General features: G+C 53.6%; 9 protein-coding genes and 3 non-coding genes across 28 annotated transcripts; 5 read left to right on the forward strand and 7 right to left on the reverse strand.

The window, feature by feature from the left end:
- The first annotated feature begins 4,371 nt into the window (after positions 1-4,371).
- Positions 4,372-8,215, forward strand: MLST8 (MTOR associated protein, LST8 homolog). Of its 2 annotated transcripts, none has more exons than XM_005224528.4 (9): positions 4,372-4,408; positions 4,939-5,141; positions 5,273-5,321; positions 5,401-5,563; positions 5,989-6,064; positions 6,150-6,302; positions 7,105-7,229; positions 7,372-7,535; positions 7,625-8,215. In XM_005224528.4, the coding sequence occupies exons 2-9, from the start codon at positions 5,013-5,015 to the stop codon at positions 7,741-7,743; spliced, it is 978 nt and encodes a 325-aa protein (XP_005224585.1). In that variant the 5' UTR covers positions 4,372-4,408; positions 4,939-5,012; the 3' UTR covers positions 7,744-8,215. The 2 variants fall into 2 exon arrangements, with proteins under 2 accessions (XP_005224585.1, NP_001030488.2); NM_001035411.2 differs by having other exon boundaries at positions 4,387-4,408; positions 5,270-5,321; positions 7,625-8,214.
- On the reverse strand, positions 8,088-10,524 carry BRICD5 (BRICHOS domain containing 5). 3 transcript variants are annotated; one of them, XM_002697861.7, is made up of 5 exons: positions 9,278-10,524; positions 8,920-9,075; positions 8,743-8,844; positions 8,377-8,530; positions 8,088-8,274 (listed from the first exon to the last, which is right to left on the reverse strand). In XM_002697861.7, the coding sequence occupies exons 1-5, from the start codon at positions 9,608-9,610 to the stop codon at positions 8,180-8,182; spliced, it is 840 nt and encodes a 279-aa protein (XP_002697907.3). In that variant the 5' UTR covers positions 9,611-10,524; the 3' UTR covers positions 8,088-8,179. The 3 variants fall into 3 exon arrangements, with proteins under 3 accessions (XP_002697907.3, XP_024840874.1, XP_005224677.1); XM_024985106.2 differs by having other exon boundaries at positions 8,088-8,530; positions 8,920-9,063; XM_005224620.5 differs by having other exon boundaries at positions 8,088-8,530.
- Positions 10,525-10,617: 93 nt separating this feature from the next.
- On the reverse strand, positions 10,618-13,473 carry PGP (phosphoglycolate phosphatase). Its single transcript, NM_001038172.2, is given in 2 exon segments — positions 10,618-12,654; positions 12,754-13,473. Coding segments are annotated over 2 exon segments (966 nt in total). The 5' UTR covers positions 13,394-13,473; the 3' UTR covers positions 10,618-12,328.
- On the reverse strand, positions 10,768-10,827 carry MIR1842 (microRNA mir-1842). The gene has a single exon (NR_129529.1). It is a non-coding gene; the product is annotated as a microRNA mir-1842 (primary transcript).
- Positions 11,015-11,091, reverse strand: MIR2382 (microRNA mir-2382). Its single transcript, NR_030807.1, has one exon. It is a non-coding gene; the product is annotated as a microRNA mir-2382 (primary transcript).
- Positions 13,474-19,426: 5,953 nt separating the features above from the next.
- Positions 19,427-29,099, forward strand: E4F1 (E4F transcription factor 1). Of its 6 annotated transcripts, none has more exons than XM_005224451.5 (15): positions 19,719-19,898; positions 22,162-22,310; positions 23,270-23,378; positions 25,473-25,544; positions 25,669-25,862; positions 25,958-26,078; positions 26,189-26,341; positions 26,432-26,598; positions 26,916-27,125; positions 27,368-27,476; positions 27,593-27,810; positions 27,940-28,138; positions 28,211-28,353; positions 28,423-28,485; positions 28,563-29,099. In XM_005224451.5, exons 1-15 carry the CDS (start codon positions 19,742-19,744, stop codon positions 28,917-28,919), a joined length of 2,421 nt encoding a protein of 806 aa, XP_005224508.1. In that variant the 5' UTR covers positions 19,719-19,741; the 3' UTR covers positions 28,920-29,099. The 6 variants fall into 6 exon arrangements, with proteins under 6 accessions (NP_001192754.1, XP_005224508.1, XP_005224509.1 ...); XM_005224452.5 differs by having other exon boundaries at positions 27,371-27,476; XM_010819096.4 differs by having other exon boundaries at positions 23,273-23,378.
- Positions 29,100-29,197: 98 nt separating this feature from the next.
- DNASE1L2 (deoxyribonuclease 1 like 2) lies at positions 29,198-32,938 on the forward strand. 2 transcript variants are annotated; one of them, NM_001105019.1, is made up of 8 exons: positions 29,881-29,978; positions 30,239-30,389; positions 30,482-30,570; positions 30,665-30,748; positions 30,828-30,928; positions 31,001-31,113; positions 31,226-31,477; positions 31,816-32,938. In NM_001105019.1, exons 2-8 carry the CDS (start codon positions 30,246-30,248, stop codon positions 31,867-31,869), a joined length of 837 nt encoding a protein of 278 aa, NP_001098489.1. In that variant the 5' UTR covers positions 29,881-29,978; positions 30,239-30,245; the 3' UTR covers positions 31,870-32,938. The 2 variants fall into 2 exon arrangements, with proteins under 2 accessions (XP_059737438.1, NP_001098489.1); XM_059881455.1 differs by having other exon boundaries at positions 29,198-30,389.
- Positions 32,939-33,173: 235 nt separating this feature from the next.
- Positions 33,174-45,827, reverse strand: ECI1 (enoyl-CoA delta isomerase 1). 2 transcript variants are annotated; one of them, NM_001046396.2, is given in 7 exon segments: positions 33,174-33,683; positions 35,140-35,318; positions 35,402-35,523; positions 36,168-36,314; positions 43,239-43,366; positions 45,560-45,676; positions 45,763-45,827. In NM_001046396.2, coding segments are annotated over 7 exon segments (912 nt in total). In that variant the 5' UTR covers positions 45,815-45,827; the 3' UTR covers positions 33,174-33,516.
- Positions 45,828-46,637: 810 nt separating this feature from the next.
- On the reverse strand, positions 46,638-55,656 carry RNPS1 (RNA binding protein with serine rich domain 1). 4 transcript variants are annotated; one of them, XM_005224388.5, is made up of 9 exons: positions 55,204-55,656; positions 53,596-53,703; positions 52,561-52,748; positions 52,164-52,319; positions 51,374-51,565; positions 51,084-51,186; positions 50,647-50,800; positions 48,036-48,177; positions 46,638-47,514 (listed from the first exon to the last, which is right to left on the reverse strand). In XM_005224388.5, exons 3-9 carry the CDS (start codon positions 52,629-52,631, stop codon positions 47,415-47,417), a joined length of 918 nt encoding a protein of 305 aa, XP_005224445.1. In that variant the 5' UTR covers positions 52,632-52,748; positions 53,596-53,703; positions 55,204-55,656; the 3' UTR covers positions 46,638-47,414. The 4 variants fall into 4 exon arrangements, with proteins under 4 accessions (XP_005224445.1, XP_005224447.1, XP_005224448.1 ...); XM_005224390.5 differs by lacking the exon at positions 53,596-53,703; NM_001101841.1 differs by lacking the exon at positions 53,596-53,703 and having other exon boundaries at positions 46,642-47,514; positions 55,597-55,642.
- Positions 55,657-58,967: 3,311 nt separating this feature from the next.
- Positions 58,968-59,060, forward strand: MIR940 (microRNA mir-940). The gene has a single exon (NR_031219.1). It is a non-coding gene; the product is annotated as a microRNA mir-940 (primary transcript).
- Positions 59,061-62,708: 3,648 nt separating this feature from the next.
- On the reverse strand, positions 62,709-104,137 carry ABCA3 (ATP binding cassette subfamily A member 3). Of its 4 annotated transcripts, none has more exons than XM_010819069.4 (34): positions 103,946-104,137; positions 96,470-96,675; positions 96,126-96,339; positions 95,296-95,512; positions 94,127-94,197; positions 93,688-93,952; positions 92,624-92,793; positions 91,802-91,967; positions 88,462-88,721; positions 86,319-86,435; positions 85,956-86,076; positions 84,124-84,297; positions 81,924-82,105; positions 79,913-80,056; positions 79,303-79,432; positions 78,523-78,677; positions 78,139-78,294; positions 77,845-78,055; positions 76,709-76,859; positions 74,322-74,420; positions 72,822-73,008; positions 71,794-72,097; positions 71,195-71,468; positions 69,417-69,621; positions 68,767-68,986; positions 68,329-68,487; positions 67,884-68,056; positions 67,241-67,369; positions 66,925-67,119; positions 65,024-65,211; positions 64,422-64,592; positions 64,001-64,191; positions 63,794-63,867; positions 62,709-63,444 (listed from the first exon to the last, which is right to left on the reverse strand). In XM_010819069.4, exons 5-34 carry the CDS (start codon positions 94,178-94,180, stop codon positions 63,313-63,315), a joined length of 5,157 nt encoding a protein of 1,718 aa, XP_010817371.1. In that variant the 5' UTR covers positions 94,181-94,197; positions 95,296-95,512; positions 96,126-96,339; positions 96,470-96,675; positions 103,946-104,137; the 3' UTR covers positions 62,709-63,312. The 4 variants fall into 4 exon arrangements, with proteins under 4 accessions (XP_010817371.1, XP_005224454.1, XP_010817370.1 ...); XM_005224397.5 differs by having other exon boundaries at positions 92,624-92,751; positions 96,122-96,339; XM_010819068.4 differs by having other exon boundaries at positions 96,122-96,339.
- A 691-nt stretch (positions 104,138-104,828) lies between these two features.
- Positions 104,829-121,564, forward strand: LOC777692 (uncharacterized). The gene is made up of 3 exons (NM_001078152.2): positions 104,829-105,076; positions 120,418-120,503; positions 121,082-121,564. The coding sequence occupies exons 2-3, from the start codon at positions 120,450-120,452 to the stop codon at positions 121,346-121,348; spliced, it is 321 nt and encodes a 106-aa protein (NP_001071620.1). The 5' UTR covers positions 104,829-105,076; positions 120,418-120,449; the 3' UTR covers positions 121,349-121,564.
- Positions 121,565-136,021: the final 14,457 nt, after the last annotated feature.

Genomic DNA, 136,021 nt, shown 5'->3' on the forward strand with positions numbered 1-136,021 from the left:
TTATGTAAAAAATGGTGATGATGAACGTCCCCTCCCGGTGGACTGCTGGGAGCATGAAGTCTGAGAGCTGCCACGGTTTCTATCATTCTCAAAGATGCCGCCTCTGTACAGTGGTCAGCTGATGCTTAGTATATGGAAGGGATCCGCAACCATGGGTCGAGTCTCCCTTTTCTGCCCAGCAGGGATGCTGGAGCTATTCAGGCTGGACAGGGAGCCTGGCCTGGTCTCTCAGTTACCCCCTAGGCATGGGACATATGCAGCCCTCCCCCCAGTGCCAAGTCACTTCAGTCGTGTCCAGCTCTGTGCGACCCCGTGGACTGCAGCCTGCCAGGCTCCTCTGCCCATGGGATTCTCCAGGCAAGAAGACTGGAGTGGGTTGCCATGTCCTCCTCCAGGGGATCTTCCTGACCCAGGGATTGAATCCGAGTCTGTTATGTCTCCTGCATTGGCAAGGGGCTTCTTTACCCCTAGAGTCACCCACCGAGAAGCCCCCCACCGAGTCCTCACAAAAATTCAGACTGCTCAGGCCCACGCCCCAGCCACAGGCCCACAGACACCTGGCTGTGTCCCCGAGCCCTCTCCTGGCCCCGTCTCTCTCCCACACTCAGGCTCTCAGGCTTTATGCTGCTCTGGACATTCTTCAGGTATTCTCAAGCCCGCATATCCATCTGCCACTCCCCGGAGCTGCCCTGGGGAGCACCTGTACTTCAAGAGGAAGATGAGCATGTTTGTGGGGCGGGGGTGCCCGCATGCAATCGCCCAGCCAGAAGGGACAAGGTCAGGGCGTAGCTGAGCCCAATTGGGTGGGTTCTGCCGCGTTCTAACCACGTGCCCTGGGGTGTGTGACTCTACATCTCTGAGCCTCGGGGGGTTCTTAATTTAATTTTATTTATTTTTGGGTGTGTTGGGTCTTCATCACTGTGCAGGCTTTCTCTAGTTGCAGCAAGTGGGGGCTACTCTCTAGTTACAGTGCCGGGCTTCTCATTGCGGTGGCTTCTTTTGTTGAAGAGCATGGGCTCTAGGGTATGTGGGCTCAGTAGTTTTGTTGCTCCGTGGCATGTAGGATTGGGATTGAACTCATGTCTCCTGCGTTGGCAGGCAGATTACCACTGAGCTACCAGGGAAGCCCCAAGCCTCAGTTTTCTCACCTACAAAATGGGGGTGGTTCCTCCGTGGCAGGGTTATTGTGAAGACCCAACGCAGAATGTGGGTAAAAGGCTCAGCACAGTTTGGCAGTTCCTCAAAAACTGAAACGTGGAATTACAAGATGCAGCAGCCCCACTGCTACTATATACTCAAGAAAAATCAAAATGGGTACTCAGAAGTACTTGTACAGAAAAGTTCATTGCAAGCATTATTTGTACTAGCTAAAACGTGGAAACCATCTCATCAAGTGTCCATCAATGAATGGGAAAACGGATAAATGAAATATGGTCCATCCATACAATGAAATGTTGTTCAGCCATAAAAAGGAATGAAGTACTAATACAGGCTTCCCTTGTGACTCAGCTGGTAAAGAACCACCTACAATGCAAGAGATGTGGGTTCGATCCCTGGGTTGGGAAGATCCCCTGGAGAAGGGAAAGGCTACCCATTCCAGTATTCTGGCCTGGAGAATGCCATGGACTGTGTAGTCCATGGGGTTGCAAAGAGTCGGTCACAACTGAGTGATTTTCACTTTTATTGACACAGGATACAACCTGGATGAACGTAGAAAATGTTATGCCCAGTGAAAGAAACCAAACACAAAAAGCCACATATCGTATGACTTCATTTCTATGAACTGTCCAGAAGAGGTAAATCCATGGAGTCAGGAATCAGATCACTGGCTGCTAGGGGCTAGGGGGAGGTGGGGTGGGGGATGGGGAGTGAGTGCCTAACGGGTGGTGGGGGAGGTGGGGTTCTTTTAGAATGATGGGAATGTTCTGGAACTAGACAGAAGTGGTGGTTGCACAACATTAAGTGCCACTGAATTGTTCACTTAAAAATGGCAACGTTCATGTAATGTGAATTTCACCTCAATTCAAACAAAACATTCGGTATAGGCCCTTCATACAGAATAAGCTCTCAAAGCTATGAAAGGTGCTAAAAAAATCAGAGTTCAGCAGGTAAAGAGGCAGAGATGACACATTCTAGGTGTGGGCAAGGGTTCAAAGAGAGGGTGCCGTGAATTCTGAGACTGCCGTTCACTCGTGGCTTGTGTAGTGGAGAGGAGAAAGCTGCAGGGATGGCAGGGGCTGGCCCCAGGAGTCTGAAGGGTGATGGGTGACACTTGCAGGATTCTTACAAGGTTCAGGCTTAGGACTTTTTTTTAATTAAAAAATATTTATTTATGTTTGGTTGCATCAGGCCTTAGTTGTGGCATGTAAGCTCACCAGCTGTAAGCTTAGTACCTGCAATGCGTGGGCTTAGTTGCCCTGCGGCATGTGGGATCTTGGCTCCCCGACCAGGGATTGAACCCACATCCCCTGCATTAGGGAGAAGGCAATGGCAACCCACTCCAGTACTCTTGCCTGGAAAATCCCATGGATGGAGGAGCCTGGTAGGCTGCAGTCCATGGGGTCGCTAGAGTCGGACACAACTGAGTGACTTCATTTTCACTTTTTGCTTTCATGCATTGGAGAAGGAAATGGCAACCCACTCCAGTGTTCTTGCCTGGAGAATCCCAGGGACAGTGGAGCCTGGTGGGCTGCCATCTATGGGGTCGCACAGAGTTGTACACGACTGAAGCGACTTAGCAGCAGCAGCAGCCCCTGCATTAGATGATAGATTCTTGACCATTGGATCACCAGGGAAGTTCTCAGGCTTAGGTATTCAGAAGACCACTCTGTAATGTGAAGGAGAGCCTGGACGGGGCAGGAGAAGAGTGATGGGGAGGCTGCTCCTGAGAGGGGGTGGTGGTCCACGGGATCCCGTCTGGCTGTCACATATGGGTGGGCACCACCCACAGAAGAGAAAGCCTTTGGGGGCAGGTCCATCATGAACTGTCTTGGCTGTGGGAAGCGGAGGGGTCTGTGCAGCCTTTGATGGACAATGTCAAACAGGGAGCTGGCTATGAGCTGGAGACAGGGAAGGAAGGACCCGGAGCAAGGAAGGTACTGAAAGCCCTGGAGAGTAGGCAGGAGCCCTAGGGACACAGGATCTCTGGAGGCTGCCAGCCTTGAGGGGAAGGCAGAGAAAGAGACTGAAAGTGGGGGGCAAGAAGCTAGCAACAGTCACAGGAGCTTTCTAGCAGTGCTGTCAGCCACTGTGTAGACAGACGTGGCAAGATGCATGAGAAAAGTATGCACTGCGTTTGGCAGTGTGAGATGGCCAGTGACCTTGTGAAACTCTCACTGGAGAGCTGGGAGTAAAACATGACAGCTGACAGCGAGTCAAGCTGCTAGTTGAGAAGTGAGGCTGGATTTCTGAAAGGGTGCCGTCTGGAAGGATGGTGTGGAAACGCTGAGGGAGGGACTTCCCTGGCAGTCCAGGGGTTCAGGCTTGTGGTTCCACTGCAGGGGACACAGGTTCAATCCCTGGTCGGGGAACTAAGATTCCGCATTACACATGGTGCGCAGACAAAAAATTAAACAAAGGAAGAAAAGAAAAAGAAATGCTGACAGGAAGGAAAGAGGGAAGATTCAGGGAGGAAGGGTGCCAGGACCAGAGCCTGGGATAGGCAGGGGACATGGCCTTGGTCAAGGGGCCAAAGGAAGGAAAAGGGGTGCAGCTGCAATTTGGAAGCCTGGTGGGAAGATGCCCTGGGAGAGGCTGTCTCAAGATCCTTTTTTTTTCCCTCTGAGGCCACGTGTGTAGAATGTGGGAAGGCTGGATGGAAGAGGAGGCACAAGGGACCCCAGTAATGGAGGGGTCACTAGGATTAGTGAAGCGACCTGAGGGTCCGAGGGGTCTGCACAGGCCTGACAGGGCCCAGACTAGGGGTTGCCTGATGTAGCAAAGAAAACTACAGGACACCTAACCACACTTGAATTTCACGCAAGCAACGTAGAACTTTTCAGTATAAGTATATCCCATTTAGGCTGTACTCAACAAAACACGTTGCTTATCTGAAATCAAATGCAACTGGATGTCCTGTAATTTACCTGGGAATCCTAGTGGGCACCAGACGGATGGGGTGGGGGGTGGATGCTACCACCCGGCCCAGGGAACCGCTCTCGGGAGGGTGGGGTCCCAGAGAGCGGAAAAGGCTGGGGTCGCTGCTTTCGTCCCGGGGCCTGTACCTCTTCTTCCCAGGAGATAGGGGCCTTCTACCCCAGAGCTTTAGTCTCGTCCCCGCCACCCCCGTCCCTCGTGCCCCTTGGTGTCGCCCTACTATCCCATCGATAACTCGACGCTCTGCCTTATCGACCTGCTCCGGCTCCGCTAGCCGTCCTGGGCCGCGGCGGAGCGCGGAGCCGCCTGAAAGGTACGGGGGCCGCGGGACGAGGGCTGGAAGGCGACGTCCAGGGGCCAGGAGAGCGCGCCCCGGGGGCGCTGGCTTCGCGGGACAGAGTCAGGACGGTCGGCGGAGCGCCGGGGAGCTCGAGGGTCCAGCCAGGGAGCTCCCCCGCGCCGCCCCACAGGGCCCGCCGCCGGCCCACTACGCATGCGCGGCCGCTGCGCTCAGGCTTCGCTCGCGGGCCGGTGCTCAGCCCTGCGCATGCGCGGCCCGCCCCTGCGGCACCGCGGCGCCCGCGGAGCGACTGCCCCCTGCAGGCCGCCGGTGGGAGGGCGTTTCGGCGGCGGCTCTCGGGGCTGGGGACGGAGCCCGCGGCTCGGAGCGCCGAGCTGTCCCTTGCCGGTTGTCACGCGTCTCCCTGAACCTCTCCGCGCCTCGGTTTTCCCCGTGTCTAAAATGGGGATGATTTCATTATTCCCCAGCACCGAGTAATCTGCTGTAACGTACTTAGGACGTAGGGTATTCTCTAAACATTGCATTCCCTATCTCTGCTCTAGATGCTCTGATCTTTGGCCCCTGTGGGTCAGACCTAGTGCCCTGTATCGAACCGAGTCCTTCCGGCAGCCACACCATGAATACGTCTCCAGGCACAGTGGGCAGTGACCCCGTCATCTTGGCCACTGCAGGCTATGACCACACGGTGCGGTTCTGGCAGGCCCACAGCGGGATCTGTACGCGAACTGTGCAGCACCAGGACTCCGTATCCTCCGCTGGGGCGATGGGGCGGGTGGTGCCGGACAGGATGCGCGGTGGAAAGGACGCGGCACTGAACCCGCCGGGGTAGAGGCCTCGGAGGCCCCTGTTTGTCACCCTCCTTAACAGACCCAGCAGGTGAACGCGCTGGAGATCACACCCGACCGCACCATGATTGCAGCTGCAGGTACCCTGCCCTCCACCCCAACCCCTGATTTCTCCTAGGTCCGTCGGCACAGCCTCACTTGTTTGGCCTCTGCTCCTAGGTTACCAGCACATTCGCATGTATGATCTCAACTCCAATAACCCCAACCCCATCATCAGCTACGACGGGGTCAACAAGAACGTCGCGTCGGTGGGCTTCCACGAGGACGGGCGCTGGATGTACACGGGCGGGGAGGACTGCACAGCCCGGATCTGGGACCTCAGGTGTGGGCGCTGGGCGGGAGCAGCTTGCTGCCCGGGTGGGTAGGCAAGGGCCAGCCCGGGAGACTGTCTATGCAGGTGACTTCTTGAAGGCAGGTGAGGAAAGCAGGTAGGGCAGGGAGGCAGGCCCACAAAGAACCCCCCCAGCAGATCCTCAGCCTGATCCCACAGGGGGCTCTGGAATGAGCTGCACCAAAGAGCAAGTCCCGCCTCGAGGCAAGGGCCCACGCTTTATGCCCTTTCTGAGTCAGTCATTGGCTTCAGGCTGCCCTGGGGAGGTCCGAGCCCCCCCACCCCCGCCCAAGTCTTTCCTGTGAGACAGCTCCCATCACAGACAGAGGATAAGTGGCAAGGAAAGGGTATCTTGGGGAGGAGGGGGGCACCGATGGCCATGCAGCACAGACAGGGTGTGTCCCCTCGTCTCGAAGGTCCCGGAACCTGCAGTGTCAGCGAATCTTCCAGGTGAATGCACCCATTAACTGCGTGTGCCTGCACCCCAACCAGGTGAGGGGGCCGCCCGGGGCTGGGCACCCTGGGGCTCTGGAGGGCAGGGGTGCTGCCCGGCCTCACCTCCCCGGCGCCTCCTCAGGCGGAGCTCATCGTGGGTGACCAGAGCGGCGCCATCCACATCTGGGACTTGAAAACTGACCACAATGAGCAGCTGATCCCGGAGCCGGAAGTCTCCATCACATCCGCCCACATCGACCCAGATGCCAGCTACATGGCTGCCGTCAATAGTACTGTGAGTCCAGGGGAGGGAGTGCGGTTTGGTGCCCTGCTCTTTAGAACCCTATTCCCTGCAGGTGGGCTTTCTCCTCTCCCCCTGAGTCCTGCTTCCCCGTCCTGGGCTCCAGCTCTGACCCAGCCCCCAGAGCCAGAACCCTGGGGGTCATGCCCGATGCAGCCTCTCGCTGCCGGCCATGGCCCACGCAGCAGTCCGGGCCTCTCCATCTCCAGTCTTTCCAGTTGTCCACTTCCCTCTCTCCTCCTGGTCCCAGTTTCCCTCCTCTCTCCCGACAGTGGCTGCAGCCTCTCTGACTTCCTTCCCCCTGTGACATCTTCCTGTCCCAATGCGGAGCATCCTTCAGCAGGAGCAGCCTGACTGCTCCTTACCAGGGCCTCCGGACCCTGCCATTTGACCCCTGGACTCCCATCCAGCCTCCTTTTCTTCCTTTAACGTCCATTTGATCTCAGCGAATCAGTTATCTCTCAACATCCCCAAACTGTCCACTCCCAAGCCTTTGCCCTACAGTTCCCTGTGTCTGGGTGCCCTCGTCCCGTCTTATTCTGCACATTTCTGTTGGCCAGGCGCATCCTTCAGGAAGGCCAGGCATGGCCTCCTGCCCTCAGCCCATCAGGTGTGGCCCTTGCTCGGGGCCGGGTCTCCCAGGTGCTCCCTGTCGCATGTCCCTGGCCCCCAGGTTCTTGTGCATAGCCGCAGTGCTGAATGGCAGCCCCTGGATCTAAGTCTTGCTGCTGGGTATCCTCCCCCACCTGTCAGACCGGAGGCCCCGGCCTCCTGTGACTTCCCTCCTTCCTGGCAGGGGAACTGCTATGTCTGGAACCTGACTGGAGGCATTGGCGACGAGGTGACACAGCTCATCCCCAAGACCAAGATCCCGGCGCACACCCGCTATGCCCTGCAGTGCCGCTTCAGCCCCGACTCCACGTGTGTGCAGGGTCAGGGGGCAGGAGGCGGTGTGCCTGGGGCTGGGGGCCTGATGCGTTGGGTCTGCTTGGAGGACAGCACAGGAGTGCGGGATGGGAGCGGCTGTTGATGGCACCCCTGCCGTGCTCATCCCCGCCCCCAGGCTCCTCGCCACCTGCTCGGCCGACCAGACGTGCAAGATCTGGAGGACGTCCAACTTCTCCCTGATGACAGAGCTGAGCATCAAGAGCAGTAATCCCGGAGAGTCATCTCGGGGCTGGATGTGGGGCTGCGCCTTCTCAGGAGACTCGCAATACATCGTCACCGGTGGGCCCCGCCACCCTGCCCCCCGCCCCACTGGCCCAGCCCGGGGCTGCTCCCCGAACCCCATCTGTGCTCTTCCTCCCTCCCTGCAGCTTCCTCTGACAACCTGGCCCGGCTCTGGTGTGTGGAGACAGGCGAGATCAAGAGAGAGTATGGCGGCCACCAGAAAGCTGTTGTGTGCTTGGCCTTCAACGACAGCGTGCTGGGCTAGCCTCGTTCCTGGGCACTGCAGGCAGCCGTCCAGGTGGCACCAGCCGGGTGTGTCTGTCCAGCTGCCCAGGTCAGCGTGACACCCATGGGCTGGCTGCTTCATCCGAGGCTCGCCGGACTGGACTGAGTGACCCTGGCCCCCCAGCCAGGCCAGTCCAATCTGGGACTTTCTCAGCCCTGGCTGCTTATGTGGACGCAGCAGGGCTTATTCCTTCAGAAACTCTGGACCCACAGGACCTAGAGCCACCAAGGGCGTCCAAGGCTGGCGCTTACCCCCAGCCAGGGCCTCCCCGGCTCCGCCCCGCCCTGTTTTGCATCCCCAAGGCCACAGAGAACACCATCACGGCCGGGTGGAATGGTTTATTATCCCTGTCCGCCCTCTGTGGACTGGTGATAGGGTCGGCCAGGTGGCCGGCCTGTGGGACCAGGCTGGGGGCTCAGTCCGGGAGATAATAAAAACAGACGGACACACAGATGTTGCTTGGGAAGCAGATGTCGATACATAGGTAGATCAGCCGCTGCCTCTGGGGCCCTGGAGGAGGGGGCTCTGTGAACCCCAAAGGACCCTTCCCCCTCTGTCCCCAGACTGTCCTAAGGAAGCCCAGGCTCCTCCGCACAGTCTGCCCCGACTTACCCTCTGCACGTCGGGCCCAGTAAATGGGGGTCTTGGCACAGAGGTGCCGCACGGGAGCCCCGACCTGGGCAGGGTCCACCTCTTGGCTCCCAAGCACTGCCAGCAGCTCCTGGGTGTAGTGGGTGTCCTGGCTGGGGCTTTGCATCGCCTGGAGCTGCAGAGAAGGACCCTCGCGCTGCTTCCGGCTGGGTGGGGCCCATGCATCCCGGGACATGCTGGTGGTGTGCCAGTCCTGCCCCGGCTCGTCAGCACCCTCGTCCACAGGAAGACAGAGCTTCTGTTCCCCTGAAACTGGAGCCCCCGCCCGCCCTGGGCCCAGGCTGCACACAGGACCCTTTGTTTGGCCCATGGCTGGAGGCTCCTCACCTGAGAGGTGTTCACCAGCAGCTGCAGAGTCTCACGGTCTTGGGGTTCCATCAGGCGCAGGAAGCAGGCCCGGTGCTCCGAGGGCCGGTAACAGACGCAGCCCTGGGCAGGCAGGCAGGTGAGGCAGGGCCACCTGAACCACCCCCCCGCCCTGCCCCGCCCCGCCAGGCCACTCACGCTCTGCCCGTCGAATAGCACTGCCCAGCTGTGGTTGCTCTGGGCTGGAGTCACCCAGATGGTTGCCACGTTCTGGGCCACATCCACCTGCTCGGTTTGGTTGGACCGGGGCACGCCCGGGCTCGGGAGGCTCAGGCGGAGCGTCTGCAGAGGGGGCTGGGTGGGAGGCGGGAGATCGCTGGCCAGGCTGGGGCTGCCCCAACACGCCCCCATCCCAGCTGCAGGGCTCTGACCCACCACTCCTCTAGGTTTCTGGTGTCTGCTCCCTGCCCTGGCCCCACAGGAGGGCTGGGCAGGGCTGGTCTCTCCTCCCCCTCGACTGTCTGAGCCTCTGCCTGGGTCCTGAGAAGGGGCTCACCTGGGGAGGGCTGTGGCTGAAACCAAGGAGCCCTCCAGCCACAGCAGCGGCGGTGGCCAGTGCCAGCATCAGCAGCAGCAGGCCAGGAGCTCTCCAGTGCCGGTGGCAGGGCTTGGTCTCCACCTGGAGGCACATTGGAGTCAGTGGGGCCCGGAGTGGAGGCCAGGCAACAGGCTGGTTCAGGGGAGGTAGAGGCTGAAGAAGTTCAGGAGACAGATGCTCCTCCTGCCCTGCCGGGCTGCCCTCGGCCTCTGTCTCCAAGAGGGCGTAGGTGGGGGGAGCGCTCACCCTCGCAGGCATGGGGCGCTTGGCCCAGCAGCTCCCCTGCCCCATGCTGCAGCCAGGGGACAATGCGAGATTGTCTGCTGCTCCTGAGTCGGCTGGGAAACCTCAGGACACCTCTGATCAACCAGTCCTTCTGGCCCCCTCCCCGCCTGACCCCCCTGCTTCCTCCCCAGCCCAGCCACCTGATATCCGGGTCAGAGACGGGACACCTGGAGGGGCTGCTCATTGCTGCCTGGCTCTTCTGATGCCTGGTCTGCGCAGACCAGAGCGCACGTGGGCCTGGGAGCGCAGGCGCCCTTGTGGAAGTGGAGACCCGGTGGCTGGCGCAGAGGGCAGCCCAGGTTGCCCAGAACTTTACAATACAAAGTCTGGTTGGGGGCTGATATCATTTTCCTGTAGACGTCTGTTCCCAGTCTCTCAGGGTACCTCTACACTCTGGGCACGGGGCCTGGCATACAGCAGGCCATCAGCAAATGGCTGTTTCATGGGACTCTGCAACTTCCTTTTCCTCTCATGCACCCCAGCTGCTTCCCAGTCCCCAGTGCAGGGCAGCTCGCGGGTGCATGCCCAAGACGAGGGCAGCTTCTAGGAGGTTCCACTGCTGCAGGGGCAGCCTCCTAGGATTGCCTGCATACTGCAGGATGGTGAGGCCAGCCTTGTGCCCACAGACCCCTGCCCGGCCCAGCATGGCTGTCCCTGACTGACCGGTGCCATGCGTTTCCAGCCACTTGGGGCTATGGACCCCAACACGCAGTAGCTCCCAGCACTGGCAGTTTTCGGGAGTGCGTGTCCTTCACCAGCTTTACCCCACGATCTCTTCCTTCTCTGGTTATTTTTCGTATGCCTGGTTTTTCCTGATTCTTTAGAACCTGCATTTCTGCAGTGGGCCTCAAACGGGCCGGAGTTTCTGTGCTGAGTCCCAAATCGAATTGGAGTCCCAGAATGGCCTTGTCCTGAGGGTACCCCCTCCCGCTCCCTGGCCACCCAGCTGTGGCGAGACAGCTGCACCCTCCACACAGAGACTGCTGTCCAGGCGAGAGCAAGGAACACCAGAGTCAGCTGTGGTCGAGAGTTTAATACACCTTTGGGTTCACACAGTGCAACAGGGGTGAGGGACAGGATGCACAGGCTCCTGGGCTGCTGCCCAGGCAAAGAGGGAAGTGTCGCCGGCTACCGCCCCTGCTGCGTGCTCCTGGTGTGGGTGACAACGCCCTGACAGGCCTGCTCAACATCCAGACCCACCTTGAGCCGACCTCACAGAGCCAACGTCAGCACCACCAACCTCACAGGCGCTGCTGCCCTCGTGTTGCCCCCGGCAGAGTCTGAACCCCAGACGCTCAGCCCTGGAAGGAGCCAAGGCTCAGGACATGCTTTATTGCTCTGAGAACTCTTAGAGGGTGGGTGAAGGTGATCTTGAGGCTAGGAGAGAACTGTGGGCTCTGAGCAGAAGCTGCTGGGTGTGGGGCGAGGCACCAGGAAGTAGTCGGCCAAAAGGAACAGCTTCCCAGGCACTCCCCTACAAGTGCAGCCAGTGGCCCATCCTCAAAGGTCAGCAACTCAGGGCGCAGGCAGAAAAGGCCACGGCCCCCTGCCAAGAACCCTTGGCTGGCCAGTGGACCCAGCCAGTCCTCCAGCTGGCAAGTGACAAGGGACCTCAGGGTCAAAACCGATGGCCTCATGGACCACTGGGATATGACATCTATCCCAACCAAGTGTCTGGGAAGACAGGAAAAGACTCAATTCCTGTTTTGGGGACACCTCTTTCCTCCCCTACCCAGAGGGAGCCTTGGGTGACAAGCATTCTTTGGCCAGCACGTGCCTTTGGCCCAACTGCTGGCTGTGGGGCACGCAGACTTCTTCAGTGGGATTTCCCCTATAAGACAGAGCACAGCTATTAATCATACGCTTACGCTTCAAATCCACCACCTGACAAAATTGTTAGAAAGCGAAAAAACAAAAACTTTTGGTATCAATGCTGCTCTGAGCTCCCTAAACGGCAGCCCTGAGTTCAACGATGGCATTCATGCCCTCCTGGCTGCTCGCCAAGCAACAGGCTCAGTCCAGACCACCTGGGTTTACATGCACGTTTGGAAAGGACGAGGCTCAGCCGGGCTGAGTTTACAGAAATGCACAACTCCATGAGGGTAGCAGCCCTGGTCTCTAAAATGAACACTCAGTTGTGACACTGGAGTGGTTTTGAAGGAAGTGTGGGGTGGTGAGGGCAGCACCCCAGACCCTATGGACAGGGAGGCTCCGCCTGAGAGCAGCCCCTTCCTTCGCTCCCACCCTGCAGGTGAGGACATGAGGCGGCAGCAGGTTCCTCTGAGGACCACACTGATGGGGCCCTGGCTTGGTTTGCACAAGTTGCTCACAACAGTGGAATTGAGTAGCGCCTCCTCCCCACTGATTCCTGAAACTTTCAATAAATACATGACACCCCTAGACCCACCTCAGTCCCACCAGTAGGCCCTGAGGTTACCTGAATCCTGGACATACACTGAACCCAACAGCAAGGCCCACTGGCACCTAAGGCCCAGGATCCCCACAATGCCCTCCAAGCTTAAAAGTGCATCTTAAAATATAAGTATCTGTAAACAAAGTCGCCCCCCAAACGTTTACTTACAAGGTTAACAACTAGCGCCTCTGCTTAACTCCAAGTAAGCAAACTTGAAGCCACCTAGCTGAGCGATGCTGAAGCCCCACCTATTAATTTGGGTGAGTGGTTTCAATTTTTTTTTTATTCTGGAGATTAAAGACACTAAATCTTTAACCTTGAAGGGCAGGCAAAAGGTCGGCTATGCTGTCAACATAGAAGTCAGGGACCATTTTCTTCTTAGCCATGCAGTCACTTTCCTGATTACTTTTCACGTCTCGCAGACTGGAGACACCCGTGAGGGTCAGGATGGTCTTCAGACCACAGGTCACGCCCAGGAGGATGTCTGTGTCCAGGCGGTCGCCCACCATGACGGTACGCTCTGGGTGGATGCCGTACTCCTGGGACACGCAATCGAAGATGAAGCGGCTGGGCTTCCCTATGATGTCGGCTTGGCGCTGGGCGGCCATCTCCACGGCTCGGACCAGACAGCCGGTACCTGCGGGGGCGGAGAGGGAGGGGAGGCGTGCCGGGGGTCAGAGGCCGGGAGGGGCTCGCTGCCCGCCCTCCAGCCTCCCTCCACCCGGGGCGCACGGACCCGCGATGAAGCGGCCGTTCTCCAGGGGGAGTCGGTTGTCCATGTTGGTGCCCACAAGCAGGCAGTCGGGCTGTTGCAGGTAGCGCACGGCCTTGGTGAGCTTCATGTAGCTGAAGTGCGGATCGAAGCCCACCACGACGGCGCGCACATCGGGCTCCAGGGGCGCGTCCAGCCAGGCGCCGGGGCCATCGCCCAGCAGCGGCTCGGGCCCCACGCCCACGCAGGAGACGCCCACGGCCTCCAGCTCGGCGGCCAGGGCCACGCTGCCCAGCACGTAGGCCTTGGGGGCCGGCGGGCCAGTCAGGCGCTGGCGCAGGTAGAGCGCGGTGCAGTAGGCCGTGCCGAAGACCTCGCGACCGGCGTCGGGCCCCGCCGGGGCGCCGAAGCCCAGGCACCTCAGCTTTTCGGCGTAAGCCTCGCGGGTCTTGCTGCTGTTGTTGGTGATGAAGGCGAGGCGCTTGCCGCGGGCCCTCAGCGCCGTCAGGGTCTCGGGCGCGCCGGGCACCGCCGTCTCGCCGCGCCACAGCACGCCGTCGCAGTCGAACAGCAGCGTGTCCACGTCGGCCAGCAGCGCCTGGGCCCGCTCGGCGTTCAGCCGCACGCAGCGGCCGTCGTCGCCGCCAGCCTCCGCCTCCGCCATGGCCGCCCGCCGACGCCGCCGCCACCGGCCGCCGCCGCCGCCACCGGCCGGCCGCTCTTCCTCGCAGCCGCCTGCTGCCGGGCCCGCCCCGCCCCCGGCGCGCTCATAGGCCCCGCGCCTCGCGCGTGTGGCCCATTGGGCCCCGCCTGCGCCAATCCGCCCCCGCCTCCCGCGGGCTGCGGGAGCGCCGGGCCAACCGTCGCGGTCCGCCGCGGACAGGCGGGCGGCCATTGGCTGGAGCGCCCTAGACGCCGCGGTGATTGGCTGGCTGGAAGCCAACCGGCATTCTGCGTGGAGCGCTCACTGCGGAAATTCGGCCGAGGAGCCGGAGCGCCGGCGCAGGACGTAAGACTGGTGTTCATTGGCTGCTGCAGGACAGCTCGCCCATTGGAGGCGCTTGGTCAGCCTAGGTGACGGAGGCCCTTAATCAAGTGACCCCCGCGCCGGGCCGGCTGTGATTGGCTGGCTTGTCTCCTATCTTGCAGGCTGGGCGCTCCGCGGGATCGCGGCGGGAGGGGTCTGCTGTCTCCTTGCGGCAGGAGTCACGTCCGCACCTTTGCCGGGTCGGCGCTGGGCGGTGTTCTGCGCCGTGGACGCAGTGTCTGCGCGTTGGCCGATTATGGCCTTTCCTGAGAGGCAGGCCCAGGCTCCTTCCTAACAAGACTTGCGTTCTGGAAGACGTTTCCAGGCCTTTGCAAAATCGCTTTTCCTGTGCTTGGTGGTCATGTGGACGAATAATTTACAGGGCAGTGGGATCAGGGTCTAAGAGAAGGACGTTAGTGCCTAGAACACAGCACTCAGTAACTGGTCGCTCTCATCATTAATACGTATTACTAACTTTTGTGGAGATCAATCCTGAATATTCATTGGAAGGACTGTTGCTGAAGCTGATGCTCCAAAACTTTGGCCACCTGATGAGAAGAGCTGATTCATTGGAAAAGACTCTGGTGCTGGGAAAGATTGAAGGCAGGACGAGAAGGGGACGAGAAAAGATGAGATGGTTAGATGGCATTACCGATTCAATGGATGTGAATTTGATCAAACTCCGGGACATAGTGAAGGACAGGGAAACCTGGCGTGCTGCAGTCCATGGGGTTGCAAAGAGTCGGACACACACAAAACATTAAGTGCATAAATCTTAAGTGTGCAGCCTGATAGGATTTTAAAGAGTTGGACACAACTGGGCAACTGAACAACAGGCCTGTGTAAACACAGGCGAGATCAAGGTACAGAATATTTCTATCACTCCAGAAACTTCCCTCAAGTCACTATGTGTCCCTAGAGGTTACCCCTCCAACTGCTTTTCTGACTTCTGTCACCAGAGTGAGTCACAGCCTCCTTTGCCTGTCCTGGACTATCTTGCAGGAGCTTGCCCTGTGTACTCCTGGTTATTCCTTCTTTTGGATCAACATAGTATCAATGAAATCCATTCTTCTCAGTGTTGTTGTTGTTTTTTTAATTACCACATGGGTCATTGTAAGAATTTACTCCCCTGTTCCTCACTTGATGGGCATTTGGGTGGCTTCCAGTTTGGGGCCATTGTAAGTAATGCCCCTATGAAGGTTCTTCCTACACGTTCATTTCCCTCATTCCTAGAGGGACATAGACATAGACCCTCGTTCCTCTTGGGTGGATACTTAGAAGTGGAGTTGCCAGTTCACACAGTAGGTGTGGTTTTCTCAGTACTTTCACTAAGGCCAGGGGGAAGACTAGCAGGTCCCAGCTTCCCAAGCACTTACCCTGTGCCAGGCAATCCAGACCTCCAACTCCCAGTGTGGCAAATCTCTGCTTCTCTCTCGGGTCCCAAGTCTCCATAAAGTCTACTCTGGGGCCCGCCTCACCCTCAAACCCATGAAGTAAAACCAGTAACCTCAGTACCTTAAGGCCCTGCTTGTTCCCCTATGGCCTGTTGTTTGGTCTTGGCTGGTCTGGGAACCGCTGGAGGACAGGGACATGGTATACAGTGTTCCTGCCTGGCGTACCCACTAGCTAGGAGTATCTTGTACCCACTAGCTCCTTCTTTCTGTGTCTTCCCATTCAGTTTAATTGGTGGATCTGACCATGGGAAGAATTGATTTGACAGGAGGTCACAAATCCTGCTTTACCACTCAGAGGCAGTGTGTGTGGTTCACTGGCAGGAGTGGGCTAGAATGCTCTGTCTAGCCAGGGCTGGCTGGCGCAGTACTTGCCTGGCTGCCTTGGTTTACTGGCAGTTAGTAAGTGTCTAGGCACTGAGTGCTGCACTACCTTGTCAGAATCACAGGACAACTCCCAGAGGCGGGGATGATTAATGTCCCCATTTATAGATGGGGGACATGAGCCACAGACAGTCACCAACTGGGCAATGCAAAGTTGGGATTAAACTCAGTTGACCCCAAAGCTGAGCTCTGTTTTGTTTAACATCCCCTATAGGGTGTAGGGTCTGAGTTGGCATGGCAGGAGAGGTGGAATGGCCAGTATCAAGAGAGGGGATGGTTATGGACAAGGTCCTGAAGGAGGCTGGAAGGGATGGCACCCTTTACTGGGGAGGACTGTCCCTGGAAGAGGTGCGATGCGTCTGGATGGGAGAGGTGCACAGCATGACGGCTTTGTGTCCCTGACACACAGTAGGTGCTCAGTGTATACCTGCCAATGGACAGTGCCAGGGCCCTCCCAAGTGAGGAAGCTGGACCACAAGCGGAGTGGGGCATGGACTTAGATGGTTCAAGGACATACACTAATCTTCATGGCATTCCATGCATTTAAATTATATTAGAGAACTTCCCTGATGGCCCAGTAGTTAGGAATCCGCCTGCCAATGCAGGAAACACAGGTTTGATCCCTGGTCCAGGAAGATTCCACAAGCTGCGGGGCAACTAAGCCCACATGCCACAACTACTGAGCCCATGTTCCAGAGGCTGAGAGCCGCAACTATGGAAGCCTGTGCACCCTGGAGCCCGTGCTCTGCAACAAGAGAAGCCACCACAAAGAGACGCCTGCACACTGCTGCTAGAGAGTAATCCCTGCTCTTTGCAACTAGAGAAAGTCTGCATGCAGAAATGAAGACCCAGCACAGCCAAAAATAAATAAATGATCTAAATTATATTTGAAACTATCAATAGCCATTAAATCTGTGTTTTCACAGATGTTCTCCTTTCTAATGAGCTAAGCAAAAAAAAGGACTGAAGGGAATTCCCCGGCAGTCCAGCAGTTAGAACTACAAGACTTCGTTGCCAAGGGTGTGGGTTTAATCCCTTGTTGGGGAGTAAAGATCCCACAGTATGCATCTGCGGCCAAAACAAAACAAACAAAAATTCTTTAAAACAAAGAAAAAGGACTGAAGTGGCAAAAAAAAAAAGGGGGGTGGGTGGGTGGGGGGAAAGAATGCAACTTAAATACTTCTCAACGTGGGATTGGTTGAGTAAATATAAGTACATCCGGGGACTGGAGATTAGCCGCCGTCACAGAGGGTGACGGGTTTCCCTGGTGGCTCTCGGCAAAAGATGTCTGCCAATATAGGAGATGCAGGATTGATCCCTAGGTCAGGGAGATCCCCTGGAGAAGGAAATGGCAACCCACTCAAGTATTCTTGCCTGGAGAATTCCATGGACAGAGGAGCCTGGTAGGCTACAGTACATGGGGTTGCAAAGAGTCAGACAGGACTTAGCAACGAACACTTTCACTTTGGAGGGTGATGGAGTTTTTGTCTGGCTCTGGCCATAGAGAGGCTGGTGTCAACTGTCAAACACACAGTGTGCAGCTGGAGCCCATGTGAGGGCAGGGTGGGAGAGGAGGCCACCTGGGGGAAGGGAGACTTTGGGGAAGGGAGAAGCCCTTCCCTGGCCACTCTGCCTTCCAGGGACTTCAGGCCCATCAACTCCTGTGTCTGCTGTCTGCCTAGGCTTCAGCTGAAGCGGGGCTCAGAGCTTACCAGATCGGGATTCCCTTTTCTGACCCCCAGGGACTAACTAGGTAGGAGCCCTGGCCTCTTGCTGAGAACTGTCACACAGGTTCTGGAGCACGGAGCAGGGCAGGCTGTCGGTCTCCTCTGGGCCAACTCCTCCTCATGTACACCCACACGCAGGCTGTGCTCTGTCTTTGAAGTCTGCCCCCATTCCATTCCTCTGGGGGTCTCCCTCTACCTCTCTGCTGCTGGCTCTCCCATCACTCCCCAGAACATCCTCGAGAGGTGTCCTGGTCCTTTCTTCCCAGGTGCTTCCCAGATGCCTCCTGCAGCAGAAGCACCCACCTGCTCCTCCTCCTGTTTGTCCCTCTCAGAGACTGTCTTTCTTCCTTGCCCAGCAGTCAGAAGGATCCTTCTGAAACACTGTCACTCCCTCTGCTTAAACCCCTGCAATGGTGAGCAAGCCCCTTGCAGACAGCAGCCCCACTGTTACCCTGGCCTGACCTCTCGGGATCTAACCTGTGTCTCACACATCCCAGCTCCTGCCAGGTGCAGAAGGGTCCTGGGTTCCTGAGCTGGGCAGCCTCAGAATGGAGATGTCTCTGCTGGTGCCCTTCCTGGGACAGAGCTGCCCACTCTCTGCCCAGGGCCTTGTGTCCCTGCTTGGCTTTCCCCAGAGACTGGCATTCCTGGAGGGAGTGGGGCCTGACTCACCTGAGTCTCCAGCACTGAGCTGAGCCACGGAGAGTAACTAAGCTGAGACAGCACACCCTCTGGGTTTCTAGCCCACAACTCTGGACAGACCTCTGGCCAGCAGTTAGACCTCTGGCCAGCACTTGGGCAAGTGTTCCGTCAGTTCTGTGCCTTAGTTTCTTCATCTTCAAAATGGGGATGATTGGTATCTTCAATGAGAAAATCCTGTCAAACACTTAGCTTCAAAAAACTACTTAAATACTACCTTAAAAAGTTTTAAAAACTTGTATGCTCATGTTCATAGCACCACCATTTACAATCATAGAAAAGGTGGAAACAACCCAAATAGACAAAATGAAAATTGGTCTATTCATATAATGGAAAATTATTCACCCATCAAAAGAAACGAAGTACTGCTGCATGCTACAACCTGAATGAACCTCAAAAACATCATGCTAAGTAAAGGACACAGGATGCAAAAGATTCAGTTCAGTTCAGTTCAGTCGCTCAGTCGTGTCCGACTCTTTGCGACCCCATGAATCGCAGCACGCCAGGCTTCCCTGTCCATCACCAACTCCCGGAGTTCACTCAAACTCACGTCCATCGAGTTGGTGATGCCATCCAGCCATCTCATCCTCTGTCATCCCCTTTTTCTCCTGCTCCCAATCCCTCCCAGCATCAGAGTCTTTTCCAATGAGTCAACCCTTCGCATGAGGTGGCCAAAGTACTGGAGTTTCAGCTTTAGCATCATTCCTTCCAAGGAACACCCAGGCCTGATCTCCTTTAGAATGGACTGGTTGGATCTCCTTGCAGACCAAGGGACTCTCAAGAGTCTTCTCCAACACCATAGTTCAAAAGTATCAATTCTTCGGCGCTCAGCTTTCTTCACAGTCCAACTCTCACATCCATACATGACCACTGGAAAAACCATAGCCTTGACTAGACTACCATATGTAAAATTCCGATTATACGAAATGTCCAGAAAATGCAAATCCACAGAGAAAGAGGTTTGCTAGGGGCTGAGGGAGGGGACAATGGGGGAGGGGGGTGACTGCCAGTGGGTACAGATTTTATTTTGAAATAAAGACAACGTTCTGGAACTACATGTTGGTGATAGTTGCATAGCGTTGTGAAGGCACTGTCACGCACGGTAAATTTTATGTGTATTTATCACAACTTGAAAACTATGCTAAAGAATGAAAGAGTTAGTGAAGCGATCCCCGATTCGGGTTTTGTCCTTGGACTGAGTCAACCAGTAAGGGAGGCTCTGCCATCCGAGGGGATCAGAGGCGGGCAGCGAGCACCACTCTACCGGTCCGATCTGGGGCAGTGTCCCGGCAGCGGCCCTCTAGAGCTCGAACCCCGGCAGCGGAACGCGCTCAGGGCCAAGCAGGAGGCGCCCCCAAGAGACCTGGCGGTCTCCTCAGGCTCGAGCGCCTAAACGCCGCTCGCGCACCGCAGCCCCAGCATGTCAATTCTCAGGCGTGGCCCCGCCCCTCCCGTCTTTTGGATCCGCCCCTCCGCCTGTCAGTCCTCTGCACCGTAATCACACCTCTCCCGGCAGTTCCGCCGGATGTTCTGTCTCAGCGCTTGGTCCCGCCTCTGCGCCTCCAGGCCACACCCTCGCACGGCGCCCCTCCGCCTGCCCGTCAAACCCGCCCTGGCCCCGCCCCGTCGTCCTCCTCTCGTCTTCTAGCTCTCTCGCCTTGGCGCGGCCCGTTGTTATGACGACACGGTCGTAAATCCGCCATCTTCCTGCGGCGCGTTGCGACATGGAGGGCGCGATGGCAGTGCGGGTGACGGCCGCGCATACGGCAGAAGCCCGGGCCGAAGCCGGGCGGGAAGCGGGCGAGGGCGGGGTCGCGGCGGCGGCGGCGGCCTTGGCCCCTGGTGGCTTTCTCGGCCTCCCGGCGCCCTTCAGCGAGGAAGGTAACTGGGCCGCACGGGGCCGGGCGCGGCCGGGGTGGGGGCGGCTCAGCCTGGCTGGTGGAGGCCCTGACGGCCTGAGCTGCGGGCGCGACACACCCTCCCGGGCCAGCTTCCTTGCAGACCTCGTGGGTCTCCGCGGGACGCCTCAGAGATTTCCACGAGCCCTCTGGTTTCCTCAGGCCCTGGAGGGGCCTCACCCTGCGGTGCGCCGATCACCACCGCCGTGGGCTCCGGCGCCCACCGTGGATACTCACTGGTGTCCGAGTCACACGGGCTGTCAGTGGAGACTTTGGCAATAGGCTCCACCGCCTGCCGGCCCCGCTGTCTCCGCGTCTAGACAGGGCCCGGCCCTCCTCTGCGTCCCCTCCCACCTCACCTGACAGGCCACCAGGGCCCTGGCCGGGGTGTGGCTGAGGCTCCGGGAGGGCGGGGCCTCCAGTCTCTCCCGCACCCACAGGGAGGTGGCAGAGCCCAGTGCTGCAAAGGTGCAGGCCGCCCAGCCCCAGACCTGCCACGTTCTAGCTGTTTGATCCTGCGCAGGTGACCACATACCTCTCTGAGCCTCCATTTCCGCTTACAGAATGGAGACACCGGTGTTGACGATAATGTATGGAGCACTCATCCTGCCTCAGCCTTTTTCATTCTCAAGCCAGCCCTAGAGGCCATTATTGTTATTCCCATTTCGTGGATGAGGAAAATTGAGGTTTAAAGATGTGAAAGTGACCAGGTCACCCAGTTATTTAATACCACGTATTATTTGGATGCCAGGATTGTGTGACCCCTCAACACACTCCCTTAACTTCTGGGGCTCTGTCTTCTGGTAGGATGGTCGTGAGACTCAAAGGAGAGCATGCATGTGCATCTCTGAGAGCAGTTCTGGGGACCCATGAGGGCTACATTCACAGGGGCGCTGAGCCAGAATTCTGATCTCTGCCCTCTGAGCCTGTCCCAGGAGACTCTAGACTGGGCCAGGCAGGCAGGGGTTGGCTGGTGATACTGGGATGGTGGTCTTTGTTCCCACGGGGTTTGTATTCTCGGTACATCTTTCCTTGCTCCTTCTTATTCCAGCTTGCGTAGGGGCAGTACCAACCACCGTGGGGTCTCTTTGGAGGTTGCTGTGCCCTGCTGGGCTTGCCCAGGGCTTCCTCTCAGGGTTACAGGGCTGGGAGTGTTCCCCTCTGCGGTGGGGATTCCTTTAATGTCAACACGCTGGTGCCGAGTCAGACTCGGTGAGTGGGCTGGGAGGATTCGGAGGGTGGAGGCACCTGAGTGCTTGGCCGGTGACTGTGGGCCATCTGGGGGTTACCGCCCTTGCCAGGCGGCCTTCTGTGGGCGAGTCTCGGCTGTGGTTTGGCCCTTTGTTCATTAATCCAGCAGGCATCAGCTGGGCTCCTTAGGTGCTCCAGCCTGGGTTTGACCTTGAAGTGGGATTGCACATGAGGTGGTGGGAATGGACAGACTCTTACAAAAGCAGAAGGAACATCTCCCATCCCGGGTGCAAACAGCTGGGTATCTGGGGTAGACCTTCAAGTTTAGGTTCTGGCCCTAACACTCACCAGCAGAGTAGCCTTGATCTCAGGTTGTTTTTCCAGAGTGGGCATAGTCATTTCCATTTCTTCAGGGTGCTGGTCGGATTGGGTGATATCCCCAGGGAGGTGCCTGGCACACTGTAGGGAACTCAGGAAGCCAGAAGTCCTCCTGCAGGGACTGGCTGGTCAGCCTCGATGGTGAGGGGCTCAGGGGCAATGGCCCCTGGCCCTGGAATGTGGAGCCCCTCTGGGAAGTACCCCCCAGGCGTCTTCATCAGGGTAGGGAGGTGTTGCCCTCTTGGAACCAGTGAAGCGTCAGGTCAGAGTGAGAAAAGAGCGGGCATGGGTCAGGGCGCCTCACCTCTCCAGTGTTTGCCGGGTGCTGGCCTGTCAGCTGGAGCTGCACACAAACCAAGTCGGCACATTTTACAGATGATGAAACAGACCCAGACACGGCTGCTGAGGTGCCCGAGGGCACATGTGAACCCCGGATCCTCCCCCGTTCCCAAACCAGCATGGCTGAATCCCCCTGCTTCCCAGCTGCTCCCTGGGCCTCTCTGCCCTCCTCTCTGAAGTAGGGGCTTTGGATCCTGTGCCCAAGTGGATGGTCAGGGCTGCCTCCTCCCATATGTGGCTCTCTCTGGGGCAGGCCCCTGGTTCTAATGCCACCCCTGAGTGGGTGTGCCTAGGACCGGAGCCCCCCCCCAGTCCCCCTGACTGTGGGCTCCTTGCAGATGAGGACGACGTGCACAGATGCGGCCGCTGCCAGGCAGAGTTCACTGCCCTGGAGGACTTTGTTCAGCACAAGCTCCAGAAGGCCTGCCAGCGGGCGCCTCAGGAGGCCCTGCCCGCCACCCCGGCGGCTGCGCTGCTGGGTCGGGAGGTGAGCACCACCCCCCCCCCCCGCCCCCCACCACCGCACACAGGTGTGCATACACATTCCCACCCCTCATCTGAGAGCAGGAGGAGGAGGTGGTGGCGTGGCAGGACACACCTATGCAGCTGGGTCCCTGTGACAAGGGGAGGGCAGAGGGTGGCATCTGGTCCTGGGTGGGGGGTGCTCTGGGCTCCCCTGGTCGGGCCGGGATGCTGGCCTGCTCAGCAGCCTCTGTGTGGAGCCTGCACTTTGGGGCCTGGGGTCTCTCCTTCCTTGAGGCCCATCCTGACTCAGGGACGTCACGATGGCTTTTGTCCTTCTGTCTGCCCTCCTGGCCTATACATGTGGTTTCTGGGGATCCCACAAATGAAGCGTGGCTCTGTTGTAAAAACGGCCACCTTTGTTGCACGCCGTGTGTACCGGAGCTGTGCACACAGTCTTACGAGGCCCATGGCACCCTCGTGGGCTGGGTACTCTTGACATCCTAAGCCTACAGGAGTGGGCGAGGATGCTCCGAGAGAAGTCGGTGCCTCCAGTCACCCCAGGGGGGCCCGAGGATGGGGCCCAGAGTTGTTTTGCTCTGCCCTGTGGTCTTTCCTGCCCCTCCCAGGGGTGTCGTCTTCTTTGGGAGGGTCCCCAGCCCCTTTCCCCTGGGGGCCCTTTCTCCTGACCCCCTGGCTGGGCTGGTGGGTGGAGGTCCTCCCTTCCTCTCTGTAGAGGCTCTGCTGGAGCTTCTGGTCACTTCATCCTGGAGTGCTCCCCGGGCTGCTCAGGGCTTCGTGTGGGGCCCTCGTTGGCCAGAGACATTGGAGTGATGGGGCTGACCCCTGAGCCCGGGGTGAGGGGTTCAGGCTGGGAGCAGACTGGGAGCAGTGCTCTGCAGGGGAGATGTGAGCCCCCGGGTGAACCCACACCTGATCCCTAGAGCCCTGAAGATGGGTCTCCTCCATCCCCCCGCCCCATAGCAGGTGGCACCAGGAGCAGCCAGCTCAGAGGAGCCCATCACTGTGGCCCACATCGTGGTGGAGGCGGCTGCGCTTGCAGGAGACATTAACCACTCGCCTGACATAGTTGGTAAGCCGGTCTGGCCCCACTGTGGCTGTCCACGCGCAGCTTTCTCAGCACTGACCCAATAGTCGTCCGTGGGCAGGGCTGGGACCTCTGCTGCCCATGCCCGTCTGCTGTCCCGGGAGCGGGGCCTGGCTGAGGAGGAGCTGGGGCCCTGTGCGCGCCTTCCCAGGGCAGGGCCTGCCGGAGGAGCGAGCATTGGGCACCAGGCCCCGCCCTGCCCGAAAAGGGGAGCCAGAGCCTGGCAGCCCTGGGGGACTGCTGGGCCTTGGGGCAGCTTCGCTTTGTGCACAGACCACGAGCTGGCTGCTCTCCCCTGCTGTGTCCCCAGACTCTCTGCCCTGGTCCTTCCAGAATCTTCCCCACTTTTCTGCCAGCCCCCACCGCGGCCCCAGTGCCTGCTCCCCACCCACCGTCAGCTCTGGAGGGTCAGGCTGGGGTGCGTGTGGGCGCCCAGCTCAGCCCCAACCTGCTGCCTGACCCTGGCTGTCACCTCCCTAGCGCTTCCTCCCTCCAGCAATTCCCACCCTGATTCCCACACGGCTTTGGCTTTTAAGAGCGTGCAATGCCAAGTAAGGCTCTTTGATGGCTTTTTTAAAGCTGAAGTATCTCATTGATGTGCAGGAGGGGAGGGGGCATTGGGAGGTCTGGATAGGGTCACATGCTCCTTTACAGGGGACAGGGAGCGTGCTGCTGGGCCATTCAAAGGGCAGCCTGAGGGGCCCAGTGGCTGGGTGTGAGCGTGGCAGCAGAGAGGCTGGGTTGGCCTGATGCCACTGGAGGTGGGGAAGGGAATGGGCAGGGGCTGTGGCAGTACGCGAGTTGATAGCTGGACAGGAAGGTTTGGGTGACAGGGAGAACTTGGCCTTGGGAAGCCCTGGGGACCAGCTGGGGCAGGAAGAGGGGTGGAGGTGGCTTGGGGGACGGGGACCTCGGAGCAGGCAGCCTCCCTCTCCCCGGGGAGGCCGTGGGACCTGTGCCTGTCTCCATGCCGCGTTTCCCCCAACATTCCTGTGGATGAGGACAGTTGCCTGCCACTCCTCCAGGACAGGAGTGTGGACATGTGGGGCAGGGCTGGGCTCTAGCCCTGATGTGGCATTTGGTTTCTGGGTGGGAGGGTATCATGTGGGGAAACGCGTGCCCTAGATTCAGGTAGCACCTCCAGGCTGGCACCCTGGAGGCCCTGCCTGCCACCCAGCCTCCAGCTGGCCCACCCTATGCTCCAGGGGCTCCTCTCTGGGCACCCCCTGCCTCTCTTGCCCCCGGGAGTTTCCCTTCTGCAGACGTCCTGGGTGGCCCAGATGTCCCCCTGGCTCAGTGATCTGGAGCCCAGGCCAGAGTCCTGAGCCACCAGCTGCTGGCATCATCCCAGGATGGTTCCCAGCCCTCGCGGGGCTGGCGGGTTCACGGGGACCACACAGCTTCCAGATACCCACTCCAGGCCCCCTGCCTCTTCCCTGGGACCAAACTTGCTTTTCATCTCTGGCTCCAGGGCAACCACGATCCCCTTTCTCCAGCCCTTCCGTCTGCTGTGTGACACTCAGACTCAGGTCTGAGCCCGGCTTCTGGGGTGGAGGGAGGCTGTCAGCCCCGCAGGAGTGCCAGATGCCCTAATTGTTTCTGAGTCACGGAGCTTCCGTTCTGTTTTGGAAGAATGGCTTGTCAAAACACGACGCCGGCCTGAGTGAGATGGTTTCTAAGAAGCGGCTTCATAGCCGTTTTCCACACGTCATCTTCCTGAGCAGAAATGGTGAAATGTGTTTACAGCTTAGTTTTGCACATTGTCACATTTCTTCAACACCCACGGAGCTGCAAAAGCCCAGCTTCCTCGCCCTGACTGTCCCAGGCGTGTCCAGAGCGATCGCTCTCCAGGCGGGTCCCTGGCCTGCCTGCCTTGAAACCCATGCTGGTGGGCAGTCTCAGGGGTGTTTCCTCTTCATGTTAGCAGGAGCCAGGGAGGCAGGCTGGCCTGTCCACTGCCTCTGCACTGGCGCTCGGCCACCCTTGGGGACAGCAGGGAACCTGTGCATGTCTTGTCCTGCGTGCCTGTTGGCTGGGGGCAGGGCATCTGTGTTCACATCCTGGTTAACTGTGTTCCAGAGGCCTGGAGTTCCTCTGGGCTACCCCGTGGATTCGGAGCATCCCTTCCCGCCATCCCTTCTGGCCGAGCAGGTGACGTGTGCTGGGCTGGGGTCAGTCGAGATGATCCCCCTGACCCCAGCAGGGTCCTCAGGCTCCATCTGAGGGCGGCAGGGCCGGTGGATCCCGGGGCTCAGGCCACTCTCCCTCTCCTCAGGAGGCGGACACATCAAAGAGGTCATCGTGGCTTCAGAGGCAGAGCCGGGGGACAGCGAGATGGCCGAGGGCCCAGGCAGCTCCAGTGAGCGGGGGCCCAGGCTCGCTGCAGAGGGCGAGCAGGCCCAGGTCAAACTGCTGGTGAACAAGGACGGCCGCTACGTGTGCATGCTCTGCCACAAGACCTTCAAGACGGTGAGGCCCCGGGGCCGTGGGCGCTGGTGGGGAGCCGGGCCTCCGGCTCGTCCCTCGCTGGGTGGTGCCTGAGCCTTGCCGCCCCTCCTGCACAGGGCAGCATCCTCAAGGCCCACATGGTCACGCACAGCAGCCGCAAGGACCACGAGTGCAAACTGTGTGGGGCCTCTTTCCGGACCAAAGGCTCACTCATCCGGCACCACCGGAGGCACACAGGTGAGCCGGCCTCAGCTCGCTGCCGCTGGCCCCGGGGGCTCGGCTCCTGGGCTTTGTCGCCCCTGACTCCTGGAGGTGTGAGGCCGGGGCTGACACCGCTCTCTCCGCAGACGAGCGCCCCTATAAGTGTGCCAAGTGTGGGAAGAGCTTCCGGGAGTCGGGGGCACTGACCCGGCACCTGAAGTCTCTCACCCCGTGTACAGAGAAAATCCGCTTCAGCATGAGCAAAGACGTGGTCGTCGGCAAAGAGGACGTGCCTGCAGGTCAGCCAGGGGGCTCCGCGGCTAGCCCTGGTTGCTCGGTACCACCCTGCTCCATGTGTCCTCACGGGCTCTCTTGGTTCTGCCTTAAAGGGTCCGGTGCCTCCACTGTGGGGCCTGTCACCCCGTCGTCGGCAGGTGAGCCCATGGAGACGTCGCCGGTGATTCACCTGGTGACAGATGCCAAGGGCACCGTCATCCATGAAGTCCACGTCCAGATGCAAGAGCTTCCCCTGGGCATGAAGGCCCTCGCCCCGGAGGTGGGGGCAGGTCAGGGGTGGCCCTTGTCTGCTCAGTCTGGGCCCTGTTCTAGGCACCGGCTCCGCTGGGAATGGGACTGACCTGGGCCTGCCTTCCTGGCACTCAGTCTGGTTGCAGGGGAAGGGAGATGAGAGACCAAGGTCGTGGCAGGGAGGGGTGAGGGGGAGTGGGCTGGGGGCCAGGGCAGGTGCGGGGAGCCTTCCCAAGTGAAGGCGCCAGGTGTGCACGGGGCTCTGGGGTGGCCCGCCGTGGAGCTGGCAGGCGGTGCCGAGTGCTGGACCGCCTGGCCAGCCCCCTCCTTCTGCCTCCCCTGCAGCCCACCAGCCCCCAGGAGCTTCCCTGCTCCAGCGAGGGTGGCCGTGAGAACCTTCTGCACCAAGCCATGCAGAACTCCGGCATTGTCCTCGAGCGGGCCCCCGGGGAGGAGGGGGCCCTGGGGCCAGCCACCCCCACCGCGTCCAGTCCCCAGTCGCCAGGAGACGCTGCCCCGGAACTGCCGCTGCTGGAGGTGGAGCAGGCGGAGACGGTAGGTCCCTGCCCCACCGTGGGCTCCTTCTAGGGGGGCTGGACCTGGGGTGCCAAGTCACACGCTAGCCCGGCTGCTGCTGGGTCCCTGGCCGTCCCTGGCAGTGGGAAGCTCCTCACCGTGTGCAGCGACTCGTCCCCTGAACTGCCTACCGCCTCCCAGGGTGGGGGTGCCTCAGTGTGGCCCCGGCCCTACTGATGGGGTGCAGCTATGGGTGCTGGAGGGGTGCTGTGGTCCCCCAGCAGGTGGCCGGCGAGGCCTCGTCTGTGCCCAGGACCCACCCGTGCCCTCAGTGCAGTGAGACCTTCCCAACGGCGGCCACCCTGGAGGCCCACAAAAGAGGCCATGCAGGTGGGTGGCGGGGTGACTGTCCTGGACAGCTGCGGGCGGCAGGCAGGCCGGGTGGCCAGTGGCTAGGGTGGGGCCCTCGGGTGGTGGTCCCAGCCTGACGTGGAGCATGGCCGCAGGGCCGAGGCCCTTCACGTGCCCGCAGTGTGGCAAGGCCTTCCCCAAGGCCTACCTGCTCAAGAAGCACCAGGAGGTGCACGTGCACGAGCGCCGCTTCCGCTGCGGCGACTGTGGGAAGCTCTACAAGACCATCGCCCACGTCCGCGGCCACCGGCGCGTCCACTCGGACGAGCGGCCCTACCCCTGTCCTGAGTGCGGCAAGTGCTACAAGACCAAGGTGGGCCCTGGACCCCTCCCGTGGCTGCCTGCTCCCTGAGCCCGCTCTGTCCCCGGTTCCCTGCCCCCTCGCCCTGGCCTGGGCCTGAGCCGAGGACAGGCCGGCCCTGATGGGGGCCGGTCTCTGCAGAACGCCCAGCAGGTGCACTTCCGGACGCACCTAGAGGAGAAGCCGCATGTGTGCCCGTTCTGCAGCCGCGGCTTCCGGGAGAAGGGCTCGCTGGTGCGGCACGTGCGGCACCACACGGGCGAGAAGCCCTTCAAGTGCTACAAGTGTGGCCGCGGCTTCGCCGAGCACGGCACACTCAACCGGCACCTGCGGACCAAAGGTAGGGTGGGGAGCTGGCAGGCAGGGTGCAGGGGGTGCCCACAACCAGCACTGACTGAGCTCCCCGCCACAGGGGGCTGCCTGTTGGAGGTGGAGGAGCTGCTGGTGTCTGAAGAGAGCCCCACTGCGGCCGCCGCCGTCCTGACCGAGGACCCACACACCGTGTTGGTCGAGTTCTCGTCTGTGGTAGCCGACACGCAGGAGTACATCATAGAGGTGGGCAGGGGCCTGCCGGGCTGGGATGAGGCCTGGGGTGGGCAGGGCTGACCTCTGACCCCCATCCAGGCCACTGCAGATGATGCAGAGACCAGCGAAGCCACGGAGATCATCGAGGGCACCCAGACGGAGGTGAGGGACTGGGGGACGGGCAGAGGGGCGGCCTGGCATGCTCATTGGACTCGGGCTGAGCTGTGGGCCGCCCACAGGTGGACAGTCACATCATGAAGGTGGTGCAGCAGATAGTGCACCAGGCCAGCGCTGGGCACCAGATCATCGTGCAGAACGTGACCATGGACCAGGAGGCGCGGCTGGGCCCAGAGGCGGCTGCAGCCGACACCATCACCATCGCCACCCCCGAGAGCCTGACGGAGCAGGTGGCCATGACGCTGGCCTCGGCCATCAGCGAGGGCACTGTGCTTACGGCCCGCTCGGGCACCGGTGGCGCTGAGCAGGCCACTGTGACCATGGTTTCGTCGGAGGACATTGAGATCCTGGAGCATGCTGGCGAGCTAGTTATCGCCTCCCCGGAGGGCCAGCTTGAGGTGCAGACGGTCATCGTCTAAGCACGGGCACCTGCAGGGGCTGGCGGGCCGGTCTGGGGCAGGAGCTGAGGACCTTGGGTTCCCTGCCTGTACTTGCCTGGCTGAGTACAGGCAAGAGGGGCTTAGAACTCAGACTTTGAGAGGCGATGCAGGAGTGTAAATAGAGTTTTTGGTTGCTTTACAATAAAATGTGAAAATCCACCGCTTGTGATGTTGTGGCATTAGCAGCCTCAGGGGCTGGTGTCTGGCAGTTCCCCCCTGGGGAAGTCCCCGCCTGCCCAGGCCACCCTTGAGGCTCTGGTGACTGGCCAGTCCTCCCAGGGCTCCCATGGGGCTGGCAGCACCTTGGCGATGTGTAGGTGTCATTGGCATGTGGACAGGCAGCCTCTGCCTCTACCCTGCTCAGCTGGAGCTGTGACCCCGCTTCCTGTGGCCCGTCGAAGTGGGTGGGTGGGGATGCTGCTTGCCAGCTTCCGACCCTGGTGCTGGGGAATGAGGCCGGGAGAGCCAGGAGTCTCGGCTTTGTCCCTGAAGTGATGATGTGGAGAAGCAGCAGAAGATGCTGGGCTGTAAACAGGGCTGGTCTTTCCTGATTGGGTGCCCTTAGATTCCCTGCGGGGATGCAGCTTGAGGGAGATTCTGAGTGACCTAGTTTCTCGGGGGTGGGGACAAGAACAAGCCCTGGACTGTGGGCATGGCTGGCCCTCTTTTCCAGTCCTGATGCAGCTCTTGGGCTGGCAGAGCCATCTAAACCCCTGTTCTGATAGGTGTGGGGGCCCCAGATCAGTCTCAGGGTGGGCGTCCTGCCTCCCTGTCCCACCTCCCCCTGTGTGTGGGGGGCGGTCCTCTGTAGGATGAGAGGTGAGAACCGGGAGTACAGCCACCAACTTCATGGAGGGGGCGGGATGCAGTGCAGTCTGGCCCCTCCCTGGGCCAGGGCTACAAATACCCCTGGAGCCAGGGCACCAGCGCTGCTGTTGTACCAGCCCTTGCAGTCTGTCTCATGCCACAGACACACCCCCAGCCTGGACCTCAGACCTCTACTGGGACACAGATCCTGAGCCTATCCACACCCCTCAGGTGAGTGCAATGTGGGAGTGCTGAGCGGGGGCTGGATGGGAATGGACTCTCAATATTTGGGCCTCAGTTTCCCCATGGAAGAGGAGAGTGGAGAAGGCTGTGAGCCCAGCAGCACCCTGGGGAGACCTGGGAAGCAGCAGGGGGCGGACGGTGGGCAGCAGAACCTGCCTGGCCCGGCTCCCTAGGGCCAAGATGAAGAGTGGGCTGGTGTGTCCCACTCCAGGTCCGCGCTCACACCCGGCCGTGTCTGTCCCTCTAAGACCGCCCATGGGCGGGCCCCTGACCTTACTGGCCATGCTGTGGGCGCTGGGGGCTTCCAGAGCCCAGGCGCTGCGCATTGGAGCTTTCAACATCCAGAGCTTCGGAGACAGCAAAGTGTCGGACCCAGGCTGCGGCGGCGTCATTGCGCAAGTGAGGCTGGGGGCCCGGGGCGGGGTCGCTGCTGGGCTCCTCGGGCTGATCTGCGGCTCGCCTGACCCTGCACCTGCTGGCTCCTCCCCCAGATCCTGGCTGGTTATGATGTCATGCTCGTGCAGGAGGTGCGAGATCCCGACCTGAGCGCCGTGTCCGTGCTCATGGAGCAGATCAACAGGTGCGGCGGGCAGGGCCCAGCGTGGGAAGTCCCGGCCCGGACCCCAGGTCTCGGAGCGATGCCTTGACCCCAGGCCCGGCCCGTATCTCCGCAGCGTGTCCAGGCACGAGTACAACTTCGTGAGCAGTGAGCCCCTGGGTCGGGACCAGTATAAGGAAATGTACCTGTTCGTCTACAGGTGAGGGGAGGGGCCATGGGGCGCACGGAGCAGGGATCCTGCTCACGTCGCCCACCCGTCCTTTACCCCCTGCCCCCAGGAAGGACACGGTGTCGGTCGTGGACACGTATCAGTACCCGGACGCTGAGGACGCCTTCAGCCGGGAGCCGTTTGTGGTCAAGGTCTCAGCACCCGGCTCCGGTGAGGCCCCGCCCCCGCCGCCGGCCCCGCCCCGCCCCGCCGCCGGCTCCTGACACCCAGTCTCTCCTGCAGCCGCCACGGAGTTGGTGTTGATTCCACTGCACGCGGCGCCGCACCACGCTGTGGCCGAGATCGATGCGCTCTACGACGTGTACCTGGACGTGATCGACAAGTGGGGCACCGACGTAAGCGCCCCGCGTCCGCAAGGCCCCGCCCCGCCCCCACGACCCCACCCGGGAGGGAGTCGTGCTCCTGGGTTGGCCACAGAGCCTCAGACCTGCCCGCCGTGCCCCGCAGGACATCCTGTTTCTGGGCGACTTCAACGCCGACTGCAAATACGTGCGGGAGCAGGACTGGCCGGCCATCCGCCTGCGCAGCAGCGAGGTCTTCAAGTGGCTCATTCCGGACAGCGCCGACACAACGGTGGGCAACTCGGACTGCGCCTACGACCGCATCGTGGTCTGTGGCTCCCGCCTGCGCAAGAGCCTGAAGCATCAGTCAGCCACCGTGCACGACTTCCAGGAGGAATTCGGCCTGGACCAGACTCAGGCAAGTGCTGGACCGGGATCCCAACCTCAGGGCACCAGGCACTTGCCTTGCACTAGCGTTTCTAGAAAAGGCCCTTAGAGGTTCAGGTCTGGCCGAATGGAACAAACCTGCGGTGGCAGTGTAGGAAGCTCTTTCGTCCCTGGAGTGGGGTCCTGAGACTGTGCTCCCAGCCCACCCACAGGCCACAGCTGGCGTAGACGCCAACACCTCCCCCCAGATGCAGCAGTTTGTTTGGACACCCAGTGGGCCCCTTCCTGGGTGGGGGGCAGTTTTCCAGGGTGGTGCTTGTGGGACTGGCTGCTCAGCAGGGTCTCAGGCTTGGCCCCTTCTCCCTCCAGGCCCTGGCCATCAGTGACCATTTTCCTGTGGAGGTGACCCTCAAGTCCCACTGACAGCCCTGGGGCCTGGCTGGGGCAGACTGCCTGCAGACTCTGGCCACAAGGAGCAAGCCCCACAGACTCCTCCAGCATGGCCAGCCAACCCCCAGCGAGGCTGCAGGGCAGGGGCAGCTGGGCCTGGACAAGTGATGGGACCACTCGGAGCCCATTTCCCCATCTATGAAATGGGCTGCCACCACCTACCTCATAAGGTTATGAGAAACATCTTCCAGCATGCTGGGCACGCAGCTGAGCTCGATAAACAGCACACACTCAGCCAGGGCTCCACACACGTGTGGGCTCTGACTCCTCCAGGTCCCTTCTTAGGGCTCAGCCCTTCTGGGACACAGACCTTGGTCCTGCCACCCAGTGGATCCCTCCTCCCAGCCCACCTAGGGGACAAGGACAGCCTGGCCTGCCCACACATTTTTCTGCTGGGAACCGACCACTTCCAGACCTGGCTGGCTCCGGAAGACAGTGCCTGTGCCCACTGCCGGAAACTTCTTGCTCTTTGTGTAAACTAAGTGCTTCCAAGCACCTGAACTGAGTGCACATGGGTAAGTGCTCTCACACACACGTCGTGTGGATGTGCAAGGTCAACCTCCCAATCCTCAGTGATCCTCCTCCAGCCTCGGTTCCCAGGTCTGCAGGCCTCTAGCAGCACTTGTGGGTACGAGGGTCCTGTCCCACCCAGCACTGCAGCTGGCGGGGGGAGCTCAGGAAGGCTGTCCCCCTGCCCCCAGGCGGTTGGCGGCCCTGGGACTTGGGGAGACCCCCCTCACTGGTGAGCAGGCAGGCTGGGTTAGGGTCCCGCCCATAGAACCCCAACAACTCACTGTGGTACAGCCCCTTCAAAAGTGCCTTCCTGGTAGCTTCCTCCTCAGGAGCCTTGCACGGGGCAGAGGCTTGCCAGGGAAGCCTGCACTTGGGGTAAGCCCATCCCAAGGGTGGGGGACAAGCAGAACTGGGGTACACAGTGTAATTGACAGGGACCCGATGAGGTTGCTGGTTTTTGAAGCATCTCACCTTTGGCAAGATTTAATTGGCCTGAATTATACTGGAGAGTAAAACCTTTGTTTCCAAAGTTTGGACCACCTTTTCTTGCTAGATCTTTCTGAAATAACATTTAGGACACTTGCAATGTAAAGTGCCTCCCTTCTTTCTCTCCAAGTTACCCAGTTTCTCGGAAATTTGTGCAGGTTTTCCATCCAAACACGGTGGCCCAAGGTCTTTTCCCATTCCCTTCTCTTGTGGGGCTCATCAGAACCCACCAACTCCCTGGCCTTATGCCTCTAGCAATCAGGCGTCCCACCAGCCAGGAACGAGAAACTCGAGGGCTTTATTCTGCTCTGGGAAAAGACAGCACGCATGCTCAATGGTGACGTTGCCAAGGTCCAGGAGGGGCCCACCTACCAGTTTCTTATCCCAAGTCCAGACACTGCTTGCCAGCTGTGCCCCTGCCCACCCACCAGGCACAAAGGGCACTTGGGAGTGGCAGCAGGTCTTGGGACTATGGCTGTGAGGATCAGGGCCTTCTAGGGAGATGGGCAAAACAAAGAGCTCGAAGTAATTTTAAATGGGCAAAGACCGGACTTGAGTCCTCTAGAGCCACGGTGCCCACAAGGATGGGTTTGGCCAAAACCCTGGCGGGCAGCACTGCCCTCAGCCTTTCCTCTGTCGGAGCTTCTCCAAGTACGCCTGCAGCGACTTCTGGATGGAGTCTCTGCAGACGAAGCTGACAAAGTTCTGGGTGTCGGCGTCGCGCTGCCTCAGCAGGCGGTCGGCGGTGGCCTTTCGCATCATGTTCTTGGTCAGCTGGCGCGCGTGATCTGAAGAAGATGGGGCCCACCTGTGAGGACCCGGGCTCTGCGCCGGGGAGCGGTATTGCTGAGCTGCCCCAGACGGTTCCAGCCGAAACTCCGGCGGAAAACTCAAGTGAGCAAAGGGAAGAAAAGGAAAACCACCCGTCCCCTGCTGTCTGCCGACTGCTTTTAAAAACGCACAGGATGATACTGTGAAAACTGCCTTGTCAGCCCGTTATTTTCCCTCAGCTATATCATCAGGAATATCGTCTATGTCGCTAACTATTCTTTACCACGTCTTTAATGGCTGGCTGTGCAGTATTTGGGCATCAGCAAACCTGGTCCCCCACAGCTTAAGAGCTAAGAATGGTGGTTGCATTTTTACATACGGTGGGAAAAACATTTTAAAGGCTAGTATTTTGTGACATGTAAAACTCACCTGAAATTCAGAATTCAGTGGCTTGTTGCTCCAGTAACACTAGATATACTTCCTAGTTCACACACCCGCAGCCCTCACTCCGGTGCTGTGGTTATGGCAGTGACCGTGTGACCAGCAAAGCCGGACATCTCCCTGGCCCTTTACAGACAGTCTGCTGACCCCTGGTTTCTACTGTCGTTGACATAAGCACTCCTATTGCCAGATGTAGAACCTAAGAGCTGTTTCCAGTTGTCTGTGTAGTAGGTTGAATAGTGGACCCCGGAAAGGTATGTTTAAGTAGCCTGATTAGGAAAAAGATTTTTGCAGAGGTAACTAAGATGAGATCATCTTGGATTTAGGATGGGCCCTAAATCCAGGGAGGGCTTCCCTGGTGGCTCAGTTGGTAAAGAATCTGCCCACAATGCAGGACACTGCCTGCCATGTAGGAGATCCAGGTTTGATCCCTAGGAGACCTAGGAAGATCCCCTAGAGAAGGAAATGGCAACCCACTCCAGTATTCTTGACTGGGAAATCCCGTGGACAGAGGAGCTGGGTGGGCTATGGTCTGTGGAGTTGCAGAGAGTTGGGCACGACTTAGTGACTAAACCCCAATAACCATTGCCTAAATCCAGGGACGGGTGTCCTTAGAAGGAACGGGAGGTCTGAGATATAGAAACATGTAGAGAAGGTGTGTGAAGACACAGACAGGGGCTGGAGTGATGCAGCCTCAGCCCAGGAGTCTCTGGAGCCCCTGAAGATGAAAGAGGCAGGAAGGTGCCTCCCCAGGGCCTCTGCAGGGAGCAAGGCCCTGCTCACACCCTGATTTTAGACTCTGGCCTCCAGACTGTGCGAGAACGCATTTCCCTTGTTTTAAGCACCTAAGCGCCCTCACCCCTCAATTCTCCGTCTTGTCACTTGTTACACCAGCCTCAGGACATGAAGTCAGTCTGCTACTGTGAGCGGCTCATCTGTGTATGGCTTGAGAACTCCTGGTCTTACGAGGAGCCTCAGGCTGAGAGGGGAGGGGGCTCTGCCAGCCCACTGGCATCCCCACCCACCCCTCACCTGGAACGGCCAGCCACCGGGCCATCTCCGAGAGCGCCGTGCTCTGCACCTGGTCCTCTGGCACCACCTGGTCCACCAGGCCCACCTGGAGGGCCTCTGCCGGGGGGAAGAGCGACCCCAGCTGCAGGGCCTGCTCCGAGGCGCGGTGCCCGATGGTGTTCACATATGTGTCTTTGAGCCTGGAAACAGACACCAACTCGGAGTTGGGGCTTGGGGCTCCTGGCCAGGGGGTGGGGGCGGTGGGCCTGGCCCCCGGCCTTACCAGAAGGGGGCGATGATGCCCAGCAGGGTCTCGTTCAACCCTATGCGGTACTTGGGGTTGTCAGCCAGGACCCGGCAGTCACAGGAGAGGGCGATGATACAGCCCCCCGCGGGGCAGGCTCCCTGCAAGGAAAGCCAGACCGCTGGGCTCCGGAGAGCTGGCCTCGCGCATGCACCCGGGTGCCTCCAGCCCCCTCCCCGTGCTGCACCAACCCCATCTGGGGGTGTGCGCAGTGGGACTTGCTCGCCCATCAGCCCGCACACCCCTCTTCCCTCAGGCTCATGTCAGGGCTGCGAGTGGCTTCTCCTCTCTGCTCGTCTGGTCCCTCAGACGCCAACACGCAAGGAGCCTAGGCTGTCACCTCACTCCTGCTCCAGATGGCCCGGGGCCACCACTGTCCTCACCTCTCGCACCCACTGTCCACACGGAGGTGGCCGGCCGCCCAGCCCCACGAGTCTTCCCAAGCCTGGCCCTCCTCCTCTCCAGCCAGCTCAGGCCCCTGGCCTCTGCCCCACCCTTGCCTTAGGTTAGGCCAAAGCGATGCTCCCCAGAGGTGACCATGGGCCCTGGCTCCCGTCCCCACACTCACCCCCAGCATGTGGCCCCCTCTTCTCACCTAGTCTGTAACGGCAAGCTGACGACCTCTGCAGACCTCCCTGACTGCCCCCTTCCTCCCTGAGGGCTTTCTAATGGAGGGCCACGTTCACCTACCCCAAGGGCTGGCCCACAGTCAGCAACCCAGGTGGCCCCCAGGAGGAACACGCACGTTGATGGCGGCAACCAGCACCAGGCTGGACAGGTACGTCCGCAGCCACAGCTCCTGCATGGCCTTCCAGTACTCAGCGCAGTGGGCCGGGTTTCTCCCACATATCTCCGTCAGGTCCAGGCCGGCGCAGAAGACCCTGGGGCAGTCCTGGGGGGGCGGGGGCACCGTCAGAGTCCACCCCGGGGGTGCACAGGCACTCGAGGGCCAGAGGAGCTGAAGTCACGCTCACCAGCAGGATGCCTCCCCCAAGCCCCCTGAGCTGGGGGCTCCTGGAACTCAGCTGGGACACCCTGGCCTGTCCCCTCTGCATCCTGCCATATTCTTCCCCTTCCAGCTTCAAACGGGATGGGCAGGCAGCAGGGCCAGGCGCTCCCCAGGGACATAAAATACGGGCCCTGTGTACCTGTGCACATGGCCCAGGCAAAGGAGTCAAGAGGCCGGGGAGGCTCCTGACATCAGAGAGGACACGTATTCTTGGCTAACCCCAAAGGGCCAGCAAACCAAAGACCCGCAGAGGAGGAGGGAGCGGCAAGCGGTCAAGAAGACACCCCTCCCCTCCGCCATAGGCCATCACTCATGAGACCGAAGGCTGGGGTGGGGGTGCAGACCAAGACAGAAGGGGACCAGTGCTCCCAGTGTGGACACCAGGTTCTGGGCACTCAGAGAAGAATGCAGGCCGGGGCAGGAGGGGACCCCCGGCTGTCACACGGGGAACCTGTGCCTGGGTTTCCCGCAAGCCCTCGCTGGAGCATGTCCGGCATCCGAGGCTGCTGTGAGGTTGCTGATAGCGGTCACTGCTGCAGATGACAGCCACCCCCGCCCCCCAGTGTCCATGAGGAGGGGCGGTCACACTCAACATCCCCTACATCCTCATACAAAGTGACTGAAGCCAAATGCAGGGCAGGCGTAAACGCGCCCTGAGCTTCTCACACACACGGTGCCCGTGTGTGCACAGCACCTGCAGGCTGGCCTTGTGTGGGACGCGGACCAGTCTTGCCTCTAAAAAGCACCCCTGGGGGGGGAAGCTGGGCCATCGGTATGGGTGTCCTCCTGTCTCACCGGCCGGAATCTTGGGGGTGGTGAGCCGCCCTGCTCCAACGATGTGGCAGGACGGCCGTCCAGCTTCCCAGCCTTCCTTCTTAACCTCCTCCCGCCGCAAGCCCCTGGCTCCTCCTCCCCACCATCCCCCAAATTCAACACACTTTCTCAGCACCGAAGTGGACGGGCCGACGGTGCGGCCCACAGTCCTGGCACTGGAGGAAAGCAAAGGCAAAGAATTCTATTCTGGATGCGAGCAAAGCAGCTGCATCGATGCCAGCCGGGGCGACTTCTGCCAGACAGAAGGCATGGGGGCTGGCCTGCTTCTGCGACTTCTGAGCTCAGTGATTCTTTTGCAGGGGGTCGAGGTCAGGAGCGAGCGAGCAAGGGAAACTGCTGTCTGTTCTCGCTCCCTCCCCCGACCCCGCTGTAGCAGGGGCCCCAATAAAGCCTTGCCTGAATTTCTTGTCGGGCCTCTAGTCAATTTCTATTGGATGAGCAAGGCCAAGAACCCTGGTCGGTACCAGATTTATGGCCCCCAGTGTGTGGCTCATCCCCTTCTGCGGAGGGGCTCTGGGCACCTCTGGGACCCTGAACGCAGCTTCCCAGTGGGCAGCAAGTGGCCACCTGAAGCCTGTCTTCCTGACCCCGGGGGCTCAGGTCCCTCATCTAGGCAACACTGTCCCCGCCTCCTCGTCCTTTCCCCGCTCCTGCCATTTCTCTGCTTCTCCTCTCTGTCCTCTCCTTTCGAGAGTGCACACCGGGCAGCCACAGCCTCACTCCTCTCGGCTGGTGAGACCTCTCGCCGCCCATGGTGCACCTCGACCTGCGGCCAGCAGAGGCCAGAGAGGCCAGCCTCACCCGTGCGGACCCTGGCCTCGTGGGCCATCCCTGCCAGGAGAGTCACAGTGAGAGGTTCAGTCCGCATGTCGGGTAGTGCCTGGAAGGCCCACTGAGTTTTCCTGTTCTTTCTCTTTTTCAGTCTTTTCTGCCCCTCCCGTTTTACCTCTCCCTTGATCCTCACACCTGCACTCCCATCCTTTTTTATCTGGAAAACTTGCCGTATCCACGAGCTTTTGTCATTGGTATCTTTGTCTTACGTCGTTCTGTCTGTCCAGCTGCCCTGCTTATGTGGGCGCGGTGGAGGACTTAGGCCTTGAAATACAAAGGCAGCCCTTGTACTGTATGTCTTGAACACTGCTTAAGACTCCAACCCTGGGTTACTTGGTGGGATTTTAAAGAACAGAAAAGAAAGGAGCTTTCGTTTCTCCCTTCTCTGCCTCTGCAATGGAACTGCGCTGACTGCGCGCTCGGGAACTACCTGATTCATCTGTGTCCCTCAGAATGAAGGGAAAAAGCGTCGGGGGAGGGCATTTTAAATTCAAGCGGGAAAACTACGAGGCCTCTGGCTCTGTCTTTATGTAAAAATTAACTTGTAAATGGGCTGTCTTCAATTAGCTTAAAGGCAATTGAGCCCTTATATATTCTCAGAAGCATAGAAGAGGCTCATCAGAATACATTTTGGGCTCCTGTGATCTGGGAAAATAGTCAATATTTAATTAACTTCTGGTATTAGTGCTGGCTTAGGCCTGTGGGTTTAAGTAACTCAGACCTGTACTTTAGAGTCACACACGTTAAGTACAATACTTTCACTGTACCTAGGGTTACTGAAAGGAAGTGCATACTGTTCCTGTTGTAAAATTTGTCACCAGGGAAGCAACCCAACATGATTAAATTTTTAAGTAAGCGTAAATGGGATTAGAGCTTTTTGGTAAAACTCTAGAGGAATAGTTTTGTGTTGAAAACATCCATCTCAAGCAGTCCCTCCCAATGTTGGTACCTTACAAACTAAAACGAAGTAAAATGAAAGGAATTCACTGGGTTCAAGGACCATTTCAAATAAGATGAAACAATCAGAACACGGATGGCTAAACAGGTGTAAGCTGACCTACTTCTGTCTTCTTGTCAAAGAGAAAAGAAGCTGTTTGGTGCTACTTTGAGATGGCCTCTGCCAACCTACAGAATGCCAGTGCAGAAGGCCCTTCGTGGCAGCTTAAGGAAAGCTGGGTGTGTTTTCATAAGGGTGTATGAGGAGCATAAATACGTTTTGTTTGTTAAAGGAAAAAGAATGATTCTGTCCTAAAGCTGGTTATTTCTCAATGGAAAGGGCAAGGGACAAAGTATGGCTAATGAAAGTTGCAGAAGGTCTGCTGAAGAGAAACACGGAGAAGAGAGTTTTTATGTGGTCAGGACTTTCCAAGGTTGAAATCAATTTAACTGGGTAAGTGGGTTTTATTCAGAGCAGGCTGATGCAAGGCGTGATTTGGTTTCTGTCTCTCATAAGAGAACAAATTTTCGTGGAATGCCGCTTTTGACATCAGGTTGTGTGAGTTTCTGTGCCTTTATGTGATCTGTAATGACCTTTGCAATCTTTTTGTTTTCCACCTTAGATCAAGAAATAATTGTTTCACAGTGACCTCGATTCTATCAACCTACGATTCTATCTATCTATTCTAAAACATTGTGAGATTTTGGGTGGACTTTCCAAATATCAAATTGAAATTATAGTTCTTTTGACGTCCAGCTAACTTCGAAACTGATGTCCCCAGAGAGATCCAAAGCTAACTGGGTTCATTGGCTGTGTTAAATTCCATGGGAACACTGTCCAAACTCACTGTTGCCTATCTCAGATGGGACCATCAGGCTGTCCCCAGTTTTATCGCGATCACCAAACAGATGGGGAGGGGGCTTGGGGTGCTTCCGCTGTCCAGTCTCTCCCCTTACTCTACGTCCAAAAACCCCGTGGGAACACTCCCAGCTCGAGGCTCTCAGGTCCTGGCCCCGTGACATTTCCCACTGCGCCCAGTTCCAGTTCCTCCAGGATCTCCTTCCCTCCAGGCCCCAGCAGCCCAGACACTGTGACTACCTACTGGGCTGGCCACTTCCAAGCAGCCCACTTCCTAGGCTTTCAGTTCAGTTTAGTCGCTCAGTCGTGTCCGACTCTTGGCGACCCCATGAACTGCAGCACGCCAGGCCTCCCCGTCCATCACCAACTCCCGGAGTTCACTCAGACTCATGTCCATCGAGTCAGTGATGCCATCCAGCAATCTCATCCTCTGTCATCCCGTTCTCCTCCTGCCCCCAATCCCTCCCAGCATCTGAATCTTTTCCAGTGAGTCAACTCTTCACTTGAGGTGGCCAAAGAACTGGACTTTCAGCTTTAGCATCAGTCCTTCCAATGAACACCCAGGACTGATCTCCTTCAGAATGGATTGGTTGGATCTCCTTGCAGTCCAAGGGACTCTCAAGAGTCTTCTCCAACACCACAGTTCAAAAGCATCAATTCTTCGGCGTTCAGCTTTCTTCACAGTCCAACTCTCACATCCATGCATGACCACTGGAAAAACCATAGCCTTGACTAGATGGACCTTTGTTGGCAAAGTAATTTCTCTGCTTTTGAATATGCTATCTAGGTTGGTCATAACTTTCCTTCCAAGGAGTAAGCGTCTTTTAATTTCATGGCTGTAGTCACCATCGGCAGTGATTTTGGAGCCCCCAAAAATAAAGTCTGACACTTTCCACTGTTTCCCCATCTATTTCCCATGAAGCGATGGGACGACATGCCATGATCTTCGTTTTCTGAATGTTGAGCTTTAAGCCAACTTTTTCACTCTCCACTTTCACTTTCATCAAGAGGCTTTTTAGTTCCTCTTCACTTTCTGCCATAAGGGTGGTGTCATCTGCATATCTGAGGTTATTGATATTTCTCCCAGCAATCTTGATTCCAGCTTGTGCTTCTTCCAGTCCAGCGTTTCTCATGATGTACTCTGCATATAAGTTAAATAAGCAGGGTGACAATATACAGCCTTGACGTACTCCTTTTCCTATTTGGAACTGGTCTGTTGTTCCATGTCCAGTTCTAACTGTTGCTTCCTGACCTGCATATAGGTTTCTCAAGAGGCAGGTCAGGTGGTCTGGTATACCCATCTCTCAGAATTTTCCACAGTTTATTGTGATGCACACAGTCAAAGGCTTTGGCATAGTCAATAAAGCAGAAATAGATGTTTTTCTGGAACTCTCTTGCTTTTTCCATGATCCAGTGGATGTTGGCAATTTGATCTCTGGTTCTTCTTCCTTTTCAGATGCACAATCTCACATCACCCCCACATCAGGGACACTGTTACATCATAAGACGTGAGCATCAGAGACAGCAGATCCCCCTCCGGAGAGCCCTGGCGGCACACTGGCACTGGCTGGGAGGGCTCCTCCAGGGAACCCCTCACGCGAGGGACCAGAGATGGCTGGCTAGGAATCGACGGGAGAGCAGAGGACTCTCACTCCAGAAGGTGAGAAGGGCATTTGGAGGACCCTCGAGCCCCTCCTGACAAAAGCCTCCTGGTGAAATGCCCCTGGGACCCGAGATTTCATTTCTAGGAGTGCTCTCGGCCGAAGGTTTCTCAACATGGGAGGATCCTCTTCTAAGCCAAAAGAAACACCTCGGGACCGTATCCTTAAAAACTGGAAATCTAAAAAAGCAGATGGGCTGAAAAGGGAAAAACTTAAACTGTACTCTAACACTCCTTGGCCTTTATATAAGTTGGGGGGATGGAAAAAAACTGTGAGGGAAGAATTATAAACATATGTACAAACTCAAAATATGCCTTCCTTGTTTTACATGCCCATGCAGCTATCTGGAGAGAAAGGAGACTTTTATCGTACTTTTTTAGAAAGAGGACTTGGGGCTGAGATTTTACATCTCATAGAAGCAAAACTCTAAATGAGGCTAGATTCCCTGGCCAAGATTATACCTGATAAGGACTAGATGGACTTTTGTTGTCAAAGTGATGTCTCTGCTTTTTAATATGCTGTCTAGGTTGGTCATAGCTTTTCTTCCAAGGAGCAAGTGTCTTTTAATTTCATGGCTGCAGTCACCATCTGCAGTGATTTTGGAGTCCCCCAAAATAAAGTTTCTCACTGTTACCATTTTTTCCCCATCTATTTGCCATGAGTGATGGGACCGGATGCCATGATCTTAGTTTTCTGAATGTTAAGCAGAAAAGGAGTGGTTTGTGCAACTGCCAATACTTTTTGTCACATAGGAAGTTAACACCTCCTTCCAGGTAGAAACCAACACCAAGACCCGGAGGAATGCTATGGGGAGGGAGGAGGGAGGAGAGTTCAGGATGGGGAACATATGTATACCTGTGGATTCATTTCGATATATGGCAAAACCAATACAATATTGTAAAGTTAAAAAATAGAATAAAATTAAAAAAAAAAAAAAGAAACCAACACCAAGAAAATCTGTCAACAAGCCATTTGACTTCCACAGATAATTATCTACTAATCCTTGCCATTCAATGTGGGCAAGGAAATGAAAACTGGTTCTCCAGCTTGTTCTCTTCGATCCCGCAAGGCATAAAGTCTTCTGCCAGGAGGTTTTCACTTTCTCACAGCCCTTGTCAGTCATATGATTTATGCTGCATTTTGTCTGGTGCGGTGTTGTCTGCCTACTGTTGTAAACCTGCAACTAAGACTTTTCGGTCCAAGGAGAATTCAGAAGGAAAAAGCCTGCCCTGAGACCTCGGCTCTAGGACCTGCCTGGAGAGGGATGGGGAGCACTGCTCTTGGAACAAGCACAGTCTCGGGGGCCAGCCTGGGCGCCAGGAAGCTGCTGAAAACCAAGTCCGCACAGGGTCCAGACTTCGTGAAGTCGCGTGGTTTCAAGGTCACCCCTGCCCAAAGGAACCCGCTCTCACCTACATCCAGGCCCGGGTATGGAGCACCGAGGCCTGCCCCAGGGCTTGGCCCCACAACTGCGTGGGCCTGGGAGGCGGTCGGGGACAGAGGCATCAGCCGCCTGCGGGCGAACCGGCTGCCCCCAGCCCAGCTCCCTCGAGTCACACCCAGGACTATGACCCCTGAAGGCCTGCAATCGCACCCGCACTTGGGCTGCCTGGGTTTTCTCCAGCCTGTGATGTGTGTGGAGGCTTTCTGAGCTCGGGGCCTTGGGGGAAGCTAAGGAGCACTCACGGAAGTCAGGATGACGCCACGGAAGGTCTTGTCATTCTCCAGCTTCTCCAGGCTGATGACCAGCTCCGTCAGCAGCTCCAGGCTGAGGGCATTTATGGGGGGATTCCTCAACTTCATCACGGCTACCCCTAGTTTGAAAACAAAGAGGACAAAGCTTGTTGCCAGCACAAGATGGGTGCCCCCAGTCACCTATGCGAAGGCCATGGGAAGACACACAGCTGTTGGGTTTTTAAATTGAGGTGAGATTCACGTATCTTATAATAAAGGGAACCCTGTACACATTGGCAGTTACCATTCCTCCCATCCCAGCCCCTGTGTGTGTACTAAGTCACTTCAGGCAAGTCGGACTCTTTGAGACCCTACGGACCAAAGTCCACCAGGCTCCTTTGTCCATAGAATTCTCCAGGCAAGAATACTGGAATGGGTTGCCATGCCCTCCTCCACGGATCTTCCTGACCCAGGGATCACTGATCACTGATCTCCTTCTTGTTCCTATGGACTTGCCAACTGTGGACATTTTATGGAAGCGGAATCATAGAAAATATGTGACCTTTTGTGTCTGTCTGCTTTCACTGAATGTTTTCAAGGTTCATCCACGAAGTAGCAAGTGTCAGTGGTTCATTCCTTCTCAAGGTCAAATAACTTTCCATGACCTGTGTACAGCAGGTTCTGCTTATCCATTCACCGGCCAGTGGACACTTGAGTTAGTTCCACTTTTTGGCTATTGAGAGTCATGCTGCTGGGAGCACTCACATACACATTTTTGTTGATCTTTTTTGGGGGGGTTAAGTGCATTTTACTTTTAGACAACCTACATGACACGTTTTTTTTCCCTCACAAACAAGGCCTCCACTCCAAATAAATCAATGTTCAAAACAAATGAAGAGCTCACGATGATATCAGTCCAATTTTCTCCCAGATACCAAGTCTGACATCCTCATGGGAGCAGACGGCCTTATTGTAAGTGAGCAACTCTAAGAACTAGATGTGTGAGGAGGAACTCCAGTGGGCGCTTCTGGTTCACACTTGTTTAAGGATCAAGGGTAAGAATATCAGGGGCCGGATGTTCTTAAAACTCTCCATTTAAACATACATTCTGCCAACAGCAGGAAAAGCGGGAGTGAAGGGCCTGCCCCTGTGGACAGCACGGCTGCTGGCCCGGCTGAGGCCGTCTGTACCCAGCGCCTGGCCCAAGGGCAGACCCTAGGGGCCTCAGAAATGTCATCCTACGCAGAAGAATCAATCTGAATTTTCAGAAGTGAGCTCCCCAAACGTGGTTCGTAGGTAAGTTTCTGAAGCTGACTCTGGATCTTTGCTGTTTAGTGAGACAGTATCTAAGAGCTTGGGGGAAAGGTAGAGGCCAAAGGGGAACAGATGGACTTCGATATCACCAGTTAAATAATCACACCCCTGGCATGGGGTGGGTACAAAATAAATGTTTCTTGAATGTTGAACAGAATCCAAAATCAACTTTTTAAGAAAATATTATTTTTAATGGGGGGATAATTGCTTTACAATATTGTGTTGGTTTCTGCCATACATCAACATGATAGCATTTTGGCACTTAAATGAAAACATTTTATAAAGCACTTTTACTCCATTAATTCCTCCAAGTCTCAAGATGCCTGAAGGCCACCTGGGTCTGGCAATGAGAACCATGCCTGGCTTTCAGTCAAACTCAACCTCCTACCAGGATAAGCCGGCAATGTTTATTTAGGAGGCTCGGAGGTGGGAGGCCACTAGACAGCTTGTCCTAAAATCTATCTGTCTCTGCCCCCAGGCCCGCTCAGGACCTAGCTCTGAAGGGCTCTCTGGTGGAGAAAGCACAGCTTTTTCTTTCAAAAGTGCTCTTTCTACCTCTTTTTTTTACCCACCTTGGAGACTTTTAAGAGGTGTTCTGATGGGGGTGGGTAGGAGTGATTTTACTTGTGGATCCTGGCTGTAATTAAAAAATATCTGCTGGGTTCTGTGCCACCTGGGAGTATTAACAAAAAGTTAAAAATGTTATTCCAAGATGCTTCCAATTATTTTCACTTCCCAAGTTAATAGCACATACCCCAAACTTTAAAAACAGAAACATGTTTATCTTCATAATGAACTGGGGCGGGGGGCTTGTGGTGGCGGTAGCGGTCGTGGTGAAACAACTCGACTGGTGATGACCCTTAGCTTTGAACTCAGCAGAAACATACTTCAAAATCAGGTTTTATCTCGGTCCGGATTCTAGGTCTGGGTCCGGAGCCGGGGGCCCCGCGGAGCCCGCTCTGCTGCCGGCTGCGCCCCGTTCCCCACCGCGGGGATGCCGGGCGCTCGGGGGCGCTTACCTGAGGCCGCGTCCGGCTCCACCAGCACCCGCTGGCTTCCGAAGCGCCGCGCGCCATCCCCGCCGCCGCCGGCCGCCGGCTCCGTGCGCCCAAGTGTCGTGCCCCGGAGCAGCGCCCCTGCGGAGGTAGGCGAGAGATTGTTTATCCCGCGCGCCCGGAGCCCCCACTCCCCCGCGGCCCCGCGCCCCGCGCCGGTCACGCACACGGACGGAGCAGGGCGCGTTCGGCAAAGCGTACTCCCGACGCCAGCGCCATCTTGGCCGAGAATGGGCAGGTCGCGGCGCCGGGGTGTGATCTTGCAGTCCGCCCCGCCCCCGGGGCCCGGGCCGCTCCTCCAGGGCGGAGCCTCGGGCTCCGGGGAACAGGACGTCTGGGCAGATTGGACTGCACGTAAGTCACGGAGCCAGGGGTTTGCGCTCAGCGGCGGCCAGGGCCTGCGGGGACCTGGCTCCGGCCACCCCGCAGAGCGTGGGCACTGGAGCGCCACTTCCTGCTGGCCACCGGACTTGCAGCTGCTAGCTTAGCCTGGGGCAGAACAGCCCGGTGACAGAGAACTCAACTTTCACCTTCTCAAGATGCAGCTCATTTCACCGGGGCTCCTCCTGGGGGAGGGGGAGGCGACCGCTTCCCTTTGCCCTCAATCCTGCTGAACACACACTGTGCTGGCATTCGGTTTGAAAACGCTGGCACAGTAAGGGGCAAGGGATTATAATGTCTTAAGCGTTCTTCCTTCTGGAACAAACTCGTTTTTGAGGTGGGGAAATTTTTCCATGGCCATCGAACACAGCAGTGAATGAGATCCATCTTTTTGGTCGGGCAGAATTCAAGGCTCCTGGAACACACAGTTGCTAACTCCCCTGGTGGTCCAGTGGTTAAGACTGTGCTCCCAAGGCAGGAGGTAGGATCCTGGCCAGGGAACTAAGATAAAACACTTTCAAAGTTTTCCTGGTTAACGTGTTTTGCAGCTATGACTTTGGAAATGAAACCAAACATTTATTTTAGGCAATTGTGTTTAATTCCCTCACGACTGACGCGGCCTTGGGGGGCAAGGGGCAGGAAGGAGGCAGTGAACCCGGCAGACATTGCACTCTAATCCTAGGTTTATTCAACACAGTTCTTTTAATCTACACAACAAAGTACAAACACAACATCATCTAAAATGCTACAAAGTTACAAAACTCAAAATTTATAGTACTGACTGTACAATAAAAGCTGAAAAAGCAATGTACATGTTGCCAAGGTAACCAGCAAGACCACCAAGAATACCAACACAGTGGAGTTGGGGTGGGGGTGGGGTTCTGTGATGACCTGGCAGAGCTGGCTCTCAACAATTTCAGAAAGAGGGGTCTGTGTGTGTGTCCTTGCACACGGCTACGTGTGTAAAGAACCATTCTGGGCAGATGATGGGGGTGGGGGTGGTATTTGACCCTAGAGGTTAGAAGAGGACTCAGGCTGGGCCAGGCTAACAGGAATAGCAGTTGCCTAAAAGCATGCCTTTCCTGTGGGACCCCGAGGCCGGCCCCAGGTCACCTGTGGAATGGGAAAATGGGCTCCCCGGCTGGGGCTATCCCCCCACCTGGAGTCCCCTGCTCACCCCTGCTGGCTCTGCCACTAAACTGACTCTCAGGAACTAGAAACGTGGAATTGCTCTAGCTAGAAAACTGGAGAGCATCTTTACAAGCATGACCCCAGACCCACAACACTCCTGCCGCTGGAACCCCGCCGCTAGGGAGACGTCTGATCGCTGCCTCCACCCTGAAGCCTGCCCCGAGGGAGGGATTTCTTCCCTGTGACCCCTCTGGAAACCAACTAGAGCGGTGGGAGGGAGTCGCAGGAGCGGAGCTCCGGGCCCTGCCTATCGGGAGGAGTTGGAGCTGGAGCGGCTGCGGTGGCGGCGGCGCCCAGGCGAACGGGACCGACGGCGCGCGGGCGAGCGACGGCGTGGGGAGCGCGACCTGTGAGGAGAGGAGGACACAGTGTCAGACCGGAAACCCACGCCCATGACCACAGGGGTGCAGCCGCCTTCACATAGAGCGGCATGGCTCTAACTTGCCAGTCACACAGCTAGATCCCTCTGGGTGGTGCCGACAGAAGGCCTGGGGCAGACGGAAACGTTCCGGAGACTAAGGGTTCTATCTCGGAGGGCCGTGAGGTGCAGCTGGCCAGCGCTAGCAGAGGAGGGACGGCTCAACCCCGGCCTCTGCCAAGGCTGTTCCCTACTCCTCTGACCCTTCGGGTCTTCTCACAGAGGGTGGGGAGAGGCCGCGCCTCTGCGGATCCCTCAGTCGAGCAGCTCTTCCTTCCCGGGCTGGAAGGAACTCGAGGACCTCCAAGGCCTCCTGTGCCCATGCTGCTTCCCACCCCCATCAGGGGGCAGGCAGGGCTGGACAAGGCCCCGAAGTCACTGCCCCCTCACTTTGTCAATAAAGGGAAACTGGTCCTAATCAGTCCCCTATGAAACCCCAGAGCGACCCACCTTCTCCTCATCCGTGGGGGTGACCTGCGCCACATAGGAAGAGGTGGCAGCATCCTCCTGGGAGGGCTGAATCTCCGGGGGGGTGGCCGGGGCCAGGGGGCCAGCACAGCGGTGGCAGTGATCTCCTGGCCATCGATTTGTCCTATTGAAAAAAGGGTAAAGTCACAAAATACCTATCTAACAAGCACCTACCCTGGTGGGCAAGAAAGAAAGGAGCCTGGGGGAACAAGGACAACCCACTCTGGTCACAGCGAAAAAGCTCATAATCGCTATCACTGGAGGTTTCCTCAGGAGACCCACTGGGGGCAGAACCCTAACCCAGGACTCCATCTTGGTGTGCTGGATAGCCTTCTGGGGAAGCCCGTTCAGGTCGGCACCTAAAGAACAGGGAGGAGCCTGCTAAGGGAGGGGAGGGCTGTGCCCCCACCCTGAGCTGGAAGCTGGTGCTGCACCTGGACGTCCTCCTTGCAAGCAACGGGAACAGAGCAGAAGACAGGAGCGAGGAGCGGGCTTCAGCAGGACAGAGATGGGGTGAAATATAAGTACTCAAGGGATGACGGGGAGGGACAATCCCGGGAGCCTGCTAATGGGTCAGGTGAAGGACGATCGGCACCAGGTGTCTGGATGAGGTGTGATTTGGGGGTGGAGGGGAAGGGGGAAGGGTTGTATTAGACAAAGAAGGAACTATTTCTGCGGTAGGGAACAAAGGACAGGATATTCAGGAGACTTCAAGTCTGTCTAAAGAAAGTATGCAAAAAGTGCCTGGGGGGTGGGGGGAGTCTGTGTACAGCCAGTACTAAGCCACACAAGTGAATGAAACCGCACAACTGCATGGGGGGGCCCGCTCAGAATGGGGCATGATGAACCTGCAGGGTCTCAGGGAGAGAAAGAATGAAGGAAACTGAGGCAGAGACCCAACAATCCCAGGGGACCAAGCACAGCTAGTGTGTTCCCAAAGGGTGGGTGGCAGGCTCTTCTACCTTCTCAGCTTCTGCTTTCAAGAGAACTTCTGAGGTACTGACTCATGTCAGTACAAATCCAAGATGTGCACCTATGTTCGGAACATACTTGAAAGGCCACTAAGGTGGCCCTGGCCCATGAAAGTGAAAGTGAAGTCGCTCACTCACATCCGACTCTGCAACCCCACAGACGGTAGCCTACCAGGCTCCACCGTCCATGGGATTTTCCAGGCAAGAATACTGGAGTGGGCTGCCATTTCCTTCTCCAGGGGATCTTCCCAAGCCAGGGATCGAACCCGGGTCTCCTGCATTGCAGACAGATGCTGTACTGTCTGAGCCACCAGGGAAGCCCAGGCCAAAAGCTATTCCTGGTTAGGTATTACATGGGTACTGACTGTGTAACAACAAAGAAAAAAAAAAACAAAGAGAAAAAAAGGAGAAAAGCCATCCTCTAGCTGCTGCTGCTAAATTGCTTCAGTCGTGTCCGACTCTGTGCGATCCCACAGACAGCAGCCCACCAGGCTCCTCCGTCCATGGGATTTTCCAGGCAAGAGTACTGGAGTGGGGTTCCATTGCCTTCTCTTATCCTCTAGCTACCTGCCAGTAAAAACCAAGCCCTTCCATTTCTTTCTGGAGACTGAGTGGTTCCATTCAGCACAATACAAGAAGACAGAGAAAAAGTCCTACCAGAATCTTAAGACAAGGTGGAATATTTATCATCACACACATCCTGAATGTGTCTAAGCCTCCTAAATTTTTAGCAAGTGCTCAGACTCCGTCAAACACAAGACTGACAGTCTCTAAAACAAAGGCATGACTCACAAAGTTAAGAGCTGATGCCTGCAGAGTGACGGCTCCCAGTTTATGCTGAACTCCTAAAAACACTCCAGGGGGATTTAAGGAGATGGAAAGACTTAGAAGTACCAAGGAAAATTTTGTACTATACAAACTCTACCAGGGTTCAAGGGCAATTATCTTTCAAACATGTAAGGGCCTCCAAGGATGCCAAGGTTCTCAGGGGTTCAGACTCTTCTCCCTACTCGGCCTGGCAGCCCATGTGGGGCTTGGGCAGTCCTGGCTCAGCTCAGCTGCCTGAAGGACAGAAGCAGCAAGGGCCCAGGGAAACCCACATTCCTTAAAATGCTGCCTATTCGAGTTGCAAAACGACTGACAGATGTTCACAGTCCTTCAAAGGTTGTCAAAGCCAATACAAAGTGGCTGTAAACGTCATCAACAGTTAAGATGCATTTTAGGAAAGAGGTAAAATTTGTGGATTTAGAAAGTTATCTTAAAAATGCTAAGTTTTAGCAATACAGAAAGTAACTCAAGATTAAAGAAAACATTCCCATATAAAAATGTTTCATTGTAGTCAAATACTTTGTGAAGAAAAAAAAAACTTCATTTGATCCTTAAGTTTTAACAGATTGAAATATTATTAAAATGTTAATATATTCATATTTGGTGAATACTTTTTCAAGAATAAGGCTCTGTAAAACATGTTTTTGGTAAACACACACCCACTGAGTAAGAACTGGAATCTTGACAGAGCTCCAAGGAAATTCTCACATGCAGCCAGACTGGAAATCAGTTCTCATCACACCAGGTATGGTGGACAGCTGGTCTGGGACAGGTCAGAGCAGGGCTGGACTTACCTCCGTCCATGTGCTTCAGCGCCTTCTCAGCCTCGTCTGGATTCTCAAACTCCACATAGGCGTAGCCTTTAGACAAATGGGGGTGCATCCTTTCTACAGGCATGTCAATCATTTTAATTTTCCCATAGGTGGAGAATATCTCCATGATGTGATCCTAGGGAGGAAGAAGGGTCACTTAGGCTCACCCTCCCATCACTTGTGTAGAAGTCAGAGAACTTGCCACACAATGACCACACCCTCAGCACCCTAAGCACACACAAAATATATTCCGTTAAAAGAAGTAACCAGTGCTCTACTTGGTCACATGCCACCAACTCAGCCCTCAGAAATCCTGCATTCTACGTTTACCTTCTGGCAGAGGCGGGCTTCTCATTTTCCATTTTAAACATCTGCAAGAATCACCCCAATGTCCACTGAACAGAAGCAGGATTCCTCACCTTGGTCACATTCCTGGTGAGCCGCCCAATGTGTACTTTGGTGGGTTTAGGGGAAGGGCTCCGCCTTTTCCTTTCCTTTTCATCTCTTTTGGGTGGTTTGGACCTAATTGAAAAATACAGAATCCTATTAAGACAGTGAAACTCCTTTTTTGGTCTACTTTGGTAATAACTAATGGTAACCTTACAGCCCCAGTCTGTAAATTTAGGTCCCAGATAACTCATGAGTTTTGGAGGCAATCCCCTGAACTGACCAGTCCCCCGTGGAGAAGAGGGGCTGGAAGGGGGCTCACTTGGAGCGGGAACGCCGCCTGTTGTCGTGTCTGCGCCGAGAAGGGCTCGGGGAGCCCGAGGAGCTGCTGGAGCTGGAGCTGCGAGACGTGCTGGAACTTCCCGAGCGGCTCGAAGCCGAAGACGAGCTGGAGCCGCTGCTGGAGCCCGTGCTGGTGCTGGAGCCTGAGCTGGAGGTAGAGCTGGACCGGGACCTGAGGGGCGAGAGGAAGGGGTCACCAGCGGGAGCAGTGCTGCCTCACCACAGACAAGTCAAGAGGAACCACTGGGCTCGTGTTCTCAAGCCTCAAGGCTTTCCCCAGCGCCCACTGACACCCTCCAGCCCCATCCTAACAAAGCCCTCGCAGGGACAGAAACAGCATATGCACCGTGCAGTGACAGGACTGCTTCCTACCTACACAGAAGCCTTGCCTACTGGGAGGAAAAGGAGCAGTCTGGCAAGTCAGAGCCCCCAGCTCAGCTTGGAAGGCAGCTACCGACTGACACAGGCTGGTTTTCAACAGAAGGAAAAGGAAAGAGCCAGGCTAGGATGATCCAACCACAACTCCAAATCAAAAGCACTCGAGAGAAAAGCGTAACTCAAGACATTGCATTCCTAATGCCTCCAAAAAAGAAAAAAAACCCATACCAACACCGTCCTCTGTATGACCAGAGCAAAGCCCAGACCAGTCTGCCATAAATTAGTAATCTGAGTGCTTTGTTTATCAATAAAAAGAAAGAACACTCTGCAGGCTCTTTGGGAAAGAAGAGGGCCATGGCCTTGGAAGTAAGGCCCTGACCTGCCAGCCCCACCTGGTGCTGCTGCTCCCGCTGGAAGCGCTGCGCCTCTTCCGAGTCTTATCCCTGCCTCGATCCTTCTCGCTCGACTCCTTAGTGGCCCCTTTATCTTTAGAGCGGTCCTTGGACTTCTCATCAGAGCGGTCTTTGCGTTTGGTGGGAGAAGGCGCCCTGGACAGTGAGGGAGAGTGTGAGATGACATGCCCCTTGGGCTGAACCCTGAAACCACAGCACAACCCAAAAGGGGATGCAAAGGGCTACAGAAACCCCAGACCACCACAGAGCAAAATGGTTTGTGGCTTAGGACACTTTCACTGTAAAATTCAAGATATTTCCAATGTCCCCCTTTCTGAGGGTCCCTAGCAACGAGCACCCCCAAAGTAGCACTAGAAAAATCTGACAGAAGGATTACCTAGTGCTGGACTTTTTATTATTTTCTTTGACTCCTAGCAAGCTCTTCTTTTTCACTCCTGATAAATCCATTCTCCCCTTCTGAGGTGTTCAAAGCAGCAATGGCGGCCTCACTTATCTGAACTCTCACGTCTAACTTGAGTCTGAGAAACGATCCCTAATCGATTGCAATTTACGCCAAAGTGCAGCCTAATAACAAGATAAAAGGATTCACAGAGTAAATTGGCAAGGCAACAAATCTACTTTGCAGTCAAAAGCTGAGCATTAGGAGCAGGCAACAAGGAACACAGTCAGCAGTGTGCATCTACCAAGCCAGGAACACCTGGGCCGGGTCCATTTCCTCAGGGGATCCTGGCCCCACAGGAGGCAGGTGAAGAACCGTCAGCTCAGCTTGTCTTTTTCTTAAGCAATGGTGTGGGTGGTGGGGTCCTGTTCTTTGATAGGTAGTACAATGCCCATTTCTCACCAGTTTTACGGTGAGCCCTCTACAGTCCTTTAGAGACACTACAGGAGCACATTTGCAGGCAGAGCAGAGAAAACCCTAAGTGACAGGATTCGACCTCGCTTCACTGCTGGAATCTTTGCAGGATACATTGGATAGATATTATGACTGGAAGCAAAAACCATTTCAAGTGACTGGTACCAGTATCAAAACATTTAATAACAAATGAAACATCCCCCATGAACATTTAAAAAGTAGTAAAGTGAGACAAAACATAACAGAAATGTAACCTGTAGAATCTAGGTGGTGGTTCTGTGACTATTTGGTGCACTGAATTTTTTCAGCTTTTCTGTGTGCTCACATTTTTGGAAATGGATGCATTCACCACATGTAAGGGTTTAGCTAAGTTCCAGGGCTGCAGCACGTACTCAGTAAAAGGTCATCAGTAAATACTACTCAAGAACAAACTATTAATTCATTATGTGCTCTGTTTCCTGGGGCTGTTGGCTTTAAGTATTTCCAGTGAGGTTTTGCGCAATTTGAGTTGTGGAAGCAAAGATCTCAGAATGTTAGCCTCAACTACTCCTATCTCACCTTCCTGTAAGTAACCTGGACACAGCCCACCAATCGGGATCCTGTTTCCATGTGCGCAGTGCTGCCAAAATGCTGGATAAACATTCTGACTCAAGAAAGAGTGCCCAGCTGTGGACAAACAAATGAGAGTGCAAAAGAGAGTATTACCTGTGCTGTTCTTTTCCAGGGCTATAAAGTCTTTTTAGACATTATATCTTAAAATGAGAGGGCATATACAAAAAAAGAAGCCAAAAAAAAAAAAAAAAGGCACTACAGACACTCAGTAACCTGTCTGTAACACTCAGCCACATTGTAACGGTTAGCATGCTTGCTTGGACAATCACTGAATATAATTCAGTGCTTAAGAGTCTGAAGTCCAAAAAAAAAAAAAAAAGAGTCTGAAGTCCCCCTGCTTGGGGGTCTGATTCAAGGCTTTGTTGTGTCTTTGTATCAATCCCTTAATCATTCTGAGCCTCAATTTCTCATCAGCATTAAGGAGAGACAGACAGTTCCTACACTTCATAGCTGTCAACAATATAAACCAAATTAACGGATAAGAGTCTTGAGGATCTAGTTAAGGCTCAACAGATGTTAGCTAATATTAGGAGAAAGGCTTTGGAGGCTTTTCTCTGAGGCAAACTCTTGGCTCTGAAGTCACACAACCTCTGAATGATCAGCAGGGGTCCCTGGACTGCCCCCATTATGATCACCAAGAGTAGCACTGTCCAATAGAGAGAGAGCCAGCTACAAGAGTACTCTAAAATTTTCTTGGAGCCACGTTGCAAAAAAGCATTAGTTAACAGATGAAGTTAACTGTGAGTAATGTATTTATCTGACACACTACACCCCGAACAGTCTTTTCACCAATCAGCATACAAAATGATTAATAAAATATCCATGCTTCCCCATGCTAAGCTTTTTAAACACATCAATTTGAACTAGGTACATTTCAAGTACTCAGTAGCCACGTGTGGTCAGAGGCTACCTTATTACACAGCTGACCTAGAATACATATTCCAGGGCCCCACCCCAGTCCTAAAGATGTGCTCTTTGTAGTTTGTGAAAACAAGCACCACCGTTTATTCTTAAAACTCAATTAAGATCACAGAGTAAGGGAAGGCTTTTCTGGGTGTGGCCAGAGGGCTAGAAAGCAAAGGTTGATTCTATTTACACAAGTTCAGGTCACAGGACCGTGGTTACCTCCCCCATCCTCTGGAAAGGTGCGCGTCCAACAGCCAAAAATAGGAGAGAACAATTAGTTATCTCGAGTACATGGCATTTCAGCTCACATCTTCGGAGCACCTTCTCTATTTAAAAGTAAATTTCAGATACAATTTATGAGAGACTGGAAAAGGCCACGCCTCTGCTCCGTCGATTTAACCTTTCCGTATCCTCTCTTTTGGGGTTACCCGTCAAACTGGGCTCCAAGACATTAGGGGCCGTATCCCCAAGGGCTAGCACGGGGAACGGCACACAGGAACCCCGCAGACGTTCGTAGAGTCGATGTTTGAAATTAATGGCTTCAAAGGGAGGGTCAGTCGGTCACCCAGGGCACCCCAAAAAGCATCTCGTACCCACCGGCCCCGGCCCCGCACGCGACCTCGGCGCCCCGCGTCCGCGTTCACTCACAACTCCCCAGTCCAGGAGCCGGGCCGCGGGCGCTTCCAGGGCAGGGCCCGGCGTTGCGGGCCTGGGTCTCCAGCCCGGTGAGAGGGCCCGGACGGCGGAGGCCGAGTTCCCGGCCGCTCCGAATCCCGCGGGCCTCACTGATCCCACTGCAGAGCCGAGGAAACGAGGGCGCCCTTCCGCCCGCCGCGGCCCCGACCACTTCCGGGCCGCAGCTTCGGCGCCTCCCACTCAGCCCGCCCCGGGCCACACTCTTTCTTCTCAAACCAGGAGCGAGGCCACAGGCCCCGCCGTCACCACCGCGTGGCCAGGGAGCGGGCCGGCTCCACGATGCGCCCCGCCGAACCTGGCGGGCGGGCCCCCAAGCTCGGATGGGGTTGGATTCCCGCTACTTACATCTTCCCGCCGCCGCGACCTCCTCCCGCTCTTCTCAGCCTCAGAGGGCGGCGCGGCTCTGGCGTCAGGATTAGGGAGCGGGAAGGCGCGGTCGTCCGGCGCGCAGCGATGACGTCGAGCCCCTCGGCCAATGGGCGCGAGCGAGAATGTTAAAGGGCCAAGGCCTGTTTGGGAAGAGACGCGTCGGGGCGCTTACTCCGGAGGGTCGGCCAGGGCTGCCCCGGGCGGGCTGCACGCCTCGTGGGGCCATCAAGCTGGCAGCTCTCTGCGGCTGGGAGGGCTGGTTCGTGCGGGCAGTTCGCTGGCTGGCGCGGAGAGGGTTAAGGCGGCCGCGGGCCCGCCCCTCTCCGTGAGCGTGCGCACCGGCCGTGCTGCGGGCCTGGCGGCGTCCCGGGTCGCTGGGCTCCGGACCCCGCTGCTTCGTGGAGGGTCCCGGGCGGCCCGGCTGCGGGGTTGGAGGAAGAGTGCGCAGGCGCTGCACGCTCTGGCGGCTTGCCGTGGGCACTCGTAGGGCGGAGGCGGCTTCGCGAGCAGAGCAGTTGCGGGGATGGGTTCGTGCAATTACCGCTCATGGCGTGAGGGGTGACCCTGTATGCGCAGATGCTGTGCCAGCGGAATTGTACCGGGAGGACAAGGCAGGGGGTAGTGTAGCCGAAACGAGCGGGCTGCAGAAGGCAGGGTGGAAGACAGTGTGCAGAAGGAACGCGCTTCCGAGGAGCTGACCCTGCCGCTGAGGCCTGCAGTAGAACAAGGCCTGAGGCCGCTGAGGCCTACCTTCATGCTCGGCAGAAGGAACAAATGGTGCGAAGGCTTCTTGGAAGAAACCGGGACTAGGAAGTTGGAGTTTAGCGTTTGGAGGAACAGAGAACCTGTGCAACATACGGCGCCAAGGCTTCATCCTGCACTGTCAGGGCCTTCTGGCAAAGGCAGGAAGCTGAGGGTTAGAGGCCCAGGACCAGGCAGGAGGCTGTCGGAGTAAAACCTGGCGCTGAGCGGGCCAGGGCTTGCGGGTTTGTTTACCTCTGTGTCCCTCCCCTCTCCGAGCTGCGCCTGGCAGGCAGTCAACGTTTCGTGACTGTTAGTGGGGGGAGAAGAAGGTGCGCTCCCACTCTAGACGGGCGTGTGAAATGGTAGGTGCCGCAAGGAAGAGAAGGGAACAGATTCAAGGCCCTCTTGTGGGGGAAGGAACCAGTGTAGCTTGGAGATGGATCAAATATCAGGGGAAAGGACAGGACAGACCAGCATGGGGCTTGGTGGCTCCGGATGGATGGGTTGATTTGTGATTGAAGTCTTCGAGTCATTGCTTTCTTCTCCATATAGTTTTCTCAGCCAGTGGATGGTGGCCCCTTCCATTCATCCAGTTCCTCTGGCCCTGTCCAAGGTGTCAAGTGTGCCCGTAAAACTAGCCTGGGCTGAGGGGCATCTGAGGAGTTGGGGATGGAAGACAGTTCTGGGGGCGGAGGGTGGGGGTGGGCAGCCTGCCTTTTGTGTCCTCTGCCTTGGCACCAGCATACCTGGGAGGTGGGAGTTGGCAGTCAGTCTGGGTCCCTGTTCCCCTCTGCATTTAGATTTGGGGAGGGGGGTACTTATTTCTGCATCACTGTCACAGCTGCCATGGCCACTGATGGAGGCTTATGTGGGACAGAAGTGTGGCTCAGGCCCTGCACCAGTGAAGAGGCCCAGAGGGTCAGTGTTGTGGGGGGGTGGGGGTGGCCTTGGTGGATCAGGCCTGCAGCACCCGAAGTGTATAAGGAAGCCACAGCAGTGTGTCAGAGCCCCATATTCAGTGCCACGTCAATGTGTGCCGGGAAGGTTTGGAATCCAGAGCCTTTGCCCATGGACACAGTGACACCCAAAGTGGGGATAGGGCAAGCCCGTGATCACCACCATGGCAGAAGGAGGGTGGAGGCACAGCCATCTGGAATCTGGGTTTTTTGTTGTTGTTGTTAATGCTCTATAGTAATAGAATTTGGCATGCAAGTAAATTTTTTTTTAAACACATTTTATATTAAATGTAAAAGCATGATTTATTCACTTACGAATTTAATCCATTTTGTTTCTAAATATTGTTGATTTCATTATCAAGTGTGTTATCAGCTGTTGAGCTTTAAAATTTTGAGCATCTTGGCTTTTGCCATTTTGAGACTCAGCACGATGTGTTTGGAAGGAACATGAGAAAATAAAACTCTGGAGGTCCCCCAACTCCAGCCTTCCAGGAGTCCTGGGTTCCTTTCCACCCAGCCCCCAGTGCCAGCTTGCTGAGGCCACGGAGATTGAAGGCCCGGGAGCTGTGGCCTTTGGGGACCTCAGGAGGTGGTTGGTGTAGGTTTGATGGATGGGGTGGGCAGGGCTTCCCTGGTCAGGGCCCTGGGCAGCTAGCCCCAGGCCTGGAGCTCCAGACCGTAGGCATCCTGTGGCCGTGGCCAGTGTCCTGAGCCCCTCTTCCTTAACCCCCGGGGTCGAGGCCCACCTGCTGATAATGTAGGGCTCCACTCACTTTGAGGAGCATGCCCCCATCAAGGCATACTGTCCCCCTGCCTTTATCTGCTATGGGCCTGGCGGCCTCTGCAGTGCCTGCCCTTGCAGGTTGGTACCCTGCACACTGAAAGGGCCAGGGAGTGCCTCGGTTGTGTTGGAGGTCATGAGGGCCACACAGGAGCTTTGAGCAGGCATTTGCATCCACTTGTAAAGCATGTCAAGGAAGCATGTCTGCCCACTGCTGACAGACTCTGCCAAGGGCAGGCATGGTCCAGCCAAGCAGAAGAAAGGGGTTTGGGTGGGGTCAGGGCAGTTGTAATGTATCGGTGACCCTGGGAGAGGCATTAGAGGAGGGGGTGGGTCAAAGGGGACTGACTCCTGTCTGCAGGGGTGAATGCCTGCAACCCCCAAAGGAGCCTTGGAGGAGGAGGTGCCCAGGGGGAGGTGCTGGCCTGTCTGTCTCGGGAGCCAGGCTGGATCTGAAAGAGCCAGCCAGCTGTGAGGTCTGTAGTTGTGGGGAGGCCTCCCTGGCTCTGTGTTTCTGCGGTGTGGGGGCTTCAGGTCCTGAGCACCCCCTGACCCTGAGAGACACAGACTGCCCAAAGGAGGGGCTGCAGGCCCTGGGGGCCACTGAGTGATGGGCTTGGGGGCTCGTTCTGGTTTTCATGCCTGGAACCCCATGTCCATTTCTGCCCCAGGGAGGTCAGGCGCACCAGGTATCACTATATCTGAGCTGCCCACCCTGGGGCAGGGCACAGGGAGGGCGTGGCCAAGGAAGGGGGCAGGTGTGCCCCATCACGGGGTGAGCCACTGTGGCCCCAGGCCTGCTCTGGCCATCTGCAGCCAGTGGACTTGGGGCTCTCCGACCTTGGAGGCCTCTCATGCTGGCACCCGTGGGGTGTGGGCTGGGCCCCAGGAGTGGGGCCTGGGCAACCCTGTGTGTTGAGGAAGGAAGGCTGGGCCCCCGCTCCGCGGGCCTGACCCCAGCTTCAGTGCCACCAGCGTGGAGCCCAGGCCACGTGTGCCCGTCAGGCACGATGGGACTCGGCGCGGTGCTGTGCTGCCTCCTGGCTGTCTCTCCTGCGGGACCTGTGGGGATCTGCCATCCTGATGCCCCTCCTCGGGCAGCCTCCTGGCCCACCTTTACCCTGAACCCTCCTTAGGGTGCCCTGCCCTCTCCTGGGGAAGGGAGAGGGACTTCAGGAGCTTGGGGTCAGGCCTGAGCTAGGGTTCAGGGAATGGGGCCTTGTGTCTGGAGAGTGGACACTGTATACTTGGCCTGCTGGCTTCAGCTGAGGAGTCAGGTGAATAACCTAACCCTGACCTTGGTGTTGGGGGTACCTCGTGGCACCCCTGTGGGTCTTCTCCTTGATGCAGAAAGGGGTGGAGTTTAGCCTCTCTCAAGCCAGGATGGGCTGTCTGCAGGTGTAGCTCGGACCCCTAGCACAGACAGCGGGGTGTCGATGAGGGTGGGTGGCACTCAACTTCACACTGACCAATCTGTGTGGTGGGTGTGCGGGTTCCAAGGGGGCCTTGCTAGCTCATGCCACGAGCATTGCACTGGTCCCCAGAGGTGAACTGAACAGCAGCTGGTGTGGGGTGTCCCTCAGATGGAGCCGCAGGAGTTGACTGTCCCAGCTGGCAGTCTAGCCGTGGGCTAGACTTTTGGAACCCTCCACCCCCACCCCCACCCCGGTCCCCTGATGTTGTTCCCAGGCTCTGGCCCCACAATGGTCAAGTCTGAGTGCCCTGGGGCCTTAGGACGCCACCTCTGTGTTTGAGGACCGGACTGAGTTCAGCGGAGCTGGGGTTGAGTCCAGCCCAGGCAGGCGGGGCTGGCCCCTCCTCCACCTGCCTGTGTGGTCATTCCCGGTCTGTGAGTGCCTGGGACCTGCCTTCCAGCCTTCCCCTGGAGGTGCTGACCTTGGCTCCCTCCCCCATTTTGCTGGGCTGTCTCTGCCTCAGTCTTTCTGCTGCTTTGTGAGTCTGGGCCCAGTGGTCCCCCAAGGTCACCTGACTGGGGTGACCTTGGCTTCCTCTCAAGTGCCGGGCTAAAGATTTGGGGTTGGAATTTGCCCAGAACTGTCCAGTTTGTTTTGCTTTTCTGAGTCCTTGCAGGCCCAGGGCTAGGGCCCTCTGGCGGGGGTGGGGTGGGGAAGTGGACCCTGGGGTTTGGCTACAGAGCAGCAGAGTGGCCACACCCGGGTGTTCCTGGCTGAGGCGGGGTCTCATCAGCCCAGGTGTACAATGAAGGCATGGGGGGGGTTACTTCCTCTATGAGGCAGCCTGCCCAGCACAGTCACTGCGGATACTGCGGTTGTCTCCTGGTATCGGGGGTTCTTTTGGCGGGGGGTGCCTGGCTAAATAAGACTGTGTGTCCCAGCTCCCTGCATCTGGTGCAGACATGAACCTGCGTTCTGGATGATGACAGGGACACAGAGCATGTAACAGTCAGGAGCTCTGCCCTTTTGCTCGGCCCCCTGCTTCCTGGTCACTCATCCCAGATTTTGGTGGCAACTTGGACCCTGGAAAGTGACCTTGAGGAGAGAGGCTTATACCTCGATGGAGCAGGCAGGGGAGTCTGGCTCCCTGAGACCTTGACCACCAGTGCGGAACTTCTGCCTTCTCTGGACTTTGTACTCAGCAGAGAAATAAACTCTTGTCCTTTGTAAACCCCTGCAGTGTGGTTTTCTGGTGTGTGCAGGCAGCAGGCCCAGTGCAGTCTCATTCCACAGGGGCTGCTCCGGTGACCATCTACCTGGCAGCCCTTCCCCACGGTGAAGGCAGAGGAGGGGCTCAACCTCAGGCCCACTCGCTGACCCTGGGCATGATCGCCCTCCCCTTCCTTCCTGAGGGCCCTCGGTTCTGGGTGCAGCCGTCAGGCTGAAGGATGGCCCCTGTGTCCGCCGACGGTCTCAGCTGAGCCACACTGCGGGCAGGACTCTTCCACAGCCCTGGCTGTCAGCCCTGTCGTGATCTCTAGCCCTCGGGAGCTGAGACCAGGCCGTGCAGGCAAGGAAGGCATGACCTCAGCCCTGGCGGATGTGGCAGCCATTTGGGGCCAGTATCTCTAGGGACTGTCTGGGCTGGGAGGTCTGAGTAGAGTGGACAATGCTGGGGGTGAGGGTGGGGGGAACAGGCTGACCCTCCTGTTGGGGAGCCTGTGGGTCCTGCCCCCAACCCTGGGCTTGGACCTGCCACAGCTCAAAGCAAACCACCAAGGCTGCGGTGGAGGCTTCTGAGGCCCTAATTCTGGTTCTTTGAGGACACGTGGCTCCAATGCTGGGTTCCCAGCAGCCTCACAGATGACCCGGGGGTGCCACATGGACCCTAACGGCTCTTGGGGTGTCTCCTAAGCGACACCAGTGTGCCAGAGGGGAGGCACATGGCAGCGTGGTTCATCTCCCACCTGCCGTGTGCCTCCCCTCTGGTCCCCGCTGCTGCAGCTAGGCTGTGCCTACACCCTCCTTTCCACGCCTGCGGACAGGGTTTCGGATCACCAGAGCCCCGCTTTCATCCTGCCAGTCTCCCGCGCGTCTCCACCTCATCTCCCATCAGCAAGCCCACCTCTTCCCAGGCCTGTGCCGTCTGATCTCAGTGTGTGTGCCTCACACACACTGTCCTTCAGTCCTGAGCACCTTTCCTCACACCATGTTTTGTGGCATCAAAGGGAAAAATGATGAATTTCTAAATTTTTAGTGTAGGGGTTAAGGTTAAAAACAAGGCCAGGATGCCCTGCAAGAGGGCTGCTGGGGGACACGCAGCCCGGCCCTGCTGGCCTCTTTCCTCCACTCGAAACCGGCAAACCCAACCCGGCCGCAGCAGCCACGCACCTGCAGACAAGCTGCAGCCCACCTCTCGGATGTTTGCTGCCGGGCAATGTTCAGGGCTGCAACCACCCCTGTGTGTATTTTTTTTATAACACGTAACTAAATGAGAATGTTTTGAAGATCCTTAAGGAGAGTGACAGCTACTGGAAATTATTTTCAGCATTCATAAACTTCGAGAGACTAATAAAAATGCAAAGTTGAAACTGTACCAGATGAACCAAAACCAAATCTTTTCTAAGCCCATGAATTCTAATGGACTGTAAAAGGCTCAGAGATTCAAATCACAGGGATTTAGAAAGCTGTAAGAAATAAGGATGCACCCACCAAAAGGGAGCTGATGCCGAAGAAGACACTTCTGGAAAATGGTGTTGAGCCTACGAGCAGCCCTGGAGCCAGAGGCCCCTGGCTCACCCAGATCCACACCCTCCTCCACCAACCCTGCCTTCCTCTTTCCTCACCCTGGATGGAGGGTCTGTCGAGTGGCCATTTATCCAACCTGCTTTTGTACTTGTAGTTTAGGCTTCTTCCACAGCAGTGAGTTCTGTAAATTTACTGCAAATTGAGAAAAACGAGCTCTTGCTTTCGTGTTTTTTTTTTTTTTTTGGCCATGCCTTGCAGCATGTGGGATCTTTGTTCCCCGACCAGGGATCAAACCTGAGCCCCCCTGCATTGGGAGTGTGGAGTCTTAACCGCTGGACCACCAGGAAATCCCCCTGCTCTCATCTAGAACTTGATACAGGAGGCTTGTCTGGGGCTGGGTGGGTGCCAGGGCCGCGGGCCCATCTCGTGACTCACAGACCACGGTTGCCTTCTCTCCCAGCCTTTATTTTCCAGACAATCACTGCGCATTAGGTGCGCCCTCCACGGACAGCCGCTTGGCCCCAGGTGGTCCCCGACTGGCTTCCCAGCCCGTGGCGTCCCCCTGGAAGACGCCGGTGGGATGACGCCGGGTTCAGGGCTGGCTCTGTCCGGTGCAGCGTCCATGCTCTCTGGAGAGGAGCTCCCAGGACACGCAGCCGTGCTGGGAGCCAAGACCTCAGAGCCTAATCCAGCCACATGGCCCCTGGGGATGGTGACGGGCACCCCACTGTCCATACCCAGGCAGCCCATGAGCCGGCTGCCCCGGCCTGCTGGCCTCCCGCTTCACCAGGTGCGAACGTGGGGGTGTGGCTGTGCCCTTGGCCCAGACCCGCGGCCTGCCCGCACAGATGATCGTGATTCTGGACAGCGGGCTCGGGACCACCTGAGACGCAGGCCCGCCTGGGCTGCTTCTCGGCTCAAGGGCAGCGACACACCGGTCCATGCTGTGCCTTGATTCTCATCTCCATCGTAGAGAACAGCGATCAGAAAAGAGGTGCAGGGCGGGGTGGGCGCAGAGGGAGAGGACGCCCACCGAGCGCTCGGCTCCTCACGGACCCGCGTCCTCGGTGGGTGGCTGCACGTGGGCGAAGCTCAGGAAGACCTGCTCCAGTGAGGTCTGGCTCACGGAGTAGTCATCCACCCCGTACTTCTCCGTGGCCTTCTCCAGAACGCCAAACACCTAGGGAAGTGGAGAAGCCACTGTCAGCCAGGCAAGGCCTGGTACCTCAGCGGGTCTGGGGGTCCTCTGGCCATAGTGGGTGGGAAGGGCACCAGAAATCCCACCCCTGCCTGGGGTGAGCAGGCCTGGGTGCCACACCCCACCCTGACTCTTCCCAGCTGTGGTCCCTCTGCAAGTTCCCTTTTTCATCCAATTTTTTTCCCCCATCTCAGATATTTTGGCTATAAACACCCCAAACCTAGTAAGTATTGGGTTGAGTGTTAGAGCAGAAACTGAAAGTGATTGTTCCTTGGAAAAAGCTGACTGGAGAAGGAGTGACTGCTGGGGGCCTGCTGGGGCCCAAGCTCACCTTCGCCCAGCTGAGGTCATCGCCGGGCAGGTGGTAATGGACCATCCCTTGGTGCTCATCCTCCAGGACGCTGCCTGCACAAAGGAGAGACCATGTCCCCAAGGGCCAGGCTGGAGGCCAGGGGAGGGTGGCGTTGGCCCCGGAATCGTGAGTTCCGTCCCAGTGCTCAGGGATGCACAGATGCACGGCGCCCTCTGCAGCACATACCTGGGAAGGTCAGGCCCACGAACGCCTTGAACTCCTCCAGGGCCTCCTGCTGCCCGTCACTCCGGATCTTGGCCCGCAGGGAGTAGCCGCTGCCAAACTTGCTCTTGAGGTGCTGTGGGCTGCCCAGGCACTTGAACTGACCCTGCACCATGATGGCCAGCCGGGTGCACAAGGCTTCACACTCCTCCATGCTGGGAAGAGGGGGCGGAGCCTGATATATCAGCGGGGAATGCTGATGCCTGCCCTCCACGCCAAAACCGTGCACCTAGGAAAGTGCTGATGCCCAGATCAAGCTGTTCCTGATTCCACGCTCAGGGTGTGGCCCACTCGCCTCACAGACTCTTCACCAGAGGCTGACAGATCTTCTGTCCACCCAGCCCCTTCTGGCCCACCCGGCCCACAGCCCCCATCCTGGCTGTACCTGTGGGAGGTGATGACGATGGCCTTGCCAGACTCTCGGGCCCGTGCCACAGTGTCCCAGAGCAGACGCCGGGCCACAGGGTCCATGCCAGTGGATGGCTCATCCAGGAAGATGACTGCGGGCTCTCCCAGCAGAGCAATGCCAGTGCTGAGCTTGCGCTTGTTGCCACCGCTGAGGCCAAGGGGGCATGGGGAAAGGTGAGGCTGACAGTTAGTGTGGGGTCCCAGGTCCCAGCAGAGGACAGAGCCCAGGGATGGCAGAGCCCCCGGGAAGAACAAGGTGAATGTGCCTGGAAGGCCCACCTCACAAAGCAGGAGGCCCTCAAGAGCTGTGCCCATGGGGTCATCCTGCAACCCCCAGAGAGCGGTACCACTGTCTGTCTGCACCCAAGGGGGCCTGACTGGGGGCCTGGCCGTGCCTCCAGTGGGGAGCACCTGCAGGGTAGCCTTTCTCATCTAGCACTGCCTGGGCCTTGCTGCCATATCCCTGTGGGTCATGGAACAACGGGTGGGAGTCCCTGACCCGTGTGCCCCCTGCTCTATGGTAAGGGATACCCCAACCCCACCCTGGGAAGGTCTGGGGTCACCGGGACTGAGGCACACCTGTACATCCTGACCAGCTTGTTGGCGTGCGGCTCCAGGAGCAGACCCCGCAGCGTGTTCTCCACGCATGCGCCAATGTGGCGCTCGGGGATGCCCCGGAGCCGGGCGAACATGACCAGGGTCTCCCGGCCTGTCATGTGGTCCAGCAGGGCATCGAACTGGGGACAGTAGCCGATTCGCTGCCGCACCTGGGGTTGGAGCACAGCAGGGAGTTGGTAGGTCAGAAGCCTTCTCTCAGGAGATCTCCCCAAGGTGGTCCCTCGCTGGTGCCACTGGCCCTGGCGGCTACCCTCCGCCAAAACTTGCCAAATGGCACTTCGGTGGGGACACTAGAGAGGCTTGCCTGGCTCAGTGAGGGCTGGGAGCACTGGGACCCAGACTGCCCCCAAACCAGGGGTTAGAGACTGGCCAAAGCCTGGTCTACCCTGGGCAGCAGGGGGGTGGACAGCTACAGGAACGCATTGATTGTACAAAGTGACCATGTCTACGCAATGCTTTACAGCTGAGAGATATCCACTCTGTAGTTCATCGGATGTTTAACAAACACCTAACGTGTGCTGGGACCTTCCCTTTCTCCCTTTATTAAGAGATGTTTGTTGGTGACACCTTTGGGGCGGGGTGTAGCCTAAGAAGACGGCATGGCAGCTGGTCTCGGGTGAGTGGCCACATTCGGCAAAGCCAGAATGCCGCATGGCTGGCCTCCAGCTCCAGCCACGTTCGGCAGCTAGTGGGCACAAGCATGCCTGGGTTCTGTGGATTCCAGAGATGGGATTTCTTTTTCTTTAACCTCCTCTGGGTTCTCAGGCTTCCAGGATCTGGTCTTAACTGGTTTGGAGACCTTCTTGGCTGTGACCGTGGCAGTTACTATCTCTTCCCTATTCTCTCCCTTCCAACTGAAGCACAGAATAAATGTGTCTCAGGCTCCTCACCCTGGCCTGCGTTTCCTGGACCACATTTATAGATCCCTCTCCCTTGCATGCCTTTTCAATCTTGTTTATTTCTCTGAACAAAGGAAACACGGTTGTTTTATAATCTGGGTCTGCTAACTGCAAATCCAAAGTGGTGGGCTTGACCCCCTACAGAGCCCTGGTGTCTGTGGGCTCCAGCCACAGCCTGGGGTCTCCTCTGTCTGCTTTTCTTGTGTGCTGTTCAGGCCTTGAAATACTACGTGAGGGGTTCTCAGAGGTCCAGGATGAAAGCCTTCCTGCAGAGAGGGTGCTCTGCGTGCTGTGGTTGTGGCATGGCTGACTGGGAGCCCCTGATGCCGGTTCAGTAGATGCTGTCACTCCCAGGCACAGGCCTTTCTCTGCTCCTTCCGCTGCCATGCTCAGCACACGTGGAACTGTTCACACAGTCCCCGGGAGCAGGATGGCCTGCTTCATGCTAACTCAGAGGGGTGGCTCTTCGTTTCTGCCCCCTACACACAATAAGGTCCTTAACCCACGCCCAAGTCTCAGGGGCCAGACTGGCCTCTGTGCAGGGGTGGCTCCTGCTTGCAGACTCCAGCTGGGGGTCGTCACTAAGCCTCTCGCTCTTCCATGATCTCAACCATGAGGTTTAAGGTTAACCTTTCATCCAGCTTTTGGTTCTTGGTTTGAATGGCCCAGGGCACCATTGCCATCACTGTGCACACAGACTAGAGTCCTTTTGAGAGGACAGAATTCTGTGGGTGCCGCTCTGTGCCCAGGTCCAGAGATGTCACTAGTCCGGGGTTGGGGGGGACCCAGTCTCAGCCTTCCTGCCTGCCGTGCCTGGTATCTTCCAGCCCCGGGTGCTCTGATACAGCCTCACTCCTCTCTCCACCACTTGCTTAGCTCTGGCCGCGGCTACTGCCTCGTCCTGCTGTCCCTGAGCCTCGAGCCAGAGGCCAGCCTCATCCCTGCCTCCCTGGCCGCACCCACCTTCCCGATGTCAGAGCTGATGCTGTAGCCCCCAACAAAGGCGTCCCCAGAGGTGATGGTCTCCTCCCCGGTCAGCATCTTGAAAGTCGTGGTTTTCCCGGCTCCGTTGAAGCCCAGCAAGCCGAAGCACTCCCCTTTCTGCACCGCGAGGGACACCTTGTCCACAGCGAGGAGCGGCGCCCGCTGCTCATACACCTGCGCGTGCGCGGAGAACACAGCCATGCGGAGGTGGGGGCAGGAGGCCCAGGGCAGGGCCAGCCGGGGTGGGGCGGAGCAGAGCAGTCTGGGCGGGGCCAGCCGGGGCGGGCCACCTCACCTTGGAGAGCTCCTTGATGATCAGAGGTGTGTCCAGCAGGGAGTCCAGGCTGGGGGACAGGATGCGGTTCCTTTCGTCCATCACGTCCTGGTCTTCAGGGAGCGCCGCCGTCCGGGTGTACACTTCTGTCTAGTTGTTTGGAAAACAGCCGCCGGGGTGAGCTCCCCCGAGGGGTCCGTTTCCGTGGGAGGAAGAGCTAACTAACTAAGGTCTCCCAGGCCGCTCACCCCATTTCAGCCCCACGCGGGCCAACTCAGGTCTCCCAACTCTCTCCCAGGAGAGCTGGGCGGCCATCAGGGCTGACACTGGCCCCGAGGAAACACACACTCCTTTCCTTAGAAAAGCCTAGTGTCTTTGCCCCATTAGCCCTGGGGCCACCTGTCCTGCAAGTGATGTCTTGGCAGGTTTTGTTTGTTTGGGGAAGAAATGTATGTGACAAACACGAGGGCGCCGGGGCCCCCAGGTCTCCGGGGAGACTGAGATCCCCGAGGCCCCAGGCTCCCTCGACCCATGGCTTCAGAGAGCCCCAGGGGACGCTGTGAGCACTGCCGGTGGACTCCCTGCGCAGTGTCCCCAAGGAAGGCCGACCTCGGTGGCAGGGTGCCCCCCAGCAGAGCGGCTGGAGGCCCAACGGGCCACTCACCAGTGCCCGCCTCCTCTGGAAGGCACACAGGCAGGTCTTCAGCCTCCATAGCAGGTCGGCCTCCACGAGGAAGAGCAGGGTGAGGTAGGCAAACCCTGAGGCGGCCATGGAGGTCACGAACCTGCCGACCCCCGGGGTGCTCCACGCGTAGAAGTTCTCTTGGTACTGGATGTCTGTGAAACATGGGACAGGGTGCTGCACCCGTGGCTTGGAGCGCCCCTCCCCTCTGGGGGTCCCAGCCCCCCCAGTCCTCTCTCACGACCCCGAAGTGCCTGTGCCCAACCCCTGGGTGAAGGCTGCACCGGTGGGGCCCACTGGGCCTCTAAGGGTGTGTCACAGCCACATGGGGACCCAAGCACTGCCCGCATTTTGGCGGCTTCACCTTCGAGGTGGCCCTTGTGCCTGCGAGGGGTTCAGCTGTCCGGAGTAAGGCCTGGACACTCACTGTATTTCCGGCAGTAGTGGGCCGCCACGTCGGAGGAGGTGCAGTACCGTCTGGTTTCGTAGTTCTCGTAGAAGTTGCTCACTGCCATCCCCAAGCAGTGGTTGGGAAGCACCAGGAACACGCGGTCCAGGGTTCTGGAAAGTTCTTCTAACTTGACCGCTGTGGGGAGGAAGCACAGGCCAGTCAGCACGGGAGGACACACTGCACCTGTATGTGAGGTGCAGGAAGAGCTGGTGTCTGGAGTTCCCCACGCAGCTCAGCCGTGCCTGCCCCAGGGATCCAGCACCGGCCCTGCTCTCCTGCTGGTGTGGGTGCACGGGTGCCGTGGGGCAGGGCCGCCTGGGCACAACGGCTGCAGCACGCCTGGCCAGGGTGCCGGCTGGTTGAGCGGCTCTGCGGGTCACGGAGTGGGTGAAGGGGTGGGCTCCTGGCGCCCACCTGGGATGCGCATGATGGTGACAACGAGGAAGGTGGCGATGCCCGACAGGATGTTGAATATGGTCAGCCGCGTGTAGGCGGTGGCCGCCCCAGAGAAAAAGAAGCTCATCAGGTACATGAGGGGGATGATGGCCCAGCCGTAGAGCGTGAGCAGCAGCAGGGCGTCGGCCACGTGCCCGTCCCGCGTGAAGGCGTGCACGTCGAAGGCCTTGAACACCACCTGCAGCGGCACAGACAGGGTGCGTGAGTCCCTGCCCAGCAGCCCCCAGGCCCCACCTCCCAAAGGAGGAGAGGTCGGGGGGCGGGGCGTGAAGAGTGGAGGGGTGGGGCTCGAAGACGGGAGGTGGGGCACAAAGAAGGGAGGAGGTGGGGCGTGAAGGTGGGCAGGGTCAGTCAGGGTGGTGAAGACAGGAGGGGCACGGCCTGAAGACAGGCAGGGGCGTGAAGACCGGAGGGGGCGGGGCTGAAGGGCGGGGCGGGGCTTGAAGGCGGCGGGGCGGGGCGTGAAGATGGGCGGGGCTGCCAGGGCCTTCCCACCCTCCTCCCGCAGCAGGGGTGGTGCCGCCAGCACCTGCTGGGAGCCCAGGGTGATTCTGCGGGTTTCCCCCAACCCCAGACGCGGGGAAAGGCCCCAGCGCCACGCAGCTCACCAGCAGCAGCAGACTGGGGATGAGGAAGGACAGGAGGTCCCACAGCAGAGCCGAGAGCCAGAAAATAGCCACGTGGACACCACTCACGAACTGCACATGCTTGGCTTGGATGGCCCTCTCGCTGACTGCTAGGATGGAGAATGTGCTCGCCAGGAATGCCATGGCGAACAGCAAGTTGAGGGCGATGTCGAATCCTTTCCGGCCCCTGTGGCGGGAGGCAGGGAGGGCACAAGACAGGTCAGGAATAGAGCACAGCACGTCCTGGCAGCTGGGCCATCCAGTGCTGGCTCACTATTGTCCAAAGTGGGTGATGCAGTGACTCAGCCACTAAAGAGGGTTAAGGAAGAATCCAGAGCCTCAGGGGGCTCCATACCAGGAAAACTGCATCCCCCTACCCCACCCAGGAACAGCTCCCCTTCTGGGCATCCGGTCCACAGTGATGGCACTGCCGCCCTCCCAGTGGCCTTCCGTTCCCTGTGCACCCACTCCCCACAGACACTCAGGTGTGGATCCGACACTTCCGCCCCGCTCTGTGGCAGCCCAGGTCAGACCCGCCATTGGGCATGGCATCAGGGTAGTGGCAGTCTCCCCACTCTCATTCTTGAGTGGGCAGGACCTTCAGGTGCCAGCAACACCTATCAGAGACCAGGGCCAACAGCACCATTCTGTAGCTTAAACTGCCCCCTCCCCACCCCCTGAACGTTTCAACACGCCGTGCTGGGGTGGGGAATGCTCTGAACTGATGAAGTGCTGGCACATGTAGATGAGACTCGAGAGTGAAAGCCAGTCACTCAAGGCCACATGGTGTCTGATTCCACCTACGGGAAATGTCCAGGACAGGCAAACCACGGGGACAGAGAGTGGACTCCCGGCTGCTTAGAGGTAGAGGGAAGAGGAACGGGGAGTGACTGCCACGGAGCCACGGTTCCTTGAAGATAATGAAAACATTCGATAAAACTATATTGTGGTGATGGCTCCATCACTCAATGTACTAGAAACCATTCGATTGTGCATCGTGAACCACAGAACCATATGGCAGGTGGGTCATATCTCTTAGAGCTGTTTCAGCAAAAGAAAAACTCCTGTTCTCATCCACTTTCACCATGCTAAGCCCGACTCCCCAGCCTGACCCCTGGTGCAGCGAGAACAGAGGACTGCCACCCAGTCTCTGCTTTCACAGTGGGGTCGAGAGGGGGCGGAGGGGAGGAGGACACCGAAGGGCCAGGAGGCAGTCTAAAGTGGGAGGTGGCGATGAAAGCCCCATCAATGAACTGCCCTGAGGTGGGGTGACAGTTCTGCAATAAACAGACTTTTCTGGTTTCATCTGGACAGTCCCCAGAGGTCTAGGGGCTCTGCAATCGGGAAGAGGAGAGTCCTACACCATGAAGGTGACAAGGCCAAGGACAGAGATGCCTGAGATGGTCCCAGACTTGAGGCCACTGAGGGGCAGCGACACACACATATGCCGGGCACTGAAGGCCGTACCCCCAGGACATAGATCGGCAAGCGCTGGGTGCAGATTTGGGAAGAGGGTGCAGCACCCTCCAGATCCACAGGAGTCACCGGTGGGGCCTAAGTGTGTGTGGGCTGGGGTCTCCCCAAAGTCTCAGCTGTCCCAGGAAAGGTTTTATGTGGAAGGCTGGGGAGGCTGTGGGGTTGGGGTCCCCGTGGGAGGAGCCCAGCAGTGCCTCGGGTGTGGAGGCGGTCAGTCCTGGTGCTAGGAGCAGGTCCTGAGCACTTGGGGACGGGGTCCTGAGGGGGTGGGACAGGGCACATACTCATTGAACTGATCCTTGGCAGCCTGTAGGGCGCTCCGGGGCTGGGGGAAGTTGGACACCGTGATGGAGGCCCGGGGGCCACACAGCAGCTTGAACAGGAGGTTGTCCACGACGGCCAGCACAGTGGCTGGGGAGTGGTACGCTTGGTTGTTGAACAGGGCAGTGATGACCGTGCGCTCGCCCGTGTCTCTGAAGGACGCTGCCACCAGGCACCGCTCGTTGAAGCCGCCCCCCTCCACTGAGGCCCTGAAAATCAGGAACTCCTCCAGGTCACCTGTGTGGTGGCGGCAGGGGCAACGGCAGGGTCAGTGGCGTGGATGACTGGCTCAAGGCCGGCAGCCTGCCAAGGCCCCGCTCTGAGTGCCTGTCCTGAAGGGCCGCAGGAACCATAGAAAGGACACATCACCTTCCACCCACACGCTGTCCGGGGCTGTGGGGCCACGGGGTGGGAGCCACAGGACCCAAGGCTGCAGGCCTGGGGGGCACCCCCATAGCCACAAGCTCTTCCTTCTGCACCTCCACATGGGTGAGAAGGGGCCTCTGCCAGCACAAGCCACGCCCCCAAGCCCCCCAGGACACTCCCCTGAGATGCCCCTTACCCAGCACCTCTCGAGGCTCCTGGCCCTCGGCCTGCAGCATGTCTTTCAGATGCTCCGACAGCTGCTGATCCAGCCGAGAGGTCCCGGGGACCGAGAAGGGCACGACGGTGTGGCCGTACTCGCCCAGGGTCAGCTTCAGGAGGGGGTCGTCGAAGATCTCGGAGGAGTAGTTGATGGCCAGGAGGGCCAGGGTGAGGCACGTCACGGGTACCAGGACCTGGGCCGCCGCCACCTTCCACTCGCGCCAGCTGTAGGTGGCCTTCTTCAGGAACATGGCCCAGAACTGCTGGCAGTGGAGGGCCAGCTGCAACAGAGGGGGACGGGGTGACGTGGCCGCCAGCCTGAGCCAGCCCTGCCCCTGCCCCCGGGGCCTCCAGCTGACAGTGGCGCGCTGGGTCCCGGGCCTCCCCCCAGGGCTCGGGCCCTGACATGGACGACCCATGAGAGCACCTCCTTGTAGGTGCCCCTGGGCCTTGGGGCCTCACACCAGCTGTGGCGGCAGGGCAGGCGCTATTCCATCATCCAAGGATGTTAGGGGACCCTGTGCTACCCCAGAGAGGAGCCAAGGCCTCGGCCTTCCGTCCCTGCTGGTTGGAAGACTCCAGCCGCGCTCACAGCAGAGCAGGTGCACAAACCTCCCGCTGCCTGTATTCCCCACGCTCAGTCCTTCACTGTGCAGGTCAGGCTGGCAGGGACCAGAGCCCAGCTCCGCTGTGAGCTGCCCAGGCGACCTCGGCCCAGGCCTCAGCTTCCTGTCTGTAAAACGGGCCCACGGCTGCCTCTGTCTCGCTGGGTACAGGGCACATGTACATGGGGCGGTCAGCCTTATGAACGGCATTTGCCCTTGTTCGTGAGTGGCCAAGTTAGAACAACGAGAAGTGGCGGGTGTTCAGTTAAAATGCTCCGGGTTTTCCTTCTCTGGGCCAGCCTTCAGGAGCATGAACTGCGACCTGCCCTCTTCCTGGGGGCCTGGACCCTCTGGATGCCCGCGTTTGCCCTCACGGCCTCTGATACTCTCACGCTCTCACCCCGGTGTTGAGCCTAACGGCAGTGCACTCCTCCTCAATCAGCGCACCGACCCCGTCGGTCGGGTCCATGGTCCCACACAGGTGGCCATCCACGGCCCAGTCGCTGGCCCGCCTCTCGTGCTGGTACTGCAGGGCAGGGAGCTGGATGGCCTGGATATCCATGCTGCTGTCCACCAGCTTGCCAACCCTGGCCGAGACACGGAGGCCGGGTCAGAAAAGGCTCCTCGGGGAGGGAGGGGCAGCAGAGGAGGAAAGCCAGTGACCGTCAGGGGAACTCAGGCAGATGGCCATCTGTTCTGCCAGCTGGGCCTTCATGTGCCCATTCACACACTCATCCCTGCCTATCTCCAGGACACCAGCTGCGGAGACCAGGCAAAGCCCAGGAGAGAGAGAGAAAACCAGGCAGGCCCTGATCCTGAGGGCCCTGGTCTCCTGGAGAGACTGACCACGGTCAGCATTTATGCCCCAGACGGTCCAGGGGACAGGATGGGGCACAGGGCACAACGGCAGTGTGGGGAGGGCTTGTCACAGTGTGGAGACCTGAGGGTCGGGGGTCACTGCATGCCGAGACGAGGAGGCAGAAGAATGTATCTTGGGAGGGGCCACCTCGGGGCGGGCATGATGGTGCATGCGGGGGGCCATCCCATGGACTGTAGCCTGCCAGGCTCCTCTGTCCATGGAATTCTCCAGGCAAGAGTACTGGAGTGGGTTGCCATTTCCTTCTCCAGTGTACTTCCCAACCCAGGGATAGAACCCGGGTCTCCTGCATTGCAGGCAGATTCTTTACCAACTGAGCTACTCAGAAGTACATGTAGGGGGTGGGTGGGGGCAAAGCTGGCAGGTCCTCAGGTGGCAGAGATCGGAGTCATGGCCTTGGGCTGCGTGGGGGGCTGCACTGAGGCTGGGAGCCAGCCAACCTGTGCACCTGTGTATTTATATTCACTGATGGTATTGCCTCCTCTAGGCTGTGAGCCCCAAGGAAAAAAATCTGCATAACATTTATTTTTGTATTTCTTGTTCCTAGCACTGTATCTGCCGAATAAAGCATTCAAGAAATGCTTGACTAATGTGTTAATTGTTTGGAGCCCATGCCCCAGTTCTGAGAGGTGAAGGCTAAATTTCGCATCTTCACTACAGAAGGAGACATGCCTGGGGATGATCACCTGAACTCTAGAAGAGCTCCCTGGAGGGGCCCAGGGGAGGGGCCGACACACACAGTGGGAGTGGAGCATCCGGGCATCAGAGTTCCACTGCTCTGCGGTCTGAGTCACCCGAGTGTCGGGAACCTGGCCGAGTCTGTGCCGGTGTTACTAACAGGGCCCTGCAGATGTGAGCTCAGGCCCTGAGGGCTGGCCTGCTGCCCTCCTGCCACCCCGGGCTGCGGGTCAAGCTCGGACGGGCGTTCCAGATGACAGTCAAGGGCACTGCTGTATCATCACCCTTTAGAAAAGCCACCCGCAGGGCTGAGACCCCGGCGGATGCAGATGCACAGGTACTGACCGGAGGAAGACCTCCTCCATGGTGGTGACGGAGGCCCCGAAGCTGGCAATGCCCAGCTCCTTCTGCTTCTTCTCCAGTTTAGCAAAAAGACTTTCAAACCTGAAAAAAAAAAAAAGAGACCAGGGTGGTAAGTCGCTTCTCAGTGACTTTCTAGATGGTGTGTTCCTAAACAATCACCTCAGTGCAGTGTGGGGGAGGGGCAAAGGAAGGTGAGCCTCTGGAGATGGTGTCTCAGAAACAAAGCTCAGCTTTGTCACCCCCTGTCCCCCTTCCTCCTCCAACATAGCACTTTTTTAAATAATCTTTTTTTTTTGGCCAGCCATGCTGTGTGGCTTGTGGAATCTCAGTTCCCTGACCAGGGATTGAACCCGGCAGTGAAAGTGCCGAATCCCAACCGTCAAATTGCCAGGGAAGTCCCCACACAACCTCTTTTGGGTACTTGGGCCTATAAGGCACTCTTTGATGGCACACATGTACATGAAGTCACAGACCAAACCAAAAGAAATTGGGGAATATTCATGGACTTGTAGGACACAGAAGTCCTTTCTAAGGAGAAATCACAAAGGAAAAGATAGAACCCATTTGATGTAAAATATCTGCGAGGGAAAAACCTCTCACAAAATTAGAAGGCAGCAATGAATTAGGTCTTCCTGGTGGCTCAGACGGTAAAGCGTCTGCCTGCAATGCAGGAGATCCGGGTTCGATTCCTCGGTTGGGAAAATACCCTGGAGAAGGAAATGGCACCCCACTCCAGTACTCTCGCCTGGAAAATTCCATGGACTGAGGAGCCTGGTAGGCCACAGTCCATGGGGTCGCAAAGAGTCGGACACGACTGAGCGACTTCACTTCAATGAATGGGAAAAAAGGTACAACAGAAGTGGTCGATGTTAATACTGAACACACAGGACTGGGGCGTGCAACGGCCAGAAGCAGCGACGCTTAGCACCCAGTAAGCACCGGAAGTGCTCAGTCTGCCAGCAGGAGTGGAAGAAACACAAATGATAAGTACGCAGTGTGGGTCATTCCCACCCATGAGATACACAAGTAATGAAGAGAAGTCTGATTCAAAGCTGGCGTCGGTAAAATGGACCCTCCCCGTCCTGCTGCTGGGGAAGTCAAACTCAAAACCTGTCCGGGGAGAGTCTGGTAACAGGTACCCCACTGCTGGGGATCCATCCCAAGGGGCCACTGGAGACCTCAACAGAGTTTTCTAGAAAGATGTGCATTAGCATATTTGCATGTGTGTGTCTGTAAAACATGAACATGTGATGACAGAGTAGGTGTTAAATTATAGTACATCTAAGTCAGGGAACGCTGCCGTGATTAAAACCACATTGCTCAGTCAGGCTGGTAGCAAGATTAATTGCACCTGTAAGTTTTCTATTCCAAAGTTTCTGCATGTGAATCAGAAGTTCGTTTTTACCTGCCCACATGGGGAGACTGCTCTGTTTACGAGGCATGTGTCCACAGCTCAGACTACGAGACCAAGAAGATATGTGAGTTCACAGCTGCACACTAACCCTGAATGGTTGCAGTGTGAGGAGCAAGCTACGCATGGAGAGCGCCAGTGCACCCAACACCCTGTGATGACCACCCTTCCCCTCGGGTACAGCCCTGACGCACAGGGAGGCCTGGCACCCCAGGCCCAGCAAGTAGACTCACCAGGTACCAACCATCACCGGCCCAGGAGCTGAGAGGGACCCTGGCCAAGCCCACAGGTGCAGGGTGCGTGTCTCACACACAGGCCCCTTAAGTCCCACTGAGCCCCCTTTTCAGATCTGCACCTGTGTGTGTTCTGGGACATGTATGTACCTCTGTGTGCTCTCTCTAGGATGTGTGCCTAAGCATGCTCCAGGACACATATGTACCTGTGCATGCCCTGGGACACACACGTGCTCATGTGTGCTCTGTGACACGTATATACCTTTGCATGCTCTGGGACACATATGTACTTGTGTGCGCTCTGGGACACACACATGCCCATGCATGCTCTGTGACACGTATGTACCTGTGCACAGTCTGGGACACGTATGTACCTGTGCACGTTCTGGGACACAGATGTACCTGTGCATACTCTGGGACAAACATGTGCCTGTGCGTGCTCTGGGACACATATGTACTTGTGCATGCTCTGGGACACGCACGTGTCCGTGTGTGCTCTGGGACACGTATATACCTGTGCATGTTCTGGGACACAGACATGCCCATGTGTGCTCTGGTACACATATGTACCTGTGCATGCTCTGGGACACATATGTACCCATGTGTGCTCTGGGACACAGACGTGCCCGTGCATGCTCTGGGACACGTATGTATCTGTGTGTGTTCTGGGGTACATGTATGTACCTGTGCATGCTCTGGGACACACACATGCCACACGTATGTACCTGTGCGTGCTCTCCTTGGGAAGAATGAACGACAGCTCTGCCCCGGCGCTGCTCTCCAGGGTGGCGTTGGGGACGTGGTGCTGGACCAGCCGGGAGATGCCCTCGGGGTTGCAGTGGGGCTCCTTCACCAGCGTCATGTGGTAGCCTGCGCCTGAATACCCCAGAGTGTTCGGTGCTCACCCAGTGAGCCCAGTGGGGTTCACCCAGGGCCCCGGGCTCCCTGGGGAGGAGGCAGGCTCCTGGGGAAGGGGCTGCAGAATGGGGGCAAGTGAAATGGAATCGATGCCCATCAGGGTGCCTCAGGGCTGTCATGAGGGGCTCAGCTCCCCTCCACTCACCCTCGCTGGGGAGAGATGCTGGAGGACCCGCAGTGCTGAGCACAAGGAGGTGAGAGCAGAGCTAGACTTCAGACTGCAAGTGGCAGAGGCTGGGTCCAAACTGTCCCCAAGACCTCTTCTCCCTGCTTCCTTGGTAACAGAGCCTCAGGACAAAGGCCGTCCTCTCCAGCCTCCCCCCAGCCTGATGGTGAGCACTTGGGGTCACCTGCCACTTGCGGGGCTGTGTGTTGGCCAGGGGAAGCTGTGGGGGTTCAGAGCACACCTCCTGGGGTGTCTGGGGGAGGGGCGCTGCACCTCTGCCTTTGCTTCCTCTGCGGGTGGGACATGAGCAGACCTGGCCTGCCAGGACCATGCCGGATGGCGAGCAGTCCTCCAGAAGGGAAGCTGCACTCACATAGCAAAGAGGGGGCTGACTGCACCCACTGCCCACCCGCCCTGGGCAGTGCCGCGGGCCCCCCGCCTGTTCGGGAGCTGTGATGCTGGCAAGCAGACTTGGCTCCTCCAACGGCACCCCCGCTCTTGGCAGGGCCGGCATTGACTGTTAGTCCACCAGTCAAGGCCAAACAATGCTCCAGATTAAGACTTTCTGTTCTCCTCCTCGTCATTCTCACAGCCCCTCTGCCTGGGCCTCGGGTCTCCACCCACAGGGAGCAGACAGGCCGTCTAGAGAAGGCCGCTCCCCACCTGACCTCAGGGGCCCTCAGGGAACATGACCAGTGGGCACTTTCTCCGGCACCTGGACCAGCCACGTGGACCCCGTGCGGAATGGACTTTCAGCTGCCCGCCGGCCCCGCTCACCGTATTTCTCCTTGAGGAACAGCGACGACCCGCAGCACTGCAGCTCCCCCTTGGCCATGATGGCGATGCGGTCCCCCAGCAGGTCAGCCTCGTCCATGAAGTGGGTGGTCAGCAGGATGGTGCGGTCGCTCTTGTGCTGCTGCAGAAGGTCCCAGATGGCCCTCCTGGAGATGGCGTCCACGCCCGAGGTGGGCTCGTCCAGCATCAGCACCTGGAGGGCGGAGGGGCAGCCCCGTGAGGACGGCAGAGCCCTGGCCTGGGCTGCAGGCCGCGCCACACGCCCCCCGGGCCTACTTTGGAGCCCGCGATGAGGGCGATGCCGATGGAGAGCTTGCGCCGCATCCCGCCGCTCAGAAACCTGCTCCGGGAATCCCGCTTCTCCTCCAGCCCGAGCACGTGCAGCATGCGTTTGACCTCCTCAGGGCACTTCTGACGTGGCAAGCCTTTCAGCTGAAACAGCAGGGATGGAGATCTGGCCCGTCCAGGCGGCACCAGCCTTGGTGCTGTCCCTGTCCCTCCCCATGCTGGACCTCATGCCCTGACCACCCTGCACCCCACAGTCTGCTGACGGCTCCCTGGGGCAGGTTCGGTTTTCTGGGAGGCTAAGGGCTCCGAGGCTGCCTCACGGATGATGGGACCACCGCGGCAGCCCGCACACCCTGTCCCCTGCCGGCTCACCTGAGCGTAGAAATACAGGTGCTCGGCAACGGTCAGGTCGTCAAACAAGACGTCATGCTGTGGGCACAGGCCTAGGCTTTTCCGGATCTGATCCATGTCCTGGGAGACTTCGTACCCGCTGATGTATGCTCGTCCACTGGTCGGGGGGAAGAGACCTAGGGCCGAGCAGAAGACCCCGGGGCCTGAGGTCAATGCAAACACCCTCCAGGAGCAGAAGGAGGGCTGAGCCTCCCTGGTTCGCGTGGTGAGTGCCCCGCCCCACCGAGTGGGCCTCCAGAGGCAGAGGAGGGTCATCAGCCCTGGGTGCTGATGCGGCCCTGAGCCCTCAGGCAGAGATGGGGTGGCTGGTACCTGGGGGAGCAGGTCAGAGGGCAGTCCCAGGAACCCAGGAGAAGCAAAGCCCGGAGGATGGTTACTGCCCCATGACCTCCTGACCCTGTGGCCTGGTCCCCACAGGATCTTGATCCCGGGCACCTTGGCTTATTAGGGATGAGTGGCATGTCCCCCACACCCTCGGACCCCAGGTCCCAACTTGAGCCTGCACTCAGGGAGGACGGGGCGACTGGCAGAGCTGGGCCAGCGTGTCCAGGATGGCTTTTAGGAGAGTGGGCGCGGGACCCCCGTCAGTGCGGGTGGAGCCCCTCCCTGTGGCCTAAGGGGCTCCCGCCCTGTCCCAGGGCCCCCACGGCTCCGCAGCTCTCAGCGTGGACAGGACAGCCACCTAAGGGCAAGTGGCTGGTGGTCAGGGGTGGGGAGGGGGCGTGGAGGCCGGGTCCTCACCCGTGAGCATGGAGAGGGTGGTGGTCTTCCCCGCGCCATTGTGGCCCAGCAGGACAGTGATCTGGCCCTCGTACAGGTTCAGGTTCAGGTCTCTGACAGCCGCCTTGCCCTTGTTCCCCACTCTGAACACCTGCAGGAGAGGCAGGGGCGACCCTGGGCATCAGGAGCCCCCTGGGCCCTCACCGCAGAGGCCCTCCATCTTACTCCCTCGGGAATCCCTGTCCACCCGAGGGTGTTGGGTGGAGATCATGCCCAGCGCACCGCAAGGCCAGAGTACTGATGGAAGACCCCTTCCTTCCTGCGGCTCCCGACCTGCCCCTCCCCAGGCCCCCAGCACCCAGCATCTGGGCAGGACTAGAAGGTCTGGAAGACCAGGCATTGCATACAGCGAGCCCAGAGAGCGTCCACTGCCAAGCTGGTCAGAGGTTAAGGGGGGCAACAGCAGGTCCTGACTCGATCCTGAGCCTCCACACTGGGCCCTGGGGCACAGCCTGGGTAGCCGGTGCCCAGGTGCCAGTCAGAGGGCAGCCCCAGGAACCCAGGAAAAGCGAGGCCCAGAGGATGGTTCCTGCCCTGTGATGCCGCGGTCTAGTCCCCACAGGTGTGGCACCTTGGACACGTGCTTGATCTTGATCCCGGCCACCAGGTCCTCAGGCTCAGCTTCAAAGTACTCGGTCCTGAGCACCTTCTCAGGGTCGTCGTCCTCCTCCTCCTTCCCGAGCGCCGTCCTTGGGCGTCCGCACCAGTACGAGGGCTAGAACAGAAATCTCGATTGGCCCAGTCACGTCAGCTCATTTTTTCTTTGCCACACACAGAGCAACCATTGACCGACACGCTGGAGCTGCGAGCCTACCAGCCCCGGCCTCCCCCATGAAGTGCTGCTGCAGAGAACGCACTGCCAAGAGTCCTGGGGTCGGACGGAGACCCCGCGCAGCTCCGCGCCCACTGCCTGGGAAGTGCTGAGTCTGTCCCCTGTTCTGCCACAAGGCTCACTGTGCACAGAGCTCAGAGGTGATAGGAGGGAAAGTAAACCAAGAAACTGAACACAAAGCCAGGTCACAAAGCGGTCCTGCCCAGGGCGATGTGGGGAGGCCCGGCTCCTCTCAGGTGCTCGTGAAACAAACCAGACGCCCGCGGGCCGGCCTCCCTCCCATGGTCTGGCTCCCGCAGCGCAGGGGTCACTCGAGGGTGGCACATGGTTGGCACAGTGGTGTGGGCGGGGTCACAGGAGAGGTGAGCACAGGGCCCTGGAAGAAGCCCCCCAGGGGAAGCCCTGCTGGGGGAGAATATATCACCCACAGCTCCAGCCCCACTCCCCGTGTACCCCACAGCCAATGGGGCGGTTCCAACGTGTCACATTCCATTGGTTTGGGGGACACCTGTCTCTCATTGTAAGAGACTTTGAAATCAGAATGTGTCTTACAGATTACAGAAACCACCACACAGAACAATGGCCAGTATTTTTCTTTCTTGGTGTCAAAGTGATGGTGCCTCTAAGAATCAGGACCATCTTAGATTTGATGAAATAATGGGTGGAGCCTGATGCTGGGAAAGACTGAAGGCAAAAGGAGAAGAGGGCGGCAGAGGATAGATGGTTGGATGGCAGCACTGATTCAATGGACATGAACTTGGACAAACTCTAGGAGATAGTGAAGGACAGGGAAGCCTGGCGTGCTGCAGTCCATGGGGTCACAAAGAGCCGGACACGACTTAGCGACTGAACAACAATGACAAAGTGAGTGGACACTTGATAAAGATTAGTTGAACCAAAGATAAACAATAAAGTGGCTCCTGGCTAACCTAGCTAATCAACAGGAGGGAATTTGTTAACAATTAGGTGGTGCACGCATGAATACTATATAGTTGTTAAAAAGTGAAGCTGGTTGAGAAAAACGCATGTTTGAATAGAAATATATTTACAAATACATTAAAAAATTATAAATATGCACAGATAAAATCTAAAAGTGTATTTGTAAATAGACCCATATGTATATGTACTTAAAATACCTAAGATGTACACTGGGCTTCCCTGGTGGCTCAGATGGTAAAGAATCCACCTGTAATGCAGGAGACCCGGGTTTGATCCCTGAGTTGGGAAGCTCCCCTGGAGAAGGGAATGGCTGCCCACTCCAGTATTTGGGCCTGGAGAATCCCATGGACAGAGGAGCCTGGGGAGCTAATGTCCATGGGATCACAAAGAGTTGGACACGACTGAGCGACTAAGACTTTATAAAACGTACCTAGAAAAAAAGAGCAAGTCTCAAGCATTTTTACATCATCCCCTTTTCTAAGAACAAACGTATAGATGTCAGATGACATACATGCGTGCCGCACACGCACAGGAAACCATGTGAAGAACTACACCTAGAGTGTCAGTGGTGTTCCTCTCTGGGTGGTGGGCTTGTGCTGTTCACTCCAGCAACATGATCAGTTTTGCAAGAAGCTCTGTTACTTTGTGTGCAGAAAACCCAACCAGATATTTTTTGAGGAAGGCGGCTTGGGTGGGGCTGCATACAGGCCCTGTGGCCAGCCAGTCAGTGCCAGCTCCTACTCTCGGACCTGGGCACTGTAGGTCAGGGGATGGAAGGGCTTGGGGCACGCAGGTAGCCATCAGAACTCACCAGGATGAAGAAGTACCAGGGCTGGGGCACGCCGAACTGGCCCGGGAGGACGGCCTCCACATACCAGGCCACAAGCCCGTAGAGGACGGAGTCCAGCAGCAGCATGCCCAGCACCTGCCCGAAGGTGAAGTCGTCGTCCACATTGACGGGACTCAGGAGGTCTCGCCACTGGATGCCTGTGCCTGGAAGACATGCCAGGAGACGGGCCTGACGCGGACCCGCAGGGCAGAGTCAGCATGGCGGCACCCCCGCTCCCAGCAAACCCGACAGCTCTCCCCTGGCCTTTCAGACCAGAGCAGGTCACCAGATCGGTGTCACAGAACCAGCAAAGCTCATGAACTGACGAGAGGGCCTCATGTTTGATTTGCAACATATACGTGTGCAGACGTGTCCATCTACACAACACACCTATACACAGACACACGGACACATGTACACATTCACGTATGAGGTGCATTTAAGACAGGTCTTTTCAGAGAAGGGAAACATGTCAGTGCACACAAAGCTCTGTTTAGCGGTGCTCGTGGTGTCCTGTCTTCTCACTGGTTTGTAGCATCACTGTCCAAAGGATGCCTGGGGGTTTCCGTGTGGCTGACTCCAGGGCCCCTGGTGGAAATGGCTGGTCTTCAGCCTTGTGCTCTGTTAACTTCCAAACTACAAATTTGTCTGTTTTAGGAAAATTCAGTATAGAATTTTGAAAACAGTGTCATCTAGTTTGACTTCTCTTTGCAAATGTCTATTTTAAAGAGCATCTGAGCCCTGGAAGGTACTGTGCATTAAAAAAAAAAAATCCACAGTTTATCGTACACTGCTGAACTAAAAGTCCCGTGTCAGCTGAAGAAAAACATTCTAATGAAGGATAAAGCCACACTGAAGGTTCTTGTGGACATCCACGCCCTCCCTCCTTAGACCACAGCCAGAAAGCCATGAGAAGTAGGAATTGAGGCCTGGAAGAAACGCAGGCTTTGAGCCTGAAAGAGGATGTCTGTGTGGGGTGGGGCTGAGAAGCGGGGTTGTGTTTCCCCTCCTGCTAGCAGAGCAATGCCAGGTCTCCCAGGACGGATGCCAGCACAACACGGGCCATGCGGAAACCCATCGTGTCCCTCCTGCCTCTGCTTAGAGCTGAGGAAGCGGGAAGGTGGGCCACGTCTGGGTCCACGCGCCTCTTCAAGCCCTTCCATGAGAGGGTCTGAGTGATGGGAACGATCAGGGCCTTCTCCTGAGAGGTGAGTGCTCTGCCACTGGAGATCTCCCAGCAGGTGTGGGGTGAAGGGTAAGACCAGGTGCACTTTCAGCCTTCAGAGGAGCCTTGACTCCACGTCAAGTGAAATCTGAGCAAAAACGGGAGCCCCCAGGCCAGCATCAGCCCAGCAGCATTTATCTGACTGCCAAGACACTTTACGCCTAAGCCTAGTGGAGCAGAGTGTAAAGAATCTGCCTGCAGTGCAGGAGGCCAGGGTTCGATCCCTGGGTCAGGAAGGTCCCCTGGAGAAGGAAATGGCAACCTGCTCCAGTATTCTTGCCTAGAGAATTCCATGGATAGAGGAGCCTGGCAGGCTACAGTCCATGGGGTCGCAGAGTCAGACGCGACTGAGCGACTAACACGTGACATTTTACAGGTTAGGAAATGTCACAAAACCCGAGAAAGCCATGTCCCGGTGTGTCCCTTGTTCCTCTCTCAGGTTCCCTGTCTTCATTGCCAATCCCTGCAGGAGGTATCAGGGAAACAGGGGGAGGGGAGACGCTAATTCCACCGCTTTACCGAAAGCTGGGAGCTATTGAACTCACAGACTGAGACCCCAGGCCTAGGAACCCTAAACCCACGAGGCAGGCGGAGACTCAAAGGTGACCAGCTTGAGCCCCACGACCGGCAAATGCAGACTCTCATGTCCAGTGTCTTCCAGCAGTGACAGTTGGTCCCAGGCAGGGCTTCGTGGGGAGCTCAGAGAAGGGATGGGGGTGGCTGATGTCGCGGTGGACACCCTGACTCTCTGTACAGTCTGCCACGTGTCTTTGATCTGCCTCCCTTGTGGCTCCAGCCCCTTCTCCCCGTTGTGAGGACTTGCCTTTCGGGTGCTCAGCTCGTGGAGCTGCGCTGAAGTGGCTGGAGCGAGCATCTCGGGGCTGGAGGGCCCTCTGCTCAGACCCTCTTGGGGCAACTGAACCAGCAAGAGCAGCTATGAAAAGGGAGACTACTCACCTTTAGCTTCAAATTTCCCTATGAGCTGGGCTCCCATCGCCATGGCGACATTGGACAGGAGGCAGGAGAAGAGCTTCTGGCTCAGCGTCATCCAGTTGTACCGAGGAGCAACGAAGAAGTAGGGGATGTAGGAGAAGAAGTAGAGGAAGCCGCCAATGGCTGCTGCCATGTTGGCTGTGGATGGAGAGAGGGCAAGATGGGCGTGTGCACCCCCAGCATCTCCTGGGGCACCAAGGACCCGTCCCTCGTGCGAGCCGCCCGACCCCAGCCTGACATTGGCTGGGGACCGAAGTTCAGTGCTGGGGGGCCCCCACTCAGTCCACAGCCTCTTCCCTTGTTGGGATGCCTAAGCTGCAGGGAACACCACTCCACCTGGGGCGGCACCTGTCTGCCCCATCCCAGGGACCCCAACGTGACTGCTCCACCCTCTCCCACAGACCCGCCTCCAGCTGCCTTTACCTGATGTGACCAACACTGAGCCCTGACTGCCCACTGCGCACCCCCAGCCCTGCCCTGTCTCGTTCACTCATTTGGCCTACAGAGACTCGTCGGACCTGCTCAGTGCCAGGCCCTGGTCCAGGCACCAGGGAGGCAAAGCCCTCCACTTGGGGAGCTTAGGACCAGTGCGTACATAGCTGGTGGAACTGGGGGAGCTTAGGACCGGCGCGTACATAGATGGTGGAACTGGGAGAGTTTAGGACCGGCGCGTACATGGCTGGTGGACAAGAAAGCCAGCAAGGCAGGGATGCTGGGTGGGCACAGCCTGCGAGGGGCAGCAAACCGCTGACCCGGGACAAGATGCACCCTGGGCTGGGGGCTGTGACTGTAACCAGGTGGCCAAGGGAGGCCTGGATGAGCAGGTGACACGTGGGAAGGACCTGAAAGAGGCCAAGTGTCCACAGGTGCTGGGTGGGGAGACAGGGGGCTTTAGTCCATGCAGTGACCCCCACAGACTCCAGCATTAAGAGTTCTTTATGCCCTAAAGATCTGTTGAGGACATCAGGGGCTTCCCTGGTGGTCCAGTGGTTAGGAATCTGCCTGCCAATGCAGGGGACGCAGGTTCGATCCCTGGCTCAGGAAGATCCCACATGCCTCGAGATAACTAACCCCGTCCACCACAGCGACTGAGCCTGAGCTCTGGAGCCCGTGAGTCACAGCAAGAGAAGCCGCCACAAGGAGAAGCCTGCTCACAATTAGAGAAAGCCTCCGTGGAGCAGCGAAAAACCCAGTGCCACCAAAAACAACCAAATAAACAAAATTGGTTAAGGCAGTAAATTTATATGTATTTTACCACAATAATAAAAAAAAAAGAAGTTAGTTACAAGACATGAAGGGCAGCCTGAGAGGCTCCGAGTCAGGTTTAATAGGAGAGATGGGGGAATAACAGGGCACAGTCAGACAGATGATGAACTGAAATGAAGGTCTGAGATCCTCAGATCCAAACATCCACACAGAAAAACCAGACCTAGACCATTAGCAGCCTTCTTCCCAGCAATAAGGGAAGCCCCGTGGCCACAAGCTAATGTTATCAAAGTGCCAAGGAGATGCTTACACTCCAGCTAAACAGCCTTCAGAAGTGAGGGCAAAACAGAGCTCTCTTGGGACACAGAAAGTCAAGGAGAATTAACCCCTTGCCGAGCTTCACTGAAAGAACTGTTCAAGGATGTATGCCAATACTTAGAAAGCTGAATGTGGAGGAGGCGCAGAGTAAAGAACACGTCGGCCCCTGGGTCATTTCTGTTCAGATGCCCTCGGACCCCTGAGCCTCACTCATCCCAAGAGAAACACCGCCATCTTCTGAGCTGGGGATCCCCTAAGACAGGACAACTCACCTTTGCTGAAGAAGGTGCTGACCATGAAGCTGAAGGAGATGGAGGAGACAGCAAAGCAGGCCAGGAAGACCAGCACCAGCGTGGGGTCGCTGTGCGCCAGCACCGCCACGTCCTTCTTCACCTGCGCGGCAGGGGCAGCTGGTGGCGGGGGACAGGGACACAGGGCCACCTCCGTGCCCTCTGTGGGGGCAGTCTCCACCATCGGAGCTGGGACGGGCAGGAGGAGGTGCCACACGGTGCTCCCTCCCACCAGGGCGGAGTCTTGGGGGTCTCCCTGGGGGTGCCACGGATGTCTCTGCCCACCAGCCCCCACCCTGGACGCCTTGCTTTTCATGTCAGACTCCCTTCTGGGGCCGCGCTCACCTTGACACAGAAGAGCAGGGTCATGAAGGAGACGGCGACGAGGAGGAGGAGGAAGAAAAGGAGGAACCATGCAGTCCAGAGCAGCCAGCTGCTGAGCCCCATCATACGCATGTACTCCTGGGGGTGCACAGGATCTGCTGCACTTGATCCACGCTGCCTCCCCGGGCCCCAGTGCGCCCCCACCACGCCACGCCACGCCAGCCCTGGCCCATACAGCCGTGCCCGCGGCCACACGGGGCTGATTTGGCTGAAACTAAGATTAAAAATCCTGCTCCTCAGCCCTGCCTGCTGCAGGTGCCCAGTGGGCCCACAGAGGGGGCGGACCCAGGCCCGTCTATCTGTATGGACTGCGCTGCTCTCGGGGATGTGGGGCCAGGGCCACCTCTCCTGGTGAAGTGTCTCTCCTGGGCCGGCAACCAAGCAAGGCTGATTTCCAAGCTTTCTACTCACAGTTTCAAACGGCGTGAAAAATGGGATGATTGGAACAGTGGCCACCCACACCCCCACCGCTTGGGCTCAGTGACCATTCAGCGTCTGGTCATGCTGGGTCCATCTATGTTATCTGGGGGCGTGTACACATGCAAACACCTTCTCCTGAACTGTGTCCTCGTCCACAGCTGACTGCTTCAACACTGCACCATTATCTTAAAGTTATTTAGGCGCCAAGAGAACAGGACCCACTTCATGAGTTCCCTGAGCCCCTCGTTTTTGCAGCAGTTTAAAAGCTCCAATAATCACAGAGTTGGCACTGCTGAGAATACTCTAAACGCCCTTCCACTGGCACTGCAGACATTGCTAAAGGGAGTGCTATGCTGTGCTTAGTCGCTCAGTTGTGTCTGACTCTTTGCAACCCCATGGACTGTAGCCCGCCAGGATCCTCTGTCCATGGGGATTCTCCAGGTCAGGATACTAGAGTGGGTAGCCGTGTCTTCCTCCAGGGGATCTTCCCGACCCAGGGACTGAACCCAGGTCTCCTGCATTGCAGGCAGATTCTTTACCTTCTGAGCCACCAGGGAAGCCCAAGAACACTGGAGTGGGTAGCCTATCCTTTTCCAGGGGATCTTCTCAACCCAAGAATCAAACCGGGGTCTCCTACATTGCAGGTGGATTCTTTACCAGCTGAGCTAACAGGGAAGCCCCGCTAGAGGGAGAACCTCACGTAAATTCTGATGACTGGCAGAATTAGTGCTGGGAGCTCGCAGGGGACGCAGCTGCGTCCAGGTGTCTGCAGCTACGTCACATCAGTGAGGTGCACTTCATACACCTCCCAGGCCCCCACAAGTCTGCCCAGCAGCTGGACACTCCGGCCGCCCTTGATTACCCCCAGAGTTAGCTTTCTGCTCGCCACATAGGGGAACGTTGACCTACAACGTTGGGGAACGTTGACCTACATTCTCAACAGAAAGAGGATGCAAGCCACACACATAATTCGGAATTTCAGCAGCTGCATCAAAAAAGTTTAAAGGGAGGGTTTCCTGGCAGCCCAGTGGCTCAGACTCTGCGCTCTCACTGTTGAGGGACTGAGTTCAATCCCTGGTCAGGAAACTAAGATCCTGCAAGCCGCATGGCATGGCCAAAAAAAAAAAAAGTTTAAAGCAACAAGTAAGATTAGTTTCAGTGATATGTTTTACTTAACCTGATGTATTCAGAACACTGGCTTTTCAATGTTCAGTCTTTAACATGAAAAGTAAAAAACTGTTAGTTGTTCAGTCATGTCTGACTTTGCAACCCCATAGACGATAGCCCACCAGACTCCTCTGTCGATGGGATTCTCCAGGCAAGAATACTGGAGTGGGTAGCCATTCCCTTCCCCAGGGGATGTTCCCGACCCAGGGATCGAACCCAGGTCTCCTACATTGCAGGCAGATTCTTTCTTGTCTGAGCCATCAGGTTAAGTCTTTAGTGTACAGTATATGAACTACGGTGCTTTATCAGGGTGGTAAAAATCTGGATGGACCAGGCTTGATTTCAGAGAAGCCCAAGATGGGCTGAACCTCGTGGGCATCAGCCCCATGCCCAGCTGCCCTGGTGACCTCAATGCCCAGCAACTGCCCAGGCTGGACAGCAGGACTAAGGACAGGACCGCCTGTGGCTGCACAGAACCAAAACCCAGGGTCCCTCCAGGCAGACACAGAAGGGTTACCTTCAGCTTCTTCTCCTTCTCCTGCACGATGGCCCGGATGATGCTGAGGGAGGTGTAGGTGAAGCTCAGCATGAGCAGCAGTGGAAGCTGGTACTGGATGGCGACCAGGAAGGGGTCGGAGATGAAAGGTGGGTAAGGGAACCGCTTAGCGATCACTGTGAGCTTCTCGAACAGCTGGTGCGCGGAGGCGTTGGCGTGGTGATGCATGATGGCCCTGTCCACCGCATGCTGCACGGCCAGGAAGCCCTCACGGATGTAACCTGCGTGCAGGGGCAGAGGGTGTTCTGGCTTGTGGGGGCGACACGCATGGGGGACATCACATCCCAGTGCAGGTGCTCGGAGCACTGTGGGCACCGAGCTGGTGACGGGCTGAGGTCTCCTGCAGGCCTGCCGTTCGCAGGGGCCGCTCACTCCTCTCTGGCTCCTGAGCCCTCCCTCGACCTTCCCAGCCATCCAGGCAGCATCTCTCTGACCGGCCTCCATGTCATCACATCTTTCTCTGTCTCTCTTCTGCCTCCCTTGCCTGCTTTTAAGGACCTACTGAGATAATATTTATCGACAATAGTCTTGTTCCCTTGAGACCAGCTGATCAGCAACATTCATTCCCATCTCACAGGGAGGCAGGATCCACAGACCAGAGGCCAGCACTACACAGCTCTGTGTGCTCAGTGATCCTTCTCTGCTGGCCCTGACTCCTCACAGGCATCCGTGATAAAACTTTTACAATGAAAAAGAGAGGGACGATACATATTCTGGTCCAGAGCAAGGCCTGCTAGGGGCTGAGCCTACGAAAGAGTGGACACAGCCTCAGAAGGGCGGCCTGGGTCCCTGAGGTCCGAGCCCCGGGGGATGTGGGGTGCAGGCCTGGGTGGCGTGGGCACCCTTGTCCCTAAAATAGTGAGTGATATTTGGAACACCTAATGTCCTCTGACACCAAACTGTCAGCTGCCTCTAGAAAACAGAAAAGCAATTCTATGCCCACCCCCTGCACAAGGTCATCACGTCTGCCATCTCCCTTGAGAGTAAGTGGTTTCATGGCTGTGGTAACAGCAGGCGCCCAGTGAACGGTACCCCTTGCTGTGCGGGGTGGCGGTTTAGTTCTTGTCTTTACAAACACCCTGCAGAATAGGCAACACTGTCCTCATGGGACACACAGGGCCACCGAGGCCCAGGTGTGGAGCCCCCGCACAGCAGGAGGGGCCGCAGCCAAGATGGACCCTGGTCTCCTGGCTTGAAAGCCAGCGTCCCCCAGGAAACACCCTGCCTGCCTCCTGCTCACATGTGGTTCCCCCACGAGGCCACGTATGCTGCTGCAGGGTCTTCACCACCACAACCTCTGTGGTTGCTCAACACCGACGAGCAGCTACCCTCTGTGATCAATCATGGCCCCACAGCTGAAATTTTAATGATCGTAAATAATGCTGTGGGAAACATCTTTGTGTATCTGGATTTTCTCCTTTCAGGCTATTTCAGGGGCTGTGTCTTTATCAGGGATCAGGGGTCTAAGGTATGGACACTTGGGGGTGGGCTTGGGGACAACCCTGGCCTAACTCATGGCAGGGGGTGCGGTGCTGTGTGGCAGCTTCACGTCCTTTCCACGCCTCTCGGGATCTTCGTGGGTTTTTTAAGCTGATGTGGACTAAGGAGTCCTTTATGACGCAGGAAACATTCACCCTTCATCATTTGCTGCAATGTTTTCCCAGTCTCTTGTTTTAAAATCATTGTTCTATCTTTTCCTTTTTTTTTTTTTTAAGCAGATTTCAAGTTTGTACACAGTGAAATCTGTCGTGCTTTTCCTTGGGGAACTGCTTCCTCTATTGCTTCCAAGCTTAGGAAATTGTCCCCACAAACAGGAGGGACAGTGCTGCCCTGGGTCACCGTGGCCAGGGTTTCCTGCCGCTGGCCATAGGCAGTGGGTGTGGCAGCTGACATGGCTTCTCCTCCCCACTCGGGGACCTGCCCGGGGCTCCACTGTGGGGCCTTATACACTTCACCCTGCCTTGCTTGTCCCAGCTCCACTTTCTGATTTAAACCTTTTCCCTGGAACTTTAGCCTGGTGACAGGGCCCTGGCCTCTGAAATGCATCTCCAGAGGCTGGCCGCCTCCTGCAGTCCCAGCTCTGTCTAGGGACATTCCTGGGGTCTTTTCATCAGACTCTCTAACAAGTTCTGCCTCTTGCAGACCTAGGAATTCTACATTCTTTGAAACACCCAGGATGCTGCCTGAAGGTCTTAGCTTGAGGGCAAAGCCTAGTCCTGGAGCCCAGAAACTCAGTTTTAAGATGGGACCATGGTCAGAGGAGACAAACAAGCCAACTACACGTCAGAGTTCCACTGGATAGACCAGTGCACGCCGTGATGGGACAACAAGCCGAGATCTGACTTCTGCAAACACTCCACTGATGCAATGAAATCGTGGACACTTACACAAGGACCACAGAGCTTACAAAACCTATAAAACTGTACACAGAGAAGGGCAGGAGAGAAGGGAAATGCGGAACCTACCCCTAAAGACCCTGTGCAAATCGAAGCTCCTTAAAAACAGAAATGTGAAAGCCCACGTCTCCTGGAAACAGACAGCCTTAGATGTTTTTAAAGATTATTTTGGTCTCTCAGAATCCAGGCTTACTGGATGTCTTCCTTCTACTGCGTGCGTGCAAAGTCACTTCAGTCTTGTCTGACTCTTTGTGACTCCATGGACTGTAGCCCGCCAGGCTCCTCTGTCCATGGGATTCTCCAGGCAAGAACACTGGATTGGGTTGCCGTGCCCTCCTCCTGGGGATCTTCCCCACCCAGGGATGGAACCCTAGTCTCTTACGTTCCTGCATCGGCAGGTGGGTTCTTTACCACTAGTGCCACCTGGGAAGCTCCCGTTCTTCTGCAAAGAAGATCTAATACTCATAAAAAATCTTCCTCCAGGGCTTCCCTGGTGGCTCAGTGGTAAAGAATCCACCTGCCAATGCAGGAGACACAGGTTCGATCCCTGATCTGGGAAGACCTCATATGCCATGGAGCTACTAAGCCCAGGTACCACAACCACTGAGCCTGTGCTCTAGAGCCCAGAAGACACAAGTACTGAAGCCCGTGAGCCTAGAGCCTATGCTCTGCAATAAGAGAAGCCACCGCAACGAGAAGCCTGGGCACCGCAAGGAAGAGTAGCCCCTGATCGCCGCAACTAGAGGAAGGACCACATGTCAATGAAGACCCAGCACAGCCATAAACAAATAAATAAGATTATTAAAAAAACCTTCTTCCAAAGAAATGCAGAGTGGGTTCCCCCACGTGACTATCACCAGCCAGCACCCGGGGAGGGAAGAAGGCCCCTTGAAAGTGCTCCTCACCAGGTTCTCCGCCATCAGGGGACGTGGGCTCCCTGGGTCCTGGGTTTGGGAAGAGTGGAAAAAGGGAAGTGGTGTGCCATCCCTCTGTCTCTTTCAGGAAAAAGGAGCCTGTCTGAGTCCACATGTAGTTTCTTCGTGTGTAACTGAAGCGTAAGTGGTATTTCACCTGCAGAAGTAAAGAGAAAACCAAGCATTGTCAGGGGTCTGGCCAGAGGAGCAAACGTCCACGCCCAGTGTCAGGGGGCTGGGGGACCTTTGTTCCTGTGACCTCAGCACTACCCCCCCAACAAGGTCTGGGTCTCAGGAGGTGGGAGGGAGTGGTCCTGCTGGGGCACAGGGAGCCCGGGGGCATCTCTGCACCACCCATCACCACCCTCCTCTGCGTCACCAATGGGAACTCCACCTGTGACGCACCACCGCTGACCAGCAGGCCTCCAGCGTAAGGCTGGGGATCCGATGGCTTCCCAGCCTTAATGCCGGCAGGGGAACCAGAAAACCTTTCTTTCTGTTTGTTTAAACGTGTGACTGAAGTTTTAACGCTATGTGGCACCAAGTTCCAAGTATCTGTGGCTTTCCTACTTGTCCTATTTGATTCTGTCCAGGGAGATCAGTAATGCCTTTTACAGAACAACGGGACAGTGGGGCCACAGCGACAGTCCACAGCCACTGTCCTCAGGCGAGGCCTCTAAAACTTCTGGATGCAGGGGACAGTCACATTTGTTCCCAGGCAGGCAGAGCGTCTGTGGGTGGGGAGGGGGCCATGACCACCAGCAGCCTGGCTCCTGGAGAAGCAGCTGGTCTCTTTGGGGCTGGGGTCCTCACCGCCAGCGGCAGGGGGTCCCGGCTGTGGTTGAAGGTGTGCTCAAACACCAGAGCGGCCAGCACATTGGTGGAGCGGTTGTCGTATCTGATGTAGTCCTCGAAGTCCTTCTCGGAGGTGAAGCCGCGAGCTATGGGGAGAAGGGGCGCCTGGAGTTGCCCAATCGCCTGCTCTGCTTGAAAAAACTGCACCTTCAGATCAAGGACTAAAACTCCCAAGTTTCTCTAGCACTTTATAAACCTCTCCTAAGACTCCAGGAGGCTTTTGTTTCTGGCAGAGACGGGCCGCAGTGAAGACTGGCAGAACCTCACCATCCACGCGGGTCCTGGGCTTCGGGAAGCTGAGAACTGGAGCTGGGCCGGCAGCAGCGCTGAGTGGTGACCGGCCCCTCTCTGGGGGTGGCTGCCCTGCCCTGGATTCTGCAGCCCACCTCAGTCTCTCTCTCAGAACCGTAACGGTAGGCTTTAAAATCCCAAGGGGGTGTGAACGTACAGTCTGTTCAGGGATCTCTCTCATCCAGACTGCGTTCCACGTGAAGGATTTGACTCTTAATCCCCCAGGGAGGAAGCAGAAACCTTGCCCTAAGTGCTGGCTGCACTGGACTGTACAGATCAAGGGAGGGCGGTGCCCAAACCAAGGGCAAGAGAAAAGGGGAGATACTCTCGGTTCTGAGAGCACAGACCTAATGAGGGCGGCTGCACGTTTCCTGGGGATGTCCCTTAGTGGGCTTCCTGCTGACCTTTGTCAGAGCCGCCCTCACCAAACCACATCCCAGGAGAGGTCCCTGGCACTGGGCACTGGAAACACGCCTCGCCCTCGTGACAAAGAACTTCTCTGGGGTACGTGGATGCCATCTCCACTCGAACAGCTGGGGGCTGCAAACCCTCACGGCCCTGGTTCCTGCTACACCGAGACTCCACACGGCCGAGGGATTCGGGCAGTGAGGCCACGATGGGGGCGGCAGGGTCCACCCAGCCGCTTCCCGGCTCCTGCACCACCAGCCCTGCCCTGAGGCCCAAGCCTAGCAGCGCTCCGGACCCCGCCCCCCAGGCCCCAGACACCGCACCTCGCAGGTTGATCACCAGCGCCCTCTGCACGCTCTCCACCACTGTGCGCACCGCCTCACTTTGGGATGGGATGTAGGCCAGCTCCCAGGTGGCCCCCGGGGGAGGGAAGCTGAAGAAGAGGGGCAGCTCTCGGATGGACTGGCTGGGGTAGAGGGTGGCATTGGGCACGTTCTCTGACTGTATCTTCAGGCGGAGCCAGATCAGGATCCCAGAGAACAGCAGGGGCAGAAAGAGCTCCAAGAGGGTCACCAGCACCTTCCGCTTCTGGGGAGAGACGGGACTTCGGGGTGAGGGAGAGCACCAGAGCCCCTCCCACCGATGCCCCTCCACCAGGCCCCTCACCACCCCCTCAGCTGGAGGTGGAGGGCCCCGCAGCCCCTCCCACCGATGCCCCTCCACCAGGCCCCTTGCCCCCAGCACCCACAGAGCTGGGCCCACCTGCAGAGTATAGTTCTTCCAGAGCAGCAGCGCCAGCTGCCTGAGCACCGCCATCCTCGCTGGAGGGGCCGCTAGTCGTAGATCAAAGACAGGGTCAGGGTGTTGGTGAGACGAGAATGGTGTTGGCGGAAGGTGGGAGGTAGGGGGACAGTTGGTCCTGAGACACAGACCCTCAGCACCTGTCTGTGTCCCAGTCTGACTCAGACCAGCTCCGGGAGGAGGGGGCGCCAGGTCTGTTCTGTCCTGTTCTGTGAGTTCCAGGAACACACGCCCTGTTAGGAAGCTGACTTAGTTTCTTTTGGAACCAGCTGCACCGTGACCACCAGAGTGGCAATCGTGATGAATGCTATTCACACGTTCTCTGCAGTTGATATGAATGTGCTGTCTCTCTCTTTTTTTTTTTTTTTCATTTATGTGGATATGCCGGGTCTTACTTGTGGCATATGGGATCTAGTTTCCTGACCAGGGATGGAACCTGGGCCCCCTGCATTGGGAACGCAGAGTCTTAGCCACTGGACCACCAAGGAAGTCCCTGAATGTGCAGTTTCTTGGCCGAAACTCAGATTGATGGAATCCCAGCCCTGACACTTTACTCTCCACCATCCTAGGACAGTAAAAGCAAAGTCAGCTCAGAGTCCTGGCTGTGGGCTGATGTCTGAGAGCTGGAGAGGGCTGTGGGGGAGCAGTGAGGGCCCTGACCCGGGAGCCGACACCACAGGACACAAAAGTGGCCGGAGGGCGCGTGCTCTCCCGCCTGGAGCCCTAAGGACCAGTTTTTCCTGCTTTAACTGTGAGCAGTGGCCTGCGGGCCTCCACCTGACAACACTGATCACTTTCCTCTAGAGAGAATCTACCTAAGTCACTTGTGAAAGTTGATATTTTTTCAACTGGAGGATAACTGCCTTACAATGTCATGGTGCTTTCTGCTGAACAAAAACGTCAATCGGCCGTAAGTATACCTATGTCCCCTCCCTCTTGAACCTCCTCCCACCCCGAATGTTCTAATTTAAATCCAGCACACGGAGCTGGGAGAATCTGATGCGAGATGGATCACCAAACACAGAGACAGCAGAAACAAGAACAGAGGCTTATCAAGCTCTCCCTAGATTGAGGGAAATCCGCCTTCTGAGACTGCAGTGTGAGAAGCAGAGACACGGAGCCACACCAACCTCTAGAGAAGGAGGGAGTCGGAGGAGCTCAGGAAGGCCCCAGGGCGCCCTCAGCTAGAAGCACGTGGTTCCAGAAGCCGCAGGCATGAAGGCCGAGGCTGGAGCTAAGGTGGGCGGTGAGGCCAGCAGAGGAGGGCGGCCCGAGAGCTCCTGGTCACCGTCCACGCCAAGGACGCAGCTGGAGCGCAGAGGGGCCCTTCACAGCTCCAGGTCCTGCCTGTGGGGAGAAGCGCCCATGACTCACAGGAAGAGTCCTGGGTGTGACCAGCCGGCCCCACACTCACACGGACCCAACACCGCCCATCAGGAGGGTCAGGACGTGAGGGAGACTCAGACAAATGGCTGGAAAATCCTTCCCTAGTTAACCCACTCCAACACTACAGCCCAGAGAACCCACCTCCAGACCCAGTGCTCACAGAGCGAGAGCTCATTTGTTTTCTGAAACAGCCAGTTTTACTTCTGTCTCTAGTTAGTTGAAAATCATTTTCAGGAAAGCTCATTTTTAAATTAAACTCTTGCTTTAAAAAAAAAATGTGGCTGTCCGTATCTATCTAATGGTAGTTCCTCAAAATGTATGCTTTAAAGGGCACTCAATAAATATTAATAGAAAACACAACTGCGAGAAGTTATTTACAAATTAACTTAAAATATGGCTTTTCATTAACCACACAGTTAAAATACGAAGCGATTAAAGCTAAGATAGTATGAAGTGCTATTAAGCAGCAACTTAGTAAGTCATCCGAATTCTTTTAGAATTAACAAGCTGGAAAACCTGTCTTAAGAGAAATCGTAGACCATTAATAAAAGAGTAGTTGTGTAGCGTTACCCACGAAGGCCTGTGGTCTGCGAACAGTTTCAAGAACTGGTTCAGGCTAAGCTGGGGAAGGGGTGCCTCCAGAGGGGCTGGTCATCCGCACGGCTGGCTGACGGGCGCCTGGTGAGGCCAAGACAATTGCTCCTTGACCAAGAGCGGAGGGTGAAAAGGTCACAGTTCAAAGACGTCTTCTGGACAGAGGAGCCAATGACTTCCTTTTCTGGAAAGGTCTGGCCAAGAAAGGACATGTCCCCAGGCTTAATCCCACCTCTCCAGGAGCAGGGGGGCTGGGAAGGCAGAGAGACAACCCGTCCAGCTTCCCATGAGCAGAACCCCGGACAGTGGCGCCGGGGAACTGACCTGAGTCCCTGCAGTGGCTCCTGGCTGAGGCCTTCCTCTGGGGCTACGGGAGGTCTGGCTGGGAGGAGGTGGCCCCGCACGAACGGCTCTGGGGTGGGGCTGGCAGGCTTCTGGAGTGCAGGGGGCTGACCTTGGAGCTCGGGAGCACGGACGCCTCATGGGACATCGGGAGGGGCCCGGGGCTCGCTGGCATGACGCTCCGGCACCTTTGGGCAAATGGGGGAGGGGGTGGGCGTCAGGGCATAATTCAAAAAATAAAAAAATAATCGTAAAACACCTCTCACTGAGTTAGAAAATCAAAGTGCAAAAGAGATCGCAAGCAGGTTTACTTCAGCAGAACCAAATACTCTCAAAGAAACTTGGATTCCCGGAAACCAAGAACTCTGGAGAGGCACTGTGTTCTTTCTTCTAGTGCCACAAACCATGAGAGACTTTCCTTTCCTATTCTTTATATTTCAGAACTTCCTAACCCAGCCCTGGCTCTGGTACCCTCCTCCTTTCTCAGATGAGGAGGAAGCGACTGTCCCAGGATCCCACCCCCCCGGTCTGTTTTTACCACGGAACCCCTACAGTCTTATGTACCCTAAAAGCAGCAAACACCACTATAAAATCTGTACATATTTCCCCCAGAACCTAACACTAGAAATCCAAAAGAAAGCATATCCCTGGAGCCTCACTACCATACATAGTATGTATTTCTTTTTTTAATTAATATATTTGGCTGTACCGGGTCTTAGCTGCAGCACATGGGATCTTTTTTAGTTTTAGCCGTGGGATCTAGCTCCCTGACCAGGTACTGAACCTGCTCCCCCTGCACTGGGAGCACAGAGTCCTAGCCACTAGACCACCAGGGGAGTCCCATTGTATGTATTTCTGTCTCCCCACATGGCTCTGCGCCAGCTGGCTCTATCTGAAGTCTTCCTGAATGCCATACCAGTGGTCTGCTCTGTCTGAGCGCAAAAGGAATTTAAAGCAGGAGATTCCCAGAATTACAAAATCTGGGAAGCTTTCTGGTTATGAAAGCAAATGTACACGAGGAAAGGAAGTTCAAGTTCCTCAAAACACTTGAGGCCGCGGCACTCAGAGTCTCCCAGAAGTGGCGGCGGGGTGCAGGGTGGGGGATGGTGCTGGGATCCAGAACCAGCCCAGGTGGGTCCACTCCAGGCTCTGCCCGCAGAGCCCCTCAAGAACATCTGAGGACTTCTCACTGGGCTCACTTCACACCTCCCGGGACGGAGCCAGCAAAGGAAGGGAAAGCTCTTTCTACCACGGAAAGGCTTGTTTGCTTACTGTTAAAACATTAAACATTACACAAATCATTGACTATTTCAGTGTTTGCTTTTCAGGTGAGCAATTGAGCTGGTTCAGAGTGAGTGCAGCCGTGGGCTGCTCACTCCTGAGCATGCTCTCGAGGGTGCACCAGGTCCCTCTGAAAACCATGCTCCCAGTTTGGGAGCACCGTGTCGGGTGCGCGCCAGCACGTGCTGAGTCCTGATACCTTCCTTCCTGATTTGGGGACTTTTTCACTATGGGCTTGAATATGTCCTCCAGTTTCTATGCACCCAAGCAAAAGAAGCTTTTATCTCTGCATACACAGAACAGAATGGTGGGAAGTATTCTTGACTGGGAAATCCCACGGATGGAGGAGCCTGGTGGGCTACAGTCAATGGAGTCATGAAGAGTCAGACACAACTTAGCCACTAAACAACAACAAAACACTTCTGGAAAAGGTCACTGCCAAGCGGGCCTCAAGGCCAGCAAGAACTGGACAGGCCCCTGGGGCCCGGCACATAGCGTTCCATCACATGTTCTGATATGTCCCAAGCTTGGCACCTGTTCTTCCACAGAAGCCAAGTCTGCACAGGCGTGGAGGGAGGCATGGCTGGGTGGGAGGGGTCTCAGCAAGGCCAAGGTGTGAGATCCCCTCATCATGGAGAACAGACAATCACAGCTCTGCCCTCTTGAACACAGATGCAGAACAGAGAGAGATGGCCTTGTTGGTGACGTTGGCTGGGTCTTGGTGCTTTTCCTGAGGACCAAGGTGGGCAAGGGCCCATCTCAGCTGGGAAAGCATTTCCTGATGGACACAGGGAGCCCACAACAGTCAGCGGTTTTAAGCCTATGTGTGTACCCACTGAAGAAGGCACGAGAGTACTTGTGTGCTGGCGGAGCCTGAGGCCTTGCAAAAAAGCATTTACTCATCCAGCAAACACTTGCTAAGTGCTTATGTGTGGTGGGCACTTACATCAGGCACTAAGGATTTGGAAATTAAATTCAGTGTTCTTAATCCAAGGAGTTCACAGTCTGCAAATGCTCGCATGGACTGTAATCGCTACGTGCTGAGTTGCTTCAGACTGTGTTCTGAAAAGTTGTGTTCAACTCTTTTGCAGAGCCATGGAGTATATATAGCCCGCCAGGTCCCTCTGTCCGTGGAATTTTCCAGGCAAGAATATTGAAGTGAGTTTCCATGCCTTCCTCCAGGGGATCTTCCCAACCCAGGGATAGAACCCATGTCTCTTGCGTCTCCTGCATTGGCAAGCAGGTTTTTTACCATTAGTGCCACCTGTGATCGCTACAGCTGAAGCCAAATGAAGCATCACACGATTATGGAGGAGCTCCGGACTGTGTGCGTGTGTGTGTGTGAGTGTGTGGCTCTGGGAAGGCTTGCAGGAGCTAACACAGAAGACCAGCATCGGGTTTCTTTTTCCTTGGGGTGGGGAGGGCATCCCGGATTTTGTGTGTGCGTGTGTGTGTGTGAGTGTGCATGCGTGAGTGTGTGGCTCTGGGAAGGCTCGCAGGAGGTTACACAGGAGACCAGTTTCCTTGGGGTAGGGAGGGCATTATAGGATTCTGGAGAAATTAAAGAGTGTGTGTGGGGAACAGACAGAGAAGGCAATGGCACCCCACTCCAGTACTCTTGCCTGGAAAATCCCATGGACGGAGGAACCTGGTAGGCTGCAGTCCATGGGGTCACTAGGAGTCGGACACGACGGAGCAAATTTCCCTTTCACTTTCCACTTTCATGCACTGGAGAAGGAAATGGCAACCCACTCCAGTGTTCTTGCCTGGAGAATCCCAGGGATGGACGAGCCTGGTGGGCTGCTGTCTATGGCGTTGCACAGAGTCGGACACAACTGAGGCAATTTAGCAGCAGCAGCAGCAGCAGTGGGGAACAGAAAGTAACTCTGAGTAGCGGGGGAGGAGCAGCAGGGACTGAATCAGGAAGGGGAGTCAACCAGGGCCTTGGGACTCTCTGCCAGGAAGGGAACTGGGGTGGAACCTGGGTGGGGGCGGAGAGTGGGTAGAGGGGTATCCAGAAGTGCTGTAATTCTGCTCGAGGGTGTTCTGTTTTGCTTAATCTTTTACCTAGTACATGATCTCTTAAATTGTGAAAATATCTGATTCAATGGATTCCACAGGTGAATGTCCCAATACCCCCAAGGAACATAAAAAAATCAGACTGAAAACAGTAGGCATATGTATAGAGGATGGTTCCCAGTGAGCCCCACTGCTGGTCTTCAAGCATGATGGGAAAGACAATCTGGAGTAAAGGAATGGTGAGAAATTCTATTTTAGAAATGAGGGAAAATTTGGTTTTACTAATATTTAATACAGGGACGCACCCTGGCACTCTTGCTGGCCTGTGTGTCAGTGGCTGCGGCTCCCTGATGGAAGAGGGGCTCTGTCATCACTCTGTGACACGTGGTTGATAATGGGCCCTCGCCTGCTGGTTTACTTGACATCTCTCAGGTGTGTTGGAGTTTACACACTTTGGGATATCGTGGCTTTAAGCAGACCCTTAAAGAGCCAAAGCTTTATGATACTTTGCAGTGATTTGGTGAGCGTCTCTCATGAGCACTTAGAACTTAAGAAGGAAATATACATTTTCTTTCACGAGAAGTTTTAAACCTGGAAATCTTTTTCTTTTTTCTCTAGTGACAAAGGAGTGCAGCAGACTGTCAGTTAGCTTACTGGTTTTAAGCCAATGCACTCAAATCTATCCCTTCAAGGAAAAGGTGAAAATGCGTGAGTTACAGCTTTTCAAAATAACCTGTGCTGAGAACACAGCATTTATGAACACAGAGTCTGGGGATGTTTACACCAGCGCGTGATAGTATTGCCACAGATGCGGCAAGAGCACCATTACGTGAACACTTCCACCTGAACAGCAAAAGCTTTAGGAGCCAGAACGTCTACCCCACACCTGAGAGCCCCTGAACACTCAGCAGCCCAGATTCATCAAGAGCTCTGGCACAATTGGTGGCTGGGATTGACAAATAAGTATCAGGCGCACAGCACAGTCTGCATGCCTTCCTGAAGTTCACTGTGGACCGCTAGAAAACCAGGAACTGACAGACAGAGAACTCAGAACCAGACTTGCAGATGCTGGGCTCAGGCCTCACCAAGAGTTCATAAATGGGATGTAGACTTGATCACCTGGCTCTCTTTTAAGAACAGCATACATTTGTGCAATAGATTTCACGCTATTGAAAAAATTAATCATGTTCACTTTGCCTCTATGGTTCTATGGACATGGTTCTATGTCCATATTAAGGACAGTAGCATATGGCTATCTTTAAAAATTTTACTTATTTACCTATTTTTTGGCTCTGCTACTGCACAGCATGTGAGATCTCAGTTCCTTGACAAGGGATCGAACTCATGACCCTGTGGAGTCTTAACCAGTGAATCACTGGGGAAGTGCCCATATGGCTATCTTTTCTAATAAATGTATTAGAAACGTTTTATTTTCTAATAAATACATGGTAGTGCATGATCCAGTTCTTTTACATATAGCAGTGCCCCGGAAAAGAGCTTCTGGACAACTTATTCACACAACTGGCCCTTCTGTGGATAAGGTAGGAACAAATCTACAAGACGTGGTCACGGCCCCAGGGCCCTGTAAGGCCAGGTTCAAGGCCATGCTTCAGGGACATGGTCATCTGGAGGCCCAGATGGAGACCTAGTTGGTGAGTCTCACACTCAGTGCCATGATCTGTGGTGGCGGGCTCCTCAGAACCACATGGCTCTGAGTTTGCACTGAAGCTCCCAGCAACAGGTGATGGGGTATATTTTTAAACCAAAGGTGTGGCCCAGAGGAGGCTACAAGGAGAGAGTTCCACAAAGTCTATGCCACCTTGGCTGCAGCCTTGGTCTGCTTTGCCGTCCCACTAGCCTTCTGCCTCTCGAGGTGCAGGAAACGAGGTAACAAGGCAATTGAGCATCCCCAGAGAGAGGTAACCATGGATCTTCTGTAACAAGCAAGGCAGCAAGCTCATTAGCTCCTGCAACAGTGCCTCTCTGCCCGTTGACTCCAGATCTCTCCAAATGTAGGGGACGACTCAGCAAGGCAGGGGGACAAGTACTGCCCAAGTCTCCCAGGACAGGGATGGACATCGCCTAACACTTTCCTGGGGGTAGGGCATAGGCCTGCTGTGATTTTTGTCGGCTTGGAGTATCATCCACTATTCCAGCCTCTGCTTTCCGAAATCCTTCCTATTATTTCCCAGTCTAGTCCTCGCCCCTTCATGCAGCCACCACTGACAACCCTGACTGGTTTGGGGGTTCATCTTGGCTGCATGATGGAATTTTCTGGAGTGCTTTAAGATAGAAACTGATACCTGAGGCCCACCCCTGGAGATTCTGGGCTGTGGTGTGGGCCTGGGACTCTTTCCTGGGAGATTCTAACCTGCAGCCAGGGTTGAGACCTTCTGTTCTTGTCAAAAGCCACCCCTCCACCTCTGCACACTTGCAGCAGCTTTTCTGGATATCCTGTGTGGCACTTATCTCATTCTGTTTGAGGTCAGTTACTTGGGAATAAATAATTTCTTTAGCTCTATCCCAAGGTCCCCAGTCGTGCACAGAGTCTTGCCTACCACTCTCCCTAGAGTTCTAGACTGCTCTGCTCCCCCCCACACCCCTAAAAGCCTCAAGAGCAGAGGAGTCTACTGTTATTTCAGGAAGTAGGGCTGGAGAAGAAACTGCCAATTAGGGAGTCTTACCTGGGCCTTCCCAGTTGAGACTAACTGAAAACAGGTTCCCATGAGACTTCCTGGCATATACACTGTGGAAAGCTAGTGACTTAAAAAAATAAAACAACGTGAACTCCCTGTCTTGTTCCAAAATGCTGTTTCATCAGAAAGGTGATCGATAACCTTAGAGAAGGGATGATGTCATCCTGTTTGTTGAACATAATAAGCAACTGTTCAATTAAAAAAAAACAACACCCTGAGAAGTTAAAAAAGGTAGAGGGGATTCCCATGGCATCAGTTTTTACCTGTTTTCCCTTTCTTTTACTTTTCCAACGACCTTAACTTTTTAAAGGAAAACATCCTTAATCTTAAAAAAAGCAGCACCAAAGTGTTTTGAATCAAATGATGCATGTGCTCAGGAGAAAAAGAGCCTAACTCTTCCACCTGCACCTCCCCTGCCTGGGTCTCCACACTGCTCTGAGGTCTCATCCGCTCTTTCAACAAGCATTCCCGGAGTGCCTGACATGTGCCAAAGTGCTGGCTATGTGCCCCAACAAGAGCCATTCCGTGCCTTCAGGGAGCTCACAGCTCAGGAGGCAGAGGGGCAAACAGAAATAACCCTAGCAGGTAACTGTCTTTAATCAGGTGAAGTCCCAGGAAGTGGGGAGGGGCATTCATTCGAGGGACAAATATGCACCAGGATGCAACCCAAGCCTTCTTTTAGGAGACGGCCCCCGCCCTCATGAAGCTTACAGTCTACTTCAGGAAAGAGAGGATACCTAGGTAAACACAAATTCATACCAAATACAGACTGATCATGGGCACCAAGGCTGTTGCAGGCCCTTCCACCTAGACCAGGAGGTCCTCTTCCTTCGGTTCCCCACACAACTCCCACCACTAACAGTGGGCCACTGGACCCCCACCCTGAGGCTCATGAGAAGGAGGGTTTGAGAGCAGGGCGGACTCCGATACGAAAATGCATTCCCACCCACACTGGTAATCTCTGCACCGAGAGATGAGCCAGCAGCATCCTTGGCGGCCCTGCCTCGGCTCCCCCGCCAGGGATGCTTGCATGGCTTTAGCAGCAAGTGCTCAAACTGTCTGCCGGGTGAAGGCCCGCGGCTCTTAAGGTAGGAAATGTCTGTCCACCCTCCTCGGCTCGGCACAATGGATTCCGCAGAGGTTCTAGTTCCGGGAAGGTTAAGTTTCTCCAAGGGGAGCGGCTTTGGGCAGCTGCCTGCGGGGATGAGGACACGCCCAGAGCTCTCGCCGAGGGGCAGCCTGAGTCAGGGCGGCCTGGCATTGCGGGGAGATGCACCTGCTGGGCCGGCGCCGGAGGCCGGAGGCAGGGCGGGGGCGCGGCGGGCTCGCGGGAGCGGCCGGGTGCGCGGCCCGGGAGGCGGACGGCCGGCGGAACGGAGGGCGTCCCGGGCGGGGAAGTGGCCCCCAAGCCAAGAGCCCTGCGAGCCAGCGCGCGCGAGATGCGGGTCCTGGCTGCACTCACCGACCCTCTGCGCCCGGGCGACGGCGGCCGGCGCTGCCCTCTCGCAGGGTCCCTGCCCTCGGCTCCCGGCTCCGCTCTTGCCTCGCGGCGGCGATCGCTGCTGACAGCTGCTGGGCCGCCGCGGAGGGGAGGGGGCACCTGCGACCGGCGTCGGGCTGAGGACCTCGCCGCTTCGGGTCCTGCAGGGGGCGCGCCGGCCGGCTCGCGCATGCGCAGCAGGCCGCCCCTGCGGGTGTCGGACCCGCCCCGGGGAAGCCCCGCCCCGGCCCGGCCCGGCCCGGCCCGGCTCAGTTCGCGCCTGCGCAGTGCTCCGCGCGTCCGCGACACGGTCGGCAGGGGGCGCGCGACGCGGGAACCTGGGTGCGGCGTCCACCCGTGAGGAGAATCGCGTGGTCCACATGCATTTCCAGGCAGCTGAAGTAGTCGTTGCCCGACTTCTGGCTTTCCTGGCCATCTTCCATTTCTTCTCCAGCACGGTCTTTCGTTGAGTTCTGGGCCTCTTCTCCCGACGGTAGAAGGGTGCTTTGCCACCATGGGCCTGGCGAGGACACGGCTAGGCAGACGAGGCCCTGGGGAAGATGGAGGGCTTGGAAATTTCTAGAAAACGGCCGTGGGGTGGGCAGGACGGCCCAGACTCCCCGGGTGTGGCGTCAGTGCCAGGGGCAGTTCAGGGGGTAGCAAGGCCTCGAGGGTCACCTCAGGCAGGAGGGTCGAGAGTCAGAGCCAGGGTCACCTCAGGAGGGTCACAGGTCAGGTTGGAGTCCCCTGAAGCCGAGAGAGTCGTGAGGCTAGGTTAAGGGTCACCTTGGACCGGAGGGTCCCGAGGCCTGGCCGGGGTCACTGGGGGCGTAGGGGCTCGAGGAGGGGACGGCGCGAGGCCAACAGTCGCTGAGGGCTGGCCACTCGGCTCCTGACTGCCCGGGTCGTGAGCGCGGCCAGCGGCGCGTCGATTCCGAGGATCCTCCCGCGGCCCGACGTCCGCCTGCCGCCGGCTGCCTGGCTGCCCTTGGCCGGGCCTCGGGCGGCTCCTGGCAGAGGGCGCTGGGCCGGGACGCCGCTTGCTGACCAGCCGGGCTCCTGCCTACTCGGAGTGCTCCCCTGGGATGAGGACACGACCCTCTGAACCGTAAAGTAATGACCCGTGGCGGGAGCTTACTTCTGCCCCCAGACTCCTAATGGATTAGCGATGGAGCATCACAGAGCCCTGAGTCTTTACTTTGGAACTTATTTCACTCTCTGAAGTGGTGTTATTTACTTGTTTGCTGTTCTTCTGTCTCTCTCACCAGAAGATGGGCTCCAAGAGGGACGTTGTTTAGTTCACAGCGACATCCTAGGGTTCGGGCACAGAGGAGGCATTTGATAAATATTGAATGAAAAAGCCACAAAGACCTGGCTTCAGATCTTGCCCGGATTCCCTAACTAGTGCAGGCCTGGCACTTAAAGTTCGTGAACCTTAATTTCCTATTCCTGCAATTAAAATGATAATACCAACTCAAAGGTATTTAGTATTTCAAAATGAAATGGGAAAAACCATAAGCGCTGATTGCAATGCCCTGGCACCTACAAGCAGAATATAACTAGGGATTTAATCTAGACTGGTTTGTGTAATGAGTATTCCAAAAAAAAAGTTGAAGGCAATTACTGAATAAGTGGATTATTAATAACACAAACATCTTAAAAATTGTCTCTCCCATCTTGTATACTAGGCCCCTTCCCTCACAATGAAAGTATTGGAAAAACTCTGTGAACCTGGATGACTGGTCCTTCTCTTCACCCTGCTTCTCTTCATTAATCTTTTTTTATTTCAAGAACCAATCCTTCCCATTTCTAACTTAAGTTGGTTACACCATGAGTTTTTTCAAACCCTTTCTAAACCTGATCACAGTTTTGCCTAACCAAGTCCAGAAACAGAACTGGCTGACTCAGAATTTCCCTTTTATGCTTGGGGCTACAAGAAGAAGAATGATCTTGCGGATCAAGGCAGACAACTGCAGAGTTCTATATCTTTGTTCTTAATCATGTTAGGGTGCCTGCTATTGTAATTATTATCAATTTTCATAGTCATGAACTGGGACGGTGTGAAGGTCACTGGCAAAGGCATATTGTCACATGTAAAGGTTCCAGGCTCTGGACTCCCAGTTTGCAAGCAGCTGCCAACAGTGAACTGGACTCTTTTGACTCACTTCAACTATCACTGAGGGCTTCCCAGGTGGCGCTAGAGGTAAAGAATCCATTTGCTAATGCGGGAGACGCAGACCAGGACTCAATTCCTGGGCTGGGAAGATCCCCCAGAGGAGGAAATATTGGCAACCACTCCGGTATTCTTGCCTGGAAAATTCCAGGTACAGTGGAGCCTGGAGGGCTACAGTCCATGGGGTCACAGAGTTGGACACAGCTGAGCCTGCATGTGCATGTGCACATACACACACATCCCCCAGTCACTGAAAAATCCACCAACCTTCTGCAGAAGGTCCACTACTTAAAAGCAAGGCAAACCTAAATGCGCCATCTAGTCTTCGTCCGTTGGGAGATCCATATAATGGTCATCAAAGTACACAATAGAGCTGAGACCAGAACCCAGGTGTTCAGATTCTTGAGCTCTTTAATACACTCTGGTATGTGAATTAGTCTCATTCATATACCATGGATATATGCCTAAAAGTTATATGATAAACTTCTTTGGGTTTGCATGGCTCAGACATTTATCAAGATTGATGGAAAATCCTAAAGTGGATAGTGACACTCATAATCAAATCTTGTGGCTTTACAAGCATCAGTAAGCCTAGTCATCATAATAGTTGGCTGACAAATGGTGGGGCTTCCCAGGTGGCTCAGTGGAAAATAATTTGCCTGCCAGTGTAGGAGACAGAGATGCAAATTTGATCCCTGAGTCGGGAAGATCCCTGGAGGAAGAAATGGCAACCCACTCCAGTATTCTTGCCTGGAAAATCCTGTGGACAGAGGAGCCTGGCAGGCTATAGTTCATAGAGTTGCAAAGAGTTGGACAGGACTGAGTGAGCATGCACGCAGGACATATATAGTAACGTGTATATATACTGTATACATTTTTAAAATGAAAGCAGTATTGTAGCTCTATTTCTTTTGAGGGGCACAAATAGTATCTATATATCTGCATATGCTTACATATATGTCTTTTTATACAGTAGTTCAGTTCAATTTAGTTCAGGCCTCCCTGTCCATCACCAACTCCCCAAATCCACCCAAACCAATGTCCGTTGAGTTGGTGATGCCATCCAACCATCTCATCCTCTGTTGTCCCCTTCTCCTCCTGCCCTCAATCTTTCCCAGCATCAGGGTCTTCAAATGAGTCAGCTCTTTGCATCAGGTGGCCAAAGTATTGGAGTTTCACCTTCAACATCAGTCCTTCCAATGAACATCCAGGACCGATCTCCTTTAGGATGGACTGGTTGGATCTCCTTGCAGACCAAGGGACTCTCAAGAGTCTTCTCCAACACCACAGTTCAAAAGCATCAATTCTTCAGCCCTCAGCTTGCTTTATAGTCCAACTCTCACATCCATACATGACCACTGGAAAAACCATAGTCTTGACTAGATGGACCTTTGTTGACAAAGTAATGTCCTTGTTTTTTAATATGCTGTCTAGGTTGGTCATAACTTTCCTTCCAAGGAGTAAGCGTCTTTTAATTTCATGGCTGCAATCACCATCTGCAATGATCTTGGAGCCCAGAAATATAAAGTCTGACACTGTTTCCACTGATTCCCTATCTATTTGCCATGAAGTGATGGAACCAGATGCCATGATCTTAGTTTTCTGAATGTTGAGCTTTAAGCCAACTTTTTCACTTTCCTCTTTCACTTTCATCAAGAGGCTTTTTAGTTCTTCTTCACTTTTTACCATAAGGGTGGTGTCATCTGCATATCTGAGGTTATTGATGTTTCTCCCAGCAATCTTGATTCCAGCTTGTGCTTCCTCCAGCCCAGCGTTTCTCCATAGAAGTTAAATAAGCAGGGTGACAATATACAGCCTTGACGTACTTCTTTTCCTATTTGGAACCAGTCTGTTGTTCCATGTCCAGTTCTAACTGTTACTTCCTGACCTGCATACAGGTTTCTCAAGAGGCAGGTCAGGTGGTCTGGTATTCCCGTCTCTTTCAGAATTTTCCAGTTTATTGTGATGCACACAGAGGCTTTGGCATAGTCAATAAAGCAGAAATAGATGTTTTTCTGGAACTCGCTTGCTTTTTCGATGATCCAGTGGATGTTGGCAATTTGATCTCTAGTTCCTCTGCGTTTTCTAAAACCAGCTTGAACATCTGGAAGTTCAAGGTTCACGTATTGCTGAAGCCTGGCTTGGAGAATTTTGAACGTTACTTTACTAGCATATACAGTAGTTACTGATATTCAATGCGGAATTTTAGAATAGGGCTTCTCCAGTTGTTTCCAGAGGACTATGTTATAATTGGGGGATGCCTTCTAGACCAAGGGCTGTACACATAGTCCTTCATTCAGTGATTGAGAGGCATTCATTTGTAGTGGTTAAAACCGGTTATGGGCTCTGGCCACACAGTGTTGAACTGAAGCCCAGATCTTAATGTCTTAACTCTTCTCTGCCTTGATTTCCATGTATAAAATGAGGATGATATAGTACCCACTTCAAAGGATCGTTATGAGTATTCAATGTATCAAAACATATAAAATACTTTAAAAAGTGCTTTATAGCTCAGTTTCCAATTTTGGGGAGATTATGAGTAAAGCCTTTTATAATCATTTGTGACAGGTTCTTGTGTCAAAAGAAAATTTTTACATTTGAAAATAAATATTTTCATTTTGGGGGGTAAAAACTTAAGAATGGGATTATTGGATTGCATGGAAGTGTGTGTTTAGCTTTATAAAAAAAACCACCAAAGTATTTTCCCAAGTGGCTCTACCAATTTGCATTGACACTGGCTCTGTGTAAGAGTTCAGTTGTTCTGTGACTTTGCCAGCTCTTAAAATTTTTTAGCCATTTTAGTAGCTGTGTAGTAGTATTTTATTATGGTTTAAATTTGCATTTCCCTCATGACTGATGATGTTGGCGTCTTTTCATGGGCTTGTTTGCCATGCATGCATGCATGCTAAGTTGCTTCAGTCGTGTCCGACTCTGTGCGACCCTATGGACAGCAGCCCACCAGGTTCCTCTGACCATGGGATTCTCTAGGCAAGAATACTGGAGTGGGTTGCCATTTCCTTCTCCATTGTTTGCCATACATGTATCTTTTCTGGGGTGAAGCATCTTCAGTGTTTTTGCTCATTTTAAAAAATTGGGTTGTTTGTTTTCTTATTATTGAGTTTTGAGAGTTTTATGTATTCTGGATACAGCTCCTTTGTCAGTAAGCAATTTACACACATTCTCTCCCCAGTCTGTGATTTGTCTTTTTATTCTGTTTACAGTCTTTTGCAGAGAAAAAGTTTTTAATTTTGGTGAAGTCCAGTTTATTAGTTTTTCTTTTATGACTTTGGTGTCATAGCTAAGACTGTTTTCCTTAATCCAAGGTCACAAAGATGTTCTGTTTTTTTCTATTAGGTTTTTTTTTTTTTTACAAAAATATTTTCCTTTAATAAAGATTTTCTCATCATGTTTAATGGGAAACAACGAAATATCATGGAAACGGTCCAGTAGAGAAACTTTTCCTATTAGGTTTTGAGTTTAGGTTTGTGTTCTATTTGAAATTAATTTCATTTAATGGATTGAAGTATAGATCAAAGTGGGTTTATTTTTTCCTGTATGGATTCCACTTGCTCCACCACTTGTTAAAAAGATTACTCTTTTTTCATTGAATTGGTCCGTTGTAAAAAAAAATTGACCTTATTTGTGTAGGTCTATTTCTGGACTCTTCTGTTCCGTTGATCTGTGTGTATATGATATTTTAGCCCAGAATTTGGAAAATTTTCTGTGAAGGGTGAGATAGCAAATTTTTTTGACTTTCCATGCCAAGAGGCAGAGTTGAAAATATCATATGGCTACTTGTTACATGAGACAAAGCAAATTTCCATAAAGTTTTTATTAGTGGGATTCAGTATAATAATTGAATGTGGTTTTTTTCAAAACATATATCTACTAGTGAGAAGAATGGAATTCTTTTTTATGGGATAGCATACTGTGTAGCTGTGTTCAAAGACAGTGTCCCCTACCATCAAAATTGACTGTAAATGTTAATCTGTAATGAGATTTGCATATTTCATCATGAACATATGATTTAGAGTGCGTTCATGACTTTGAAAGGCATTGATCAAATTCTGTTAAATTCTGTCCTTTTAGCTTGTTCTTACATTCCAGATTCATCACATTCAGTAGAAAGTTAGGTGCAAGCTCCCCTATTGCACAGTTAAATGGATTTTGAAATATGAAGATTTCCTTTGCATTTTTGTTAAGGTCTGAAAAAATGCTTCTGAAATGTAGTTTGACCTTGGAAAATCTACCTGCTGCAAATTTGTCTGGGGATGGAGATTGCACTTCTTGTGTTCTGACAGCATTGAAAGTGCTTAGATCACCTTGCGGTTAGTTGTGACAACCAAACAACATTGGTTGTTATCAAAATGGCTGTACCACAGTATAAGTTTCACATAAAAGTACTGTAAAAGCTAATCTTCAAAAGCTAGTGTTCAATAATAGTAGTTGAGGGCAGCTTTTCTAACCATTAAAAGGTGTCAAAACCATTCTTAGTTTACAGGCTGTAGAAAAATGGGTAGTAGGCTGGATTTGGTCCACGGGCCATAGTTTGCCTGCTTGTGCTTCAGCTAATACCGTATTGCCTTTTTAAAAAATAGTTTTTTTTATTCATTCATTTACTTATTTATTTTTGTCTGCACTGGGTCTTCATTGCTGGGTGAGGGCTCTCTAGCTGCACAGAGTGAGGGCTACTCTAGTTGCGGTGCGTGGGGTTCTCACTGCGGTGGCTGCTCCTGTTTGGAGCACAGGCTCTAGGGTATGCAGGCTCAGTAGTTGAGGCACACAGGCTTAGTTGCCCACGGCATGTGGGATCTTCCTCAACCAGGAGTGGAATCCATGTCCCCTGCATTGGCAGGCAGATTCGTAACCACTGGACCACTAGGGAAGGCCCGGCCATTCTAATAGGTGTGTGGTGCTATCTCATTGCTTTTATTTGCAGTTCCCTATGATCAATAATGTTGAGCTTTTTCATGTACTTATTTGTTATCTCATTAATTATTTTCCTCATTTTTAAGTCTGGTTTTTCATCTTCTTACTGTTTAGTTATATGAGTTCTTTGTATATTTTAGATAACAGTGCTTTATCACATATGTTTTTTGGTAAATGTTTTCTGCCAGCCTGTGGCCTGTAGCCTCTCATTTTCTTGGTCTATATAGTATTTTGTGGTTTAGGAGAGAGTTTGTAATTTTCAAAGATTTGTGGGGCTTTTTGTTTATTTTTCCTGTTCTTAGTGTTTTTATCTTATTAATATTTACTTTCAATGCATTCTGATCTAGGAATATGTTCAATATTATTCAGCATTTTAGAATGCTGACTTTTTTATGGTTATACAACTGTGTTTTCATAAATAGTCCATGAAGGTGTATGAACTCTTTTGACTCACTTATGTTGACCCTGTTTTCATGTGGTGGACATTTTGATCCCAAGGATGATTTGCGTGTACACTTTTAAGGTAGAATTATACCAACAATGACGAATTTTCGTCTTGAATGTATTTTCAACAAGAACTCCACTAAACTAATTTCAGGGAAGGGAACCACATCAATATGTCAGTCCTTTCAGAGTCAGGGGCTATGACTTCTAAAAGTAAACCGAGAACCTGAGAGACCTTATCTGTGGAAAGAGACAGAACTCCATGGCTGCCATCCAGACTCAAGCCCTGTGCTTGAGCAGAGTATCTGGTTTTAATTCCTAGCTTAGGGAGCCAACATAATGTAAATTGACTGGCAAAGACTGATATTTTGATGGACTTTTATTTTTGGAAGTGGGGGAAATGTTTAATAAATAAAACTCTGTAATCTCTCAAACCCTAAGGTAATCTCTAGGCACTTCTCAAAAATCACATCAATAGGAAGTGAGCTACTAAGGTTCTGTGACTGCTCAGAAGGGAAATTGCCTCCTATTTCCTACTTGTGAAGGGCCATGAAGGATCGCAGATTCAACCAGTTTACCCCTTTTCAATATCTGTTAAGTGACTTGGGTGATCATATTCTCATCTTTTAGCACAAATTGCTATGCCCTGGGGAGTCACATGCACACCGGGACCAGAGGAATGCTCGTTGCCCGACAGCCTAACCTTGATCCTGGATGCAGAAACTGCACAAAACCTGGCAGACCTTCTTTTTGGAGAGGGAGCGAGTGTGTTTTATGTTGTATGTAGATGGTTTTTTATATCAGGCAGAGAAGTTTAGAAATTTTGTATGCAGGATGAATTTCTGTTTTCTGGAGAAAACAGAAATTGCCCCTGCCCCCCCGCCCTCCTGATTTCTGCTGATAACAGAAAGCTTCTTTGTCTGTGTATAAGTAGGTGTGTAAGGGGATAAGTGTTCCATATGGTTCAGGAGATGCTGACCGCTTCTCTGCCACTTTTCCCTACCCTCCTTCCATCTGCCACCCTGCTGGGACTCAAGCTAACCCATTAAGAGTCCTCTTGGAAACGACCAGGACAGAGACTCTCTTCTTTCTGGGGTTTTGATATAAGCCTAGAGCTCCTGGGGGCCATCTCCCTGCAGCCCCATGTATTTAGAGCCCACCTGACAAGAAGAAAGGCAATGCCAAAGAAAGCTCAAACTACCGCACAATTGCACTCATCTCACACGCCAGTAAAGTAATGCTCAAAATTCTCCAAGCCAGGCTTCAGCAGTACGTGAACCTTGAACTTCCAGATGTTCAAGCTGATTTTAGAAAACGCAGAGGAACTAGAGATCAAATTGCCAACATCCGCTGATCATGGAAAAAGCAAGAGAGTTCCAGAAAAACATCTATTTCTGCTTTCTTGACTATGCCAAAGCCTTTGACTGTGTGGATCACAATAAACTGTGGAAAATTCTGAAAGAGATGGGAATACCAGACCACCTGACCTGCCTCTTGAGAAACCTGTATGCAGGTCAGGAAGCAACAGTTAGAACTGGACATGGAACAACAGACCAGTTCCAAATAGGAAAAGGAGTACGTCAAGGTTGTATATTGTCACCCTGGTTTTTTAACTTCTATGCAGAGTACATCATGAGAAACGCTGGACTGGAAGAAGCACAAGCTGGAATCAAGATTGCCAGGAGAAATATCAATAACCTCAGATATGCAGATGACACCACCCTTATGGCAGAAAGTGAAGAAGAACTAAAAAGCCTCTTGATGAAAGTGAAAGAGGAGAGTGAAAAAATTGGCTTAAACTTCAACATTCAGAAAACTAAGATCATGGCATCTGGTCCCATCACTTCATGGGAAATAGATGGGGAAACAGTGGAAACAGTGTCAGACTTTATTTCTTTGGGTTCCAAAATCACTGCAGATGGTGATTGCAGCCATAAAATTAAAAGACACTTACTCTTTGAAAGAAAAGTTACGACCAACCTAGATAGCATATTCAAAAGCAGAGATATTACTTTGACAACAAAGGTCCGTCAAGGCTATGGTTTTCCCAGTGGTCATGTATGGATGTGAGAGCTGGACTGTGAAGAAAGCTGAATGCCAAAGAATTGATGCTTTTGAACTGTGGTTTTGGAGAATACTGTTGAGAGTCCCTTGGACTGCAAGGGGATCCAACCAGTCCATCCTAAAGGAGATCAGTCCTGGGTGTTCATTGGAAGGACTGATGCTGAAGCTGAAACTCCCAATACTTTGGCCACCTCATGTGAAGAGTTGACTCATTTGAAAAGACCCTGATGCTGGGAGGGATTGGGGGCAGGAGGAGAAAGGGACGACAGAGGATGAGATGGCTGGATGGAATTACCCCGACTCGATGAACATGAGTTTGGGTGGACTCCGGGAGTTGGTGATGGACAGGGAGGCCTGGTGTGCTGTGATTCATGGGGTCGCAAAGAGTCAGACACGACTAAGCGACTGAACTGAACTGACAAGAAGACACGAGGAAAGTAGAATGGAGAGAGAAAAAAACTCTGATTATGTTATTTGACTGTTTGGATTCAGCTGTGTTCTCTGGCTTATTCCACTTTGGACTTCCAGTTATGTGAGTAATGAATTCTTTTGGGGGGGGAGTACTTAAGTGAGGTTGAATTGGACTTCTGATACTTATAAATGAAAAACACAAAGAAAGAAGTGGACGATATTGAGATATTTTTCAGAGACAGAATCATTAGGACTTACTGATGGATTTGATATGAGAGGTGAGAGAAAGAGATTAAGGTTCAAACCTAGATTTTGGCTTAAGCATCTCGTATAAACTTACCGTTTACTGAGCTGGATAGTAGACAAGGCAGAGAGAATAAAATCAAGAGTACCTTTGTGGACACTTCAAGTTTGAGACGCCCTTTAGATTCACTGCCCAGTAAAAGTACTTTTCTTGTGAAAGTTGACCCATTTCTGAGTTATTTGGAATTATTTGAGCACTGATTGCATTTCGTCCTCAATTTTTTTCCCCAGGGTATTTATGGGTCCGTTGATGTTTGCGTGCTTAAAAATATCTGCCTGTTAACCCAGCTGATTATAAGGTCTTAGAATTGTGCCCTTTGCCTCCATCCTCTAAGGAGACTCCTGCACTGTTTGCTGACAGTCTCTGGGGAGAGGACTGAGGGAGGCTGGATGATTTTCTCCCTTCTGGTCAGTGATGTGAGTTGGTATTTTTGTTTTTTTTTGCCTGGATGCTTGTAGGAATATTTATCCATAATGTTCAGTGATTCACCAGGATGGTCTCTATTTTTATAGTTCTATTTAGGTTTTTACTGGAACATGAAGATCTTAAAAAAAATTTTTTTTTCCAAATTCAGCTCTTCCGTCCTTTAAAGCATGTTTTCTCCTAATACAAACGTGTATCTATATATCTATGTATATTTCTGTTCTTTTTTAAAAAATACAATCTTTTTTATATTCTTTTCCATTATGGTTTATCACAGGATATGGAATATACTTCCTTATGCTATACATTAGGACTTTGCTGTTTATTCATGCTAAATATGATTATTTGCATCTACCAACCACAAACTCCCAGTCCATGCTTTTCCCTCTCCCCTCCTCCTTGGCAGCAAGTCTGTTCTCTATGTCTATGAGTCTGTTTCTCTTTTGTTATGTTTTCTGTTCTAATTATGCCATGGGCTACGAATTGAATTGTGTTCCCCTAAAATTCATGTGTTGAAGCACTCACCCCCAGTGACTCACCTGGAGACAGAGTTTTCAGGTAATGGAGGTTAAATGAGGCTGTAGGAGTAGCACCCTACTCTGACAGACTGGTCCTGTGAGAAGAGGGAAGGAGAGGGAGGTCTCTCTCCGTCGTATGAGGGTGCAGCGAGAAGGTGGCCATCTGCGAGCCAAGAGCTAAGCCCTCACTGGGGGAATCTGACTGTGCTGGCACCCTGATCTCAGACCGCTAGCCCCCAGAACTGTATGAAAATAAATTTCTGTTGTTCAAGCCATGGAGTCTGTACTGTTTGTTATGGCACCCAAGAACACCAGCACATGATTCTGTGCTCAGGGACATTAATTATCTGCATCTTTCTTACCTTTTATGTCTATAATCTTGTCTCTTTCGTCTCTCTTCTTTTTCTCATATATTTTCTCACATTTATTATAAATAAGAAGATATATTTTCTCATATGTATCTTGCAGATCCCAGATTTCTGCTAGTACATAGAACTCTCCCTCACCCTTTTAAAGATTGCATATGATTTCATTGTTTAGGTAAACACCGGTTTATGTAACTGTTTATATCCCCTACTGGTGGGCTGTTTACAGTTCTTTGCTGTTATGAACACTGCTGCAGTGAATAACCTGGTACATGTGTCATTTCATGTTTGTGCAGGTTGTGTCTGTAGAATAGATTCCTAGAAGTGGGATTGGTGGGTCAAAGGACTAGCAATGTGTTCGTGTAGAAATTCTGAATAGTTGTTGTGTTGCTTATTTTCAGCCCTTTTTTCTTTGTCTCAGCCATCTGTTTCCCCAAATATAGCATAAACGGAGTTTCCTTAATCCCTTCCCTGCTTTGCTGGGACCTGTTTGAATCCTAGAGTCCTCATAATCGGGCATGAGGCTGATAATTCACATTTTGTGTTCTGTTGTGATGCTGTGAGCCTACGGAAGTGACTGAGGCCTTCATCCTGACTCCACTGAGGCCTGGCTTCTCTCTGCTCAGGCCTGCTTCCTTTACTCTCCAAAGCACTGATTTCGAGAGTGCTTTTCAATAAACTTCTTGTGCAAAGATCCCCATCTCAGTGTCAGCTGTGTGGTTTTAAAATGCACTTCCTTGATGACCAGATAGGTTGAACACTTTTACATGCTCACTGGCCTTTTGGTATCTCATTTGGAAATCATCTGTTCAGATTTCTTGCCTGTTTTTCTGTTGGGATGTCTGTCTTTTTCTTAGTGACTTGTAGGAACTCTTTAAATATTCTGTATACCAGTCGTTTTGAAAAGATTGAAGGTGGGAAGAGGAGGGGACATCAAAGGACGAGATGGTTGGATGGCATCACCGACTCAATGGACGTGAGTTTGAACAAACTCCGGGAGATGGTGAAGGACAGGGAAGCCTGGCGTGCTGCAGCCCATGGGGTCGCAAAGAGTCGGACATGACTGAGCGGTGAACAACAACAGCAACAGCAACAACAACAACAACAAGTGCATTATAGATAACATCTTTTGTAGAATAGAAATTCTTATTTTGATATAATTCCATTTATCATTTTTCTTTGTATTTAGTGGTTTGGAGTCATATTTAAGAAATACTTGCCTACTGTAGGGTCATGACTATGTTCTGCTTTCCCCTAAAAGCTTCATTGGTTTATCTTTCACGTTTTGATCTGTATGTCATCTGAAGTTGCTATTGTGTATATGCTGGAGGCCCAGTTGACTGAGCAGTTTTTTGAACCCTGTGTCCTGTCGTGTCAGCTTTGTTATAAACAAGGGCCTGTATACCTGTGAGGTCTTTCTAGGCTTGTGTTCTGTTTCATTGGTCAGCTTGTTTACCCTTAAGTGCATCTCTGTTGATTCTCACTTTCTACTTGTGCTGTAATGTTTTCCTTCGTACATATTATTTTTCTTCACTAGGCTTTTTTTCTTCACTGGGTTCCATGAAGATGAGCTCCACTACTGATCAGTCTTTTTATGGTATCATTTTGCCCAGAGACAGTGCCTTAAACGCATGATTGCTGGTTGTTGTATGTGCCCTCCTGCGTGCTCACTCAGTCGTGTCCAACTCTTTGTGACCCTTTTGGACTGTAGCCCACCAGGCTTCTGTGTCCATTGGATTTCTCAGGCAGGAATACTAGAGTGGGTAGCCGTTCCTCCTCCAGGGGATCTTCCCGATCCAGGGTTCGAACCCGTATCTCCTGGGACTCCTGCATTGCAGGCAGATTCTTTACCACTGAGACATGAGGGAACTCCTGTTGTATATTACAAGCATCTAAATAAAAGCTCTTTTATCTTTATAAAATTTTGGCTGTTTCTGGCAGCATACGAAACTTACCAGTCAAGGAATTGAACCTGTGCTGCCTGTATTGGGAGCTTGGAGTCTTAACCACTGGACCATCAGGGAAGTCCAGATGTTCTTTTAAAAGAATATCTGTATTATCACAAATTTTAAAAGATATGAAAACCTCCATCTGTTCTTACTATTTTGCTGTTCCATTCCATTGAACTGGAACTGTGATCAGAGAAAACCATGTATTCTCATTGTCTCTGGCTGTTACTTTTTGTGTTGGGCCAGTAATGAGCCAAAATATGTCCTTTTTTCAGTGGTGAGGGTTTAGGTTGGCAAATTCTAATGGAATTTTTAAAGAATTAAATGCAGAATGTTTGGTAGATGGATATTGTTCCCAGCTCTTCACTCTTTCCTTGAATGAGATTTCACATGCATGCCCTTCACCATGTGATGCTGCAGCGCTCTCACCAGAGGAGTTCGTTTCTTCCCCTGTTGCGCTGACACTGGGCTTGGGATGGGGTTTGCTTTGGCTGGTAGGATGCTTAGCAAGTGTTGTGTGAGCACAGGCTTTCCATGTACCTGTGTGGTTTGTCTTGGCCTCTTGCTACCAGAACAACATGCTACAGTGGGTGACTGGTTGAGGAGACACAGAACAGGCCGGTATTATTTCAGGCTGCCGTAACAAAATACCATAGACAGGGGGACTTAAAGAACAGAAATTTATTTTCTCACAGTTCTGGGGGCTGGGAGTCTGAGACCAAGGTGTCAGCAGATTTAGTTTCCTCTGAGACCTTTCTCTTCGACTTGCACACGGCTGTCTTCTGGCTGTGTCCTCGCGTGGTCTTTCCTCTGTGCTCTGCATCCCTGACGCCTCTTTGTGTATCCAGACTTCATCCTCTTCTAAGAACACTAGTCGGATTGGATTAGGGCCCAGGCTAACAACCTCATTGTAACTGAGTCACCTCTTTAAAGGTCCAAACTCCCAAGGCAGTCACATTCTGGGATACTGTGGTTAGGACCTCAACATATGAGTTTGAGGGGACACCATACAGCCCATGACAGACCTGTAGACAGGTCCAGCCAGTCCCAAGAGGCCAGGACAGCCACAAATCTCCAGCAGACCCATAGGCAGGAAGTAAATGATGCCTGTTGCTCTTGGTCACTGAGTTCTGGTGTGGAGTTTGTCATGTAAGGTTATGGCAGCAGTAGCTGACTAAGTAAATGCATCACTTCATTCACTATTATTTTTCATCAAGGGGAGATTCACATAGCACATAATTAGCCATTAAAAATTGTAAAATTCAGTGATACTTCATGTACTAGTCATAATGCTCTTTCTTTAATTTCTTTTTCTTTTTTTGGCCATGTGGTGAGGAAGTGTGGGATCTTAGTTCTCTGATCAGGGACTGAACCCATGCCCCCTGCATTGGGAGCAGAGTCATAACCACTGGACCACTAGGGGAGTCCCCAGTTTCTTTAACTTCTAATGTGCAACATCAGAGGTACTTTAACTGAAGGAAAAATATGCATTTTCTTTCCTCAATGGAAAAATATTTTTCTGAAAAAGAAAACCTCATTGTGGTAGTATCTAAAAGTTAAAGCATATGTTACACTTGGGAAACACAGACTGAAAAGAGAAGGAACTTGGTGCTATCCAGCATTTTAGTCTCCTCACAATTATGTCTGTTCCAACCACATTCCTACAAAAATTGTCGGCCCTTTAATTTATTTATTTATTCATTCAGTATTTGCTGACTGACTACCGCATGCTGGCCCTACTCTTGTGTCTGGGGATTCAGTGGTAAAAAAAAAAAGACAAAAAATTGTTGCCTTCTTGAAGCGTGTGAATTCTAGTAGGGAAATCATATTAAATCAGATAAATATCAAGTTAAATAGTTTAAAGGTGCTAAGAAGCAAAATTGACAGGGAAGATTGATACAATATGTTCAGTGTTTTGAAATTTTATATAGGATGATCAAGAAAGGCTGAGAAAGTGACTTTTAAATAAAGATCTGAAAAAAGTAGAAGAGCTGGCCATGTCAACATGAGAGGGAAGTGTGTGCTGGGCAGAGGAGACAGCAGGGGCAAAGGTGTGGGGTGGACACCTGGCTCCTCTGCTCAAGCCTGTGACGGGAGTGCAGAAGGAGGGGCGGTAGAGTAGGGGACGGGTGAGCAATGAGCGAGCTAACAGGCTGCATCCCATGGGATGCTCATTGTCATTAGCAAGGCCAGGCTCTTCCGTGCGGTGAAACAGGAGCCACGGGAGAGTTTTGAGTGAAGGAGTGGATGTGGCCCGACAGGATCGCTCCTGCTGCTGCAGGGAGGATGGGCTGCAGGTTGGCAGGAACAGTGATACCACTGAAGAGGCCCTTGCAGGCATTCAGGCGAGAGATGAGGCGATGTTGGACCAGGGTGCCAAGAGAAGCGGTGGTGAAAAAAGATTGAATTCTGCTCTGTTTCAGAAGTAGAGTCAGTAACCCTGTGTAACTGGAAGAATGAACTGACATTGTCTGAGGAGAGGAAGACTGTAAGAATGATCTGTTTCAGGAGAAATATATGAGCAGACTTGTTTGGGCAGGTTGAGTGGAGATGACAAGCAGGCAGTTGAACATTTGGGTCTAGAAGCAACTCAAGGCTGGAAATGTAAATTTAAAAAGTCATCATGTAGATGGATTTAAACCCAAAATAGTGAGTGAGAGCACCTACAGAGTGGTGCTGCTCTGAGTCCACAGGTGGGGCCTGGAACACTTTAATACTCAGAGGGCAGGGAGGGGAGGGGCCAGCACCGCTGGACCGGAAGGAGGAAAAGTGGTCCAGGCGGGGCTCCAAAAGCCTGGGAGCAGAGAGCGTTCCCAGGCCCAAAGAGCCACTCAGGATTTTAATGTTAGTAACATCTCCCCATTTGTCTCCCAGCTAGCGGCGATCACTCCTCTTCAGCTAGAAAAATGGCGATGTTCAGGAACTTAAAACTTCTTCTCTGGAAGAATTTCATTTTAAAGGTGGGTACGGATATCTGTAGGGAGAATGTGAGTCTCCTTCGGAGGAACTGAATGATTTAGTTAAATTGGTTTCTAATCATGGAGTAAAGAAAAAATTAAGAACTTGTAAAGCAGCCCTTTTCTGTAAATGAGCCACATTTCTGTGGTAATTCCGTTAGTTCTAATTACTGAAGATAACCATCATTGCTACTGATTTCTAGCCATTGGTGTTACAGAAAAGATAAAAGCAGATGTTTCTAGCTAATTCTCATTGTTTTTTTTTTTTTCCTTTTTCATATGTTGTACAGGGTGGCTGGAAGAAATATAAGCATTCTTTTATATATATATATACACCCACACATACATACACACACACACACACACACACACATATATAAGTGAAGCATAGTTGATTAAAAGTGTTTTTACTGGAAGAACATTTGCCATGTAGTGACTCAATGCTTGTGTTCTATTTTGGATTAGCATATTTATTAGTGAAGTGTAGTTGATTGAAAGTGTTCTTAATGGAAGAACACATGTAGTGTCTTAATGCTTGTGTTCTATTTTGGATTAACATATGGCTTTTGTTTTTGTTTTAGAAACGAAAGACTCTGGTAACAGTCCTTGAAATCTTGATGCCGTTACTGTTTTGTGCAGTTATAATATATCTTCGTTTTGGTAGTTTGCCAAGAAAGAGACCTCCTGTAGACTACAAAGTAATTGACATCACTTCTCTGCCAGAATTCTTCAATCAATTTCCTCTGAAAAATAAATTTCAATTAGTTTATATCCCTTCCAAAAGTGAAACTTTGAAGAATATCACTGAAATGGTGAAAGACTTCTTTACTGTTGAGTTTGAAGGTTAGCTATAAAGATGGGGGCAGGACAGAGGGGCCATTTTTATAAAGTCTAATCTGAAGTTTTTTCCTGTGAGGTCTTACAGTAGTGGTTCCACATCTGGGCTCTCCAAATTCTAAAGAGTCTGCATGTATCTTTATTATTTTACACAACACACACAAGAGACTTGTATATTTATGTCGCAAGGCTTCAAGGCTAATTAAAATGAGAAGTGTTTGTTCTAACTCACCAAAGTGACACTGGTCATCTCATATATTTAATCAGAAGTTCTGGTTTGCAGTTATAATATGTCTCTGTCTAATAAACAGAAAACACTCAGAGATTCTGAGTTAGCCTTTTACGCGATCTCTTTTCTCCTCTTCTTGTCCCGTTCTCATCCAGTCTCTATGTGGAGCCAAAAAGGTCTTTAAAAGATGGGTGGGATCTGGCCAGTGCCAAGCCTGCGCCCTGCCCTCAGTGGCTCCCGCCGCGCTGAGCCGGGTCGGGCCTTCCCCAGTCTTGCGTGCTTGCCCTCCTCGTGCCCCCTTTCATATCCTGGGCTCTGGGAGCCTTTCCTCCCTCTGACAGAACCCTTTGCCTCCAGCTTTTCCTTCTTATCATTCTGGTTTCAGCTAAAATGGCACTTAGGAATGCAGGTTTTAGGTTTCCCAATTCTGCCTTTTTCTCTCTCACAGAATCCTGTTGATGTGCTCATAGCATCTTGATAGCTGTGTAGCTATCTGCCTTTCCCTGCAGCACTTTGCCTCCGCCACAGGGCAGAGGCATGTGTGTTCCATGCACACACTGTGCCGGGTGCACAGTAGGTGTTCAGGACATACTTACTGAGTGAATGAATGCAGTTAGGTAGATACAATTTTTCAAAATGTGGAATAATTTTTCAAAGTTACTATAATTATATGTTTTTATAAAGTATTCTAATAATACATAAGGCAGAAAGTGAAAAGAAAGGGTTCTACTCCCCCACCTCTTGAGTGCCACTCAATGTGGCAGTTCTTTTAAAGGTCCTCAGTTGTCGAATGTGGGGAAACTATTTCAAAAGTTGTGCTTTATACTTTCCTAGTATTCTAAAATACTATTCTAATTCAGCTACCTTTTATAAATACAAGATTACAAAATTAAAAAAAAAAAAGAAATCCTCCCTGATGAGGTGATAAGTGTGATAAAACACGATGATCCACCCATAGGAAATGGGAGGGTGGTGGCTTTCAGGGGCTATCCAGGAGGGGGACAGTGAGCAGCCAGTCCCTGGGGTGACTGAGGATCTGGAAGTCAGCAGGTGAAGCTGACATGGTTGAGTTAGGTGAGGTCGGGCACGTCTGTAGGAGCCACAGCGTGCAGAGCTTCGCTGGCCTTGTCAGAGCATCGGGCTTTCTTCTGCACGCAGAAGGGGTCCATTGCAGGGCTTTGGAGAAGACAGGTTAGACTGCAGTGTCATTTGTTGTACAAAGATTTCTCTGGCTGTCCTCTGGAGTGGTGATTGGAAGGGGCTGGTACTCGCAGACATTCACGAGGGAAAGATGGCTTGCTGACTGCTAGACCCAGAGCTTCCTCGCCTTTGCCCTCAGCGTGCAGGGCTGCACTCATGCGTTTCCTGCCTGGGATTCTCTGCTGCTTGAGTGCTGTGACACTGCAGTCTTCACCTGTTCCCACCTCCCTGCCGTTTCCATGGCTCACTCCTGTCCTCAGACAGCTCTCGCCTTATTACAGAACCATATGTGACACAGAACAGAGTTCAGAGTTAAAGTCCCTTCCCTAATCCCACTCCCCAGAATTCTTTGTTAACTGTTTGGGATGTATTTTTCTGGAATTAAAAAAAAATTTTTAAGGAACTTAAAATTTACAATAAATACAAAAATTCCTTGCATTGAAAATTGCAAACAATATTAAAGAGATAGGGAATAAAAGTTAAACTCCCCTGTTTATGCCATGGGTTTCCTTAGTGGTTCAGTGGTAAAGAATCTGGCTGTAATGCAGGAGATGCGGGTTCAACCCCTGGGTTGGGAAGATCTCCTGGAGGAGGAAATGGCAACCTACTCCAGTATTCTTGTCTGAGAAATCTCATGAACAGAGGAGCCTGGCAGGCTGCGTTCTGTGGGGTTGCAAAGAGTCGAACACAACTGAGTGACTGAACAACAACTAATACCTTCAGGCCATTCCCCTAAACAAATCCTCCAGCCTAGAAGTAAGGACAAGCAATAGCTTGATGATCTCTTCCAAACCACGATAGACATCTGGGTTTTTCTTCCCTTTCTATCCACCCTTTTGATATACACACAGAGCCTGTTCCTCCCTGGAGGCCTGATTTCTCTCCCACTCTGAGCCCATGATGGCTCCACCCTGGGTGCAGGATGAGTTGTAATCTCTCTGTACTAGTTGGCAGTCCCCTCACTGTAGGAGTTTGTCCAGGGAAGACACATAACTCGGTAAGACTCAAGGAAACAGCAAGATTTTTTCCTGGGGATCTCTGGGAAAGAGATTATTGCTGTTCTGCTTCTGGAAATATGGCACACTAGGTTATATGGACCAACCCAACTATCAAGACAAATAAAATAGGGTAAAAATATATTGATCCAGGGATTAATTACTTAGATGTTAATTTCATAATTGTTCATTAAACTGAACGTTTGTGTTTTGTATGCCTTCCTGTAAGTATACTATTTTGTACAATTTAACAAAATATGTGTGTATGTATATGTGTGTGTTTAAAAAGGCAATCTAAATAAGGCTAAGGAAACAAAAGAACAACAGCAAATCTTTGTATAGGATAAAAGGCAAATGTACTCATAATCCTATCACCCAGATAAAAGTGCTATTTAAAACCTTGTATGGGCTTTCCTGGTGGCTCAGCTGGTAAAGAATCCACCTGCAGTGTGGGAGACCTGGGTTCGATCCCTTGGTTGGTAAGATCCCCTAGAGAAGGGAATGGCTACCAACTCCAGTATTCTGGCCTAGAGAATTCCATGGACTGTATAGTCCATGGGGTCTCAAAGAGTTGGACACGACTGAGTGACTTTCAGTTTGATTTTTCAAAGCCTTGTATACACCCTTCTTTCCTTTTTTCTAACAAAATTGGATCGTCTTGTATGAACTCTTAACCTACTTTTTATTTATTGTATTGTTAAAATATTTCTGTACTCTTGGATATTTTTCTAAAAAAAAAAACCAGGTGAAGGAAAGAACACAGAGAGAGGTCAATGGAATCCCCAAACTGCTTCTTGTGAAACCTGCATCATACAAGAGGGAACTGAGCTCATTCAGGTGGAATGTCTCATAGGAGACCATCTCCCATGGAGCCAGGACCCCAAATGCCTGGACTCCCACTGTAAGCCTGAGCCAGAAGAGAACAAGCCTCTTTCCCACCCTGGAGGGGCTTCGAGAAAACAGCACAGCAGCAGAAGCGCCTGCCCCCAGGGTTTGGAGCCCAGATTCACATCCCCTGGTTGTCAAAAGAAAAGAAGAGAGAACCCCTCAAAGTACAAAGTGAGATGTTGATGGCCAGATGCAAATGTCACCTCCTCTGAAAGAACACGTCATGATTCTGTATCTCAAAGAAGGGCGGCCACAAATGTGTCACAGTGAGCACATATCAGAAAACGAGAGCAAGGGTGAAGATCAGTGTGAACGACAGATGGCAGAAACAGAACCAGAGATACTTCAGATAATGGAATTATTAGCCTCACATTATGAAATCACTATGTTTACTAGATTTAAAAATATAAAAGACAACCTGAAAATATTTGTAGCTAGTATTCCACTATAAGAGTTGCCTAGCCGATGTGAGGGGGGAGAAGAGCCAAACAGAACTTCTAGAAGTAAAAAAATAATCAGAATATGATACAAAACTCAGTTGAAGGTAAAACTGGTGAACTGGAAGACAGCTGAAGGAGACTTTCAGAATACAACACAGAGAGAAATGAAATGACAAAATAGAGAAGAAAAGTTAAGAGACAGGGCCCTCACTATTCCATTTAGAACTTCAGTTGGGAGGTCTTAGTCCCAGAAACTGCTAGCATCAAAAAAATTATCAAAAAAGTAATACAGAGGAAGAGAAAGAAAGTGGTTTTTTTTTTTTTTAATTTTTTATTGGAAGTTCCACGGGATCCCAAAGGAGTTGAGCATGACTGAGTGACTAAACAACAACAACGACGACAGCAACAGCATCGTGTTAGCTTCAGGCACACGGCAAAGTGAATCAGTGACACACACACATCTCCACTCTTTTAGGTTCTTTTCCCGGGTAGGCCATTACAGAGTATAGTAATATGTGCTATACAGTGGGTACTTATTATCCATTCTGTATACAGTGGTGTGTATATGTCAGTCACAGTCTTCCAATTTGTCCCTCACCTTCACTGTCACACTGAGTGAAGTCAGAGAAAGACAGATACCATATGATATCACTTATATGTGTAATCTAAGAAAAAGGTTCAAATGAACTTATCTACAAAACAGAGAAGTCTTGAGACTGGATACAGTTTGAGAACTGGATCAAGTCTCAGCTTTTGTGGATCAAGTGGTTGTCTAAAGAGTGGGTTTTGTTCTGGTAAAAAGGTAAAGTTCAGTTTCACCAAAAAGTCTTTTCAGGAGTTGTTTTAACCTGTTTTGTGTGTTGGGCAAGGTGTGGAACAGCTTTTACCTTAGAGTTAATTTATTCCATTACTAAGGTGTGACTCTTGTGAACACCTCAAGTGATCACCAGGAACTATCCCCACTGGCTGGTCAGAACTCAAGTGCCTCCTGATCTCAGTGGGCTCTGGGCACCACTGAGCCCGTCCTGTCCTGCTCACCCGGGCAGGGCACATCATAGGAGTCATTAAAGTGTCCTCTGAGCAGGTTTCTGGGGCCATTTCCCAGCGCAGCCTGCTTCTCCTGGGAACTCTGGCCTGCAACTTAAAGCCACTTCAGACTCTTCCAACTCAAACCTCTGTCAATGCAGCCACATAGCTGTCTGTGTTCCACTTGGGTTCCCCCTCCCTGCTCTGTGGTCTGAAATGTGCCTTCAGACAGAAAACCAGAGCGCTCTTAGTGGTCATCTTATTTGTTTCTCTTTTCCTAGGAATCATAATGCTGTGCTATGTATTGGCCGTTGTCTGAAAAACTTGATTCTTTTCTTTCCTATCCAGTTTTTTGGTTATTTGTGGTAGGAGGATAAATTCAATCTCTGTTACTCCATCATGGCCAAAAACATAAGTCATGGATTTTTTTTTAATATACAAAAGAAATTGGCTTACAGAGATTGTGTCATGATAAAGGAATCAGGAGCCAATGGTAGCTGAAGGACTCCACTGTTTAACCTTTAGGATCACTCAGAATTCTACCAGGTGCATGCCCTGTTTTTGTTTTTTTTTAATCTAGTTAATAAAAAATTCTCATTAGTATTTCCAGAGACATTTGAGAAAATATTACCACTCCAAAGTGAAACCAGACCCCCATAAAAAAAGGAAACAGTGGAAGAAACAGAGGACTTGGAAATTAAAAATGATTATCAAAATAACATTCATGGAAATAATAGGATGGACATGTGTGAAGTTCTGTTGGTGATGAGGAAGGTGAAGTCAAGAGAAGCCTCTAAGACTGTAAAGCCAAGAGACCAAGAAATGGATGAAGGAATATGGATGAAGGATGAAGGAGGGGATAGACATGAAGGGTATGTCTGGATGTCTCAGCTCGTCTGTTCAGATTTCTGGAAGAAAGGTGACAAATGACAGGAGGAAAACAGCAATAGAGAAAAGCTTTCTGAACACTGGCATCTCCAGCTCGGGCAGATGCGCTCATCACAAGCAAGGGAACAAGAAAGAGCAAAAAGGTGGGCCTGTGTTATGACATTTCTGAACCCAGGGATCAAGGAACAGAAGTCTCACAGGTTTCTGGTCACCTCCGAGGAATCAGACATCACCCTTGGCAGCGCGGTGTGCTCAGTGGTGTGGTGACACCTTCAGCCTTCTGAGAAAGAATTATTCTCAAGGAGGATCCTGAATCGCCAGTCAGATGTGAGGACAGGTGACTTTTAAAACTTAATTCTCTCATCAGAGCAGCTATACTTCTTGATGATTTTGTTTCCACTTTTGGTTTTTATAACCATGAAGAGAAGCTGGAAATGCAGTGATAATTTTCTCATTAACGGGAACAAGAATTGTGTTCTATCTACTTCAGTCCCAAGTGCAGCTTTGTTGTTGTTCAGTCACTAAGTTGTGTCCGACTCTTTGTGACCCCATGGACTGCAGCATACCAGGCCTCCCTGTCCTTCACCATGTCCTGGAGTTTGCTCAAACTCATGTCCATCAAGTTGGTGACACTATCCAACCGTCTCATTCTCTGTTGCCCCTTCTTTTGCCCTCGATCTTTCCCAGCATCCGTGTCTTTTCCAATGAGTCAGCCTAGAAGAACTCAAATATGCAAGAGCTTTGAGACCCTGCAGAGGTTTAGCTGTTATCATCAACTATGCATTCCCACTGCCCAGGATGGTTCTGGGTGTCTTATATAGGATGTGCACATTCGTTTGCAGGATGAAGGAGTGAGTGAGTGACATTTGCCAGCTGAGGAGATGGAAGTCCGTATCTTTTGGGGTAGAAGAGGGTAGTTGGGCAGCATTTAACACCCCTATCTTCACTCCCCTGCCAACTACTCACTAACTGGATTTTTCTCTTTGTAGTTCTAGGCTACCCTTCAGTACCTGTGTTTGAAAAGTACATAATTCAAGATCCCAAAGCTTTTTATGTATTGACTGGGATTGTTTTTGATCATAACTTCAATGACAACACGGAACCCTTGCCACTTGAGGTAAGAGCATCTCTTCCGTCACAGTCTTCTCATGATGCCCGCCATCAACATGAGTTCAGTAAGCAATCCTGTTACCGAGCTGTGCCTCATCAGCTTTGTCGGCTGGTGGCTGTCTTATATCCAGAGGAGATCAGACAATACTCCTGATTTCATATCTTAAATCCTGTTTTCTTATTCTTCAAAAGAGAAGGCATTTTGGAGCGAGCTTGTGTCCTGAGGGTACAGGATGGCATATTTTCAGCCACTGGGCTACAGAAGGGAGCCTCAGTGCCCAGCCCCATAGACTGGAGTCCCAGTTCTGTACTTCCTCCTGTGTAACCTTGGGATAGTCACTGTCATTCTTGGGCCTTAGTTTCTCTATCAGTGTAATGGAACCAATAGTAGTTCCTAACTCTTAGAACCAGTGTGAGGATTAAATGAGTTTTATGCCTATAAAGTGCTTAGAATGGGGCCTGGAGCAGAGGCATTTTCCAGAAGGAATAATAATTGTCATTATTACTAATCCCATGGACTTCAGATATGGTGGATCTGTTCATTTAAGGAAAAGGCAGTGTTTTAAATATCAGAATATTTGATTTCTGCTTTAGGATGGGAAAATCACTGATGTATAGCTTTTGTGCTCTGCTGTGGCAAATAGATGGGGAAACAGTGGAAACAGTGGCTGACTTTATTTTTCTGGGCTCCAAAATCACTGCAGATGGTGATTGCAGCCATGAAATTAAAAGATGCTTACTCCTTAGAAAGAAAGCTATGACCAACCTAGACAGCATATTGAAAAGCAGAGACATTACTTTGTCAACAAAGGTCCATCTAGTCAAGGCTATGGTTTTTCCAGTGGTCATGTATGGATGTGAGAGTTGGACTATAAAGAAAGCTGAGCGCTAAAGAATTGATGCTATTGAACTATGGTGTTGGAGAAGACTCTTGAGAGTCCCTTGGACTGCAAGGAGATCCAACCAGTCCATTCTAAAGGAGATCAGTCGTGGGTGTTCTTTGGAAGGACTGATGCTAAAGCTGAAACTCCGATACTTTGGCCACCTCATGCGAAGAGCTGACTCATTTGAAAAGACCCTGATGCTGGGAGGGATTGAGGGCAGGAGGAAAAGGGGACGACAGAGAATGAGATGGTTGGATGGCATCACCGACTCAATGGACATGGGTTTGAGTGAACTTCGGGAGTTGATGATCGACAGGGAGGCCTGGCATGCTGCACTTCATGGGGTCGCAAAGAGTCAGACATGACTGAGCAACTGAACTGGAACTGGTGCAGTCTATCTAACAATCAGCTTTTAGAACTAGTGCAGGATGTTGGACACTTACAAATGCCAGGCCCATCCCAGGGACCATCTTATTTGATCCCACAGCACCTTGGAGGTAGGTACTGTTAACATCATTCCTGTTTTACTGATGAGGAAGCCTAGGCAAGGTGAGGTAACTTGCCCAGATTGCTGTGGCTGCTCATTAGGAGATGGGGGTTTGGATCCCGGTGGTCTGGCTCCAGAGCCTGCACTCAGAGCCTTTTCACTGCTTTCCTGACGGGAGTCGTGACCCCTCTTGTTTCTTAGGCTGGTCACAGAAGGATGCAGGGAAGACACGTCCGCGTGTGCCCCCAGAGGATGTCTGCCCACGCGGGTGCCCTTCCTCCTGTCACAGCTAACGTCAGGCACACCCTTGCTGTGTCCTGTTCCGTTTCTGAGTTCCTCGATCTCATGACTGCATTTGTTTTCTCTCTGTTCTTCATAGGTTAAGTACTACTTGCGCTTCAGTTTCTTTCAGAGGAATTATTTATCCTTGAGGTTAATCCTCCAACAAGATGACATGCAAGGCTGGCTCACATCCTTTCTTTATCCTCCTAACCTAAGCCAAGAGCCCCGAGACTATGGAGTTTCTGAAGGGGGAGCTCCAGGTGAGGAAGCCTCTGTGCATCGTCGTGAGCTGGTTTCATCCAGTCTTAATGACGCCATTTGTGTTGTTTTTGTGTCTGAACACTCGCTAAACTAACATTTCAGAAGAGGTTGAAGCAGTGCATTTAGAAATGTGGCATTCAGGGAACTACCCTGGTGGTCCAGTGGCTAAGACTCTGTGTTCCTAATGTGGGGGGCCTGGGTTCGATCCCTGCTCAGGGAGCTAGATCCCACATGCCACAGCTAAAAGATCCTATGTGCCACGATTAAGACCCAGTGCAGCCAAATAAATTAACATTAAAAAAAAACAATGTGGCATTTAGTAAAATGCTTACATTCTAGAGTAAGTTAGTCCAGCAGTTTAGCCGCTAATTGTTTTGTAATGATACTGAATTGTTCAAGAGAAGAATGGAAGCATTTTACAAGAATGAGTGCTTTCTCTATGTTCCCGCTTATAACAGTGTGTACTTGCCGTTAGCTCCCTGCACTGAGGGAAGACAGTGGGGCGGCGCGGAGACTCGCGCATCCTGCTTCCTCCACGGTAAGCAGTGGCCTCCTGACTGGAGGCGCATGAACCAGGCCTCTCTGGGACTTGTGCCCTCCAAACCCCTGTCGTGTTTTGGTCTCGGTCTTCATGAGGGGTTTAGGGTGACTGTCCTCTCTGGGCCCTCGAGGATGAACTGCTCTTAGAAAACTAAGTCGCCAGTCTGCAGCACCTTGTAGAGTGGCCACACTATTGACCTGAAGCTTTGGGCTTGCAAGCCCCCCAAGTGGGAATCCAAGTCCCAGGGTTTATAGTGTCATGTAATTCTAGAAAGGGTGTCAGCAGTTGTGTGGCAGTTCTCCTGCTTGCAATCACGGATATGTAACAGTTCCCAGACTTTTATGGTTAACAATTTGTTCCTGCCTTTTTCATCCTGACACATCTGGAGGCCTCCCTAGGTCTCGGCCACCAGAAGACCTCAGTCCTCTCTACCCTAATGCTGGCATACCCCACTCAGCTCTGCCGGTATGGAGGGCTGGCGACCCTTGCTTGGACGTAGGCCATTATTTCTTAGAAAACTCCAGGACCAGGGATCTTTGCCTTTCGATCTATTTATTGTTCCCAAAAGGTGACCTTGGCACACCAGCTATGCTGTATTGAAACAAGGGTTGCTTATGGTGAAGACTGGTTTTGAGGTCTGGCAGCAAAATTCAGTGACCATAACCCTTGGACTACAGCAGGGACAGTTCAGGGAAAGGTCACAGCAGTTGAGAGGGGCTATGTCTTCCAAGTTCTTTGAATTTGACTCTTCCTGTGTGGTGCAGAGCACAACTGCAGAGTGTTCACCCTCCCCAGAGCCTGAGGACTCGGGAGGAGAAGCCCCCCTGCCCCAAGGATGGTTGTATTGGGTATCCCTCATTTGTCTGCCCAGAACTCCCGTTTACCCTATTTCTGATAAAAGACACCATCCCTCAGCCACACGAGTCCCACTGTGACTTTTTCTTGTATATCGTAGCACCTTGGCTATAGCAGTGCCTTTTCTATTCCTGACTGTATGAATGGCTAGCCATCACCCATCTGAATTATCAGTTGTTTTGCATCTTTGTCCTTAATCTCTTGTGTTTGTATCCACTGCTTTTTCGTGTAGGATACTACCAAGAAGGCTTCCTGGCCATACAGCATGCGACAGATAGAGCCATCATGTGGCACCACGCTCCCACGGAGACGACCGGGCTGTTTCAGAGCCTCAGTGTGCTTCTGAAGAGATTCCCACATGGTGCATATGTGCGGGACATCTTCTTCTTGGTCCTTCAGAATGAGTTCCCTGTTTTCCTTATGCTCAGCTTCATCTGCATTGAGCTCATCACCATCAATTCCATTGTACTGGAGAAGGAGAGAAAGCTGAAGGTAATCCTGTCATAACAGACAGGTGGCCAGGAATGTGTGGGAACTGCTAATAAACGATGGCCAGGGTAGGAGGGCGGCCAGGGCAGGTGAGAGGTGGCTTTAGGTGTGATAGCAGCCTTTGAGGTGAGCTGGAACTTGGATGTTCTTTCACCATTTTAACCGGCTTTCAGCTTAGTTCATGTCATTAGGTGAACTCTTACTTTCAGAAGAGGAGTGTCTGTCCTAGGTTCCTGACTTGCCAGCACACTGCCTCACACATGACAGGTGTGCGAAAATGTTTGTGAACTGACTAACTGACAAATGAGAGGAATAATCATCCAAAATTAACTCAGTCTAATTTTGTGGCAAGGTAGACAGGGAGCGTTCTCTAGAAGCCACAACTTAAGATAGGGTAGATCTTTCTGCCCTCCTCTGTTCCTTACGTAACCTCTCTTGTTACTTCTCTCCTCACTTTTTGCTCTTTAAGAAAATCTTCTCAGTCTCTCCGCTTTCTTCTCTTTTTGTTGATTCTTATGTACTAAGATAGGTGGCCAGTGGCTCTGTGAGCCACGCGTGGCCTCACCAGTGATGTCTGGTTGGCTCTGCCTTCTCATGTGATCAGTCTGCTGTGGGAGGCCGTGGGCAAGGGGGCGTTTCCTGCTTAATCAGATGTGGTGGAAGGTAGGGATCTTAACCCACTGCGACGGGTGCTGCTGAGACAGGGCCTGATGGCAGGCCTCTCCACTTGGCTCTGCATGGAGTGAACAGCTCCTCGGAAGCCAGAAGCTTCTGGTGTGCCGTTGGAAACCCTTTTTCATTGCCAGCTCAGGGAGGGAGTTTTCTCTTTACTATTTGTTAAGTCATTTCGGCAACAGATTGGTGGAGGGAAGAGGGTGAGTATCAAATATTTTCACCCAGATCATTGACTTGGTTGTGTGTTTCCTATTTCACACTTGAGTTTGCTTTCTAGACAAGAATAAAGAACACTTTTGAAAAGCTTAAAAGTAAACACCAAATAGTATTGAAAAGTAGGACATTTAATTCTTAAAACCCTGGAGAAAATAAAAAGAAAGAAAATATAGTCCATATACCAAAAGATAGAAAACAAAGGAAATCACATACACACACACACAAAAACACATACAACAGAAGATGTAATATTAAATAAGAAATCGGAAGGCCTTCTTTGGCGTCTCAGCGGTACAAAATCCACCTGCCAATGCAGGAGACACAGGTTCCATCCCTAGGCCTGGAAGATCCCACGTGCTGTGGAGCAGCTAAGCCTGTGGGCCACGACCACTGAACGCACGTGCTCTGGGCCCGCGAGCTGCCGTTGCTGAGCCTGTGTGTCGCAGCTAGTGAAGCCTGTGGTCCCTGGAGCCCATGCTCCACAGCAAGAGAAGCCACCGCAATGAGAAGCCCGTGGACCACAGTGAGGAGTAGCCCTAGCTCGCCACAGCTAGCGAAAAGCCTGCACCCCAGTGAAGACCCCGCACAATCACGTGAGCTCCAGTGCTCCAGCGAGCAGCACACACTTCAGAAGAAGAGTTCGTGTTCTGACATCGCAGTACTGGCACACATTACCCGTTTATGTGCTTTAAGTGAAGGTCAGGTTTTAAATCATGTGTATGTCATTTTTGTGATTCCCTGCTTTAACCAACTCGTTTTTGATTCATTGACCTACTACCACTTCTGATCTTTATAAAAGATAAAAACTCTATTTCTGTACTTAGGGCATGGAGTATACAGGGTTATTACCACATATTTATCTCCAGTACAAGACTGTGAACTTTTGGAATGCAGTCGCTCTGCCTGTGGTATTTTTTCTGCATGGTACCCAGCATAGAGCTTTGCTTTTATTCACTTACCAGACATTTTTTTCACCTGTGTTTGCTAGACATATGCATGTGAGTTACAGATACAAATGACACCATCCTTTTCCTTGGGTGATTCATGGTCGTAAGGTCACATGTTACAAAGGAGCCCCCAGTGCTTGGGTAATGGGATGTGTGGATGTGATGGCTGTATGGGGCAAGGGCGGAGCTGAGCAGAGAAGGCTTCACAGAGCAGGTAACACTTGAACTAGGTTTTGAAAATCAAGCAAGATTTCAATAGGTAAAGAGAGAATGAGAGAAGAAAGAGTCAGAGCAACATGTGTGAGCGGCAAAGCAAACAAAAAAGACAAAGAGGTTGAGATGTGTTTAGTGAATTATAGGAAGATTTTCTGTGACCAGACCACAGGATGCCGAGGAGTTTAGATTCTATCCTCAGGGCCATAGGAGCCATTCACGGATAGTCAGTGTTCAATAAATGAATGAGCCAGCAGTTTACTAACCATAACAAAAGAAGAATAATTTTAACCCAAGATCTGTCTCTACCAGAGAAACTCCACTGTCTGGTTTGTTGATCTCTTTGCAACTCAGTCCCCATCACATTCATGATCTGCCTCTTCCCGGGACACACGTGGGACCCTTTATCCCAGACTGCTCGGGTTTCAGTAACAGACAGCTAAACCAGACCAGTTCAGACTGAGCCTGAAGACCCTGTAACGTCTGGTTCTTTCACTTTTTCTAGGAGTATATGTGCATGATGGGGCTGCACAGCTGGCAACACTGGGTGGCTTGGTTCATCGTGTTCTTCATTTCTGCCTCCATTGTTGTTTCTTTCATGACCCTTCTCTTCTGCATAGAGGTACATGTCTCTTGTCTTTCAGGATGTGCTAAGCTCTGAAGATAATGGGGGGAAAGTATGGTATGGTGTGGCTGGTGGTGGTGAGATTCAAGACATGGTGAAAACACAGTAATTGATGAACATTTTAAAAACCTCAGGTTGACATGTGGTGGTATTTGCTCAGCCTTTGGCAGAGGAAGCATTGAAATTTATGATCTGGGAGAACTTTGCCCTCTCTCCACTTCTCCGGTCTTCAAGTAGTGGGCCTGAGTGTGATTAGTTCATTAGGAAAGTTGAGTTATAAACTTTAAAACATTGCAAATTTTGTGCTCTGTAAATAATTGAAAAAGCTATTATAAAAGTTAAGAACATTCTTTTTATGCCCAGGTATCTTGTTAATTTTTCCTTTTATGCTGTCAATGGAATTTTGTGTTCCAATTCACTAACTTGTGTTTAATAACTAAATTATAATATGGATACATGAAAATTTGCCTGCTAAATTACCAAAATTGGGGCATTTTGAATGTAGAAAGGCAGGAAAACTCAGACTATATAGCAAAATATATAAACAAAGAAAATTGCCTGAAAACAATAAAAAGAGGAGATATAAGATATCAAAAGGAATACTAAAATTATTTGTAGTAGTTATAATGGTAAATAGGATAAACTCTCTTATTAAAGCAAAAAGAACATTGACATTGGGCCAGAAATTGAATTCAAGCTTATGCTTTCCTTAAAAAAGGCATACACACAGAGCGTGGTTTGTAAATGGTAGTGGAGGCTAGATTAAAGGTCTGCCTTAAAAACCTATGTATATATTGTTTTATTTAAGATAATCCTGTTTTTTTTTTAATGTACACGTTGTTTTAAGGGTCTTTTACGCCTTTCTTCATTCTTTCCATGTAAGAATTACGTACACCTCTGATTGTTTTGTAGTTTGACGAGTCAGCAGTGTTCGGAAACAGTGACCCTAGTTTGATATTTGTGTTTCTAATGTGTTTCGCAATTGCCACAATTTTCTTTGCATTCATGATCAGCACTTTCTTCCAAAAAGGTGAGTCCTGATACAATTTTCTGTCAGGGAGTGTGTTTATAACTTCTTTTCTTGGTAGCATTGCTATTTCCATTACCTATGGCATTAATTATTATTCCTTCAGAATCAAATTTTTCACTTGTATGATTACTTTAACAATGGAATAATTCCATTCACCATTAAAGACATGTGAAATTATCTCCGTATATGTACGCTTTTATGCTTCTCTGGGCTTCTAAATGTTACTTCAAAATAGATGGAAATGATAAGTCACAGTTTGGAAGGAAAGAAGGGGTAAGACATCCAGGGCAGATAATTTTCCAGGTCCTGATTGTGAAGTTGTGGCATAACAATAGTAAGACGCCATAATAAAAGAGGAACTCCTGGGAATTTGGTTCTGTCAGGAGGGGTGTTACCTCTAAAA

Source organism: Bos taurus, chromosome 25 (genome assembly GCF_002263795.3).
Source record: "Bos taurus isolate L1 Dominette 01449 registration number 42190680 breed Hereford chromosome 25, ARS-UCD2.0, whole genome shotgun sequence".
Lineage (NCBI taxonomy): Eukaryota > Metazoa > Chordata > Mammalia > Artiodactyla > Bovidae > Bos > Bos taurus.

Bases quoted from the DNA above. Each gene is read 5' to 3' on its own strand.
- LOC777692 (NM_001078152.2), top strand. From the start codon at position 120,450: ATGGCGATGTTCAGGAACTTAAAACTTCTTCTCTGGAAGAATTTCATT. The intron at 120,504-121,081 runs GTGGGTACGGAT...TTTTTGTTTTAG, and splicing joins GGAAGAATTTCATTTTAAAG to AAACGAAAGACTCTGGTAAC.
- ABCA3 (XM_010819069.4), bottom strand. From the start codon at position 94,180: ATGGCGGTGCTCAGGCAGCTGGCGCTGCTGCTCTGGAAGAACTATACT. The intron at 88,722-91,801 runs GTGAGGAGCACT...CCCTGCACGCAG, and splicing joins CCCTGATGGCGGAGAACCTG to GTTACATCCGTGAGGGCTTC. The intron at 78,295-78,522 runs GTGAGCCGGCAG...CTGCTGTTTCAG, and splicing joins ACCTGTATTTCTACGCTCAG to CTGAAAGGCTTGCCACGTCA.
- DNASE1L2 (XM_059881455.1), top strand. From the start codon at position 30,171: ATGAAGAGTGGGCTGGTGTGTCCCACTCCAGGTCCGCGCTCACACCCG. The intron at 30,390-30,481 runs GTGAGGCTGGGG...CTCCTCCCCCAG, and splicing joins GCGGCGGCGTCATTGCGCAA to ATCCTGGCTGGTTATGATGT. The intron at 30,929-31,000 runs GTGAGGCCCCGC...TCTCTCCTGCAG, and splicing joins GGTCTCAGCACCCGGCTCCG to CCGCCACGGAGTTGGTGTTG.
- BRICD5 (XM_005224620.5), bottom strand. From the start codon at position 9,610: ATGGGGCAGGGGAGCTGCTGGGCCAAGCGCCCCATGCCTGCGAGGGTG. The intron at 8,845-8,919 runs GTGAGTGGCCTG...CTGCCTGCCCAG, and splicing joins TGCTATTCGACGGGCAGAGC to GGCTGCGTCTGTTACCGGCC. The intron at 8,531-8,742 runs GTGAGGAGCCTC...CCTTCTCTGCAG, and splicing joins TGCTGGTGAACACCTCTCAG to CTCCAGGCGATGCAAAGCCC.
- RNPS1 (XM_005224390.5), bottom strand. From the start codon at position 52,631: ATGGATTTATCAGGAGTGAAAAAGAAGAGCTTGCTAGGAGTCAAAGAA. The intron at 52,320-52,560 runs GTAATCCTTCTG...CTCACTGTCCAG, and splicing joins AATAAAAAGTCCAGCACTAG to GGCGCCTTCTCCCACCAAAC. The intron at 47,515-48,035 runs GTGGGTCGCTCT...CTCTCCTCACAG, and splicing joins CCCCCACGGATGAGGAGAAG to GTCGCGCTCCCCACGCCGTC.
- MLST8 (NM_001035411.2), top strand. From the start codon at position 5,013: ATGAATACGTCTCCAGGCACAGTGGGCAGTGACCCCGTCATCTTGGCC. The intron at 6,303-7,104 runs GTGAGTCCAGGG...CCTTCCTGGCAG, and splicing joins TGGCTGCCGTCAATAGTACT to GGGAACTGCTATGTCTGGAA. The intron at 7,230-7,371 runs GTGTGTGCAGGG...CCCCGCCCCCAG, and splicing joins CGCTTCAGCCCCGACTCCAC to GCTCCTCGCCACCTGCTCGG.
- ECI1 (XM_015460211.3), bottom strand. From the start codon at position 43,355: ATGAAGTTGAGGAATCCCCCCATAAATGCCCTCAGCCTGGAGCTGCTG. The intron at 35,319-35,401 runs GTAAGGCCGGGG...GTCTGTTTCCAG, and splicing joins GGCATCATCGCCCCCTTCTG to GCTCAAAGACACATATGTGA. The intron at 33,684-35,139 runs GTGAGGGGTGGG...CATCTTCTTCAG, and splicing joins CCGGTGGCTGGCCGTTCCAG to ATCACGCGCGCCAGCTGACC.
- E4F1 (XM_005224451.5), top strand. From the start codon at position 19,742: ATGGAGGGCGCGATGGCAGTGCGGGTGACGGCCGCGCATACGGCAGAA. The intron at 25,863-25,957 runs GTGAGGCCCCGG...CCTCCTGCACAG, and splicing joins GCCACAAGACCTTCAAGACG to GGCAGCATCCTCAAGGCCCA. The intron at 28,354-28,422 runs GTGGGCAGGGGC...ACCCCCATCCAG, and splicing joins CGCAGGAGTACATCATAGAG to GCCACTGCAGATGATGCAGA.